The 144,179-nt window shown below is 32.6% G+C and overlaps 12 protein-coding genes, 3 long non-coding RNA genes and 1 pseudogene across 31 annotated transcripts in view; 4 read left to right on the top strand and 12 right to left on the bottom strand.

Annotated features, from left to right (window-relative positions):
* The first annotated feature begins 3,422 nt into the window (after nucleotides 1-3,422).
* LOC139776429 (uncharacterized) lies at nucleotides 3,423-20,713 on the top strand. Its single transcript, XM_071713060.1, has 17 exons — nucleotides 3,423-3,638; nucleotides 3,768-3,818; nucleotides 4,194-4,532; nucleotides 8,524-8,877; nucleotides 9,239-9,601; nucleotides 9,972-10,316; nucleotides 10,679-11,023; nucleotides 11,389-11,718; nucleotides 12,083-12,415; nucleotides 12,766-13,104; nucleotides 13,833-14,186; nucleotides 14,551-14,883; nucleotides 18,874-18,999; nucleotides 19,127-19,249; nucleotides 19,387-19,512; nucleotides 19,941-20,066; nucleotides 20,268-20,713. Coding segments are annotated over exons 1-17 (4,035 nt in total). The 5' UTR covers nucleotides 3,423-3,636; the 3' UTR covers nucleotides 20,314-20,713.
* A 1,257-nt stretch (nucleotides 20,714-21,970) lies between these two features.
* Nucleotides 21,971-26,824, bottom strand: LOC139776431 (general transcription factor 3C polypeptide 3-like). Of its 5 annotated transcripts, XR_011719076.1 has the most exons (7): nucleotides 26,393-26,601; nucleotides 25,810-26,292; nucleotides 25,536-25,733; nucleotides 23,541-25,414; nucleotides 22,833-23,011; nucleotides 22,480-22,708; nucleotides 22,277-22,416 (listed from the first exon to the last, which is right to left on the bottom strand). XR_011719076.1 is itself a non-coding variant. In XM_071713062.1 (5 exons), the coding sequence occupies exons 2-5, from the start codon at nucleotides 26,256-26,258 to the stop codon at nucleotides 22,136-22,138; spliced, it is 2,802 nt and encodes a 933-aa protein (XP_071569163.1). In that variant the 5' UTR covers nucleotides 26,259-26,292; nucleotides 26,621-26,824; the 3' UTR covers nucleotides 21,971-22,135. The 5 variants fall into 5 exon arrangements, 3 of the variants coding, with proteins under 3 accessions (XP_071569163.1, XP_071569164.1, XP_071569162.1); XR_011719075.1 differs by having other exon boundaries at nucleotides 22,480-23,011; XM_071713062.1 differs by lacking the exons at nucleotides 22,480-22,708; nucleotides 22,833-23,011; nucleotides 26,393-26,601 and adding an exon at nucleotides 26,621-26,824 and having other exon boundaries at nucleotides 21,971-22,416.
* Nucleotides 26,825-29,569: 2,745 nt separating this feature from the next.
* On the bottom strand, nucleotides 29,570-32,956 carry LOC139776434 (uncharacterized). Of its 3 annotated transcripts, XM_071713069.1 has the most exons (8): nucleotides 32,364-32,956; nucleotides 31,749-32,138; nucleotides 31,314-31,521; nucleotides 31,109-31,217; nucleotides 30,891-31,012; nucleotides 30,616-30,633; nucleotides 30,409-30,470; nucleotides 30,236-30,341 (listed from the first exon to the last, which is right to left on the bottom strand). In XM_071713069.1, the coding sequence occupies exons 1-7, from the start codon at nucleotides 32,565-32,567 to the stop codon at nucleotides 30,436-30,438; spliced, it is 1,086 nt and encodes a 361-aa protein (XP_071569170.1). In that variant the 5' UTR covers nucleotides 32,568-32,956; the 3' UTR covers nucleotides 30,236-30,341; nucleotides 30,409-30,435. The 3 variants fall into 3 exon arrangements, with proteins under 3 accessions (XP_071569169.1, XP_071569170.1, XP_071569171.1); XM_071713068.1 differs by having other exon boundaries at nucleotides 29,570-30,341; nucleotides 30,409-30,633; XM_071713070.1 differs by lacking the exon at nucleotides 30,616-30,633.
* An 868-nt stretch (nucleotides 32,957-33,824) lies between these two features.
* Nucleotides 33,825-56,728, top strand: LOC139776432 (uncharacterized). Its single transcript, XM_071713065.1, has 8 exons — nucleotides 33,825-34,901; nucleotides 48,317-49,408; nucleotides 51,314-51,542; nucleotides 51,980-52,122; nucleotides 52,435-52,573; nucleotides 53,722-53,907; nucleotides 54,255-54,390; nucleotides 56,350-56,728. Exons 1-8 carry the CDS (start codon nucleotides 34,887-34,889, stop codon nucleotides 56,369-56,371), a joined length of 1,962 nt encoding a protein of 653 aa, XP_071569166.1. The 5' UTR covers nucleotides 33,825-34,886; the 3' UTR covers nucleotides 56,372-56,728.
* A 2,843-nt stretch (nucleotides 56,729-59,571) lies between these two features.
* On the top strand, nucleotides 59,572-61,285 carry LOC139776476 (uncharacterized). The gene is made up of 5 exons (XM_071713122.1): nucleotides 59,572-60,160; nucleotides 60,267-60,375; nucleotides 60,480-60,936; nucleotides 61,019-61,217; nucleotides 61,274-61,285. The coding sequence occupies exons 1-5, from the start codon at nucleotides 59,918-59,920 to the stop codon at nucleotides 61,283-61,285; spliced, it is 1,020 nt and encodes a 339-aa protein (XP_071569223.1). The 5' UTR covers nucleotides 59,572-59,917.
* A 61-nt stretch (nucleotides 61,286-61,346) lies between these two features.
* On the top strand, nucleotides 61,347-63,330 carry LOC139776441 (uncharacterized). The gene is made up of 3 exons (XR_011719078.1): nucleotides 61,347-61,806; nucleotides 61,884-62,205; nucleotides 62,354-63,330. It is a non-coding gene; the product is annotated as an uncharacterized lncRNA (long non-coding RNA).
* A 3,746-nt stretch (nucleotides 63,331-67,076) lies between these two features.
* Nucleotides 67,077-70,641, bottom strand: LOC139776433 (uncharacterized). 2 transcript variants are annotated; one of them, XM_071713067.1, is made up of 7 exons: nucleotides 70,243-70,641; nucleotides 69,632-70,021; nucleotides 69,193-69,403; nucleotides 68,985-69,093; nucleotides 68,767-68,888; nucleotides 68,303-68,470; nucleotides 67,077-68,151 (listed from the first exon to the last, which is right to left on the bottom strand). In XM_071713067.1, exons 1-7 carry the CDS (start codon nucleotides 70,444-70,446, stop codon nucleotides 67,745-67,747), a joined length of 1,611 nt encoding a protein of 536 aa, XP_071569168.1. In that variant the 5' UTR covers nucleotides 70,447-70,641; the 3' UTR covers nucleotides 67,077-67,744. The 2 variants fall into 2 exon arrangements, with proteins under 2 accessions (XP_071569168.1, XP_071569167.1); XM_071713066.1 differs by having other exon boundaries at nucleotides 68,222-68,470; nucleotides 70,243-70,640.
* A 5,817-nt stretch (nucleotides 70,642-76,458) lies between these two features.
* On the bottom strand, nucleotides 76,459-77,062 carry LOC139776440 (uncharacterized). Its single transcript, XR_011719077.1, has 2 exons — nucleotides 76,824-77,062; nucleotides 76,459-76,745 (listed from the first exon to the last, which is right to left on the bottom strand). It is a non-coding gene; the product is annotated as an uncharacterized lncRNA (long non-coding RNA).
* A 229-nt stretch (nucleotides 77,063-77,291) lies between these two features.
* On the bottom strand, nucleotides 77,292-80,010 carry LOC139776442 (uncharacterized). Its single transcript, XR_011719079.1, has 3 exons — nucleotides 79,365-80,010; nucleotides 78,547-78,957; nucleotides 77,292-78,283 (listed from the first exon to the last, which is right to left on the bottom strand). It is a non-coding gene; the product is annotated as an uncharacterized lncRNA (long non-coding RNA).
* Nucleotides 80,011-86,340: 6,330 nt separating this feature from the next.
* Nucleotides 86,341-90,651, bottom strand: LOC139776439 (uncharacterized). Its single transcript, XM_071713074.1, has 2 exons — nucleotides 89,807-90,651; nucleotides 86,341-89,441 (listed from the first exon to the last, which is right to left on the bottom strand). The coding sequence occupies exon 1, from the start codon at nucleotides 90,313-90,315 to the stop codon at nucleotides 89,809-89,811; it is 507 nt and encodes a 168-aa protein (XP_071569175.1). The 5' UTR covers nucleotides 90,316-90,651; the 3' UTR covers nucleotides 86,341-89,441; nucleotides 89,807-89,808.
* A 2,763-nt stretch (nucleotides 90,652-93,414) lies between these two features.
* On the bottom strand, nucleotides 93,415-99,006 carry LOC139776435 (uncharacterized). The gene is made up of 8 exons (XM_071713071.1): nucleotides 98,860-99,006; nucleotides 98,577-98,761; nucleotides 97,117-97,515; nucleotides 96,637-96,850; nucleotides 96,439-96,547; nucleotides 96,218-96,339; nucleotides 93,989-94,210; nucleotides 93,415-93,923 (listed from the first exon to the last, which is right to left on the bottom strand). Exons 2-8 carry the CDS (start codon nucleotides 98,742-98,744, stop codon nucleotides 93,514-93,516), a joined length of 1,644 nt encoding a protein of 547 aa, XP_071569172.1. The 5' UTR covers nucleotides 98,745-98,761; nucleotides 98,860-99,006; the 3' UTR covers nucleotides 93,415-93,513.
* A 14,746-nt stretch (nucleotides 99,007-113,752) lies between these two features.
* LOC139776426 (uncharacterized) lies at nucleotides 113,753-121,864 on the bottom strand. 8 transcript variants are annotated; one of them, XR_011719073.1, is made up of 10 exons: nucleotides 121,572-121,862; nucleotides 121,282-121,480; nucleotides 120,664-121,056; nucleotides 120,234-120,447; nucleotides 120,037-120,145; nucleotides 119,805-119,926; nucleotides 119,320-119,547; nucleotides 118,823-119,237; nucleotides 117,394-118,174; nucleotides 116,472-117,323 (listed from the first exon to the last, which is right to left on the bottom strand). XR_011719073.1 is itself a non-coding variant. In XM_071713055.1 (8 exons), exons 2-8 carry the CDS (start codon nucleotides 121,477-121,479, stop codon nucleotides 114,099-114,101), a joined length of 1,662 nt encoding a protein of 553 aa, XP_071569156.1. In that variant the 5' UTR covers nucleotide 121,480; nucleotides 121,572-121,863; the 3' UTR covers nucleotides 113,753-114,098. The 8 variants fall into 8 exon arrangements, 3 of the variants coding, with proteins under 3 accessions (XP_071569156.1, XP_071569157.1, XP_071569155.1); XR_011719071.1 differs by having other exon boundaries at nucleotides 117,394-118,427; XR_011719072.1 differs by having other exon boundaries at nucleotides 118,251-119,237.
* Nucleotides 121,865-124,537: 2,673 nt separating this feature from the next.
* Nucleotides 124,538-128,872, bottom strand: LOC139776428 (uncharacterized). Of its 2 annotated transcripts, none has more exons than XM_071713059.1 (8): nucleotides 128,004-128,872; nucleotides 127,724-127,922; nucleotides 127,096-127,488; nucleotides 126,652-126,862; nucleotides 126,458-126,566; nucleotides 126,235-126,356; nucleotides 125,717-125,854; nucleotides 124,538-125,646 (listed from the first exon to the last, which is right to left on the bottom strand). In XM_071713059.1, the coding sequence occupies exons 2-8, from the start codon at nucleotides 127,919-127,921 to the stop codon at nucleotides 125,186-125,188; spliced, it is 1,632 nt and encodes a 543-aa protein (XP_071569160.1). In that variant the 5' UTR covers nucleotide 127,922; nucleotides 128,004-128,872; the 3' UTR covers nucleotides 124,538-125,185. The 2 variants fall into 2 exon arrangements, with proteins under 2 accessions (XP_071569160.1, XP_071569159.1); XM_071713058.1 differs by having other exon boundaries at nucleotides 125,717-125,977; nucleotides 128,004-128,869.
* A 3,980-nt stretch (nucleotides 128,873-132,852) lies between these two features.
* On the bottom strand, nucleotides 132,853-136,988 carry LOC139776464 (uncharacterized). 2 transcript variants are annotated; one of them, XM_071713109.1, is made up of 9 exons: nucleotides 136,419-136,988; nucleotides 136,135-136,333; nucleotides 135,250-135,660; nucleotides 134,809-135,028; nucleotides 134,606-134,720; nucleotides 134,385-134,506; nucleotides 134,037-134,108; nucleotides 133,632-133,883; nucleotides 132,853-133,562 (listed from the first exon to the last, which is right to left on the bottom strand). In XM_071713109.1, exons 2-9 carry the CDS (start codon nucleotides 136,330-136,332, stop codon nucleotides 133,213-133,215), a joined length of 1,740 nt encoding a protein of 579 aa, XP_071569210.1. In that variant the 5' UTR covers nucleotide 136,333; nucleotides 136,419-136,988; the 3' UTR covers nucleotides 132,853-133,212. The 2 variants fall into 2 exon arrangements, with proteins under 2 accessions (XP_071569210.1, XP_071569209.1); XM_071713108.1 differs by lacking the exon at nucleotides 136,419-136,988 and having other exon boundaries at nucleotides 136,135-136,401.
* Nucleotides 136,989-137,837: 849 nt separating this feature from the next.
* LOC139776477 (uncharacterized) lies at nucleotides 137,838-141,081 on the bottom strand (annotated as a pseudogene).
* Nucleotides 141,082-144,120: 3,039 nt separating this feature from the next.
* LOC139776462 (kelch-like protein 8) overlaps nucleotides 144,121-144,179 on the bottom strand; it is a 3,800-nt gene continuing 3,741 nt past the window's right edge. Inside the window, exon 8 of the mRNA XM_071713107.1 lies at nucleotides 144,121-144,179. This exon is cut by the window's right edge and continues 971 nt beyond it. The gene's annotated coding sequence lies outside the window, so the exon portion shown is untranslated.

Genomic DNA, 144,179 nt, shown 5'->3' on the forward strand with positions numbered 1-144,179 from the left:
TCTGTCAGAATCCTGTAATCCCTTAATAGAGTGAAACATTAGTTGCATCGCATTGGTTCTATGAATGTTAATTGAAATAAGCAATAACTGACATTTTGAATAATCGCTCAATCTTCCGTGAGCCATTTATACAATAATATAATTAAAAATTAATTATATATAGTAAACTGAACTTTTAATAAAACATTTTTTTCATTTTTTATATTATAGTAGCTCATATTTAAGAATAAACATGACTACCAAATGTTGAAATTTGTTTGAACTGGTAGCACTGGTATACTTTACACGCAGAGAACTATGTACTAAACTAGAATCTGGGGATCGATAATGTATCTTTTCCTCTAATTGTAAGACGAAAACGTGAAAAGTGAAAAGTTTATCTCTTTCTATTCAACGCCAATAGAAAGAAAGAGTTACATGAAAATTTTTACTTTTCACATTTCCGCTCTAAGGAAAAAGTTACATGATCGCTACCCAGAACTCGACTCACTCCACTCGAGAAGAAAAGGGGACGGGCGAAAGGGAGAATTACGGCCAACCGTTTTTTTTTGTTGGGCTGCGTTCAGTAATTCAACCTATAGCATTATATTAGGGGCTGCACACAATGAAAGGAATAGGGAACAGAGAACAGTTTAATATTAACATATGCATTGTTCACATGGCATGCAAAATATAGAATAAAATTTCATTACTGTTTCTTAACGCTATTTATTTGTTCGTCTATTCTGTGTTAATGAATTACATATGTTAATGAATTTCATATATTAATATTGAACTGTTCCCTATTCCTTTTATTGTGCGCAGCCCCTTAGAGTCGCAGTATAAGTATACACAGTAGAGAGACTGAACTTTTTTGGTGGTAATAAATTTTATCCTACCAGGAATATGGCGGCCTGTATGTATGACAAAGAGAAAGATACTTCTCTCTCTTTCTCTCTTAACCGTTCGTACAGCCCAGAAGATGGCGGCGACTCCGTGACCTGGGACCCACTACATCAAAGGTGCCGACGCTCAGTGTCACTACTGTATGTACTTATACTAGGGTGCGTTCAGGAATTACGTTTAGGCGCACTTATAGGTAACTCTAATGCTATAGTGTACGTACCTATAGCTTAGAATTATCCAGGTTAAATTTCTGAACGCAGCTCTGTGTTAGAGTTACTTAGGTGTGCCTAGGCGTAATTTGAACGCACCCTTGCTGTACTTCACGACAACAATTGAATACCATTGACCAATCAAAAGTCTGCTAAACAGAGGGAGAACGGTCGCAAAGCAATCCGTCTTTATCTTCTCGTGACCCGGGCGCTAGCATGGGAGTTCACATTCCAGTGTTGTATATAGTTCTATGGCTTAGTTTACACCGTAGAAACTCTCGATACGAGTATCAAGCTGGTGCGGACTAAGCGTTAGATACGTTTCTGTTTACATCGACCGTGTTAAATCATATTAGTGATTTTTTCAAGACGTTTTTCAATTTCGATTACGTATATAATGGTTTCAACTTGTATGTATCAAGCCAATCAGACAGCACACTAAGAATGCATTTGATGCGCGTATCAACTTAGTCTGATACAGGCTGTTCTCGAGTATCGTACCATTCCGATACTCCGTCGTTTACATCGATCGTACCAATGGATTTAGTCCTAATATAATACTTGGTATGCATATCAAATCCTCGGTGTAAACAAGATTTACACGCTGAAACTTAAGACGGTAATCATACGTGTATGCTATGGATATTCACTTGTCTGCCTATGCATATTGAGTTTTTATTCGTATATTCGATTTCATGTACAATTAAAATTTTAAAGCAAAAAAATTACTAACAATAATTCATGGCAAAATCAAAAGGCTGATAATTGCGATCATATCCAAAATCAAACTACACACGGGTCCAGGAGTTTTAATTTTAACACACATCTAGGGCGACACTTTATTTCAAAGTATTTAACCTTTTTGCTATGGTGGCGTTGGCCGAATAACGATTATGAGGTACGGCAGCATAGGTCGCCAGCGTTCGCCTTGGAGCGAAGAAGTGCTATGACTCCACTGTTTTAACTCGTTGCATTAAAGATATATAATTTTTCAAGCATAAAAGTAAAACGAGATCTTTATAAGTAGAAAATTATATTTTAAAATTATATTTTATTATTATTTTAAACTTTGTATTTAATACGCTACTAGCAAAGTTAGTACCAATACAATGCCGGCTATAGCCGGCGCTAGTATCTACGAACGTCACATGGATGCCGGCTACAGCAACATTAGGAGCGAAAAGGTTAATGCTTGTGGGAAATAAGGATGACTTTTATTTAAAAATGCCAAGCAGATAGGTTGGCTAAAAACAACATTTATACAAAATGCGAATGCGTATTGAAGTACTCAATGTACGTTGTTCCATAGAATAGATTTTTAAATTAAAGTGATAAATAAATACGAACAACTTTGGTAGGTTTCATAAAAACTTACATTGCAAATATAATGACTAACACAAAACTCAGCATATACCAATTTCCAAAAAATAATATGACGTTGGTCTCCATCTTTGCTATTATTCTTATATACTAGAAGTGTATAAACAACTGCCAGACCATTTTGAATATTGAACTCTGTATACAGATGTCCGGATATACAAGTCGAATACACTTATCTCACTTGAATCTCTGTATACTTAAGAGGTATATTGGTCATGAATATTTAAATACACAGGTCACACACATGGAATAGGATACACATATTCGGATATAGAAACTCTTTATACACATACATAAATTGTGTGTAACTTCTGATGTATACCTACCTATATATACTTTTTCTTTAGAGAACACATTTCAATTTCAAAAAAAGGTAAAAAAAAAACGCGCGTAGTGTACGTGCTCCATATAAAGTCTTTATTGAAAATAATTTTGATCTAATTTGGTCGTATAATTCCACTAACATTTCTTACTACAAAAACAATGACAACAGAAAGGCCAAGTGGACATGATACAAAACACTTGGCACCAAGTGTTTTCTATGTGTGAATCTAAATAATAAAAAATTTTAAAAACCGGAACAGATTGTGTATCGCTGTTCTAAAAAAGAACAGGTACACAACAAGTATAATAAAAAAACATCATTAAAAAAACCAGATGTTACTCATTTACTATATTTACTTGATGTAAACCGTTTGATATTATTGTTTTTGTGGTAAAAAAGAACAAATGGCATTATAAGACCAAATTAGATCAAAATTTTCTTTCTTTAATAAAGATTTTGTATGAAGCACGTACATTTGGCGCGTTTTTTACTGTTTTTTTGAAAAATATAAATTTTATACATATGTACTTTCTGGTAATTAGATAAATTTAAACTATATATCCTTATATATAAACATACATCCTAATAAATAAATGCCTTTTTTTGTCCGTTGTGACAAATTTTACAAACGCTTATTGTTGTGGCGATCACTGTATCACATTCAGTATCAGACAATCTGTATTACAGAACAGTTGGTACCAAGAAAGAAACGCAGCAAGTTTTGGAATTATTTCGAGGAATTTAAACCTTCGCTGGTAAAGTGCGCGACCTGTAAAAAAGAAATTAAGATACTTCATCCAAAAAGCCGTACAACAATATTCAGAGCACACTTATTAAATGTACATAAAATATTTCTCGATAATGACACTCTTGCACTACCTGACGACTTGAGGCAATATTACTCGGAGTTATCGGGATATATAAGACAAAATGTAATAATTGTGGTAAAGCAGTGTCTTTCTTACTAGGTACTGGAAATTAACGACAACATTTAAGAAGACATTCCGCAAGAAGTCGAAGTAAGTAAGTACACATTTAAAACATTATTAAAATAGTAAAGACTATATAAAAATATACTGATAAAACAATCAATAGCTAAAGAAAAAACTGTGCGAATAAAAATGTTTTTATCATCCATATAATATTTATTTGCAATTTTAATAATAAATGTGCACGTACACTTGGTGCGCTTTTTACCTTTATTTGAAAAAGATATGTTTGGAGATCTGTACGCGATCTGATAATTATGTAAATTTTAACGATATATATATCCGTGGTATAAACATACATTCTAATAAATTAAACGTATATTTATGATCTTTGTGAAAAATTCTACAAACGCTTGTTGATGCAATTGCTGTACCACATTTAGTATCAGACAATCTGTATTACAGGACGGTTATAATGGCACCGAAAAGAAAACACAGCAAGTTGTGGAATTATTTCGAGGAGTTGAATCCTTCGCTGATAAAGTGCACGTACTGTAAAAAAAAAATTAAGACACCAACAGGACGCACAAAAATAATGAGAGCACACATATTAAATGTACATGGAATATCTCTCGATTATGACACTCTCTCACTACCTGACGACTTGGAACAATATTACTCGGAGTTATCGGGATATAAGGCAAAATGTAAAGATTGTGGTAAAACAATATCTTTCTTATCAAGTATGGCAAATTTACGAAAACATTTAAGAAGACATTCCACAAGAATCCAAAGTCAAGATGAGTAAGTACATATTCAAAAAATTATTAAAATACTAAAGGTTACAAAATAAATATAATGATAATACAATCAATACAATCGCTAAAAAAATTGAGCAAATAAAAGTTTTTATCAGGGCACCCATGTAACAAAAGTAACACTGTTACTTTTGTCCCGTCTTATATTTTTGCCACAATTGGTCAAATATTTATTGTTATAAAATTACCTAATCTCTAAATATGTATCAATCTACTTAAAAGAATAGTGACATATTTATAATAAACAATAAACAAAGAGATAAACCGAATTTCCAATGAAATATTGTGAAAATAAAAAAACACAATTTAGTGAACTATTTTTTCTTCAACCTTAGTAACGTCAAAGTCAAAATACGTCTGGTTTGTCCGTTCAATTACTTAAAGAAACAACAGAAAGAACAGGCGCACTTAAAGGGTTACGCCACCCCTGAGGCTCTAAAATCATACCTTTTTTTACCATTTATTACGAGTAAATAAATTGCTTTATGAAAAATCAGTTTAGAGGACTTTGTTAGACATGTATTGAGGAGTACAAAAATATTTTTTTATGTATTCTTTATGTAGAAAATACCGGCGTCCTGGCCCAATTGCCGAACCATCTTTTTTTGCGGATGCAAAACGGTGTACAACATTCCCGTCACACTGTTTACCCTAAAGCAAATAAAAAGAAATCTTTATTATTTACATGCAAAAGACTATCGAATTACATAGGGATTTTTCGAAATTTTGATTATTTTCAAAATGACACCTATTTTTACGAAAAATAGCATTTTTCGCCCTAAATGTGTGTTTAAAAATGTTAATAACAAAAAAATAGTCAATATTTTGCAAAAATCGTACGTAGTTCCAAGCAGAATGTATTAAAAAATATTCTGTTAAAATATTAAGTGAATCGGATGAAAACTGTAAGAGTTGTATACCGATTTAAAAAATGCTGTTTTGAGAAAAACGCATTTAAAGTTTTTCAGATATATACTAATGACGTCATGGAAACACTGAAACCGACGCTAGTAGAGCTGTAAGCTTGTACAAATTGCATGCAGTACACATTTTTCAATCTATATTTTTCGATTAGAACCTATGTTTGATAGAAAAGTAGTCCTATATATAATAATATATATTTACGGGATTACTTGGCGGCGTGGCGAGATGCTTTACTAAGCCAGCTCTAACAGCATAATAACGTTGAGATTTTGCTCTAAAACCATTTGTATCATATTTCTATGACTATAAACTAATGATTTAAGTAAAAAAATCAATTTTTTCATACCTCAGGGGTAGCGTAACCTTTTAATGAGTAATTATTTATTTTGCTTATATCATACAATATAATGATATATTGATATTTAAATATTTACTCGTTTGCAAAAAAAATAATTTATAAGTTCAATATTTTAGATAATTCCATTTCGAGAATTACAACACATTTCGATGCAAACCAAGTATTCCAATTAAGTTCAACGGATTATGATACGAATCCTTCTGCATAACGTTAAAATACTGGAGAGCAATACCTTCGCGTCTGTATTGTCCACGTTTTTTTATTTGTAAATTTATATATCAAAGGTTTTATATTTTCATGGTTCCCATGTAATTGTAAAAAAGGTGTGATATCCGTACAAAACATACTTTTTTTAAAAAAAGTTAATAAAATTCGTTAAGTTTGCTCTATACAAACTCATTATTGAAAAAAATTTTGATCTAATTTTGTCATATAATCTCATTTGTGTTTCTTGTTACAAAAACAATTATAACTGAAAGTTTGCATCAAGTAAATAAAATAAATTAGTAACACCTAATTTTTTAAATAATGTTTCTTTGTTATACATATAGTCCAATAAATGTAGGAAAACACTTGGAAAGTTATCCTCGAAGAGTAAACTTTTTTGGAAAGTGTCCTTTTGGGTTTCAGAAAACATGTCCCAAAAGTTTACCAACGTAAACCTTGTGCTAAATGTTTTATTTTACAAAAAAGACCGAAAAATCGGTTTTTTGAGTATAACTAAAAAAACATTAATTTTATGAAAAAATAAACCATGCCAATCGAAAGAGGAGAAAATTTTACTAAAGAAACATATCTAAAGTTTTCTTAATATTAATATGTGTAGGAGTAATAATTTTTTAATTAACGCTTCAAAGTGCGTCGATGCCGCCCCGTGTGAAGCCGCCTGCAGAGTACGCGGGCGTGCGCGCACTTTTTAAAAAGGGTTGTAACTTTTGATTGGGTCGATAGAATCAAATTTTACAAAAAGCATTCGAAAGTAGACGTAATTTACTAATTTTCAAGTGGTTTAGAAAAATTGAGAAAAAATTTTGAGTATATTTAAATCGAATTTGAAGAGAGGCGATGTGAAATTTTTGACTTATTTTACTAATATCATTGCCATTTATTTAAATTTGCAGATTTTTACTTCTAAACTAAAGCATTATATTCTTAAAATATGTGCTGATAACATGCAATAAGTGAAAAAATTTACAAAAATTTATTTTTTAAAAGTTGGGACCTCAAAGTTGATAGTTTTCTTGAAATTTCGTTATTTCAAAATTGATCAACAAGTTTGACTGCAAATATTATTGCTTAGGAAATAGATATTGAAATTTAATAACAGGGTTTTTTAAAGCTGAAAATATGTACTTTAAGATGATACAAGTTTTATTTGAAAAACAAAATATTAAGCAGGTGTATTTTTCAAAAAAGTATATAAAAATAAATGTCAAACTAGAAAATATGAAAATTTCTCTATTTTCAAAATCGAAAAAGTAATAAAAAAATTTTTTTTTTGAGAAAATAACTTATGGGATGTCGTAGCTTGGGTCTTAAACTTTAAGACTGTATATCAGAAATATTTTTTTGTACTTATTATTTTAGTGGCTACACGCAATTTAGTAAAAAAAGTCGTATTTACGACAAGAGCAGAAGCAAACGAAGAACATAATCGATATTTAAATTACAATATGAATATTGTGACTTAATAACAATAAATATTATATAAATTATGAATATTATATTAATATTATATTAATAAGTAGGGCCCGGATATTCAGGCGATTTCTCGGCAGCGTGCGAGTGAGCGGGTGCTCGCTGCAAACAAATGCTACGCTGTCTCCATCGTTTTTCTAGTAACATTCTTTTGTTTTAAGAATCGTTTACATATATTTTTGAGGTTTAACAAAAGGAAATCAGTTTGCAAAGCGCCTTCGCCACAGAACAGTCTCCGTAAAAACGCTTAATTTTATGCTTTTTACCCGCCCTTTTGAGTCGCCATTTTATAATGTTGTAAATTTTACTTCAGATCGTATTTAGCAACCTTGAAAACACATTACTTATGAATTTCATAATTATACATTTAACATTTTTTTAATTATAATTACTTTTTCACATTTTTTTTAAAAATATTGGTTTTTTTCATTTTTTTCCAAAAATAGGTAAGAGCACATGAAATAAATAGGTAAACTTTTCCATTTAAGGGTAGAAAAACACATTTCTGTTTCTAAAAAAGAACACGTACACAACAACTATAATAACGAAATATCATTAAGAAAATCAGATGTTACTACCAATTTAACCTATTCATTTAATGCAAATTATTGGATATCATTGCAAATATTTTAAAGAAACATTAGATGTTAGTGATTTATCATATTGACTTGACATAAAAATTCTGATATTATTGTTTTTATAATAAAAAATATAAATAAAATTATAACATTAAATATTAATTAAAAAAAATTTTCAATAATGGGTTTGTATAGAGCACGTACGCTTTTTGCGCGTTTTTTACCTTTTTTTAAAAATAAGTTTGGAAATCTGTAATTAGGCGATCTGGTAATTAGGCAAATTTAAACTATATATCTATATAAACATACACTCCAATAAATAAACCATGCTTTTTTTATCTTTGTAAGAAATTATGGAAATGCATATTAAGGAAATCACTGTATCGCATTCAGTATCAAACGATTAATCTGTATTACAGGACGGTTATAATGGCACCGACAAGAAAACGTAGCAAGTTGTGGAATCATTTTGAGGAGTTGAATCCTTCGCTGGTAAAGTGCACGACCTGTAAAAAAGAAATTAAGACACCTAATCCAACAAGACGCACAAAAATAATGAGAACACACATATTAAATGTACATGGAATATCTCTTGATGATGAGACTGTCACACTACCTGACGACTTAAAACAATATTACTCGGAGTTACCGGGATATAAGGCAAAATGTTATAATTGTGGCAAAGCAGTGTCTTTCTTAACAAATATTGAAAATTTACGAGTACATTTAAGGAGACATTCAATTATTCCAACTAGAATCCAGAGTCAAAATGAGTAAGTACACATTCAAAAAATTATAAAAATACCAAAGGTTATAAAATACTTGTAATAATAAAACAATTAGTAGCTAAAGAAAATTGAGCAAATAAGAATTTTTATCGGGGCATCCATATATTTATTTGCAATTTTGATCATAAATGTGCACGTACACTTGGTGCGTTTTTTACCTTTCTTTGAAAATGATATGTTTGGAGATCTGTACGCGATCTGATAATTATGAAAATTTTAATTATATTAGGTATATCATATATAAACATACATCCTAATAAATAAACTATGTCTCTTTTTTATCTTTGAGAAAAATTCTACAAACGCTTGTTAAGGCGATCACTGTACTACATTTAATATCAGACAGTCTGTATTACAGGACGCTTATAGTGGACCCAAAAAGAAAACGCAGCAAGCTTTGGAATTATTTCGAGGTACTGAAACCTTCGTTGGTAAAGTGCAAAAAGTGTAAAAAACACTTTTATGTACCTAATAAACAAAATCTTATGAAATTCTTCAGAGGACACTTATTTAATGTACATAGAATATACCTCGATGGCATTCATACACTACCTGACGACTTAAGGCAATGTTACTCGGAGTTACCGGGATATAAGGCAAAATGTAATAACTGTGGTAAAACAATGTCTTTCTTAACAGCAAAAGCATGGTTAAGAGAACATTTAAGAAGACATTCAATTATTCCAACTAGAATCCAGAGCCGAGATGAGTAAGTACACATTCAAAAAATACCAAATTAAAATACCAAAGATTATAAAATAAATGTAATGACAAAACAATCAATAGCTAAAGAAAATTGAGTGAATAAGAGTTTTATCGGGGCATCCATATAATATTTATATGCAATTTTGATCATAAATGTGCATTTACACCTGGTGCGTTTATTACCCTTTTTTTTTAAATATGAAGATCTGTACGCAATCTGATAATAATTGCAAATTTTAACTATATGTCCGTATAAACATATATCCTAATAAGTAAACCATGCCTCCTTATGATCTTTGTGAGAAATTCTACAAACGCTTGTTGAGGCAATCACTGTATCGCATTCAGTATCAAACGATTAATCTGTATTACAGGACGGTTATAATGGCACCGACAAGAAAACGTAGCAAGTTGTGGAATCATTTTGAGGAGTTGAATCCTTCGCTGGTAAAGTGCACGACCTGTAAAAAAGAAATTAAGACAACTAATCCAGCAAGACGTACAATAATAATGAGAGCACACATATTAAATGTACATGGAATATCTCTTGATGATGAGACTGTCACACTACCTGACGACTTAAAACAATATTACTCGAAATTACCGAGATATAAGGCAAAATGCAATAATTGCGGCAAAACATTATCCTTCTTAACAAAGTTTGCACATTTACGAAAACATTTAAGAAGACATTCCACAAGTATACAGAGTCCAGATAAGTAAGTACACAATCAAAAAATTATTAAAATATAAAAAATTATAAAATAAATGTAATAACAAAACAATCAATAGATAAAGAAAATTGAGCGAATAAGAGTTTTTATCGGAGCATCCATATAATATTTATATGCAATTTTGATCATAAATGTGCATGTACATCTGCGTTTTTTTACTTTTTTTTTAAAAATATGTTTGAAGATCTGTACGCGATCTGATAATTATGCAAATTTTAACTATATATCAGTATAAATATACATTCTAATAAATTAAATGTGTCTTTATGATCTTTGTGAAAAATTCTACAAACGCTTGTTGATGCAATTGCTGTACCACATTTAGTATCAGACAATCTGTATTACAGGACGGTTATAATGGCATCGAAAAGAAAACGCAGCAAGTTGTGGAATTATTTCGAGGAGTTGAATCCTTCGCTGGTAAAGTGCACGACCTGTAAAAAAGAAATTAAGATACCTCATCGAACAAAGTTTATGTCAATATTCAGAGTACACTTAGTAAATGTACATGGAATATCTCTGGATGATGACACTGTCACACTACCTGACGACTTAAGGCAATGTTACTCGAAATTACCGGGATGTAAGGCAAAATGTAATAATTGCGGCGAAACAGTATCCTCCTTAACAAATGTTGGAAATTTACGAAAACATTTAAGAAGGCATTCCACAATAACCCAGAGTCGAGATGAGTAAGTACACAATCAAAAAATTATTAAAATACTAAAGATTATAAAATAAATGTAATAATAAAACAATCAGTAGCTAAAGAAAATTGAGTGAATAATAGTTTTTATCGGGTCATCCATATAATAATTATTCGCAATTTTGGTCATAATTGTGCATGTACACTTGGTGCGTTTTTTAACCTTTTTTAAAAATATGTTTAAAGATCTGTACGCAATCTAATAATTATGCAAATTTTAACTATATGTCCGTATAAACATATATCCTAATAAGTAAACCATGCCTCCTTATGATCTTTGTGAGAAATTCTACAAACGCTTGTTGAGGCAATCACTGTACCACATTTAATATCAGACAATCTGTATTACAGAATGGATATAGTGGACCCAAAAAGAAAACGCAGCAAGATTTGGAATTATTTCGAGAAATTGAAACCTTTGCTAGTAAAGTGCACGACCTGTAAAAGAGAAATTAAGTTATCTGACACAAAATCAATGAGACTGCACTTAAGTAGACATGGAATATTTCTCGATAATGACACTCTCTCACTACCTGACGACTTAAGACAATATTACTCGGTGTTACCAAAATATAAAGCAAAATGTAATAATTGCGGTGAAACAGTATCTTTCTTAACAGATTTTAGAAATTTACGCAGACATTTAAGAAGACATTCCACAAGTATCCAGAGTCCAGATGAGTAAGTACACATTCAAAAAATTATTAAAATACTAAAGACTATAAAATAAATGTAATGATAAAACAATCAGTAGCTAAAGAAAATTGAGCGAATAAGAGTTTTTATCGGGGCATCCATATAATATTTATATGCAATTTTGATCATAAATGTGAATGTATACCTGGTGCATTTTTATCTTTTTCTTTTTAAATATGTTTAAATCTGTCCGCCATCTGATAATTATGCAAATTTTAACTACGTATCCGTATAAACATACATCTTAATAAGTAAACCATGCCTCTTTATGACCTTTGTGAGAAATTTTACAAACTCTTGTTGATGCAATTGCTGTACCACATTTAGTGTCAGACAATCTGTATTACAGGACGACACTGACAAAAAAACGCAGCAAGTTTTGGAATTATTTCGAGGAATTGAAACCTACGCTGGTAAAGTGCACGACCTGTAAAAAAGAGATTAAGATACCTGATCCAACAAGACGCACAAAAATAATGAGAATACACTTAAGTAGACATGGAATATTTCTCGATAATGACTCTCACACACTACCCTACGACTTAAAACAAAATTACTCGGAGTTACCGGGATATAAGGCAAAATGTAATAATTGCGGCAAAACATTATCTTTCTTAAGCGATTCGAGATATTTACGAGAACATTTAAGAAGACATTCCATAAGAATCCAGAATCGAAATAAGTAAGTATACATTCAAAAAATTATAAAAATACCAAAGATTATAAAATAATTGTAATGATAAAACAATTAGTAGCTAAAGCGAATAAGTGTTTTTATCGGGGCATCCATATAATATTTATATGCAATTTTGATCATAAATGTGCATGTATACCTGGTGCGTTTTTATCTTTTCCTTTTTAAATATGTTTGAAGCTCTGTACGCGATCTGATAATTTTAACGATATATCCGTATAAACATACATCCCCTAATAAGTAAATCATGCCTTTTTATGACCTTTATGGAAAATTCTACAAACGCTTGTTGAGGCAATTACTGTACCACATATAATATCAGACAATATGTATTACAGAACAATTATTGTACAGAGAAAGAAACGCAGCAAGTTGTGGAATTATTTCGAGGAATTGAAACCTTCGCTGGTAAAGTGTGTAATTTGTAAAATCGAAATTTATATGCCTCATCCATCAAACAGCACAGCAATAACGATAGGACACTTAAATAGACATGGAATATTTTTCAATAATGACACTTTCACATTACCTGATGATTTGAGGCAATATTACTCGGAGTTACCGAGATATAAGGCAAAATGTAATGATTGTGGTAAAACAATATCTTTCTTAACAAATATAGCACGTTTACGAAAACATTTAAGAAGACATTCCACAAGAATCCTGAGTCGAGATGAGTAAGTACACATTCAAAAAATTATTAAAATACTGGACTATAAAATAAATGCAAAAAAACGATCAACAGTTAATGAAAGAGCGCGAATACAAGTTTTTATCAGGTCGTTTATTTTCACGTTCTTTCATGCATCATAGATATAGTTCAGAAATTTAGATTAAGATGTTTATTTGTTTGACATTAATACTGCAAAAATTGAAGACAGATATACAGAGTGTTTCCTAAGTAATTACACATACTTGAAGGGGATATTCCTTGGCTAATTTTAAGAAGAAAAGGTTCTCTAAACATGTGTCATAAACTACTTCGTTTTCAAAATATAAGATGTCAAAGTCGTGAAAAAAAAATGAAAATTTCAAAAATCTGGAAAGCGTTTAAAGACATTTTATTCAAATTTGGTATGCGTATATGTGGTATTAAGAATTATTTTCCAGTACCGATAAAACATTTTTTATTCCACCTGGAGCGTGTGTCTTTGACACCATGTGTTTTGAAAGCAAAGTAGTTTAGACACATGTTTATAGGACCTTTTCTTCTTAAAATAAACCAAGGAACATCTTCTTCAAGTTTGTGTACTTACTTCGAAAACACTTTAAACTATATATCTATATAAACATACACTCCAATAAATAAACCATGCTTTTTTTATCTTTGTAAGAAATTATGGAAATGCATATTAAGGCAATCACTGTATCGCATTCAGTATCAAACGATTAATCTGTATTACAGGACGGTTATAATGGCAACGAAAAGGAAACGCAGCAGGTTGTGGAATTATTTCGAGAAGTTGAATCCTTCGCTGGTAAAGTGCACGACCTGTAAAAAAGAAATTAAGACACCTAATTCAACAAGACGCACAAAAATAATGAGAGCACACATATTAAATGTACATGGAATATCTCTTGATGATGAGACTGTCACACTACCTGACGACTTAAAACAATATTACTCGGAGTTACCGGAATATAAGGCAAAATGTAATAATTGTGGCAAAGCAGTGTCTTTCTTAACAAATATTGAAAATTTACGAGTACATTTAAGAAGACATTCAATTAATCTAACTGGAATCCAGAGTCGAAATGAGTAAGTACACATTCAAAAAATACCAAATTAAAATACTAAAGATTATAAAATAAATGTAATGACAAAACAATCAATAGATAAAGTAAATTGAGCGAATAAGAGTTTTTATCGGGACATCCATATAATATTTGTTTGCAATTTTGATCATAAATGTGCATTTACATCTGATGCGTTTTTTACTTTTTTTAAAAATATGTTTGAAGATCTGTACACGATCTGATAGTTATGCAAATTTTAACGATATATCCGTATAAACATACATTCTAATAAACTAAATGTGTCTTTATGACCTTTGTGAGAAATTTCTACAAACGTTTGTTGCAATCGCTGTACCACATTTAGTTTTAGACAATCTGTATTGCAGGACGACACCGAGAAAAAAACGCAGCAAGTTGTGGAATTATTTCAAGGAATTGAAACCTACGCTGGTAAAGTGCACGATTTGTAAAAAAGAAATTAAGATATCTCGTCCATCAAACCGTATAACAATATTCAGAGTACATTTAAAGAGACATGGAATATTTCTCGATAATGACACTCACACACTACCCTACGACTTAAAACAATATTACTCGAAGTTACCGGGATATAAGGCAAAATGTAATAATTGCGGCAAAATAGTATCCTTCTTAACCTGTTTTGGAAATTTACGACGACATTTAAGAAGACATTCCACAAGAATCCAGAGTGGAGATGAGTAAGTACACATTCAAAATATTATTAAAATACTAAAGATTATTAATGCTTATTTGCAATTTTGATCATAAATGTGCCTCTCAAATCGTAATAACGATTATTTCTAATTATTTCGCAAATATAATTCAAATAAATATGAATCCCTTATTTTCACGTTTTTTCATGCATCATAAATATAGACAATTCATAAAATTTAGATTAAATATTTATTTGTTTGACATTAGTATTGCAGAAATTTGAGGTAGATATATAAAATGTACGATTCATAGTTCTAATAATAGATATTTAAATTGAATAGCTCTATTTAATAAAATCTATATAGGACAACTCTCAAATCTGCCATCCACTGATTACGTAGATGAATAATAATTAATAAATTAATAATAATTAATAAAAGTTTCTGTTAGACAACAATCAACCGTTCTTTGTTATAGTATTTGATTACATGTTGTAGGCTTACAAATGTCAGCCTAGTGATATTGATTATTTGTTACCCTGGAGTTATTATTGTATATGTATATTGTATATAGCACAAACCTAATTTCTAACATATTGTACAATTTTTCATAAGAACATTTTATCATTTTAGACCGTTTTAATTGGTGACCGTATCCGTTTTATGTTTAAACACGTACTCACATTAAGACAGCCTTTATTATAAATTATATATTAGGAAGAACGTCTCTTTCAGGCGACGTATATAAACAATAAATAAGTGAAACACGACGGATATAATATACAATCAAATTAATGTACAAAATATTATAAGTTTAATTAGGGAGATACTCCACTTTACGGTCAGGACAAAATTTTGATAGCCTAATAAAATTGTTCGTGTGAATATATGTATATTTCTTCATCTCAACTAAAGCTGGAATAGAACAATTATGTTAAAATAGCGTTTCACTTTAACTCAATTTTAAATCATATATCGTGTTTCACTTATCTATTAATTACATATTCAGTCTAGACATTAATTGCTTGAAATTAGCATTACAGAAATTCGAGGTATAAACACTTGGCGCAAGACACTGCCGTGTCTCTTGATTCTCTCTCTTTATCTCTTTCTTTTTCTTCCTCCTACTCACTCTCACTTACAAAATTTTACTCCATTACGGTTCATGTCAATAAGAACATAATAGCATTAAGTAATACAGTTGTAGTATTTTAATAATTATTACTTTTGCTTCCTCATAAAGGAAGCTTTGTTTTCGTGAATTTCGTATATGAACCTTTGATTGCGTATATAGTTGGGTCTAATCAACCAAATTTAAATGACTTATATATAAAATAGGGGTAGAAGAAACCAAAGAAAAGATTGTTTTTTGAGTTTTTGATGCTAATATGTTCAGAGTGTTCTAAAATGTCGAAATATTGCATTAAAAAAAGGTGTGTATGTGGCAAATTTTTTTTAGAAATGTCCGTGGTTGCTCTAACTTCCGCAAATATTGAGATATCGGGCTATTTTTTTTTTAATCGATAGAGTATTATTCAAGGAAGGTTGGTATTGAATTTGGCGATAATCGGTAAAGGGGTTCTTTTTTAAAAAAATTTTGAATTTTTTTAGAAATGTCGTAAAAGGGTTCTTTTTTAAATATTGGGCTATTTCTAATTTTATTATATTCTTCAGTCTTTTCTACCCCTATTTCATATATAATACTGTTACGCCCGTGCTGTGCGCCCGTGTCGTGCGCTCATGCGAGTCGCCCGGTAGTAGAGAAGTCGCGAATCGTCCTTAGCGACGGTTGTTGACAGATAATGATGTTCAGATTTGGCTCCGGGATTCCGTCTCGTTCGGACGTGTCTGCCCGAGTCTTTCGCTGTATTGAGCGTTATAATAAACGAGTTCCCTTTTCCTTAAACTGAGTTATCTTTTCTTGAGTGAGTGTCGGGATCGCGTCGCGCGTGAGTGAGAGTGAGAAAGTGCAGCGGACGCGCGACAAGCGTAACAAAATACTTTAAGATTTGGTTGATTATCGGTATATCTAATAATCGGTATATCTAATAAGGGTTCTTTTTTTATAAAATTTTGAATTTTTTGAGGATCGGTGAAAGGATTACCGATTTCTGCTTAAAAAGTGTATAAGATGTACATGTAATTTTATATAAAGTAATATCATTAAAATAAAGTTGTTTTGAATTTTGCGAGGGTCGGTGAAAGGGTTATCGATTTTTGCTTAAAAAATTGCTTAACAAATAACTTAATGTGTAAGTTGTTTGTTGGATAGAATATTATTTAAGGAAGATATTGAATTTGGCGATGATCAGTAAAGGAGTTACCGATTTCTGCTCAAAAAGTTACATGTATAAGTTGTATATGTAATTTTATATAGAGTATCATTAAAAGAAGGTTGGTATTGAATTTGGCGATAATCGGTAAAAAGGTTCTTTCTTTATAAAATTTTGAATTTTTTTAGAAATGCCCGTGGTTGCTCTAACTTTTGTAAATTTTGAAATATTGAACTATTTATTTTATTATATTCTTCAGTCTTTTTTATTGTTATTTCATATATAATTCTTTAAGGATGTTTTACGTATAGCTATATGTAGTATAATTTTGTTTTCTTGGTTAAACAGTGTAAAGCTAGTCTCAGAAAATATTCATGAACAACATGTTATCATTGGGACAGAAAAAGCGTAAAAATCGCAATTTTGTCCCATTTTTGTACTTGATACTGTTTAAATAAATCATTAAAAAATTGAAAAAAAATATTAACAGAAAAACTTAAAAAACCGTAATTGCAATTCTCGATGTCATAGAAGTGTACCATAAAAATTTCATTCATTTTTACTGTACAGGAGCAGAGATACATATTATGATATTTACATGGAAAGTATATCTATATATGGAGGGGTAAAAACCACAGTGGTGTAAGTCAAATTTTTAAAAATATTTTTTCGTGTGCATAGATGCAATTTATATATTGTATAGATTGCATCTATGCACGCGAGAAAAAATTTAAAAAAATTTGACTTACACCACTATGACTTTTACCCCTCCATATATATACAATTTCTGTAACTTTTAAAGCAAATATCTCAGAAACGGGTCAGACAATCGATCGCAAATTTAACACAGGTTTTTGGGATATATAAGTGCACAATCTTTCTAAATTTCAGGTTCATCTCTCTATTTGGACATAAGTGATATACATCCTTAAGATTTGGTTGATTAGTTCTTGAGTTAAAGACATTTAAAATTTTGCAAAATTCAATATAAAGAAAAAACCTTTTTACTGATTATCGCCAAATTCAATACCAACCTTTTTTTAATGTTACTCTATATAAAATTATTGCTTCCTCATCGTTTTTAAGTGTGCAAGTGGAAACTTGTACATTGCTTTCTCATAGTTTTTAAGTGTGCAAGTAGAAACTTGTTTAAGTGAGCAAGTAGAAACTTGCACATTGCTTCCTTATAGTTTTTAAGTGTGCAAGTAGAAACCTGCACATTGCTTCCTCTATGAGGAAGCCTGTTTTTTTATGCATAATTATTAGTAGATATTTATTAATTTATGCATAAAAAAACAGGCTTCCTTATAGAGGAAGCAATGTGCAGGTTTCTACTTGCACACTTAAAAACTATAAGGAAGCAATGTGCAAGTTTCTACTTGCTCACTTAAACAAGTTTCTACTTGCACACTTAAAAACTATGAGAAAGCAATGTACAAGTTTCCACTTGCACACTTTTTTCTATTTTTAATTACACCACTTTTCTATACAGACCATGCACTTCAAGTTTAGCGGATGATAATGTAGGTTCTTCTGCACGTAGTCAAGCTCGAGATACATCTGGTTTGCTCGTTCAGTCATTTATTAAAGAAACGACAGAAAAAACAGGCGCACTTAATGAATAATTATTCGATTTTCTTATATCACACAATATAATAATGTCTTGATATTTAAATTAATTCTTACTCTTTTGCAAGAGAGTAAGTTACAACGTGAATATTTTAAATAATGCCATTTTTAATTGCACCGTTTTTCAATGCAGACTGAGCACCTCAAGTTTACCCGGTAACGATATAGATCCCAATGTAGAACGTCAAGATCAGGAAACAATTGATTTGACTCTACAATCATGTGAACAATCGAGAAAAGAAACAAGAGCATGTGATGAGTAAATTTTCGTTTGTTTATATAATGACAACCTACTATTAAAATATTTACTCTTCTGCAAAAGAATAATTTATAAACGTTCATATTTAAAATAATTTTATTTCTAATTGCACCGTATTTCAATGCAGATCAAGCACTTCAAGTTTAACGGATTATATGGATCCTACTGCGAAACGTCAAAGTGGAGAACTATCTGGTTTGCCCGTTCAATCATTTAGAAAAACGATAGAAAGAACAGGCGCTCTTAATAAGTAATTATTCGTTTTGCTTATATCATACAATATAATAATATCTTAATATTTAAATATTTACTCTTTTGCAAAAGAATAACTTACGACGTTAATGTTTTAAATAATTCCATTTTTAATTACTCTATATTTCTATGCAGACCAGGCACTTCAATTTCAACGGGTTATAACACGAATCTTACCGCAGAATGTCAAAGTCAGGAAACAGTTGATTTGGATCCTCAAACATATGAACAATCGAAAAAGGAAACAAGGGCATGTGATGGGTAATTATTTGACATTGTCATGACAAATCGACCATTGGTTTTTTGGTCAGATTAGTCATCAAGACTTTTCGACTATGGGTTTTGGTCTTTTTAAATTGATGTAATTTTGATGCTTATATATAATACATTAAAATAGAGTTGCTCCCTAATTTGATTGATATCATATCGGTCACTTATCTATTATATAATCACAAATTCAGTCTAGACATTAATTGATTGACATTAGCATTACAGAAATTCGAGGTGTAAAACATTCTCTCCCTATCTCTTTCCTTTTCTTCTTTCTACTCACTCTCACTTACAAAACTTCATTCCATTACGGTTCATCGTCAATAAGTACATAATAGCATTAAGTAATATGTACAGTTGTAGAATTTTAATAATTATTATTATTTTGTTAATTTTAATCACACCACTTTTCTATATAGACCAAGCAGTTCAAGTTTAGCGGATAATAGTATAGATCCTTCTGCAGACCGTCAAAGTCAAGATACATCTGATTTGCCCATACAATCACTTAAAGAAGCGATAGAAAAAACAGGCGCACTTAATAAGTAATTATTCGTATTGTTTATATCAATATAACAATATAACAATATAACAATATAACAATATCTTGATATTTAAATATTTACTCTTTTGCAAAAGAATGATTTATAACATTAATTTAAATAATTCCATTTCTAATTGCACCGTATTTTAATGCAGACCAAGCACCTTAACTTCAACGGCTTATATTATGGATCTTTCTACAGGAAAATATATTCCTCTGCGTCCAAGTCAAGAACAAGTACCATCTAGTTTACCCGTTCAATCATTTAAAGAAACGGCAGAAATTACAGAAGTACTTGATGAGTAATTATTCGTTTAGTTTATATAGTATAATGGAATGGTATCCAAATAGTTAAATATTGACTTTTCTGCACAAGTATATTTTACAACTGTGACATTTTAAAAATAATTACTCTCTCCTTTTTACTTTTAATCACATCACGTTTCTACACAGACCGAGCACTTCAAGTTCAGCGGATTACGTTATGGATATTGACTCTATTTGTGCTTTATCAATTAAATCTTTTATTTAGTAGGCACTTTTGTGATTAAACACATAATGTAAAAAAAATATGTCACACGTTTACGTCCTTTTTCAGTTTGATATTTAAGTCGATAAATAAAATAAAGAAAGATGATTTAAAAACTTTGACGTCGTCGTTAGATAAAATATGTTTTCAACTCATTTAGTCAAACATAAAAGAAGACAGAAACTCGAAATCATCATAAATATGTCTGTACGCGAGCGCGAGAGAAATCAAAAGAAAGTCAGAGTAATGTATTCGAATTTACTGTTAATAATAATCGTAAGTCTGCATTTTGAAATGTGTTCCTAATACACGAGTTTTTTACGTCAGTTCTGTACAGTCGCTTTTTTCTTCCATGAGCAACAGAGCAAAATCACGATTCTGCGAGCGACTCAACGCGGCGTGATGAGCGTTCTCAATTCGATTTTCAAAAAATTGATCTCTTTCCTCCAAAAATCGTATTTTATATCGATTCTTTTCTATTTGATTTTTGTACGAATCGAATCTTTCAAGAGAATCGATTTTCGATCTGTTAATATGCTTATTTATGAAATTTTGTTTAATGAAGAATTCACCCTGGGATCAACATTTGATATAACATTTGATTAGATTGACCCCGGTTTGAACCGAAAATTGTAAAGAATTCTATATTTACCGGCTAAATTAACACTAAAAATTATTTTCGTGTTTGCGTAAAAACTATTAACTAACAAACGTTTTAATTAGTCTAACAATCAATAACAAACGACTAACAATCGATTCGTAAAAAAAATGTCATAAGTCGAAGTTGTCCGGCTAAACTTCTATGAGGTGACGGCGAATTCTTGCAGATCGACAAACGTTGGTACGATCATGACGAAACGACCGAGCAACCTGTATCTTATCGCGATACATCGATGCCTCTTATATTGCAATATCAGGTCGATGAACGTTTGCAAAATTTGTTCTTTCTTTTTTACTTCATGTGCCTTGGCAATACCTTCCAATGTATCACATAATTGTTTAAATTCAATCTTAGCCTCTAAATCAGTGGCCATTATTCTACAGAAAAATCTTTAAATCGACTGGATTTTAACCTGGTGTGCCTTAAAAGATGGAATTTCTTTTCGTCATCTTGAAAAAACAATTATATACTTTGTTATTACCATGTTGCATACATATAATCATATGCATGCAACAGCAAGCATGCATGCAACAGCAAGCATGTAGCGACAGCAAAGATGCACTTAAAAACGTAAATTGCGTAAAGTGAGACTGTCTCACAATCGGAGATGGCAGATGGGAGTTTGGATCCTCCGTCCTCCTTCGAAAGAAAAAGAATTGTACGATGAGCGAGTAAGATTAAACATAATACAAGTTGAAAAATAAACATATGCATGTTTTGTTAGAAAAAAAGCTTTATAAATCTTAGAAAATTTACAGCACTCTATACTTGACGCACGCACGCGCGCGCGCGTACATATACATATCTATTAAATAAGCAGAAATTATATATAAAATATCGCACATTTTTGGACGACTCAAAGTGTATTTCAGTTTTGTATTCATATCGTGATATAATTCTCGAGACACGTTCTAGCAAGAAGATGGTTTTCGGATTGCAGATAGACGAGATGCAAATTTAAAGCTGCTTCCTTTCTCAGGTCCAAAAGATTCGCATGCTGTTTGACTAAATCTCCTGGATCTTCCTTCAGGACCAACTTGTAGAAGTGAATCGCAGACGGTATTAAACCAATTTGATGAAATGCCCGTGCCATATTGTAATAAGTTTCTTGTTGACCTTCTTTACCACGTAATTGCATATATTTCTTGAAGAAGGCTAGCGCTAAAAAGATAAAGATCAAAAGGGAAATTTTTGGAAAAATATATCTTACATTATTATACGTACTGTAGGGGAGACCGGGGCCTAACCGTCGCCGGGGTTGAACCATCAAATCAAATATCTCGGAACCTGTATATTGTGCGAACTCGCTATTAACATTGTAAACGCTGCTTATGGTACCCATGTGACCAACGGAGTTTCGGCAGGTTACCTGCCGTGTTATGATTTTTACGAGGGCAAACGTGTTTTCGGGAGGTGAAAGTTACATTTTCTGCGCGTGGAAATTTTGTAATATCTGCAATAATATTTGCTCTCCAAATCTCGAGGTACGTGATTATAAAGAGTAATGCATGCTGAACACGAATCCAGTGTAGTTTTTTCATTATCGTTGATGTCTAATATTTCGTGGGCGATCAAACCTAAAACTTGTGTTTGGGGTTAATCCGTCAGTAAGCAGTCCGGGTGCATTTCCAAGGCATTTCCGGGCATTTCCAGGCTCACTGCATATGGAATATGGATGAGACGGGAATTACAACCGTTCAGACACCGAATAGAGTCATCGGACGTCGAGGAGTGAAACAAGTCGGGCGAGTGACTTCTGCGGAAAGAGGAACCCTCGTAACTATTTTTTAATAATGTTTCGCATAAAAATTTTAAATAAATTTTTATATTTTTCTCTTAAAAAACAATTATTAAGATGTATCCTATCATTTTTCAGGATTAGATGTACGTATATGTATTGAAAATGCAGTGTGACGGTTAAACCCCGGCATTTTTGAGATTTCAATTTTTCCACCGTTGTCGTTTTTGCTCTATACCGGTTAAACAAAGCGACGTAGATAAAAATTTCCTATATAAATTTTGTAGCTAAAGGTTCACTCTTTACAGTGGTATACCACATTTAACTAAAATTATTTATTTTCTTGTTAAAAATCGGCACCGAAAAAAAACTGACGGTTAGGCCCCGGTCTCCCCTATAATATATATCATTACGTTAATATTACGTTAAATAAATGTATGCTCGGCAAGAAAGAAAGAAGAACGTATGCTAAATGTTCTCCAAATATTATTGTGAGCGAGATATATATGTTATATATGTACTACATATACACACGTATACCACGTACCTTGAATTACAAGCTGATTCTTCTTAGCCGACATCTTTTGACATGCCATTTGTAATTGCGTCACGCCTATTAACAACGCTAACAGTGCACTAGGTGCTACTTTAAAGAGAGACATATAGCCATTTAGAGCATACTTGTAAGTTCCCGAAACGAGACAGTTGTTTGCATGCATGATATGCAAATATGAAAACACGTCTCTTCCAAGTAATCGCATTATAAATCTGTTATGCCTCAAATCTTCTGCTCTTTGAATGATTATATTTAACAAGTTCCACGAGTTGGACCTTTGACAAACACGTACGAATTCTCGGACGATATTGTATCCGTAGAACGAATCCTTATTATGAATGCAAGAAATCAAGCACAGAAAGATGATATGAGAGTTCCTCTTTTTAAATCTCTTTGACGTCAGAGCGGTGAAACATAATCTTTGAAGGAAACCATACTTGTTTAATTTACACGCTAGTTTACACATTTGTAGGAAAAGTAGAAATTCATTTTTCTCGCTCGGTTTCGCATTAGCGATAAACGTCGGGGCGTTTTCATCTTCCAACCTTTCCCCGCAAGACAAACGACGAAGTTGCAGGCTATCGAGCCGTTGGCGAACACCCGTTGCGCGTGCTAATGCATTTAATTCGACCTTCCTTCTTATATTAACGCAATGTCTTGAGAAAAGTAACATTCCTGAGGAAAAGTATTCCTCATATCTTCCAACTTTGAAAAGCAGTAGCGTTCTTTGATACAGAACATCAGGATCTAATGTATCGGATTCGGGATCTTGGTAGAGAACTTGTATTGCCTTATCGTAATGCTCCGACTTTTTATAAAGCTTGGCTAGAACTAATCGTGCGTCTAAATACTGCGGCGATAACCTTCGGACGGCTTCGTAAGATTCTATGGCTTTATCTAAATTATTGCAACCAACCCAGCATTCCGCGTGCCTCAGCCAAACTTTGGCCAAGCTAAATTTCGAACTTTTAACTAACGGATCCAACAAAACCATGGCACACTGAAATTCCTTCTTGCCCATCAATGCTTCCGCTACGTCTAAAAAGAATTCTCCATAAATCTCTGGATTCCCGCGCATGTAAAATTTAGGTAACAATTTCTCAACTATCGAAATATAATCCAATTCGATGAGAGTTACGAGAAATTTGGCTTTCAATTCGACAGGCACATTATCCGGTACGTCGCAAGACTCTATTTCGTCGCTATTTTGGCTTCTCGATGGAGCTAACGTAGCTTTTCCTTTCGCGTTACTACGTACTTCATCCTTCTCGGACTTGGGATCGTTGGCCGTTGTCCCTTTTTCGCCCTCCTCTTTCTTCTTATATCGTATTTGAATATTTGTATACTTGACTAATACATCTAAACATCTCTTAAATTGCTTCAGCGCTATTAGCCTTTCAGTCATGATATTAACTTCATGTGATGTAATGAGATCAGGAGTACATTTGGTAAAAATAGTTTCGACTGCTTCTAGTGCTTGTTGTTCATTGTTATCCTCTTGCACATAATGTTTGGCTAATATCTTTGCGTATTTTATTATAGATTTACCATCTTTGGCTTCCAATTGATGAATCAGTTTTGTATATCCTCGCCAGTACGCTTTATCTCCGATCTCTTCTTGGAGGCGCGCTCGCTCCTCGTATAAACTTATGTCCTTTGGACTGGCTTGAATCGCTTTAGAGTAACACGTAATCGCTTGCTTCATATCGCCGATTTTCTCTGACTCTTTAGCTAATATTATCCACTGATTTGCATTTTTCGGGCTAAGATACGCAGCGATTAAAGCAAATTGCAACGACTTCTCTGGTTGATCACCATATATCGTAGCTAACGACCGAAACGGTTCTGGATCGCTCGGTACTTGCCTAAAAGAATAATTGATGGAGAATGTTAATCAAGGCACTCACTCGAGCAGCTCGAGTACGTAAAAATTTTAACCAAGCGTATTACGCTACAATAACACGATAGAACCGTGAGAGAACTTACCTAATGATCTCCATGCATATTTGAGCCGCTAACTCATTTTCTCCCTTTACGTATCTTAAAGTTGCCTCTCCCATAAGTCCTCGCAAAACTGGCGGTAAAACGCGCCTTTTCCTTTTCTGACGCCCGTTGTTTGCTTTGTGTGGCTTTGGTTCCATGATCTTTTGTACATCAGCGACGTGATCGAATCCGATCGTCCTTCTAAAAATAGAATTAAATGTAATTTTCGCGAATTAACTGTCAAAATGATTAAAAGATCAAAGGCCTTTAGCCATACCTGGACGCATCGCTTTCTATCGTCTCCAGATCTATATCCTGATCCATCTTTGACGAATATTCGCTAAATGTTAACTCGTTGTTCAAGAACTGTTTTGTTAACCGATCTTCCTCGTCGGCAGTTAGCGACGTATCCTGATCTTTCGCATCCACGATATCCTTGTTGTAATTACACGACAGAGAGAATGCACAATTTGGAATAACGTCCGTCACCTCTTTTATTTGCAATACCTCTGCCTCGACAAACTCATTTATATCCATATCCATTGAGCTGATGGCACTTTCGTCCAATTCTTCAATTATCACCGGTGCTACGCTACTACTATTCTCACTAATAGCGAGGCTGTCATCGGCAGTCGACTTTTCACGTTCCACTTCCATCGCAGTTTTTTCAACCACGTCCACGTCCACGCTGATGCTGATGTTTCCTTTGCTCGCATTACACTCCATAATGCGTGTAAATACGCTTCGCCGGTTTTTATGCCTATGTTACGTAAGACATTTCTAATATTTTATAAGTAAATTTTGAAAATACCTACATTCAACCGTAACGTTATCGCGTTGACTTTGCTATCGCTACATACCGATACCATACACTTATCATAGAGATTCGCTTAGGTAAAACGAATGTACATATGGAGGGGTTAAAGCCATAGTGGTGTAAGTCACTTTTTTTAACCTATCGAGTTAAGTTCATAGATGCAGTCTACACATGCAGATATGTTGAAAAAAGAAGAAAAAAAAGTGGTCAAAAAAATTGACTTACACCACTATGGCTTTAACCCCTCCATATGTACATTGCCAATATTTACCTGCCGTAAAATTTCTCTACAGGAAAAATGTGCGAAAGAAATAGAAAAAAATTATACGTGATAAATCGATTAATCGCCAAATGAGAAGACCGGCCGGTCTTTTGGAAAGTTCTGCGAAATCGCGAAATCGGTAAACCAGGTTAGGGCCAGCGCACGAACATTGCCGTAGCGTCTTACGCCACGTGAGAATATTGCGTCACGCGACACGCGAGCCAATCTTGGAGGATTTACATTGCGTCCGATGTTCGACGTACGACGATCCGACATCCAATAACAGAATTTATTATTAGAGACAAAAATTTCCTATTGGATGTCGGATCGTCGTACGTCGAACATCGGACGCAGTGTGAATCCTCCATTATGGCAACACTGGCTGCGTTTTGCCGAACCTCCGCTAGCTAAGCCGCTCGGTAGCAATTAAGTGTGACTGGTTAGATCCAAAGGTAAGAACGAATCACATTCAATTGCTACCTAGCGGCTTAGCCAGCGGAGGTTCGGCAAAATGCAGCCACTGATCTCTATATAACACTGGATGGCGTATGCTATGGAAAACCTTCCCACTCGGCATGTAATATTTAAAAGGCATTTCTGCAAAATTCCATTTGAAATATTACATCTTTCATTAATATTTCAGAAATTTTTCACGACCGTTTCTACATCATTTCGGCAATGTTTCAATGTCCGCAATTATTTTAAATGCGACCATGCTGAAAGATTTAGGCAATGTTATGAAGTATTTCTCAAATATATCTACGAAATATTGCGGAAACAGTTCAGAAATGTTTCAAATACATTTTACACTAAAAAAATGTTTCGTATTAGCAAACAAAATTTTCTTACTGACGCAAAAACTATTTGTTGATATGTGAAAAATAAAATATTTTATTACCGGAACAAAAAAAGATATATTAAGCCGTATATGTGCGTATAGCCGTCGCGCGTTTGTCCGAAGAAATCCGCTCTCTCAACCGGTCATCACCCATCCAAGTAGTATACCGGCGCCTTGTCGCTTGACATCGATGATCGAACAGGGTAATGGTGATCCTCTGACTCTGACGCTTCTTTCTTTCTTATACTTGCTTATTTTGGTGAGCATAAAGCTATCGCATAACAATATTAACAATACAGATATACGAATAAATTTTTTTTACCAGTCAGCGTCGAATATTATTTTATATTAAATATTATTAAATATTTTATATTTTATATTAAAAATGCCATATGACAAAATTTGGAATATCAGAAAATCTTCTTAATATATAAAAGAGAAAAAATGCAATAATTATATAATAATAAATTTAATTTTTTATAAGTTCTAAAGTCTGTCAGCAACTTTTCGGAAATATTACAAATGCAATAATATATTATTACGTTTGCATTGCACGCGTTATATTTTTTAATGTTTCACATACAACATTGCATTTGTAATATTTTCGAAAAGTTGCTGACAGACTTTAGAACTTATAAAAAATTAAATTTATTATTATATAATTATTGCATTTTTTCTCTTTTATTAAGAATTTTCTGATATTCCAAATTTTGTCATATGGCATTTTTAATATAAAATATAAAATATTTAATAATATTTAATATAAAATAATATTCGACGCTGACTGGTAAAAAAAATTTATTCGTATATCTGTATGGTTAATATTGTTATGCGATAGCTTTATGCTCACCAAAATAAGCAAGTATAAGAAAGAAAGAAGCGTCAGAGTCAGAGGATCACCACTACCCTGTTCGATCATCGATGTCAAGCGACAAGGCGCCGGTATACTACTTGGATGGGTGACCGGCTGAGAGAGCGGATTTCTTCGGACAAACGCGCGACGGCTATACGCACATATAATACGGCTTAATATATTTTTTTTGTTCCGGTAATAAAATATTTCATTTTTCACATATCAACAAATAGTTTTTGCGTCAGTAAGAAAATTTTGTTTGCTAATAAAAAACATTTTTCTCAGTGTAAAATGTATTTGAAATATCTCTGAAGTGTTTCTGCAATATTTCGTAGATATATTTGAGAAATATTTCAGTATATTACCGAAATCTTTCAGCAAGGTTGCTTTGAAATAATTGCGGACATTGAAACATTGCCGAAATGATGTAGAAACGGTCGTGAAATATTTCTGAAATATTAATGAAAGGTGTAATATTTCAAATAGAATTTTGCAGAAATGTTTCTGAAATATTATTACATGCCGAGTGGGGAGCTAGAGTCTAGCTGCTAGACCAAGCAAACAAACGTCCACATATATAGTACTGTCTTTTTCAAAAGGCACGAGCTTAGGTTCTTGATCCAATAAAAGAGAAAAAAAGATGTATACAATTGAAAATTTATTTTATATAAAAATTACATATATACATATACAGAAAATATTTGCATATAGTAATGCAAAACTTTTACAATTATGAAATGTATCATTTCCCAGCATGTTACTTGGTGTTTGCTGGTGTTGGTATTTGTAATGATTTGAATGATATATGACAATCAATAAAACATCGCGATGAATATAAATAAAGTCAACGTGATATTTATCGAAATATATTTACATATACTTACTGTCCGTTCTTTATAATGTTTCTGCAACGTTTACTACATTTTCTAGATTTTTATTTAGATTTATCTGTCTTTTTCTCTCTCATATACATCGAATCACTAAATATTTAATCATATTGAGTTACATCAACAAATCAAATATGATCCAAGAACGTTGTGTGCAAGTTTCCTGGATGAAGTAGATTAAAAAATCTTAAAATAATGATAAGTGAGTTTCAAAACAAAGTTTGGTCTCGCAATGGAAATTGAATTACAGGCAATACACTCCCTTTCCATAAAAATTGCAATTGTAACGTAACGAAGAGAAAGCCACGGTACGTACAGCACTATACCTTTCCTAAAAGGCTCGATTCAAACTCTGTGGTCCAATGAAAAAGAAGAAAAAATGTAGACAATAGAACATTTATTTTATATACAAATTACATACACAGAAGGCATTTGCATATAATGGCGTAAAGTTATTACAATTGTTAAGTATTTTATTTGGTATTTATAACAATTTTCAAATAATATGACAAGCAATAGAACATCACGATTTATAAAACTCAAGTCAACATGATATTTATGGAAGTATGAAATATAGGTACTGTCCGTCCTCTGCAATGTTTCTACAACGTTTACTACATTTTATGAATTTTTATTCAGATTTATCTCTCTCTCTTCCTCTTTCCCACTTACAAATATACCCAATCATTAAATATTTAATCAATAAGGTATGTTACACAATAAGTCAAATACTATCCAAATTCGTTGTGTGCAAGTGAGCTGGATGAAGTATACGTAGATTAAAAAATATTCTAACTGAGTTCTTCTCGGTAAAGAACAAGGAACGGAGTTTTCTTGGATCTCGAATAGGAATACTATGCAAGTGTAACGTCCTATGCTTGTTGTGTACTATGTCATCTAAATCTGAACATAATAGTACAGCTGGTTTTTCCTCCATTTTTTCGCCATACTCGCGAAAAAATGGAATTAGAACGAAGAAATATCTATCGTTGTTTTCAGAAAATATTTGACTTATACGAGGATTATCGTATATAACTCTCGCGCTCTTCTTTTTAGTTGGATAAGAGAAGATCTTTATTATATTATTACAACCTTCCACATTGCATGTCTCTGTGATAGTTTTTAAAACCATTTTATCTCGGTCAGCAACATCTGCAATACATATTAATGTGAACTTTAAGTTTGTCTGACACCTATACACATAAATTATGATATTTACCAATATAACACGACATAGTTTCAAGCGTCAGTATTGGTGCATCGTTTGGCGCAGAATATAATCTAATCGAATACAACGGAACTTGGTTTACCCATATATCCTCATCAGGAAAATAGATGAAACAATAATATTGATATACAATAATTAATTTAGCATTAAAAATGAAATGTTCAGGAACACTGAAAAACATATAAGGTATCTTCGCACCTGATGATGTCCACACACCTGTGCATTGTTTAAATACAAAAGCAAAAATTAGTATAATAAAACGTTTTTTATTAATAAAAGATAAGTTTAAGGATCAACATATTAAATTCATAAATAATAATAATGAAAAGCAATCCTATGACATAATCTCTATGAAAAATATATACTCATTTCTACTTAAATTATGTACGTATATAGATAAATCATTTAATACATACTTTGCACATAATATTAACAAAATGTGCACATTGTGATAGCTACACAATTAAAATCACCTGTAGAAATATCGTAGATATCAATAGTATTCAGTTTTTGTTGATCCCGTCCCACACCTCCTACAATATGCAATTTGTCTTTCAAAAACACAGTAATCATATCTCTTCTCTCAACTGGCATACTAAAATATTTGTAAACGATTTTAACAAATATAACATTCTGTTTATTCTATTACTTATCTATTTATTCTTATTTATCTAATAATTAGGATATTTACACTGTCTCAAGAATCCATTTCTTAGATATCATAGAATAACGCCATACATTTTTGTTGAATATTCCTGAACCAATACCGTATTCTCCACCACAAAGATATAATTGGTATCCTAAAAAAAATCGCATAAAATACTAATTAATATTAATAAGTAAATAATACAATACTGTTTTAGATAAGACGTAATAAAAAAAGACAGTCTGCATACTTCTCGCAGTGATTTGCATTCCTTCAAGAAAACTACTAGTGCTGGAATGTTTGACAATATCTGGAGGATATTCGAATGAAGTTAACTCAAAAAAATCATTACCATCCCAGCAATTAATATATTGTTCACCATTATTATCTTCACAAGATATAATACCCTGTAAAATTTTTTGTTTCTTCTCCAAGATATATAAAGGAATTGTAAAATCCTGCAAAAAAAAAGATTTTATATTCATAGAATTCTAATGCATTAATCATTAATGTATAGTAGAATATATAAATAGAAATAAAAACAAAATAAATATGGGGATTATATGTATTGGAATTAGAAATCTCCATTTTATTCAAAATATATTAGAAATAAAGATCTATAATTGCTGTATTTTTTCTAAAATTAAATTATTCTAAATGTTATTTTTGAACATAATACACTCACATGATGATGGTTCATCCACTCGCGTGTAATATCAAGCAAATGAGATTCTGTAGCTCTTAAATTGATGTTTCCAATTAACTTCATAAAATGCTCTTTCGACAACTCATAAATTGAATCGAGTGGCAGTTCATCGAAACGATCTAAGCAAACAGCCAAAGAAAGATCTCGTAGCACATTAATATTTAATTTTTGTGCCAGTAACCAAATTTTAATCGCATATATTGGTAACATAAAGTGTCTCTCAAGCTTGTCGGTTATATCTTCTATTAATTTATCTGCTGCAAATAGAATGCCTAATTCCAGTAGACTCAAGAGACGATCAAGCTCTTCAAAATCATAACTTGTTGCAGATGTAAATGCAATTTTGTCATGAGTCCAACCAATAAAATCCTATAAAATTATTATGTATCTATTTTGGTTGCACAATGAGATTATTCGTGCCGATAAGACCCGATACAATTTTAATATATACATTTATGTTTATTAAAAACTTGCGTTTTATATTAAGTATTTTGATATAACAAATTAGTTACATATACAAAAAAAAACCAATGTTTTGTACGCTTAAAAGCGACTTTTTTCTGTAAATACAGCCAAGAATTAGAATGTTCTAACCTGCAGCAAAATCGAGGAAATATCATAGTTGACAATGTGTTCTGTCTGTCCATATTCTAGAAAGTTCGCGGACAAAAGCGCAGCAAAGTACTGACTCTTGTCGATCAATTTTTGCTTCTCAACTTCGAATCGCTCCTCTTTGAGAACCAACGTCACTGTTTCGCGTGGTTTTCCGCTGTTTCCCTCTTTGCTGTTACTTTCCATTGTCAAAACCGCACGTGTTATCAATTAGATAAATATAATGCATTTAAATATGCTCGCTGAAGTAAACGCAGAAACAATTGTAAAATTTAGAATAGCGTTAAATAGAAGTCGGTTAGGTTGCGATGTAGTGAGTCGATGTACACAAAAGTAAATAAGCGAGGGTTATGAACTAACTACGAATCGTTTTTCCCAAATTTTAGCCAAATTAATTAATGAATCTCATTAAACTTATGCTCGTTTTAATCAGTAAGATCAGCCGCAACCCGCTACAGAGCCGGATTTTGGAAAAAGGATCAAAATAAATTTTCCAAAAATAAATATTACGAATATTGCAGTTAAAAGTTCAGTTAAAGACAGAGGTCTCCACCCGTACTCCTGTCGACCCTTAAAGCCTTGTGTCCACGATGCTAGAACTGCGTCCGAGTTTCGGTTTAATCCAATCAATTTGCAGCTCTTACAGAAAAGCAGCATGCAGTTTCATTGGCTTAAACCGAAACTCGGACGCAGTTCTAGCATCGTGGACACAAGGCTTTAGACGGTCTTAAAGATGAGATCCGACTATGAATACCAGCCATAAGAGAATTTGAGACGGAGGAAATAATGTAAGAACGTAACGTGTAAAGAGAAGGATCGGATGGATTTAATAATTATCGGAAAAACAGTTAAGGCCTCATCTATATATATAAAGACAAATGTCCTGACTGACTGACTGACTCATCAACGCCCAGCCCAAACCCCTGAACCTAGAAATATGAAATTCGGGTAGTGTATTCCTCTCATGACGTAAGCACCCACTAAGAAGGGATTTTTAGAAATTCGATCCCTAACGGGATGAAAAGGGGTAAAACGTGTTTCACGGATACCGTAGCGAAGCACGGGTGTATCAAGCTAGTAGTTTTATAAGAACGAGGGACTGTCCATGAAATATGTCGCATCCCGAGAAGAATACTGTCACTGCAACTTAAAACATTTTATTTTTGAGTTAAGCCCATAAAGAGCTATGCCTAAGATGTTACCTTTATCTACATCCTATAATATTGTCACAAGTCTATATGCAAAATCTGCTGCACGAGGCGGATCGGAGTGTCGTTATTCTTAAACTGATTATGTTGCGGTTTCCTGGATGTATAATATAATGTTATAAATAAATTGACAAGTGGATCATAACAGATCTTTTCAAGTATAAGTTTTATTATAACAAAATATCAGAATTGTAATTGCGTTACTTTTATCTCACAATTTAAAAAAATTGAATCAAATTTGTTTTTCCTGCTCTCTTCTGAAAACTGTGAATTTTTTTTTAGTTGTGACAGCATTCTTCTCGGGGTGTGATATGTCGTTAAATCGTTTAATAAAATTCTAAGCTTTCGTTATTATACTTTAAAGATCGCTCGTTTTATTCTGACACATAACCAGGCTGCCAGACTTAAAAATCTTACACAATTGAATTACTTGCTCTTCATTCATTCGTCTCTCATCTATAACCTACATTGCACCACGTGTTCACTACTGACTTTACTGTCTCGATTCTTGCTTGGGCTCTTGCACTCTCAACTCGATCCTCAGCACTTCTGGACACAGTGCACACAGGATGCGGAATCGCTTGCCGCTCGGCAAGAAGCGATGCGGTAGCCAATTAACGTGCCGTTTTTTTTCGTAAAAGACTTCGAATTTTGAAGGCTTATGTCCGGGTTATGATTTAGTCAATATTTCTCCATGGGTTAATTGCATGAAATTGTAAAATGTTTTACTTAATTTTTAATAAAAAAATAAAAAAAATTTGGACAATTCTCAAAGTGAATGGCGTTGGAAAAAACTAAGAAGGATGAAATTGGAATAAATACTCGACATTCTTGTACTCGAGAACTCGATATTATATACTTTACAATAGTTACATTCAGTAGAGAAAGTAGTTTAGTAAGTGTTTAGTGGTTATTGTCTGTGATGACTAAAAAATTCTTAATAGATCCAGGAGAATATAATCAGTCAAGAGCGTTTCATAATTATTGTTTAATTATTATTTATTTATACAATTTATATATTTCTTATTTGTTAATTACAAGAATTTCATTTTATTTTTTAATTATTTTGTCATTTTTTATCTTGTAATATTTTTGACTTTTTCTGACTTTTTTAACAATTTTTATAATAAAACACTTTTGATACACATTAATTTGTTTCTTTTTTTTGTCTCAGGGTAAAACGATTGTCTAGTAGTCTGGTGGTAATCCTATATCGATGACCGGTCATACCGAGAGATTCTACAGGTGAAGTCAGAACAAGCAAATGAGCGCGAACAAAACACAATGCTAGAAAAGAATGATGTTCGTGCGTGTAAGTTAGGAAGGCGAAAGTGGGTGAGAGACCTCTGACACTAAAGCACAGAAGCAACATGACACTTTATTTAAACAACCAAAATAATAACCGAATTAAAAAACAACATAATTTACAACACATTTGAATTTTGACTGAAACTACGGGAACGCGGACGTTTTAAATATCGCTATTGATACTCTTTCGCGCGCTCGCCATGTCTGACTACAGCTCGCTCCCGAAGTGACTATTGCCGAATCGACGATGATTCACTCTTGAATGATAACTGACAAATGGCAACTAGCCACAAGTTCCGTGTGTTTTTATAGTAAGAGGGACCTGGTAGCATCATGCATTTGGCGTTTCCGAGCTTTGTCACTCAATAAAATCGTGATTTATATTTAATTTCGCAATCTTGATTGTAAGATCGAGCGCTTTCTTTCGAATTGTCAAAGCTCTTTAGATAAGCTTTACAATTTGCAATTTGCTCTTTCAAGGATAATGAAGGGCCAAGCCCATAGTACTATTGTTTATAAAACTTTGTTCTTCGATAAAAATTAACACAGAAGTAATACTTTTAAAATTGACTTCTAAAGCGGTTCCTTATAAGTATAGATTCAGAGCTTTCAGTGATTTACAAGGCTTTAAAATTTAAACTAACGAAGATACGCGGGTTTCTTTTGAAATTCGGCTTGTCAGAGCAGAGAGAAACCTGAGAGAGACCATCCCGGTCTTTTTCGTGGGACCGTCGAAAGCCCCTGTACACTACCGCCAGTACATACATCCATTTTCGAAATTGGTACTACATAGCCACGTTCATTTTCCGACACTGCCGATAAAACATCATTTTACGTGCGCGTCCGTGCTTAAATTAATTATAAATTAATTTTAGTTAAAATTGTATCCGATAGAAACAGGTTAACCTATAGAGGCCCTCCACCACCCCCGCCGATTCCGATCGGCGGTCCTCTTTTCTTTAGAATCCGTTTTTTACATTTTTATATCATTTATTTTATTTTATTTACAATTTATTTTACAATATGTACAACATAAAAGAGTTACATTACAACATTGAAAATATAATATACAATATACAATATTTCTTTTTGACATAAAATTATATATGCAACATTCGGTATGCGTACAATAAAACAAAATTCTCATAATGTAAAGCATGTGAGGCTTAGGGTGGTCCTTATTTTTCGACTTTTAAATTTATTCTGTGGCCCAAAAAATGTTTCCAATTCGCAAAAAAATAATCCCTGCCAAAGCTCAGCTCGATCGGATAACGGAAACCAGTGCCCCCAGATTTTTAAACATTTGAGTTCTCTTGTATTCAACTGTTTATTCCATCAACATTGATTTTTAAAGCGTATTTTCCACAAAAATCGGCCTAAAGCACTTTTCTTTTTTTAACATGTGTGTCTTGCTTTTCTGCATCGTTTGAGACCTTATACGTTTCATTTAAACAATTAGGTAAATTGTTAATAACTAAAAAATAAAAATAAATAGTTATTGGATTTATTGCTTGATCAGCTGGAAAAAATTATGTATGGGCTACAAAAGTTATAGTAGTATGTTTAGAGCCAAAAGAAGAACAAAAATTAAAAGATTACTCTATTAGTCATATAAAATAATCAGTTGTAAAACTTTAAACGCGTTTTTCTCGAAACTACAATTTTGTAGCTGGGCGCTCGCGTATCTAAGCCAATTTTTATCCGAATGACTTGAAATTGGAACAGAATGTTTATAACAAAATTGTCTTCAGTTAAGCGTACGATTTTTTTATTGGACAATTAGTTTTTAAAAAACAATTTAAAAAGTGGAAAAAATTTTCACTTGAATTTCGAACTTTTCTTTTAGAACTGCGCCATTTCGTTAAAGATTAATATTTCAAAAAATCCGTACGCTTAACTGAAACAACATTCGTATAGTTTAAAATGACACCAAATTTTTTTATTTTAGACATTCCGTTCTGACGGAACATGAGCGCCCGCGCACCCACAATTTTTTTGCGGAGGTACACAATACCACCACGTTAAAGGCGCAAATATTAATATTTTTCAACGATTTTTTTTGCAATATATTCAATATTATGTACTTTAAAGAAATAAAAAACCAATTTTATTAAATTTATTATTTCTCGCGAAAAAAAATTCACGAAAATAGCATTCTTTTTCCGGCATAGTGGTTTCCCCCCTTAAGTCTCTTCAGGTCCCCTCCTAGAATAGGGGTCCGAAGGGCTCCCAACTATGTCAGGATACAATAAATGCAATAACTATTTACTTTTATTTTTAGTTATTAATAATTCACCTAATTGTTTAAATAAGACGTATAAGGTCTCAAACGGTGCAGAAAAGCAAGGCACACATTAAATAAAAAAGAAAAGTCCTCTAGGCCGATTTTTGTGGAAAATACACTTTAGAAATCAATGTTAATTGTGTAAACACTGTAAACAATTTAATACAAAGGAATTCAAATGTTTAAAGAGCCGGGGGCACGGGTTTCCGTTGTCCGATCAAGCTGAACTTTGGCAGGGATTATTTTTTTGTAAATTGGAAACATTTTGGGGGGTGCCGCAAAAAAAATTAAAAAAAAATTTTTTGTCGAGTAAATAAGGACCACTCTAATATATATATATATATATTGGTGTCCAATTCTCGGTGTCCAGGCATTAATGAGCGCTACTGTACCTTGAAATGAGATGAAAATTATAAAAGTGAACAGATTTACTAGATTTCGACAAATAAAATTGTAGATATTCTAGTGAATTTCCTCACATTTGTAATTTTTACTTCGTTTCAAGATGCGTAACAATCAACCCTCAGACATTAATATGACCTTTTTTGACTATCATTATTCAACAAGTAAATAAGTAAATATATATATGTAAAAGATATGTTAAAAGTAACGATATTCTCTAATACCGATATATTTTTAAATAATATATCGGTGTGTCGGTACTTGTATTTCGATTCGTATCAATACAAGATATCGATGCTCCTCCGCACATCCCTAATCGGCTGTGAATATGTTGGATAGGTCGGTGGGACTTTCGTCCGTTTGCAAAACTCGTCAAACGTTAAAATCCCAATTCAATGAGACTCAAGAAGATCAACGCCTCTAATTTTCAACAAATAAAAAATTACTTTCAATAGAAAGTCAAAAAAGAGAAATGAAGCTTTCGACTTTCGAGATACTGTAGAGCAGATTTATATGCAAAAATGCCTTACAAAACGAGTCGAACCAACGTTCACTTGAAACTGAAACATGATAAATAATGGAGAACATATCGTTTATCACAAATTTCTAACTTTTCTTATTTATACTTAATTATATAACCACACTTAACCCAAAAACAAGTGTCTGATTTTTTTTTGCATAAATGGTCACCTAAGGTGATTTTTACCACAATTAAAAATCATTATCATTAATTCTACATATTGCATATTTTTTATTATTTTATAATTGTGGACAATGTAGATTTACTCAACATTTTTTTTAAGTAAAGAGAAAGCAAAAAAAAATTTAAACAACTAAGAATAAAGCACATTAAGCGGGTTATTACAATAGTATTTTTAACAAACAAAGATAACACGCTTTAATAAAACGCTTTTGTATTGTAGATTTTTAATGAAATTACATATTTAAAGGTTCGTAAAAAGAATAGTTATTAGAAGAAAGGAAATTATTATATAATATCCATTTTATAGCAATTTAAAATCAAGCTATACTCGCTACCATATAAAGTCATTATATTGTGTTTGCTCTGCCCAGAATTAATAAAAATGATTTATTCTTATCATACTTGTTTATTATATTATATATAAATATAAGTTACATATAGAGCAATGCTAAACAAAAATAAATATTTATATTAAAACTTGATTCTTCCTAAAATCTTTTATGTATTAATCGGATTGAAATATAATAAATATATGCTAAAATATTATATTTATTATTAACGAAATATGTTTTGCATTAGATAAATTTATAGCAATTATTTTATTATATTTGTTATTTTTTTCTAAGTATTTACACATATATATGTTTTCATTAGATTGCTATTTTTTCTATTTTATATTAACTGTTATAATTATACATTATTATTTATTTGAGGGGGAGACCGGGGCAAACTCGACACGATTTTTTCAAAGGAAATTTTCAACAATTAATTAAAATTTTTAAGCAAATTCAATGGTACACATTTAAAGAGTGTTCCTTCAAGTACAAAATTGCTTTAGGAAGTTTTGCTGTACGTCGCTTAGTTTTTCCCCCAGGAAAGGAAAAGTGACGCAAAGACAAATTTTTAAATTGAAAATTGCCTCAAACTCGACACTTTGCCTGATCGACACAATTTGATTTGGAATATATTTTTTATTGTCGGAAACTAAAAGTACATTGTTTATCGTGTATTTAGAAAGTACAAAAATTCGGAATTAAGTAAAACAAATAATGGAAATAATAAGAACAAAAATTTTTGAACTTTTAATTATTTTTATCTAAACTCATGTCTGAAAAACAATTTATGCAAGTAAATTCGCGATCGGACGTGCGCACACATTTGTTATGAGCCATATGGCTGCATGACAAGCATCGTTTGTTATTGGGAGCCGATGAAACGGCGTGATGTCGACTTTACCCCGAACGTCGTTTTTCACTTTTGTCACTCTAAAAACATAAAAATTTTGAAAATATGCAAAAACTATTATCGGATTCGTATAGAGCATCAAATTTCCCATCAAAATCACTTACATATAGGTTCGCAAGAGCTTGATGAAAGAGTAGAAATTTTCGAAAAATTAGAACAATTACTTTTTACCATCAAAAACGCTTATGTCGCGCTAAAAATTACACCATAACTCAGAATGTTACCAAATTCCATCGATAATACTGGCACACAAAGACGCATTTACAGTAGGAAAGGCAAGTTTCTACGATGGATTTAAATTGGCAAAGAGCCTAGTGTCAAGTTTGCCCCGGTGTCGAGTTTGCCTCGGTTTCCCCTATATCTATATATATATACACGTATTATATGTACTCAACCTCATTTGAACTTATATTATTATTTCGAATTTATAATATAAAATCTTATCATACTTTTCCAGGTAGCACGTATTAGTTTCATATACGTTTTTTGAACGTATACATAGTTTCATAACCGTAAAGAACCATTAAGAAACGTTTGAACAAAAATGTTTTTGAAACCATGATTTAAGAAACATATTTGTCTTCATACCTCGGTCGAAAGTACGTACTTTCGTCCCTAATAGCAGGGACGAAAGTTTAACATTTACTCCCTGTGAGAAGTACACGCGCTCCCTCTATAACCTTAAACCTTAACGCCCTTTAACCTTAAAAATAGTCATCAATATTGTTCTGTCGTCAGTTAATTTAATATTAAAATATTATTAAAGTCAATTCAATAATCTAGCAAAAATGAACAATATGTCATCTGATGAATCCGTAGACGAGGAAGAAGTTATACGAAATTTCGATGCAGAAGCGCGATTGATAATAAATACAGATACGTTGCCAAAGAAGTCTGTTGATCGATACAATCTTGTTTACAACACGTATAAAAAGTGGCAGATAGAACACAAAACTTCACTGTCAAACTGTGAAGAAAATAATTTGATTGTGTATTTTAAGGACCTATCTAAAAAATTAAAGCCGTCAACTTTATGGAGTGTTTGGTCAATTTTGAAAAGCACATTAAATAAATACATTTTTGATAGAATGGAATTAATTTATTTTTACAAAATATGACAAGACTTGACTCTTCGAATGTATTTGATGCCTGCCCCCACGACCAGCAGCACTCGCTTCGCTCGTGCCGCAAATGTCGGGGGCAGGCATCAAAAACATGCTTATTAACATTTAAAGTTAAAAAAAGTAAAATTAATAACGTACTTTCGACCGGCTATGAAGAAAAATCGTATACACTACGCGGGCCAAAAGTTGAAATCTCGGTCCTGCTCGTCATGATGCCCTCGGCTTCGCCTCGGGGCATCATGACGCGCAGGGCCGAAAATTCAACTTTTGGCCCTTGTAGTGTAATATACTATTTTACGTTTCTACAGTTAACAAAAATACCTATTTGTAAAATTTTTCCTTTCAAAATTATAATTTGCTTTATCTATATACACTGGGCAACAAAATTATCGCAACAAAAATTTACGTAAAAAATTTGCCCAACTTCAAATAAGCATAACTCCGCGAAAAATTGTCATATCTGACAGATTTTTTTTTTCATTTTAAAGGGTGAAGTCTGTACTTTAAGGAACCATTGTTAGATTTTGAATTTAGCCTCCCCCTTTCCCGCCGTTCTTCCAAAAGTAAGGACGTGTTACGTCTCCAAAAAATTGCATACTTTGACACATTCTACGGAGTAGAATGAATTTTTTCGTAACTATCATGGCAACCATCGTATAAAGTATGGACTTTTCCCTGCAAATTAAAAAAAAAATTAAGTCCGTACGATTTTTTTTCGCCGAGTTATGGCTTATCAAAGTTACCTATGCATTTTTGTGGATTCAATCACCGCCAACATTAGTATTACCCGATGAACACTACAGGAAGGTTATTGGTCGGATTTTGCCTATCGTGTATGTGTGTGTGTGTTAGCAGAGATTTGCGCAAACTAATTTTTATTCAAACGAGGCATTGTTACGATTTTGTCTTTTGGTTCCGAATGAGCAATACAATACAGTGACTGCAATACTATGAAGTTTTGTAATACTGAAGTAAGTAACTTCACAGTACATTACTTCTGTAAGTATAACTTCACAGTATTGCAATCACTGTATTGTATCGTTCATTCGAAAACAAACGACAAAATCGTAACAATTCCTCGTTTGAATGAAAATCAGTGTGCCCAAATCTCTGCTAACACACACACACACACACATACACGATAGGCAAAATCCGACCAATAACGTCCCCGTAGTGTCCATCGGGTAATACTAATGTTGGCGGTGATTGAATGCACAAAAATGCATAGGTAACTTTGATAAGCCATAACTCGGTGAAAAAAAATCGTACGGACTTAATTTTTTTTTAATTTGCAGGGAAAAGTCCATATTTTACGATGGTTGCCATGATAGTTACGAAAAAAATTCATTCTACTCCGTAGAATGTGTCAAAGTATGCAATTTTTTGGAGACGTAACACGTCCTTACTTTTGGAAGAACGGCGGGAGGGGGGAAGGCTAAATTCAAAATCTAACAATGGTTCCTTAAAATACAGACTTCACCCTTTAAAATGAAAAAAAAATCTTTCAGATATATGACAATTTTTCGCGGAGTTATGCTTATTTGAAGATGGGCAAATTTTTTACGCAAATTTTTGTTGCGATAATTTTGTTGCCCAGTGTATATAATAGCTTTAATAGTCTTTTTTGAAACATTTAAATTTATATTGCACTAATTATTGCACAAAATAAATCATTTTATCCATGCACATATATCCACTTATTTACTTAAATTAATTTTGTCCTACCGGTCTTAATGTATTTGTCATCGGACAAATCTGAGCTTAGAAAACTTCCAACAGTTGCAAAATAAACATTCTGCTGAACGTGGCCATTGAAAGAACATTTATACGTGTGTTCCGTTTTGAAGAACTTCCTGAACTGGTGCACATCAGTAATGCAATTAAGTTAGAGTGAGACAAATATATTTTGTTTTACCACGAATGTGCACCAGTTCAGGAATTTCTTCGAAAAAGAATAGACGTCATAGATGGTATAGGGGAGACCGGGGCTAAACAGTCTGGTTTTTTTCGGTGCCGATTTTTATCAACAAAATAAATAATTTTAGTTAAAAGTGGTATACCACTGTAAAGAGTGAACCTTTAGCTACAAAATTTATTAAGGAAATTTTTATCTACGTCGCTTTGTTTAACCGGTATAGAGCAAAAACGACAACGGTGGAAAAATTGAAATCTCAAAAATGCCGGGGCTAATCGGTCCCCCCCCGGGGCTAATCGGTCACACTGCATTTTCAATACATATACGTACATCTAATCCTGAAAAATGATAGGATACATTTTAATAATTGTTTTTTAAGAGAAAAATATAAAAATTTATTTAAAATTTTTATGCAAAACATTATTAAAAAATAATTGTTTTACCTATTCCATAAAACAATTCAGGCACGTGAATACAGAGGTTAACCAAATCGTAAACTCCCCAACGGCACGTCACATTGTCAACGCGGGCAACCACGGGGAACACGCGTGACGGCGTTCCGGTGCCATAGGATCAGCGCGGACCCTCGAGCAACCTAACCAAGCCGCGTTTCTCGCGGGGGAGCGATAAATAGCGACAGGGGGGTTAGAAAAGCTCGCGGTGGAGCGCGACCATTTTACCGACTCGACGGCGTCCTCGCGCCGATTCCTCGACGCGCCGACGACGACGACGACGACGGCCACGACCACCACGACGACGACGGCCACGACCACCACGACGACGACGGCCACGACCACCACGACGACAACGGCCACGACCACCACGACGACGACGACGACGACGACGACGACGACGACGACGACGACGACGACGACGATGACCACCACCGACACCACCACCACTACAACGGCGGCGACAATGACGCCGAGACGATGCGGCGAACGCTGGACGATGCGGTCGCACGCGCGACTTTCACTGACACTGGACACAACGACCAACAACGACAATTTACCGCGGTCGGGAGTCGGGACGATCTACCGCGCGCGCGGCATGTCAACTCTCGCACGGAAATCGCGGGATCTCAGAGCCGTGCCGTGCCTCGCCGTACCTCGCCGACGTGCCGTGAGCGCGAGCGATCTCGAAAACAACGGTCCGCCATCTTTTCGGTCGGCCAAAACACCCGTTTTGCGACGATACGTGCGTACCATTTCCCTCTTACACAACTGACGCACGTGCAAGGGAAGACAGAATCACGCTCGAGGGAAACCTAACCTGAAATCGCCGTGAGCTGAAGTCGTGCGCCCGACGCGCCACAGTGATGAGATTAGCCCGATTAGCCCCGGGTGCTTGTAGACTGATTAGCCCCAAACACAAGTTTCAGGTTTGATCGCCCATGAAATATTAGACATCAACGATAATGAAAAAACTACACTGGATTCGTGTTCAGCATGCATTACTCTTTATAATCACGTACCTCGAGATTTGGAGAGCAAATATTATTGCAGATATTACAAAATTTCCACGCGCAGAAAATTTCACTTTTACCTTCCGAAAACACGTTTGCCCTCGTAAAAATCATAACACGGCAGGTAACCTGCCGAAACTCCGTTGGTCACATGGATACCATAAGCAGCGTTTATAATGTTAATAGCGAGTTCGCACAATATACAGGTTCCGAGATATTTGATTAGACGTATTTACCCCGTAGACTTTTTAGCCCCGGTCTCCCCTATGCATAAAGCTTCTAGAACATTCTCATGCATGTCTCAAAGACGTAATAAACACGTTCAAAAGACGTGAAAAGTAGGAATTTTAAATGTCTTTATCTAAAATGTCTTTATCATTAAAACAAAACGTTTCTATAATAGTTCTTTAAACGTTATTTTATCGGAAAAGAAACGTTCCAGCGAACGTTTTTCGAATGGACATTTTTACTCATGAGAGAAACGTTTCTAGAAATCGGTTATAAAACGTTTCGGAAAAACGCTTATAAAACATTTCTGAAACGTGTATGTGCTACCTGGGTTATTAATTGTTATAACGTAAACGATCACCTGGAGTGAGTTCTATACCCTCTTTTCACCCTAGCAAGTTTTAATAGGTCGGTACCCCATGAATGTATACAGGTCCTAAAGTTTTCCTATTATGCGGATTGGGTCTTGGAACCTTCAACTGAAAGGTAGGTATGGACAATCGAAAAAAAATTACCATGACGGGAGTTTCATTTTTTCGACATTATATAGGGTGTAAAAATCATCCTAGGGCATATGAAACTGTTTGGAATGGATTTCGGAATTATTCGGTTTTCCCTAGAAAAGAAATCTAGGAAACAACTAAAGAATTCTAACTGTGGAATCACAGTCTTCTACAGACTGCTACAGACCGTGATCGGAATACAATCGGAACAGTTCCAGAATACAGGTGCGAATTTCAAGGTTACTTTAGTATGTAATTTATAAATTATATGTTATTTACAACCATTTATGTCTATATACATGGACAATATATTTCGCAAGCATCTTCGTAAACAAAATTGAAATTAAATTTTCTCACTTTGACCTTCAGTACCGTTGAAAGTCGGGCACTTCGGGAGCATCACGTGTTATTAAATGCGTGTTAAGCTGTAAGAGAGTAAGAATACTGTTATAAGAGGGGAAAAAAAGGAAAATAAAATTTCTATATTTATCGCGACTTAACTCAAGATCGATAATATTGCTTTTACAGTGGAACAGTATCATTATTCCCCTGGTACACGTGGTTACCACGCGACCGACACGTACACAGACGCACACACGTGCACACATCACGATAGAAGAATCGAAAATCGACCTTTCTATCGATCGAAAGTTTGTGCTTTGCGATCCATTTGAAACGTACCCAAGTAGTAGATACATGTTTCAAAAATGTTTTATAAACGGTTTTCCGAAACGTTTTATAACCGATTTTTAGAAACGTTTTTCATGAGTAAAAATGTCCATTCGAAAAACGTTCGATAGAACGTTTCTTTTCCGATAAAATAACGTTTACGAAACTATTATAGAAACGTTTATTTATTTAATGATGAAGAAATTTAAAATTTCTTATACTTTTCACGTCTTTTGAACGTGTATGACGTCTTTGAGACAGGCGATGCGTGAGAATGTTCCAGAAGCTTCCCTATAAGCGTGCGATATTATTTAATATTAAGTAATATCCCAGTAAGCAAGAAACGTCAAGAAACATTTTAACTACATTGCATTAATGTTAAAACGTTGCTGTAATGTAGTTAAAATGTTTCTTGATGTTTTTTGCATACTGGGATTCTAGGCTTAATCTTAGAACATTAAAAATACAATATTCTAGTAATATTATATAATAATATTAAATAATATTTCTAAAATATTAATAGATGGTTATATATTCGCTTCTAATAATATTATATGAATATTGTATGAAATAATATTTTTTAATGTCATAAAAACGTTTTAAATTATCGGGAATATACTATCAAATAAATTAAACTATTTTTAATTTAATAATTAAAAAATGTATGTATATTTAATGAATAATACTTCTAAAATTAATATTACGAATTGTTATAAATATTGTCTATTAATCAGTGTGAGGAATATGTGGGAAAATAAAAAAATTATAAATTTTATTACTTTTTTAAAATAAAATCTTTGTTTATAATTTTGCATAAATATTTGAATATTATAATAATATCCCAGGAATATTATATAAACGTTAATTTGTTGACTAGAATAATATTCTAAGAACTTTTTTATAATATTCTACTGATATTAAAATAATACACCAAAGGATATATTATGTGAAGTGGACATATAACATCAACAGAATTATAATCTTATGATATTAAAAAAATATTATATAATATTCTCGAAATATTATAATTATATAATTTTAATTTTTAATAATATTAATACAATATTCTAGGAATATTGTGTGCTTATAGGGTTTATGCATATGGCATCTATGGCGTCTATTCTTTTTCGAAGAAATTCCTGAACTGGAGCACATTTGTGCAATAAGTTAGAGTGAAACAAAATATACTTGTCTCACTCTAACTTATTACACTACTAATGTGCACCAGTTAGGAAGTTTTTCAAAACAGAACAAACATATTCTTTCAAATAATACTAGAAAATACATATGTACACATGCTTCATATAGTATATATTTTGTAGTACTATTTATCAGAATAGTTATATTTATAAAACTTCCTAAGCATCCTCTTTATTCATCAAATAAAGTTAATTTACACCATAAGGCATACGAGAATGAATAAAATAATGTACGCATAACAACGTATTATATATATTTTTCCAAGTAACATATTATATATATAAACACACACACACACACACACACACACACACACACACACACACACACACACACACACACGCGCGCGCGCGCGCGCGCGCACACACACGCACACACACACACGCGCGCACGCACACGCACACGCACACGCTCACGCTCACGCACACGCTCACGCACACGCCCACGCACACGCCCACGCACACGCACACGCACACGCACACGCACACGCACACAAATGTATGTTTTTGATTTATTTTTTATCCGTTAAGTTCCCCAATTTATAATATTCCATTAAAAAAAAAGTAATTTAATAATAAAAATAAGTAAAAATGCAATTAAAAAATAGAAAATATTCAAATTTCCTCTTTATCTATAGATCGAAATTTCAGGATTGCTGTCTATAAATTTATCAAATTTTTTGATAGCCATCGGTAGAGTCTATCTTATTTTAAAAAAATTATTGTCGGAAAAAATGAAGAAAAAGTCCCTTAAAAAATCGAAGTTATTGAAATCCCATTTTCATCAATGGCTTAAAAATTTCGAAAGTCTAGAATTTGAGATTTTTTGAAAAAAAAAAAATCAAAACTGTCGCATTGAGAAAAAAAACCATTGTTTACTTAAATCTTATTTAAAAAAAACAGTCATATTATCCATTAAAAATTTTTTAAATATTTTCTTCAAAAAGTACAGTGAAAAACGAAAAAAAATATTACCTCATTTTTTACAATATCTTTTTTTTTCTTAAAGTTACAGGCATTTGAAATTTTTGAAATTTTAAACTGCATTTTTTTTTAAATCCATAATTTAAGTATATGGGTAGAGATAAAAATCTAAAAAAAATCATGGAAACTACTTTCATTTAGTATGAAAACACAAAAAAATCTCGGCCAAATAAAAAATGGTCGAGAAAAATCCTCGGTTGATTTGGCATGGAATGCTCCACATATATGTATATATATATATATATATATATATATACTATATATGTGGGGCATATATATGTATATATATACATATATATAACAAATTATAATTTTGAAAGAAAAAATTTAACAAATATTTTGGTTAACTGTAGAAACGTAAAAAATACGTTTCTTAAATCATGGTTTCAAAAACATTTTTGTTAAAACGTTTCTTAATGGTTATTTACGGTTATGAAACTACGTATACGTTCAAGAAACGTATATGACACTATAACATAATGTGCTACCTAAGGTTTGATTCTTGAATTTATTTGCAAGAGAAACGTATGCATAAAAATTGCAAGTCGATTGGCTATTGCATATAACTAATCAACTTACAACGTTTCTATAAGAGCAGAATTTTCGTATACGTTTCTGTTGCGAATTAATTCAAGAATCTCTGGGGTACGTATCCTCCAGGTCTAGCGTTATCTCTTGCACCGTTCTTTTGTTTTTAGGATTTTAATATATATCGGCGTCGTACTTCTTCAGTATTTACGAAAATGAGCGAAAAATCGACTGCCGCAAAAGTCGCGGTCGTCAAATCTGCCGAAAAATCAAAGGAGGCCATACACGAATCGAAGGAACATTGCTCGGGGAAGAAGGAGCAAACTCCGAGCGAGAAACCGATGGAATATATGAAAGAGATGGCAGAGAAAGTAGAAGAAGCGCATGAGATGGATACTTTGTCAAGTGTCGAGATTACGCCTAAAACCTCTACCTCCAACAAACCAGAAAGCCTTGATGATAAAGACCTACTCCTACTACCCAAGATTATGGCTAAACTTTGCCTCCCCGGCAAATCTGAGGATTCTGAAGCTAAGGAAATGTGCCAAATACCCAAGACAACATCCGAAAAATCCATCCCCATCAAACTTGAGGCTCCTGAAGTACTAAAAGTTCCAAAAGTATGCCAAACGCCCAAGATTACATCCAAAATGTTCGCCTTCAACAAATCTGACATTCCTGAAGTTCCTGAAAAAGGCCAAGTGACCAAGACTATACCCGAGACCTCCACTTCCAACAAAAGTGAGGAGCCTGAAATTCCAGAAGTACGCCAAACGTGCAGTACTGCGTACCAAATCTCTGTGCCCATGAAAATTGATGATCTTGAAGTTGTAGAAACACGTCAAACGCACAATGCTATGTCTAAAATGTCCACCTTTTCTAACTCTGAGCATGATAATTCTGAAAATAACAATTGTAAGGATGACAATTTTGAGAACAACAATCCTGAGGACAACAATTCTGAGGACAACAATTTTGAGGACAACAATTCTGAGGACAACAATTCTGAGGACAATAATATTGAGGATAACAATTTACAGGCTGGCAATGCTGAGAATAACAATTCTGAAGATGATAGTTCTGAGGACAGTTCTGATGACAGTTCTGAGGATGACTATTTTGAGGATGACTATTCTGAAGATGACTATTCTAAAGATGACAATTCTGAGGATGAAAATTCTGAAGATAGAAGGTTTTGTGAGGAAATGGAATTATCTGGCAGTGCAGACGAGGAAATGACGTTCGTAATGAGCGAAATACGTGTAAGTTTCTCTTTTTAAACTATGCTGTTGAAGATGTGATTAAATAAATTGGAATAAATGACAAAAAAAATAAATAAAAATATAAATTAGTTAGATTTCAATAATTTATATGTAAAAATATAATTTGTAAATATTGACTTGTTAAAAATCTGAATTTCTAAAATATAAATTTAGATTTAAAAAATCAGCTTTGAAGCTAAATAAATTTAAAGAACTTAATTCCATAAAATCAAACTTTTTCGAAACCTTTGAGTATTTTCAGCGATTGTCGCGATAAAACTTTGCATTCTTGAAGTTCTGTTGAGGAAATAAAATCATCATAAATCATTGTAAAAACCTTCATAGGGTGTTCCACTTGGCGCTTGCAACGCTCTTAAAATCATTTTATCTTTGTTGCTTGTCAAATGTTAAACAAATACGAATGATGCTCATGAGTGTTGCCAAGTGGAACGAACTCATAAATTGGCTATGTTTCAAAATACTGCTAATGCTGGAAATCTATAATAGTGCATGTAACGTATGCTATATATTTTCAGCGCTGGCAATGAATTTTGAAACACAGCCATTGTTGAAACTGACTTTACGCTAAAATTAAATTAAGCCAAGTGTAGGGAAGACCGGGGCTAAAACGTCTACGGGGTAAATACGTCTAATCAAATATCTCGGAACCTGTATATTGTGCGAACTCGCTATTAACATTGTAAACGCTGCTTATAGTACCCATGTGACCAACGGAGTTTCGGCAGGTTACCTGCCGTGTTATGATTTTTAGGAGGGCAAACGTGTTTTCGAAAGGTGAAAGTTACATTTTCTGCGCGTGGAAATTTTGTAATATCTGCAATAATATTTGCTCTCCAAATCTCGAGGTACGTGATTTTAAAGAGTAATGCATGCTGAACACGAATCCAGTGTAGTTTTTTCATTATCGTTGATGTCTAATATTTCGTGGGCGATCAAACCTGAAACTTGTGTTTGGGGCTAATCGGTCAGTAAGCAGTCCGGGTGCATTTCCAAGGCATTTTCGGGCTCACTGCATATGGAATATGAATAAGACGGGAATTACAACCGTTCAGACACCGAATAGAGTCATCGGACGTCGAAGAGTGAAACAAGTCGGGCGAGTGACTTCTGCGGAAAGAGGAACCCTCGTAACTATTTTTTAATAATGTTTTGCATAAAAATTTTAAATAAATTTTTATATTTTTCTCTTAAAAAACAATTATTGCATGTATCCTATTATTTTTTAGAATTAGATGTACGTATATGTATTGAAAATGCAGTGCAGACTGTTATACCCCGGCATTTTTGAGATTTCAATTTTTCCACCGTTGTCGTTTTTGCTCTATACCGGTTAAACAAAGCGACGTAGACAAAAATTTCCTATATAAATTTTGTAGCTAAAGGTTCACTCTTTACAGTGGTATACCACATTTAACTACAATTATTTATTTTGTTGTTAAAAATCGGCACCGAAAAAAAACGGACTGTTTAGCCCCGGTCTCCCCTACTACAATACCTACAATGTGCAGTCTTTGAGGGATAAACTTGTAAGGACATTTACCATTTTTTTTAAATTTAAGTTTTGGAAGTAAACTATATTACGTTACAGGAATAAAATCAATAAATATTGAGGATAAAAAATAATTTATTTTTTAATTAGAAGTTAGTTAAATTTTGTAACGGGTCTAAAATGACCCATAAAGATTAAGTCATTAGCCAATGATGGCTAATTCGGCGCAACTTTTCGTTTATATAATTTAGTAACATTTTTATCCTGTATATATTCTGACAAACTTCAATTTTCCTTCCGAGGATAAATTTAATTAAATTTCTTAAACAAATTTTATTTACATATTAAATTAAGGTACGGCAAGAGTTAATTAAAATCTTGAATGTTTAATGAAGAGGGAAGTCTTTCGAGAAAAGATTAAAAATAAAACGCAGCTGCCCAAATCAATGCCGGATTTCGAGGAATCTTATTTGGTCCTCGCAACGCATCATATAGCGTCAACACTGCCGATCGGGCTCTTCGAGGTGTTCGCAGAAATGATCCAATTTGTCACGAAGAGGAAAGTTTTGTTATTGCACAAGTGTAGAGGAAACCGCTTATTCGTCGGAGAAAACATTGACATAGGTACGTCTAAGGCTGCGTTCGCGAAGCGCGCCTATTAGCGCTATTGCGTTATTCTATCCTTGTTTTACATCTAATGAGATAAAGATAGAATGAGCAATAAAGACAAATGATGCAATAGCGCTGATAGCGTTCTCCGCGTACGCATCCTATAAATTGAATCCTCGAGAAAGATTTCACTTATATCCTAGAATATAAACAAACAAAAAATTTTATAAAGACATCTGAAGGTCAATTTGATATTATTTTATCTTTAAGCACCTTCGTTTGTTTTATTATAATAACCTCTTATTTCAAGGTAGATGAAAAATTTGCAATTACTGCCATAATTGTTTACACTCACGACGGAGAAAACAGCACAGTACATCATCCTGTTAACAGGATATAAAATAGTACTAAAAAAGATAGAATATTATCTTTTAATTAATTTATTTTCGCAGTTGTCCTGCCAGCGTCCGAAACCTGGAAGGATGGTGTGCTCTTACCCGCAAGTTTTGTTTTCGATCATCCTCTAAATAAGACCAATTCGGCAAACGTGTACGTCGATATAGTCACCACGCAGGATCGTACTTCGCGCATTAAAGTAAATAAATTTAGCATCCTTAATAATTTCTCTAGTTCTTTCTAGTTTATAGTTAAATTATTAAATAATATATGATATTATATATTATATATATAGTACATTATATATATATATATATATATAGTACATTTATATAATGGAAGTTTTAATCGATCCCCTTAGGGTTACAATTCTCATCCATTACTACCCTTCTCCTCTCACTTAACCCTTTGGACCAACGGCTTAACGTTTAATTAACAACAATAATTATAAGATCTAAATTTTCTCAAACATAATTTTCACATAATTAGCAATCATCCATATTAACCGCAGAGTATCACGGATTTGCAACGACACAGGTGGGCCATTCCGAGTGCACAAATTGAGCCCCGCCCATTCAGCGTCCGCGATTTGCTCTTTGATCATTTGCGTTTGAAAGGCGTAAACCCTAAATCTGGCTTAAATATACTTGGTAGGTTTAAAATATTTTATCTATATGATTATTAATTATACATATATTAAGTGTATGTCTGTTTTTATTATGATTCACACTGTAGTTGCATCAGAAATATAAAGAAAAAAATGGCAAATTAAAGAAATGACAATAGTGAAGGAAATATTGTTAAGGCTCCTGGTCCCTCAGCCGAGAACTCTGCGTTGACGGTGGCGACGTACCGTCGCGGCAGAAATCAGAACCCTCTCCAATGGAGAATTCTGTCCTTTGTGACATGTTGACAACCTATTTTGTTGTGCGTGCTATTTCTTTATTATTCGCTCTGTGCTTGTGCTCTAACGTTTAACGTATTCGTGAAAGTCGTAAAATTGGCCGAAAAGTAAGATTTGCACGCGGAAGGAACGTCCCAAGTAGAACAAGTTAATCACAGAAACGTCAAGGTGACATTAAAATGATGAATTTTATGTCATCATATGGTCAACGTCAAGAATCAGTTTGAAATGACTGACTTATGACATGCTGTTTTACGAGACTCGCGATATATGTAACAGTATATATTGTTACAAATTGCATGATCAGTCATAATTTTCTTCAGTTCTCATAACATATTTCGAGTATATTCTTAAATAGAACGAAAAGATCAAATAAAAGTCAAAGAGAAGTAGTGATTAGTCAAGATTAGATGCTTCTAATGGGCCATTTTGACGTCACGATGACGCGTAAAAAATGATTACAGAATGATGTCATTTTGATATTTTCATGACTGATTTGTTCTACTTGGGGTTTTCACCTCCTTTTGATAGTCGTTAAACGGCTGTTTTTCCCGTATGTTTAGGCTTCGTTTTATGGCTGTTTGTTTATTGTCGAGGGAAAAGGGTAGTTTTCGGCCAATTTCGGAAGTGTTCTGAAACAATCTATAGTGATGTTTTATTGAAATGTCTTTTTATTTGAAAATGGCACGCACAACAAAATTGGGTGTTTTCCTCGCCTCGATAGTAAGAATCCAATATGGCCGCGGTGACTACCCAGGAGCCTTAAGTGAAAATGTTAAATAATGTTCCTTTACCTTGGATTTTCTCGATGAGTATATATATTTTTGGATAGTAGATACAATGATTTGAATTTTTCCGATTATTACTTTCCGTAATTACTTTTCCGATTATTAGATGTTAGAACGCAGTTGGATGTATTGAAAAGCGTTCTAAATCGTCGAGCGAAAGTGGGAGTTCTGGAATCACCGGTAATTAGATGCCAAAGGGACGGTTCCTACTCGAGTAGAATGAACAATCTTCTGATTCTCGACTATTTTGGAACTTTGCCGCCCTACCGCATTATGGTCAAAAAACCGCTAGGTATATAACTACGTTAGAATAGATATTATTAAAGATTAACGCCAAAAAGACTTCGTGGAATGATCTCTTGCTTCTGCAGTTAAAAAAAATAATACAGAAATAATACTTTATAAAAAAGAAAAGAAACGGACTTCAAGAATAATTGAAATAAATATTTCAAAAATCTATAAACGAAATAAAGTTGAAATAAGTGTTGTGAGATAAAAATAAAAGATTTTTTTAACGTTAAAATCGGAAAGAACAAAGCAAAGAGGAAAATATCAACAAAATAAATTTTGCTTTTAATTATTCTTCATTTCATATTGCTCTTTGTCTTTGTTAATATATTTTCTGTGCATTTTATTCAGCGGACAAACTGAACGAACATCTCGCGACCTATCTGCTTGATGTAAACAAAGACGCTGAATTTGTGAAGAGACTGTTATCCTTTGGCGTCACAAGTTTTGCCAAGAACTCGATGGATAACTACAATAACGATGACAAGTGCGTAATCACGCATTTTAGTTAGGCGTTAACACGCCTTTACTCATCAACAACATCAAATCCTCAATCCGTAGGCAGGTTGAACGAGCTTCTGTTTTTCCGGTCCTCAGTCTATAACGCATTTCTCTAGAAGTAGAACATCGTTTTTGACTAGTTATGAACAATAATCTAATCTGTGTCCACCATTACCTCTTCTTATTCCTATCTCCGTCTCCAATATGTCGCGAATTTCGTGTTTTAGCAGGTATCCTACCACCCTATCACTTCTATTTTTTATTGTTTTGATATATATTTCTTTTTTTTTATTCTTTCTAATATTTCATTTTGTTAACCCTATCAGTCCACGGTATTTCTCATCATGCGCCTATAGCACCACATTTTGAACGCTTTGATTCTTTTCCCATCCGCTTCCGCCACATTTCGTAACCGTACAATGCAATGCTGTGCTCCATACGTAAGTTTTTAAAAGTCTTTTTCCAGATTTCTAGGTTTACCGTACCTTAATGCTAAAATTTTTTTACATTTTTTATTTTTTGCTACTGTAAAAATTAATTTATATACATTTACATGTTCTTTTTTGTCCCAATGTAACATAATAATTCTTTATTAAATTTAAATAAATACAATAACTAACAAATTTATCCTCGATCTATATTATGATTCGTTAAAAAAAGATAATTCTCTTACGCCTACTCTCTCTCTCCTTCCCTCTCTCCCTACCTCTCTCCCTACCTCTCTCTCTCTCTCTCTCCCTCTCCCTCCCTCCCCCTTCTCTCTCTCTCTCTCTCTCTCTCTCTCTCTCTCTCTCTCTCTCTCTCTCTCTCTCTCTCTCTTTGATTTTACTTTAAAATGTATACAGTAAAACATGTTATACATAAATATGTTTTTATTTTCTTTAAAATTTGGGTTTAATAATTAAAAATGAAAACCGAATCGGTGCGCCCCATATATTCCACCCTTCTCTTCCTCTCCATCCTTCTCTCCATCTTCTTCCTCTCCATCTTCCTCGCCATCCTCTTCCACTATATTCTTGTCCTTTCCATCCTCGTCCTCTCGACTTCTTTTCACTTACATTACAAAGGATTGACTTTGCTAAATTTGTCAAATGTATTTATAACATTATCACGTACACTTATTAATTTTGTAATGTAATTAACATAAGCAACGTAATTAATTTGATATTATCCAACGGGAATGAGAAGCAAATGAAAACATTAGTTTCTACATCAAAACAACAAAAACGATTGATTTGTTATTATTTTGTTATTTGCATTGGTAATTTATTTAACTGATGGGAAAAGCAATACAGGAAATACATTTTGCAGAAATAATTTGCTTATATTATATTAGTAATTAAATTATAAATTTCGTAAAACAAAATGGCATTTTAAAATAAACATATTAAATAATACCTTTTAATTCTTTAAATGCGCACCAATCCATACTACAAAATATCTTGTCTTGTGAAAACTTTCAAATATGGATCAACATACATCGTAATAGGTACAAGAGGTACAGGAAGTACATTGTACACCAAGATTCCAATTTGAGCTTCATTGGCTACTAAAGGGCTACCAAAATCATACTGAATCGAAAATGCGATTATCTCTATATATATAAAACATTAATATTATAAATAACAATAAATCACACAGGCCAACAAAAAAAAAGTTGTCTGCGCCATGGACTAGACCATGGTATTCCCATGTATTTTCGCCTGCTAAAACCGAATATGACCTCAGTTTTGCCCCTACACGTCAGGATTTTTTTCTACAGCCAAAAACAAGGTGTGACATAGCTGTGTCAAAAAGATAACTTAAGAAAGACATCGTTTTCGTTATCTTTTAGTGTTATGTGTGTTGTCTGGGTAATTCTCCCGGTAGAAAACACTATATGTACCTATCTGCTTGCGCCCTTCCACACCCCCACCCTCTAGCTAGTCTTTTTTTTGCTTTCCAGTAATTTACCGGAATCCTATTAGGGTTTGGATGTAACACTTTTCAGGACCATGTATATTGTGAGAGTTGGCAGTACAGGATAGATGTGGACCTACACAGAAGTGGTGTGCGCTCACTAACCACGTGTTCCAACATTTTATCTCTCTCGTAATTTTTTTTATTTTATACGAAAAAAATTAAATCTGCCTTGCTGATAAACAGTAAGTATGAAAATCGATAGAAAATATAGTTATTCTGATTAATTTCTTGATTTAGTTCTAAGTTAAATTTTCGGTAATTCTCTTTATTCTCTGTGTGCAACTTATTGTCAGAACGCTATAACCTGTATCAAACAATGAGATAAAAGATATGTTAAATAAGATAAAAAATACATTTTGAAAATGTTAGTCACTTAGAAGCGTAAGTATACCGAACGTAAGCAATTTAAACTTTGAAATCTTTTTTCTTTGGTGCTCGTGCATGCGTGTATGCCGTATGTTCTTCTTCCACGTGGAACACACTACAACGTGTATCGGAAAATGAAATAGAAGATACATTTTTTATTAAGTAAAATAAATAATACATTTCGGAAAATCTTAAGCCCGTTCTACAATAGCTGTAAGAGTATGCGGTAAGACGTAAGCAGTAAAAATTGACTAACTACAGTCGATTATTCTTGAATTGTAAAAATTTTATTAGTCAATAGCTTACTGCTTACAGTGCTTACGTTTTACATCTACTCTTATATACGGCTATTGTGAAATGGGCTTTAATTATATTTAGAAATTAAGCTTACCTAATTGTGGCGAATTTGAGCAATATAAAGTTTGTAATTTTTTTTCTTTTGTGCTCGTATACGTGTACCACGCGTGGTGGTGGTGGTAGAAGACATCAGAGAGCTCGCGATATCTCAGATTTATAAAAAGATAACTAAAGAAAGACATCGTTTTCGTTATCTTTTAATGTTATGTGTTGTCTGGGTAGTTCTCCCGGTAGAAAATGCTATAAGTACCTATCTGCTTGGGTTCTTCCATACCCCCACTCTGTAGCTAGTCTTTCCTTTGGTTTCTAGTAATTTACCTGAATCCTAGGGTTCGGACTAACACTTTTCAAATAATTCTAGGGTTCGGACATAACACTTTTCAAATCTATGTATGTATTTTATGAAAGTTGGCAGTCTAGGATATAATATAGATTTGGACTTGCACAGAAGTGTGTGCGCTCACTAACCACGTGTTCCAACATTTCATCTCTCTCATGATTTCTTACATTTTATACGAAAATAATTAAATCTGCCTTGCTGATAAACAGTAAGTATGAAAATTGATAGAAATTAGTTATTCTAATTAATTTTGCTTTCTCATAGAGGAAGCTTTGTGATGGTGAAAAAATTTTTTTTCGAGATTTTGATGGAAATAGGTTTAGAATGTTCCAAAATGTCGAAAAATCATATTAGTAGAAAATGTCCGGAAGTATGTATGTATGTATGTGTGTGTGTGTGTACGGATGTTTTGTACACGCATTTACTTCTACAATTTTTTAGATACCGGGTTGAAATTTTGCACACAAATAGAGTATCATAGAAAGTATGTTCTCTAATTTTATTAAAATCTGTCGACCGGTATGGATTTTAAGAGGATTTTTATTTTTCAGAAAAGCGTGTTTTACGCTGTAGCTTTCTCAATATTTGAGATATCGATCTATTTCTAATTCTATTATATTTTTCAGTTTTTTCTGCCCCTATTTCATATATAATTCTTTAAGATTTGATTGATTAGATCCATTTTTACATATACGCGATTAAAGGTCCATAATTTTTTTAGAAATATGTGTGGCAAATTTTGAAATATCGCGCTATTTATAGTTTTATTATATTCTTGGCTTAATTGTCTAGATCGGATCATGATCTAAGATCGGTATGATTCAAGCAATTAAGTCAAGATCGGGGCATGATCCAGACAATTAAGCCAAGATCGGGGCATGATCTAGACAATTATGCCAAGATCGGGGCATGATTTGAGTCAAGATCGGGGGACGATCCAGACAATTAAGTCAAGATCGGGGGACGAACCAGACAATTAAGCCAAGATCGGGGCATGATCTTGACAATTAAGCCATGATCGGAGCATGATCCGTACTTATAATACCAAAATTATAGCAGCCACTAATTTTGGTATTAGAAAAATAATTTTGGACACAATTACATCACAGCATCTTAAAGATATGTTAAATTTAAAAAAAAAAAGTATTTAATCTTTATTTAATTAAAGAATAACTACAACTTTTCATCTAATACTTGTCAAGTTTCATAAATTCTTAACACATTCATACTCCTTTGAATGTTCAAGACGCTTGTCGTCACCTTAGTAGCAACAGTGTTTTGTTTACAGATTGCGATCAAATAAATTCATTGAACGTTCTTAATAAAAAGACAGGGTGCCTCAAGAACTAATCAACCAAATTTCAAAGAATTATATATGAAATACGGGTATATATAGAAAAGACTTAAAAATATAATAAAATAAATTTGTGACCAAACCAGTCACAATTTATTCAATTCTAAATCTGTTATATTCTTCAGTCTTATATTCTCAAGTCCATATATGGACCATGTAGCCTGAACTACTCAAGTCAACATTGATTTAACATTGTGTCGATTGTAAAACTTCATTTGTGCCACTAATTTTTTTAATTTAGTTCCAAGTTCAATTTTCGTTAATTCTCTTTATTTACTGTAAAATCCTATGTTCGACTTATTGTTAGATCGCTGTATCAAACAATGAGATAAAAGATATATTAAATAAGTTAAAAAATACATTTTAAGAAATAGTCACTTAGAAGCGTAAGCGTAAGTATAACAAACGTAAGCAATTTAAATTTTGAAACTTTTTTTTGGTGCTCATGCATGCGTGTATGCCGTATGTTCTTCTCCCACGTGATGAAACACTCTACCACGTGGTGGAACACGCTACAAAGTGTATCGGAAAATAAAATAGAAGTAAGATAAAAAATACATTTTGCGTTCTACAATAGCTGTAAGAGTATGCGATAAGACGTAAGCAGTAAAAATTGACCAGCTACAGTCGATTATTATTTAATTGTAAAAATTTTATTAGTCAATAGCTTACTGCTTACAGTGCTTACGTTTTACATTTACTCTTATATATTGTGAAATGGACCTTACTTAGAAATTAAGCGTACCTGATTGTGTCGAATTTGAGCATTTTAAATTTTGTAATTTTTTTGTTTTTTCCTTTGTGCTCGTACACGTGTACCACGCGTGGTGGTAGAAGAACACAGAGCTCGCGATATCTCAGATTTATAAAAAAACATTTTTTTATATTAAAAAAATGTAATTTTCTTTAGAATAATTAATTATTTAATATTTAATAATAATGTACATGCAGACATTGTAATAATAATGTCAGTACTAGCCATGTGAATGGAAACAGGATAAATTTAGATTATATAATCTAATCTAATTATATAATCTTACCGCTATAATTATAAATACATGATATTTAGCATATACTACAAAAGCAAGGATTATTATTCTCCATATATTTTGTCTTTTTTTTCAGAGAAAAAATATGACATCCCATTATCAACCTTTATATTGCGAGAGTTGTAGTCGATATCCCTATGTCGGCAGAGTATCCGTAGGAGAGGAGAGTAGTGTTGACTTCATCTATCAATTTGCGAAGAAGAGATTTGTTCCCAAGAACCATCAGAATATTAGCATATATCACACTGCTCCTGACATAATTGGACCACCCAAATTTCAAAACTATGGACAACTATTTCATTTACCATTTCTTTTTGAAAAAATGTTGGTATGTATATTTCCTGGTATTATACATTATTGTCCCGTAAAAAGTTATCGCAATTCAAACTTACAAGAGTTTGTGGTATTTGACACTTTTTGACTTTTTAATACAGAGATACAATGGAGATGTCGATATTTCAATATCTCCATGGCAAAACGAACCTAGAGATGGGACTAATTCTATTTGGCAATGTAATAAGACGAACAAAAATAATTATATTTGTATGTAATATTTAATTTATGAGATATTGCTAAGAAGATATTGTTGCTAAAAAGATATGCTTTTGTTGAGAAGAGAGTATAATTATATATTTTCTGTTTTGAAGGTATCGAGTTTCATGAAGCTGTATATCCAATCAGAGTCTGTATTTACGAAATACATCATCCTGGAAGCGTAATTCAAATTTCGGCCCAAGATTCCAATAATCACTGGATTCAGTTGTGGGATAAATCGTCTCATTTTGTACCGCCGACATCAAGATTATTTTCTCCACCGTTATCGCATCCGTGTAACTTTAAAACCAAAATGCTCAGACTAACATTTAAAAACAGTTCACATGTCTCTTACACAAAGCTAGATGCTGTGAGGCTCATCGGTACATCAGAATTGATCCTTTCTAGAAATCCTAACGAGAACTTACCTAATCTGTTAAAAAGAATTAATTGCATATACTCTTCATGCCATGACGATGTTCATAATTTAACAGCAGATTTCAAAAGTGCACACTTGGATATAGTTCATCTGCAACAGAATTTTCCCGAATATTGTATTATTCGTAAAAGGTATTATTATCGTCAACGTTAGATAATATTTAATTTTTTTCTGTTAATAATAAAAATAAGTTTGTTCCGATAATATTTGCAGCGATATAAGAAGGGTTTCTTATAAGAGTAATTTGAAGCAAAAGGTATCTCAGGAGGTAATCCCTTGTTATGAGCAACCTCTTGGACGGAGATATTCGCGTCGTGTTTTATTAAAAAGTCATTCAAATTATGCAAAGCGTATGAAACTCTCTTCGGATGAATCCAAGGACCTATCACGTTGCCGTTTATCTACGCTTCCTGTAAAGTATCCTAAGAAGTCTATTTTTTATAATAGAGGAAAGTCCCCTATTATGAGACAGGATCCTAATATGAGATATGTTAAGCTAAAAGGCCTTATATAGGCCCCATCTGTTAATCCCACCATGAAAAAACTCCTCCATCTCATATTAGAATCCTATCTCATAATAGGGGACTTTCCTCTAATATTTATTGCAATGTCACTTCGAGTATTAAAGTTTTATATTTTATCTTTGCAGGATGAAATACTACTAATAATATTAAAATACTTGGATTTGATAACGTTATGCCGCATGAATCAAGTAAATAGGCGCTTCAATTATTTAACACGGGACCCGAAACTCTATACACGTTTAAACATGCGACGTGTGACTGACAAACTTATTACGCGCAATGTATTTCGTTGCTTTACAGTTAGATGTGAATATTTGCAACAATTAGATCTTACAGAAAGCAACTTTGATGTTAATAATTTCTTAAACTTTCTTGATAATTGTGGCAGGCGTTTAACGCACTTAAGATTAAGTGACAGCAAATCTGTTGACAGTCGTGTTTTACTTAAAATTTCAGAGATATGCAAAAATTTGAAAGGTATGTATATATGCATATAGTATATAATTATCAAGATTAAGGGTAAATTGCATATAACTAATACAAATTTTTCTTAGAATTGGATCTAAGTTATTGTCGACTCATAGACGACGAAGAATTTTTGTACCTCGAGAATCTGGAAGGTTTAGAATGTTTAAACCTTATTCAAACACGTGTAAGAACTGAACGTCTTTGCAAAATACTGCAAAAAAACCAACGGATACGTGAGTTAGATTGGGGCTCAAAGCATATTATAATAGAAGCAGTTGCAATAGAGTTGGGAAATTCGTGTCGTGACTTGGAAGTAATAAATTTTTCTGCACGTCATCTTACACCTCAGAGTATTAGTGCTTTCGCTAACTGTAAGAATTTACGAAAAGTGCGCTTTGATGGTTGTCCGTAAGTATATGTGCTACATTTTAAAATATATTATTGTATTCTTTATTAAAATTTGTTTGCTGAGCTTGCGTGCATCTTGAAAAAGTTATATTAATTTTCTCTTTGCAATTAATTACTGTGTAATAATATTATATAATTTTTGTTACAGATTAGATTATTCAGTTACTTATAATAGCTTATTTAAATTACTTTCCACTTATCAAAACTTGCAAGAAGTTTATTTGTTCCATGCTGTACTCACTGATCACCAGTTAGAATTACTAGCAGAGTGCAAAAACTTAAAAAAGTTATTTCTTCGTCTTGTGAAATTTCATACACCTGATAAATATTCCGTTATTTTTGAACAATGTCCTAACCTGCAAGAGTTTTATTTCATACACTGTGATATAAGCGATCAATTGGTTAATCAATGGAAAGAGAGATATCCGCATGTGTCTGTTTATACATACGACAGACAATGATAATTTGAATAGTTTTTGTTTACTAGTTTAGGACATATCAATTTAGTTTTTAGTTACGTTTACTTTTTAAATTTTTGTACTTACAAACTTTCTTTGTAAAAATTATTTAGTAAATTAGGTTGTAAAAAAGTTAATATCTAATAAAAACAAAATATTTATATTTATTTATAATTTTGTTATTTTTAAACAATTTTATTTTATTTTTCTTTTCTTTTTTATATTTGACTTTCTCCAGGCGATAGTGTCATTTCTTTGTTTGAAATAATTGTTCAGCGAAATACTACAAAAGCTATATTAATACCGTATGTCTCTTTTGTTTAGAAATATATCTCCTGTGATACTTTTTCTAGCCACAGTTACTAAAATATAACAGTTTCTAAAACAGCTTTCTGTGAAGTTCGTTGTAGAAGTTTATTTTTATACTGTTCTGAAACTAAACTCATGAAAGCTACTATGAATATTGGCAGAATTTGTCTGCCATTTCCTCTTAAAAATTACACTATAGTTTTTGTACATTTAATTTTTAAATACTTCTTGCGATCGTCGCAGAGCATATAGTGCGATTATATAATTCATCTGTATTTTTGAAAATTGGTTTTACCATTATTTGTCCCCCTTGATATCCTACAACTTTTGTCTAAAATGTTTTTCTGTATGTTTTATATTTTTCGAGATATTTGTCTGGGACATTTAAAGTGGCACACCCTATACATTGATTATATTCAACATTATATGTCATTCATACTGTACATTTTTCCTATAAGAGATTTACGAAGAAATCGACGTGCCGTGCTACTTGGTCGGGCCAGAGACACGACCACGGCGCGGCGCCGACGCCTGTCATTAAAAATATATAAAAAATAGAATTTACCGTTTCTCTATAAAATAAAAAATTTACACTTTTAGAATAAAATAGCATTATTTTAAAAATTAAAAGAAATGTACTTTTTGGTGAAAAAAATCATTAAACATTTCAATTGCTTATAACAATTGGATTTTGCAACTTCTTGTAATTTAAAATATTTTTATAAAAAGATTGTCTCCTTAGCTTTAAAATGTCTTTTCGGAGATTTTTCCTCGATAAGTACGACCAAAGATATTAAATTTTAAACTAAACGTGTTCTTTATTTTTCGAAAATTGTATTGCTTATAATTTCCGGAAAAAAAATATTTTGAACAAACAAAAAAAATATGTATCTTCTTATTTTATGTATATTTTGTGTAAAAAAAGTTTCGACTAATTTAAAATACAAGATTATTATTTGTCGTCCGGTTTGACGTGGAATTGCCCATGTACATAACATTTCATTATAAAAGTACAATTTGTTAATAAAAAAGTTAAGAAGTTAATTTTAGTAAAAATTAATGTTATTAAAAATAAATATCTTATACATTATTCTCTGTAAAACAAGATTTTTTTATTTTTTTAATAATAAAAATTAATTTGTTTCAATGTTATTTGCAACAATATAAGAAGGAAGACTTCTTATAAGAGTAATTTGAAGCACAAAGAAGTATCTCGGGAGGTAATCTCTGGTTATATGCAATCTAACGGAGAGAAAAACTCGCGTCATATTTTCTTAAAAAGTCATTCAAATTGTGTAAAAGATTCGAGTATAAAACTTTCTTCGGATGAATCCAAGGACCTACCACGCAGTTTGTCTGAGTTTCCTCCAAAGTATCCTAAGCAAGAAGTCTATTTTCCATCATAATATTTATTGCAATGTCATTTCGTACTTCGAGTATTAAAGTATTTATTTTATATTATATATTTATTATATTTTATCTTTACAGGATGAAAAATACTGCTAAAAATATTTAAATATTTAGATTTGATAACGTTATGCCGCATAAATGAAGTAAATAATAGGCGCTTCAATAACTTAACACGGGACCCTCTACTTTATACACGTTTGAACATGCGATGTATTGAATCTGACAAATATATGTACGACATATTTTGTTATTTTACACCTAGATGTAAATATTTGCAACAGATAGATCTTACAGCAAGCAACTTTGATGTTAAGAATTTCGCAAACTTTTTTGATAATTGCGGCAGGCGTTTAACGCACTTAAGATTAAGTTACTGCTCATATGTTAACAATCGTGTCCTACTTAAAATTTCAGAGATATGTAAAAATTTGAAAGGTATGTATATATATGCATATAATAGTATATAATTATCAAGATTATAAGTAAAGTGCATATATCTAATACAAATTTTTCTTAGAATTGGATCTAAGTCATTGTCATCTCATATAGACGACGAAGGATTTTCGTACCTCGAGAAAAGCTGAATGGTTTGGGACGTTTAAATTTTTGTGATATACGTATAAAAACTGAACGTCTTTGCAAAATACTGTAAAAATTCAAAGGATGCGTCAGTTAAATATAGACTTTATATACGAAGACGTAGTTCTAATAGAGTTGGGAAATTCGTGTCGTGACTTGTAAAATTTTACATGATTTGAGTTTAGATCGGCGTAAGCCAGATCGGTTTCTATCTATAATTATTAAAAAAATATTTGTACGAGAGGACTTTATTTTTAAAATTATTTTAAAATTTATTAAAATAAAAAAAGTAATACAAGATACAGTATCTATATATGTTCAATGCGCCATAATTTATGAAATATTAATGTTTAAAAATTTTCGTGTGTGTAATTGTTTAACTCAACAGAATAAAGTTCTTTTATTTACGATAATTATTATATGTATTATAAATAAAAGAAATAGAATTATGATGACATTACACGTACTTTGGTACATCATAACTAATGAAAATACATCACATGACAATTAATTTTTGGTCTAGGAACTTTCAATTTGTGCACTATCAATATTATAGTTACAATGTGTACACGTTTTTGGATAGTATCTATCATAAAAACATTTAAAGCACATTTTTAATTTGCACTAAACTCATTTTATGAATGCAACTTCTTTGCATTAACATGGTTGATATATCATTGATATGAAAAAATAATTTAAACATTAATATTTTATAAATTATTGCTCATTAAACAGATTTACTGTGCCTTGTATTAGTGAATGGGGTGTACTGTAACATGTTAAATATTTAGCAAAATTCAAGGGATGGTCAAGGATTGGTTGTCCCCTTTTGTAAGATTGAGTGCGCTGTGAACACAAAAAGATCCGGGGTTACATTCGCAAAGTTCCCGAATGTTGCCGAACCTTCGCGCCTCGGTAATAATAAGTAAATTAAAGGACAAACTGACCATCGACCGGGCGATCAACTGTTTTGGCCCTTTTATCTAAGTCTACTCAGCTGATTTCGAGGTCGCTCAGATAGCCGATCAGCTGCTGTCGGTGACAAGTTCCCCAGACAGCACGCATGTCCAGAATCGGGACATTAAAGACATCTTTAAGACATTTTACGAAATAATTGCTAAAAGACATCTTACGTCCCGATTTTGGACATGCTGGTGCTGTCTGGGTCCTGGCTTTGTCTCGGGTGCTCTTACGCGCTTTCTTATTGAGGCACCCAAGACAAAGGAGAGCGTTAACCGATGCGTGACGTTAGAAAAAATTCTACGAAAGTTCAGTTTTTCGAGTCTAAAGCCGATTCTACAATACGTCACAAACCATGGCAACTGCTAGTTGAAAAGTGTTATTTCCACGTTGCGTTTGTCAATTGCGGTTGTCAAAAAAAAGTTGGCAAACTTTTAACTTTTTTGGCGACTGTAACTGGCAATCAGCAATCAAAAATAACACTTTTCAACTATATAGCAGTTACCATCGTTTGCGACGTATTGTAGAACCGGCTTAAGAAATGTGCCACAATTCGATAGAAAACGCTTCCGCAATTTAGTACTAACGAAATACGAAATGCGCGGATAATGATCTATAAATTCTCATATGTATCGATGCCGAATTTTAGAGTTCGATTTCAAAGACTGTCCTTTTTTCGGAGTCACTCTCCTCTGTAGGCTATAATATCGAGAAGATTCTGATACAGCTGGTATAGAGTATGGTTGGGTGTTTGTAAAGTATATCCTAACCCAGCTAGCAAAAACTTTTAAAAGACGTCTTAAAAACGTTTAAAAGACGCATAAAAGAAATAGGACGTCTGAAGTCTTTAAGATGTCTTTTAAACGTTTTTAAAATGTCTTTTAGAAGCTTTTGCTAGTGGTGACGAAGATTCCCAACTGAGGAATACAATACTGATCATTTCTTGGTAAAGTAAGAAAACTATCAAACAGTAATGCTAAATTAGTTTCAAAACAAAGCTTGGTCTCGCACAGTGAAAATTGAATTAAGGGCCATACACTCTCTTCCCATAAAAATTGCAATTGTAACGAAGAGAAAGCCACGATACATACAGCACTATACTTTTCCTAAAAGGTTTGATTCAAGCTCTGTGGTCCAATGAAAAAGAAGAAAAAATGTAGACCATAGAACATTTATTTTATATACAAATTACATACACAGACATACAGAAAGCATTTGCATATTATGGCGTAAAGCTATTACAATTGTTAAGTATTTTATTTAGTATTTATAACGATTTTCAAATAATATGACAAGCAATAGAACATCACGATTTATAAAACTCAAGTCAACGCGATATTTATCAAAATATGTAGACATAATACTGTCCGTTTTCTGCAATGTTTCTACAAACGTTTATTATACTGCATTTTCTCGATTTTTATTTAGATTTATCTTTTACTCTTTCTCTCTTACAATAAATATACCGGCTCAATAAATATTTAATCAATGAATTACGTTACACAAGTCAAATACGATCCAAAATCGTTGTTTGCAAGTGAGCTGAATGAAGTAGATTAAAAATTATATTAAAAAATCTTCTAGGTCACGAATTTGTCATGATTTTTTAATTATATGATTAATCACTAAAATATCATGATTAATAAAAATAGAGTCAACATGATATATCGGAATATGTAGACGTACTATCCGCTCTTTAAAGTGTTCTTTCAAATTTCTGTTACGTTTATATTTCCTGGATTTTTATTTGGATTTATCTCTCTCTCCCTTTTCCTCTTTCACAGAAATATCGAATAATTAAATATTTAATCTAATTACATAAGTCAAATATGATCCAAGTTTGTTGTGTGCAATTGAGCTGGATGAAGTAGATTAAAAAACCTTCTAAATGAGTTCTCCTTGGTCAGGAACAAGGAACGGAACTTTCTTGGCTCTCGAATAGGAATACTGTGTAAGTGTAACTTCCATAAGTTACGCCTCTCAGTACGCGTACATAATAGTATAGCAGGTGGTTTGCAATACTCGTGAAAGAATGGAGTTAGAAGGAAGGAATATTCATAGCACTTTACAGGCAATAAGCAATATAAATGATCTTCTTCGTACATATCCTCACTCCTTTTTTCCGTTTCAAGGGTTGAGCGAGAAAAGGTTTTTATTATGTTATTACAACCTTCCACGTTGCATGTCTGTGCAATAGTTTTTAAAACCATTTTATCTCGATCAACAACATCTGCAATACATATTAATATAAACTTTACGATTCTTTGAAACCCACCCAGTGCATAAATTATAATATTTACCAATGTAGCACGACATAGTTTTAAGCGTCAGTATTGGCGGTGTATCATGGATGAAAGTTAATTGTAAATCTGAATTTATACCTCCCAAAAATGATGTTTTCCATACATCCTCATCAGGAAGATAAATATAGAGAATAGGCTTATTATCACGATATATATCATATATAATTAATTTATCGTTAAAAATGAAATGTTCAGGAACACTGGTAAACTCCAAAAGTATCTTCGTATCTGATGATGTCCACATACCTATGGATTGTTCAAATGCAAAAGCAAAAATTAACATATTTTTTTTACCGATAAAAATAATATAATTTTAAAGATAATAATTTTAAGGATCAACATTATATAAATAAAATGATATAATAATATAAAGCTATGACATAATTTGTATTAAAAATGTACACTAATTGCATGCTTTGATAAAATTATATATGTATAATATATATGTACACTTAGGTAAATTGTTGCACATATACTTCGCGCATGATATTAACGAAATGTGCACATTTGTGGTGGTGTGGTAACTGCATAATTAAAATCACCTGTATAAATATCATAGATATAAATAGTCTCCAGTTCATGTTCATCCCGTCCCACACCTCCGACAAGATGCAATTTGTCTTTCAAAAACACAGTAATCATATTTCTTCTCTCAACTGGCATACTAAAATATTTGTAAACAATTTTAACAGATATAACATTCTGTTTATTCTATTACTTATCTATTTATTCTTATTTATCTAATAATTAGGATATTTACACTGTCTCAAGAATCCATTTCTTAGATATCAAAGAATAACGCCATACATTTTTGTTGAATATTCCTGAACCAATACCATATTCTCCACCACAAAGATATAATTGGTATCCTAAAAAAAAATTGCATAAAATACTAATTAATATTAATAAGTAAATAATACAATACTGTTTTAGATAAGACGTAATAAAAAAAAAGACAGTCTGCATACTTCTCGCAGTGATTTGCATTCCTTCAAGAGAACTACTAGTGCTGGAATGTTCGACAATATCTGGAGGATATTCGAATGAAGTTAACTCAAAAAAATCATTACCATCCCAGCAATGAATATATTGTTCACCATTATTATCTTCACAAGATATAATACCCTGTAAAATTTTTTGTTTCTTCTTCTCCAAGATATATAAAGGAATTGTAAAATCCTGCAAAAAAAAAAGATTTTATATTCATAGAATTGTAATGTATTAATCATTAATGTATAGTAGAATATATAAATAGGAATAAAAACAAAATAAATATGGGGAATATATGTATTGGAATTAAAAATCTCCATTTTATTCAAAATATATTAGAAATAAAGATCTATAATTGCTGTATTTTTTCTAAAATTAAATTATTCTAAATGTTATTTTTGAACATAATACACTCACATGACGATGGTTCATCCACTCGCGTGTAACATCAAGCAAATGAGATTCTGTAGCTCTTAAATTGATGTTTCCAATTAACTTCATAAAATGCTCTTTCGACAACTCATAAATTGAATCGAGTGGCAGTTCGTCGAAACGATCTAAGCAAACAGCCAAAGAAAGATCTCGTAGCACATTAATATTTAATTTTTGTGCCAGTAACCAAATTTTAATCGTATATATTGGTAACATAAAGTGTCTCTCAAGCCTGTCAGTTATATCTTCTATTAATTTATCTGCTGCAAATAGAATGCCTAATTCCAATAGACTCAAGAGACGATCAAGCTCTTCAGAATCATAACTTGTTGCAGATGTAAATGCAATTTTGTCATGAGTCCAACCAATAAAATCCTATAAAATTATTATGTATCTATTTTGGTTGCACAATGAGATTATTCGTGCCGATAAGATCCGATACAATTTTAATATATACATTTGTTTATTAAAAACTTGCGTTTTATATTAAGTATTTTGATATAACAAATCAGTTACACACAAAAAAAAACCAATGTTTTGTACGCTTAAAAGCGACTTTTTTCTGTAAATACAGCCAAGAATTAGAATGTTCTAACCTGCAGCAAAATCGAGGAAATATCATAGTTGACAATGTGTTCTGTCTGTCCATATTCTAGAAAGTTCGCGGACAAAAGCGCAGCAAAGTACTGACTCTTGTCGATCAATTTTTGCTTCTCAACTTCGAATCGCTCCTCTTTGAGAACCAACGTCACTGTTTCGCGTGGTTTTCCGCTGTTTCCCTCTTTGCTGTTACTTTCCATTGTCAAAACCTCACGTGTTATCAATTAGATAAATATGCATTTAAATATGCTCGCTGATGTAAACGCAGAAACAATTGTAAGATTTAGAATAGCGTTAAATAGAAGTCGGTTAAGTTGCGATGTAGTGAGTCGACGTACACAAAAATAAATAAGCGAGGATTATTAGACTGGGTAGGGGGATGTGGTAGGGATCCTCTAGTGAGGAATGGGACAAAGCCGCCATTAATGGGATAGCGGAAGTGACGGCAGGCATTACGCGCCATTTTTTAATAAAACAAAATAACTGTATCGAAAATATGTCTACATAAATTCAATTCTAATTGAGGAATTATTTCAATTAAATTGAAGTAAATAAATAAAACTTTATTAAATGAAATAAGTTCCGTAAATTAAGAAATTGAGTAAATATAGTAACAAACAATAAATACTGATAAATATAATTTATCACAAAAAGTTAATAAATCCAGTAAATAATACAATAAGTAATTTTTTTTATAAATTTAAGGGTTTTTATATAAATTAATGGCACATTTTGAAGCCTTTCTGACTTGAATTGCGACAATTCACAGCTTCACAATATCGCATTTTCTAAATAATTTATATTTATCAATATTAGTTAATTTGATGATTTATAGTTGAGATTATGTATTGTCTATATATATTCTCATTTCAGTAGAGAAAAGTCCCCTAATAGGCCCAGATAGGACCTAATAGTTTAAAAGAAACCCTGTTATCTCATATTAGAAACCTATCTCATAATAGGGGACTTTCCTCTATTAAATGATAATATAAAATCACATTCAATTTTAATAAAATTGGATTTATTAAGTACAATACTTACACTTTTATTTTTTCTCTTGCTCACTTTATCAGTTATAACACAGTATGTATAGTTATTACTTGTGGTAATATGTCATAAATTGACATATAAGTACCATATACTATACATTATCTTTACTAAAATATACTTAAAGCGGAAATATCCCATTAATGGCGGACGACCAATCCGCATCCTGCAGCCTCGGTGTCCCATCCCTCACTAGAGGATCCCTATACTTAAGTGATGTCTTTAAGATGCTAATACGGCTCTGGGATTGGTTTATGACATCTTAAGATTGTACTTAAGACGGTCTTAAAGATGAGATCCGACTATGAATACCAGCCATAAGAGAATTTGAGACGGAGGAAATAATGTAAGAACGTAACGTGTAAAGAGAAGGATCGGATGGATTCAATAATTATCGGAAAAACAGTTAAGGCCTTATAGTTTTATAAGGACGAGGGCCTGTCCAGGAATATGTTGCATCCCGAGAAGAATACTGTCACTGCAAAAAATTTAAAAAAATTTTATTTTTGTGTTAAACCCATAAAGAGCTATGCCTAAGATGTTACCTTTACCTACATCCTATAATATTGTCACAAGTCTATATACAAAATCTACTGCACGGGGCGGATCGGAGTGTCGTTATTCTTTTAAGGAGGTTCGGGTGCTTCATCGGGGGGGAGTAGTGGGACGCGGGGGTCCTAAGGACAATTTGGCAACAGCACACTAGCGTTTGAAGTTGAAGTAGTGGGAATGAATTGACATTGCCCCGATTGCTCGCCGCGTGTATAGTGCGTGCTGCTGCTTCTGTCAAGCGTTAATTAACCTTAATTAAAAATGACTGATAAACAATACAAATGGAAAGGAAAGTTCGTGAGTGGAAAAAAATACCATCATTATTATTTTTTTGACGTCTTTTGACCTTATTGTGACTTTCGTGTTCTACCTGGGATATCGCAACTTCTATTCAAATGCCCGCCGTATAACCTTTACTATACTCATTTGCGCTGTTGCCATTATTAGTTGCTTTCCATTTACATCAAAACTCAGATAATTCTCACTTGTGATGTCATTCTGTCTTTATTATTCATTAATTGCCAAAAAGGATAGAACGACGTCACAAGTGAGAATTATCTGAGTTTTGATGTAAATGGAAAGCACCTATTATTTGCTTGCGTTCATTTCTATAAGCAGACGAAAAATCAAGCAATTTATGCTTTAATAATTAATTTTTCTACGAAATGTGCGGTAACCTTCCCCTTTCTTTCACTCATTTATTTGTAAATTATTAAGTTACATGTGCATATTTTTCTTCATTTGCATTTTTTCTTGCATTATTTCATTCTGAAGGTGTGCAATATGTCATTTCACATAAGAACCTATGCTAAAAAGTACAATTTTTGGAGTAGATTTTTTTCAAAACATGCCGTGAAAAATTCCCAAAAAATTCACATAATTCTATTTTGCATTCCAGAACAACATATTAAAATTTCATGAAACTGGCTACATTTTTTTGTAGCACCTAAACCTCCTTAAACCGATTATGTTTGCGGTTTCCTGGATGTATAATATAATGTTATAAATAAATTAACAAGTGGATCACAACAGATCTTTTCAAGAAACAGTATAAATTTTATTATAACAAAATATAAAAATTGTAATTGCGTTACTTTTATCTCACAATTTAAAAAAATTGAATCAAATTTGTTTTTCCTCTCTTCTGAAAACTGTGAATTTTTTTTAGTTGTGACAGTATTCTTCTCGGAGTGTGATATGTCGCTAAATCGTTTAATAAAATTCTAAGACTTCGTTACTTTAAAGATCGCTCGTTTTATTCTGACACATAACCAGGCTATACCAGACTTGAAAACCTTACACAATTGAATTACTTGCTTTTCATTCATTCGTCTCTCATCTATAACCTACATTGCACCACGTGTTCAACTACTGACTCTACTCTTTCGACTCTTGAGCTCTTGCACTCTCAACTCGATCCTCAGCACTTTTGGACACAGTGCACACAGGATGCGGAATCGCTTGCCGTTCGGCAAGGAGCGATGCGGTAGCCAATTAACGTGCTGTTTTTCTTCGTAAAGGACTCCGAATTTTGAAGGCTTATGTTTGGGTTATGATTTAGTCAATATTTCTCCATTAATTGCATAAAATTGTAAAACGTTTTACTTAATTTTTAATAAAAAAATAAAAAAAAATTTGGACAATTCTCAAAACGAATGGCGTTGGAAAAAACTAAGAAGGATGAAATTGGAATAAATACTCGACGTACTCGAGAACTCGATATTATATACTTTACAATAGTTACATTCAGTAGAGAAAGTAGTTTAGTAAGTGTTTAGTGGTTATTGTCTGTGATGACTAAAAAATTCTTAATATTGATCCAGGAGAATATAATCAGTCAAGAGCGTTTCATAATTATTGTTTAATTATTATTTATTTATACAATTTATATATTTTTTATTTGTTAATTACAAGAATTTCATTTTATTTTTTAATTATTTTGTCATTTTTTATCTTGTAATATTTTTTACTTTTTCCAACTTTTTTGACAATTTTTATAATAAAACACTTTTGATACACATTAATTTGTTTCTTTTTTTGTCTCAGAGTCAAAACGATTGTCTAGTAGTCTGGTGGTAATATCCTATATCGATGACCAGTCATATCGAGAGATTCTACAGGTGAAGTCAGAACAAGCAAATGAGCGCGAACAAAACACAATGCTAGAAAAGAATGATGTTCGCGCGTGTGAGTGAGGAAGGCGAAAGTGGGTGAGAGACCTCCAACATAATTTACAACACATTTGAATTTTGACCGAAACTGCGGGAACGCGGACGTTTTAAATATCGCTATTTAAATATACTCTTTCGCGCGCTCGCCATGTCTGACTACCCGCTTCCGAAGTGACCATTGCCGAATCGACGATGATTCACTCTTGAATGATAACTGACAAATGGTAACTATAGCCGCAAGTTCTGTGGGTTTTTATAATAAGAGGGGCCTGATAGCATCATGCATTTGGCGTGTCCGAGCTTTGTCACTCAATAAAATCGTGATTTATATTTAATTTCGCAATCTTGATTGTAGATCGAGCGCTTTCTTTCGAATTGTCAAAGCTTTTTAGGTAAGCTTTACAATTTGCAATTTGCCCTTTCAAAGATAATGAAGGGCTAAGCCCATAGTACTATTGTTTATAAAACTTTATCCTTCGATAAAAATTAACACAGAAGTAATACTTTTAAAATTGACTTCCAAAGCGGTTCCTTATAAGTAGATTCAGAGCTTTCAGTGATTTACAAGGCTTCAAAATTTAAACTAACAAAGATACGCAGGTTTCTTTTGAAATTCGGCTTGTCAGAGCAGAGAGAAGCCTGAGAGAGACCATCCCGGTCTTTTTCGTGGGACCGTCGAAAGCCCCTGTACACTACCGCCAGTACATACATCTATTTTCGAAATTGGTACTACATAGCCATGCACGTTCATTTTCCGACACTGCCGATAAAACATCATTTTGGTGCGCGTCCGTGCTTAAATTAATTATCGGATAAAATTTTAATTAAAATTTTATCCGATAGAAACAGGTCAACCTATAGAGGCCCTCCACCACCCCCGCCGATTTTGATCGGCGGTCCTCTTTTCTTTAGAATCCGTTTTTTACATTTTTATATCATTTATTTTATTTTATTTACAATTTATTTTACAATATGTACAACATAAAAGAGTTACATTACAATATAATTAAAAATATAATATACAATATACAATATTTCTTTTTGACATAAAATTATATATGCAACATTCGGTATGCGTACAATATAGTAAAACGAAATTCTCACAATGTAAAGCATGTGAGGCTATTATGTAACATTTCTTATTATAACTAGTCTAAAGTTTATTTTATTTCATTTTTAATTTACGCGAACAACCACAACCGAAAAGATCGTTAATAAATTGATTGCTTATATTTATTCTTTCATTTAATGAATTATATTACTTGCTATATTACTGATAATTTTTAATATAAAATTTTAAGTAAAAGATTTTCCGAATTTATTAACAATTTTTCAATAAATAGAAACTTCTAAAGTTTTAAAGTAAAGTTGTAAAAAATTCACTAAACACGTGTCAATTTCCGTCTTATTATACGCATCCGATTATAATTAATATTATATGATTTTCATATTTTTGATACATAAAATTATCGATTGATTTAAATTGATATATACAATATATACAATTTAATTACATAATACACAATAATACATATTTAATATATACATAATAATTACATTATATATTTACAATAAAATACGATGGAATACAATCATCTGTAAAAATTTAACCAAATACGGTACTACTCGGTCGAAGCAAAGGTTTTCGTTAATGTAAAAATTTATATCATTTAAAATTTAAATTGGTATTTAATATAAAATACTAATTTTTATAATATTAAATAATTTTTAATACAAAAATTAGTATTATTTAATATACATTAAATTACCTATTATTAGATATTAAAAATATATTAATAATAAATAATTATATTTATTATTATTATATTAAGAATATTACTTTTATTTTGTCTACAATTTTTTCTATCGAGTTATATCCCCTTGTCCCTGCCTAGCCGAATCCCTACCTACCTACTCGTATCCCTACCTACCTACCCGTATTCCTACCTACCTCCCGTACCTACCTACCTACCTACCCGTATTCCAATTTATATAGTCCTACCTATTCATTTCCCTACTTACCCATGTTATAATATCTAATATACACAGCTTTAATTAAGATAATTAAGCTTTAATTATCATCGCCGAAAGATAATATTATCTTTCGGCGATAATAGTAATCCGAATATATATATATATATATATATATATATATTAATTCATAAAAACTAACTGCACAACATTGAACATTGAAAAATGTCTCTATCACTAATTCCGTTATTTGCCTGAGAATGTTGAATAACCGTTTCTTTGTGACCCGTTCTTTTAATTTATTGGAATTGTAATCAAGTACAGAAAAAACTTTTACTTCGCGCTATATGAATATCTCAATTATATCCCGCGAAAAATTGAAATTTATAATGTGGGCGAAATTAAAATATTAAAACAATGTGAATAGGTGAGGCAATTAGAGCCAAGCGCGGTAGTCAAAGCGCAAAACAATTTCAAAGTAATAAATAGATATATTAACGAACGTTTCGACACATTTTTCGTGTCCTCTTCAGCGTTAAAAGTTACATAGTCAAAAACGAAGATTTACAGAAAGTCGAGTATAAGGCGTAGTCATCGACAAATAAAGTATAAAGGACGCAGTCTAAGAATAAAATTAAATCAGGATGTACCATAGTCGAAAGCCCGACATGCCGGTGTGCAATCGCTCCACATCCATCTCATCCTCGAATAATCTCGCCAGGTTGAAAGACCAAGTGGGTGAAAGATTCGAACCATGCCTGTACCATTAACGAAGTCACGATGTGGCAAGGGCGTAAATTATCTATGTTGATTAGATGACTAATGAATTTACTTACGGAGCAACTGCAGACCAGAATATCGCACCGCGAAAGCGACAAACGCCTCACATTGTAAAATATTAAAATAACGGGAAATTCCTCGATGTGAAAACCGACCGCGAAAATATGAAGATGCGTGATTGTGCATGTTGGTCATGCGGCACGCATTTTGAAAATGTATCAAGTAAAATATACAAAATAAATGACGTGAGATCCAAAAAAAAAAAGAAAATTCCCGCACAATTGATATAATTGGATATTTGAATAATATTATATAATTGCAAATCTTTATAAACTTACATATAAATATATCTCGTTATATTTTTTGTTTTTTACCAAAATTATTTTTTATATAATATATTCATGCATATTACTGTATATATAATACAAAATTGAATATATAATTTTATTTAACTATACGACCAATTCTAAAATAAATTTAAAAGTTTCAGTGTTTCTCGATAGAATATTTAGAATCTCAGTTAATCCTCACGTCATATATTACTTGACTGGCATAAAGCCATTTTCTCAATCAAAAATAGATGGATAGGTTACAAAAAATTAGGGTAAAATCGATGCTTTGTTAAAATAAATTTTAGCAATTAATAGCAATTATCAAGTTTTCTATCAAACAAATTATAAGACCAAAATATTTTTTACCCTTTTTATTTATGTATAATTTATGTATATTGCACGCTTTTCTTTATGCAATACTAATTATCTATATATTGCTTCCTTGCATCGATTTATATTATATTTAATCTTGGATAAACATATGGAAAAGAATAAATGGGTATAAATAAAACATCCTAACTAATTCACAATTTTTCCCTATCTACAGATTCTTTTTTACACCTAACACGATATCTCTTTTGTTTAAGAAAATAATGTCGCAAAAATAATTCTTTAAAAAAATAGAAATACAAATTAACTACAATATATTCAAAAAATCATGACTTTAATTATTAGATTATTATTTTATTTCTTGTTTCTCTTTCTTGCGTTTCTAAAATATTACTCTAACTGTAAATACAATTGATCTACGTAACAAAATTTTAAAAATTTATTTTCTTATGTACTTAAAAATTGTATTCAAAAGTTATTTATAATAGAACGCGGCAGTTCGCCAACATAACTCGATAAACGATTATGAGCTCTTTGCGAGCTCCGTGCTTGCGAAGTGTGCGAGTATTTGCTCAAGTACAATCGCACAATATATTGATAAATAAGTGATACCAAGATTAAATATATGCCATAATCAGTTTTAATCCATCCATTTTAAGGTAACGGATCTACGAGACATACGTAATATTTTTATACTATAAATTATTGTAATTTGACATGACCAAGATATATTTTTTCTCTATATATTTGATTATTCGTAGATTCGCTCAATACCTCAATAAAAAAATTTCTCATTGACTCACCGATCCGATGCGCAACGGGCGGAGTTATGCAGCCACGTAGCTACGGTGGTACTGTAACATACAAACATAAGATTTAAGTTAAAGAAACGCTCAAAATTATCAACATTTCAAAAGTTAATTCTTACGCGCCTCTAATTCGTCTTTCAATGAAATATTTAGCAATGCAATTATTTATTTACCGAAAAAGATCTTTAGTAGAGTAAAATTTTAAATAATTTCTCTTTCTCTAATTACTTCTAATTTATCGAGATAAAACAATTCGAATAAATAAAAACAAATTATTATTTTTATAAGAGATATGATGTGATACTTACCCCAAGGTTGCTCCGCCGGGGCCCGATGTCTCTCCCAGACCTCCTGCTCCTCTCAGGCCTCCTCCCTCCTCTCACCGCACAGGACACTCGCGAGAAACACTCGCGGATAACAAACTACAATCGCGCGCGGACTAATTTCAGTAAAAGTCTTTCTCGCGCGATACTTTACGGCACTCCCGTTTAAAAAAGTCCTTTAGTCCGATTACTTGAACGGCACTCCCGAAGCAAACGCGACGAACCAGCTGCGGTTCGTTCATTCAATAAAATCGGCGGACGAGGGTACGTTAGCTTCCCCGTCTTTGGATTTTTATCCAAGCAGAATAAGAGTTTTGCTTGGGTAAAATCCTCGTACTGGGTACTGGGCCTTCCCACTTCGCCAAGGTCGTACCCATGAGAAGGAAGTACTTTACTCTGTAATGTAAAAGCAGATAACATAAATTTTTCGCGCTAATTTGAAGGAGTCGCGACGCCGATTGCCGCGATTCGTTCCGCGTTTCACTGCGTTGCAGTCGCGTTAATGGCGATGAAATGTTGGAAGATCTTGACGCGAGATACTACGCGAATCAAGTGGACGGTTAGTAAAGACACGCAGTTGATTAAACAAAACCACAATTAAAATTAAATATCGTACGCACATTACGGTATCGAGAACGTAAATCTCGCGAATGTAAGTAGTGTAAGTACTATTAATGCATGCTTTGCACAACGAGGCGAGTCGCGATTACGCGGCACGAAAAACACGAGTCACGAAAATAAGAAATATTCATGAACGAGCATTGTATGTTGTATCACAGCGTGCTATTACTTGAATCACTTACTTGAATCACGATACGATTTCACGTTGTCATTCGGCCCTCCTTCCGCTCTTCGAAAAGAATCGGGGATAATCGCACGACAATTCCGGCACAGCACGTTCAAAACACGACACGATTCGAGATATGCCGCTGCCGCGTTAATGAATGCCATGCAATGCACACATTTGATAGTCCAGACATATGGCGGCCCGGGGCGGGACGAGCGATTATCGCCCGCGAATGTCACGACGAAACTGCAAATCACTCACAACTCACAATTGCCGTACCAAGTACCTTCGCCTCGACATCTCCGCCTCGAGCGAGCGATTCGCGCGATACATATTAATTCATTCACGACACTTGATACACAACTTGATGCAAATTATTGAGCGCGTCGTCGATTATTCCCGCGAAATCCCGCGAGGAGCAGGAATGCCAATCGCACGAACGAGCGCGCATTCTGAATAACAGCACCCACGGCACGGAGCACGGCAGAGCACGGCAGAGCACGGCGACGCGCGCGGCGCGCGGAGCACAAACACTTCACACCTGTCCGAAATTCATCGGGAGAATAATTGAGTAACATCCGCGGGTAACGGTATTCCGAGCATCGACGAAAACAAGTAACAAGGCCGTCTCGCCGATGGAAACAATCGTCCGCGCGCCGACTTTGAACATACGCTGCTCCGAAATCGGTGGATTCATTCAACGCCGCGGTCGCGACATCGCGACTGCCGAGTGTTGCCGCCGCGGCGCTGGCCTGGCGCGCGGCGACGGGCGGCGAGAGCGGCCGAACGTGATTCGGCCGGATTCGGCGGCTCGACTCGATGCGCGGCGCGCGCGCAAGTACTACGTCATTCGTTGAACGTCGGTACGAGTCGCGGGTCGCGGCGAGACGTTGTCGCTCGTGTAATTTCTTTCTCGTGAACGAAAAGAAATCCTCCGGTTACAGAGAGAGTGTGTGTGTGTGTGTGTGTGTGTGTGTGTGTGTGTCGCAAGCTGAATGTACGCCGAATATTCTGTATTCTGTTTCTTCTCGTGTCGACTGCAACGTCTGCTACGAGTGGGATGGCCGAAAGGACGCCCGTACGTCGTATCACCTTCCCGCTCCTCCCGGCTGTGATTTGACGGGTCTCCTGCAATGTGCCGTGATTGGTAAGTGAATTGTGCATGAGAGACAAATGATTCGAAGCGCGATACATTCAAATCTTTAATAGAATCCTTGTCCTGCGCAGTGAGTAGGCAATAACCTCGGGATTCGTGTCTCTTGCCTCCGTTTTGATTTCTACTTCGAATGAGTGAATCGCGTGGAAAGACGTTTCGGTGAATAGCTCGAACCTCTCATTAAGCACGGGAATTAATAATCTATTGAGTAATTAAAGAGAATGATTGCGCGTTTGGCGTTCTCACTTGTCGTGATCGCGAACGATCGCGAACGAGGGAGCGAGCTTGCCCCAAAATGCGTATGAACGTCGATAGTGCAAATTAACAAGCTCAAACGTGTGTACAATTCCGTTTTTCGTTCAAAAACAGACACGTAATTTGCTCGTTCACGTAATTCGTTACGTTTACAAATGTTTCAAATTTATTTGTATGTGCACCTAATCTAACTTTGTAGAAAATTAACATTAAATTGTATCGTTTGTAAAAATTTCGTCGCGATCGTTCTTGCAGCGCGGTGATCGCGCATACCATAAAAGACGATAAACCGTCGTCGTCAAGATACTTAAAAATTATAAAACATTCTCTGTTGCTTGTTTCCCAAATATTATTCGTTTTGCTTACAAAATGTTTTATAAAGGCCTACTGTCTCGTATTCAGATTTTTAAATTGATAGGAGATACATATTTTTTATTTGAAATAACCCAGACAGCACGTACAAAAGCGGGACATAAGACGTCTAAAAGACATTTTTTAGACATTTTTTTAGATGTTTTATCTAGAAAAAATGGCTAAAAGACGTCTTATGTCCCGATTTTGGACATTGTGCTGTCTGGGAAGTGTGAAAGTGAAAGAAGAGAAAAAGAGAGAGAGGAAGAGAGGGCTATTAGATATTTAACATATAATATAAATATATAAAATAAGTTAATATTTATCGATACATGTAAGATATAAATATTAAACTGATTCTCAACCAATTATAATCGAGAATCCTCGAGAACGAGTAGACCGCCATTGTAAAACTCTCGATGGTGATTTTGGTTGATTACGCTTCTCTGTGCGTGCATCGTCTTTAGCCTGCATCAGAAAGAAGCCTGAGAGAGGCCCATCCCGGCGCGGCGTCCCGGCATTCCGGCCTTTTTCGTGGGACCGTCGAAAGCCTCTTTACGCTACCGCCAGTACATCCATTGATCCATTTTCGAAATTGGTGCTACGTAGTCACGTTTATTTTCCGACACTGCTTATAAAACATTATTTTGGTGCGCGTCCGTGCTACATTTGCAAATGTAGTATTATACACTGAGAAAAAAATACTGTTGCTTCAATAAATGTGGAATCCCGGGGTGCCAGAAACATAAATAGTTGATTCAATTGTATAAATAGTTGATTCAACTATTTAGAATAGTTGTTTAAATAATTCAAATATTGAATCAACTATTTAAATAGTTGAATCAACTATTTATACAATTGAATCAACTATTTATGTTTCTGGCACCCCGGGATTCCACATTTAATTGAAGCAACAGTATTTTTTTCTCAGTGTATGTATAACATCAATACATTTACAGATGTAGCGCGGACGTGCACCAAAAAAATGATGTTTTATCAGCAGTGTCGGAAAATGAACGTGGCTACAGGGGATCCTGCAGTGACAGGCGAACTTCCTCGATGTCGATAATGTCAACCTTTCTAATTTTGTTTTCCCTATATCTGTCTTTGTCTAACGAAATGACATCTGTCTTTGTTCGATTGCTCGCCATCTCTCGCAAGATCCGGCAACTACTGTTGCTGCTCTTCTTGTCATCCTGCATCCGTATTGGCATTACCAAAATAATTTTTAGATGGATCTTTTTTTGTACGCATTGAATCTTACTTCTACTTACACGATATTATTCCTACATGTTTTCCCAAGGGAGGATGATAAACATTATGTATGTATAAACTGCAGAATTTTTGTTTTAAGCAAATATTGTCGTCAGGTGACAGCTGTGTATGTGCCCAAATAAGTAACATTTTTAATTTTTTGATGTTTTTGATATAAAATTGCGTTTGGCACCCTAGATTTTTGTGCGGACTTTAATTCTGTAAAAGATTTTTGCAATTCTATAAAGCCAATTAAAAGATCCATCTAAAAACGATAATGTCGGTAAATCATACGGCTGCAGGGTCCCCTTAATACCAATTTCGAAAATGGATGTATACTGGCGGTAGTGTACAGGGGTTTTCGATCGCTTTCGATGGTCCCACGAAAAAGACCGGAATGTCCTTTTTCAGGATTCTCTCTGTTCAGAGCGACTTGACACAGTACTAATAATATCTGAAACATTCGTGTCGAACAAATATATCTCAAAAATTATTTCGCTTTTTATCAAGAAATGCACTTTTTTCGTCGATATAAATTATATAAATGTCTAAAATGTAAAAGCAATTGTAATTTGTAATTCATTTTATGATTTTCTTGTATTTTGTGTGCTATGTTATACTTTTCATTTTTAATGCATATAATATATTGTAAGAAAAAAAAATAATAGTAAAAATGCATATAATATATTGTAAGAAAAAAAAATAATAGTAAAAATTGTAATAATTTAAGGAGGTTTGCCTACTATTCTGAAGTAAAAAATGCGATTGAATAATAATGTCATTACAGCGATCTCGAATTATATGCAATATTTTAGTATAATGATCGATGAATTGTGGATGCTAGTTACGTACGTGCTGTATTCTTCGTAAATTATTAGTGTACAGAATATTAACAAATATAATGAAAGCCGAAGTATGAGAGCGTCAACAACTCAGGAATCGTTGTCAAATACTTATTATCCAACACTATAAAGTAAAAGAAAAATCACAAATAATTTATAAAAACCTATATGAACAATTGTCAGAGAATACTAAAGACTTAAAATGATTAATACATTGATGATTGCGTGTCGTGAACTCATGATTAGTGGTTAAGCACTGTTTGTGAGGTTGGGTTCGCATCAGCTGTTGCGTTGCCAATGGCAACGTCTGTCATTACTAATTCGATCCACGAGGTAAAAGTAAACTTTGTGACAATAAAGCTTTAAATCCAAACGATAAAACCCTATTTTTTAAGTTTTTATGCAATCCTTGATGTTTCATCTGTCAAATGCTAGTTTTTCAAAGTTCTAAGTTGGTTAAGTGTGTACTAAATCAGTGATCATTTACCTCAGAGCGACCGTTTCTCATAAGACGATAGGCTCAAAGTGGTCAACTTCTAAATAATATTACAAAAAAACTATACGGTCAATATTGCTCAACTTTTGGGATTATTTGTGTAAAGTATTTATGTAAATCATATAAAAAAATTAAGACTCTAAGTTGACTTTCGACTAATAGGCGAACCTCCTTAAGCCTAGAGAAGGACATTAAAATGTAAAAAATGGATCAAGTATATTTTTTATTTTGATAATGTCTCTATGTAGTTTTTGTTATTAAATGTTAAATAAGATATGTTTTCCACTCAGTTAGTCAAACATAACAGACGACAGAGAATCAAAACCATCATAGATGTGTCTGTGTGCGCGAACGGAGAGAGGAAAGAGATATCGAAAAAATGTCAGAGTAATCTCGAATTTACTGTTAACATTGATTGTGTGTCTGTGTTTTAAAATTCGTTCTCAATACACGAATTTTTTACACTATGTATGTACATGCAGTCATTTTATTCTTTCGCGCGCAACGGAGTGAAGTTGCGATTCCGCGAGCGACGAAACGCGGCGCGGCGTGAACGAGGAATCTCAAACGATGGTGATTGAAAGAGAATTCCCGCGATCGGCGTTGATTCTCGGCGTCGGATTCACTACCGCGCAATTTTGAGATCTGAATTCGGGAAAACTGCAGAAGGAGGCAAGCCACCTCTTTTTTGTCGTGATGCCTTGTTATAGAAATTCAACTATTACACAATGTCACTTGGAGCGCCTAACAAAGGGACAACCAAGCTTTAACCCTTGAATATCGGTAAATTTTTAATATGTTACAGTTACAGTATACCCCATTCACAAATACAAGATACAGTATCTCTGTTCAATGCGCAATAGTTTATGAAATATTAATGTTTGAAATTTTTTATGTGTAATTATTTAATTCAACAAAATAAAGTTTATTTATTATAGTTATGTATTGCAAATAAAAGAAGTAGAGCTATAATGACATTGCAAAGTACATCGTAATTAACGAAAATACATCACATGACAATTAATTTTTGGTCTAGAAACTTTCAATTTGTGCACTATTAATATATTATAACGTATCACAATGTGTACACGTTTGTAGATGGTATCTAGCATAAAAATATTTAAAGCACATCATTTTTAATTTAAACCAAGCGCATTTTGTGAAAGTAACTTCTTTGCATAAACATAGTTGATTTATCATTAATATGGAAAAATAATTTAAACATTAATATGTCATAAATAGACATCGGACTTTTTATATGCAGATTGGTGGAAAGAAGCAATTAATAACTAAGATTATGTTATTTATAATATCCATTTTTATACTGCAACATATGTTAAGTATAAAATATGTTAGACATTATAAATAACATAATCTTAGTTACTAATTGCTCTTTTCCACCAATCTGCATATAAAAAATCCGATGTCTATTCATAAATTAATTAAGGGGTTAGTCTACCCTGCACACAGAAAAATATATACTACCTACAAGTTAATATTACTTGCTTCAAGTATTTGATAAGTTCATATATGAGCAAATCTACCATAAAGTCGTCATAAGTATCACATTTACTCAAAACATATTCTAGATCTTAGCAAGTTTAGTACTTGAAACAAGAATATTAAATTAATACGAACATTCTGTTTACTTACAATATAGAGTCCACGGAAGAGAAGCATATACTTCAATAAAGATATCACATTTTTTTGAGAGAAGTTTATCCGTTATTTGAATCAAGTAAAAATTTTATTCATCTAGAATAATCGTTTACTTCAAAAAAGAATTTGTATTCTTGATGATTACAATTAATATTATTTTTATTTATTTAATTTTCTTTAATTCTTTAGTTCCTAAGTGGAATGTAGGTTAGGAGGTTTTCGTGCGCGGTGCGGAGGGGTACAGTTTAGAATATAAAAATTCCTGTCCTCAGGTGGACTCGAACCCGGTTCCTCGTGGTTATGAGTCTGACACTTTATCACTAGGCCACATCTCTGATTATATTCTTAGTGCTGCAGTATCTAGTTTTCACAGAAGTGATTCATTGATTTCAAGTATTTCATATTCTTACCTAAAGAATCAGTAAATATTTAAATCAAGCTTATGTGGTTTTTCTTAGATAAAGTTTACAGAATATACTTGAAATCAATGAATCACTTCTGTCAAAACTAGATACTGCAGTAAAGTATCACACTCATAACCACGAGGAACCGAGTTCGAGTCCACCTGATGACAGGAATTTTAATATTCTAAACTGTACCCCTCCGGACCGCGCACGAAAACCTCCTAACCTAGAAGAATGTTGTTCTATACAGCCAAGTATTTCATATTCTTACCTAAAGAATCAGTAAATATTCAAATCAAGCTTATGTTGCTTTTCTTAGATAAAGTTTCAGAATATACTTGAAAGAAGAATAAATTCTTCTTTTAAGCACATGATGATAAGCTTTTCTAATACTTATGATAAGTATATCTTAAAACTAATATTAAGAAAATATTCTTTGTTGAAGAAAACTATTACTTAGAAAATGAGTAATTGCTTTTCTTGGCTGTAGAACGATATTTTTCTGTGTGTGGAGAGCAAAAAAACAGGCGAATTTTCAGGAATTAATTTCAGACAAAATATCGGTGATACATGAATAATTTTTTCTTCATTATCTTTATTAGGGTTTCAAGAACATGTACAAATTTTTTGGTGTAAAAAATTTCAATATGGCGATGAGGCACTCCTTCGCGCGCAACTATGCTTTTTAGGGTGAACGGTGAATATCCCCCGGGGAAAATAATCCCAACAAAAAAATCCCACTCTAAAGATCCCAAAAAATATGTTTCCCGAAAAAAAAATCCCAACAACAAAAAAATCCCCCTCTAAAGATCCCGAAAAATATGTTTCCCGAATAAAATAATCCCAACAAGAAGAATATCCCACTCTAAAGAAATCGGGCAAATTCTGCCTTTAAGGGTAAAGCCAGCGAAATTCTATGTTAAGAATAGATTCGGTCGCAGAAATTTACATTTAAATAGCCGAATATTTCCCGGTAACTGAAGGGCAGAAAAACAGAGCTCTATTGTTGGCGATAATGACTCGCTCCTTTGTCTCGGAGACTCGGTGCGCGAGGCATACACCCGTGACAAAGCGAGCGACCTATATATCAAAACAGCTGATCGGTGACTGGCCTCGAGTTCAGCGTGACATTCGTCAAAACGAATTACTCGAGACGTCGACAGCTGATTGGATCAGCCGAATTTTCGGCTCGTTACCGGGGGTCCGGAGGAATCGAGAACATTCTGAAGTCGTGGGAATAAAACCCCGGACCCTCGCGCGCGAGCCCGCTAACGACGAAAGTTTCTCGGAGGACGCGTATCGAAACATAGAGTCACTCGCTTATTCGTTGCTTGTTTCGAATTGTGAAATTATTCGTCGCATAATTCATCGAGTGCCCTAAGTTTGCGAGGTTGTCTGTTAACAATGACGCTGCATTTTGTGACAAATCAGAAAGGCGGTGAAAATCTTGTTCATCGTGGATACATATATGTATTTCATCGCGAGGGTGCTGGAAAATTCATATGGCGATGTGTTTTACATAAAACCGGCAAATGCCGTGGACGCTGCTATACATCCACCAAAAACAAAACAGGTATGTCAGCATTGCTGTGTGCGACATTGAGTGATTGATTTTGTTATTGATGATAGAGGAAAGTACCCGATTATGAGATACCATATCTATTTTGTGTGATTGCCGGAAGTCTATGGGCAGAATTGAAAAAAATAGTAGGTCATTTTAAAGGGAATTTAATAAGCTTTAAGATGCTGAAATGTAAAATTTAATTTAAATATTAATTTTGCTGAAAATTAGAAAAATGTGAAAAATGAGCTTTCAAAAAAATCGAAAAAGTGTGCTCCTAATATGAGAGACCCCGGGAAATCGCTAATAAAGTGCAAAATACATCATATTGCAATTAAAAATCTTTATTTAAAGTTTTTGAAAGACAAATGTAATGGAGAAGCATATTTGCAACAATCGTAAACCCACTTATACTCAATATTGTACCTAATCTTCCCCCTCCACCCTTTCCCCTCAAATCAAGGTCAGCACAGTCTTATAAATTCGTATAAACCTTCCCTTAACGTTAATATAGTATTTTCTCTTCTTTTATTACTATACAATAACTTTCATACTTCAGCAACCCAGGAGTACCCTGAGTATCTCATGTTACGAGCACCACGCCTTGCGGTTTCGCGATTACCAAATCTAATCTCTACAATTGAGCAACTCAACATATCCCGTATTTTCCTATTAATACGACCTTACTCTATCGCTGCATGCTGAACTTATTGCCAAATATTTATTAATTATATAATAAACAAGGTTTAAAGACTCATATCCATGGCACTTGACAACATCCAATTTCACAATTTCTTTCTCTGCAACGACTACACGCACGATCAAACAATGAATTTTCCACTAAATAGGTTTTACCCCAAGGGCAATAAGTTCATGGTGGAACCAACAGATAGGGCCTATTAGTTTAGCAGAAACCTCGCTGTCGCATATTAGGAGCCTATCTCATAATCGGGTACTTTCCTCTATATATGAGTTTATAGGTAGAGTAACCGAGGAATTTGATCATTCTCACGCGCCGGATCCCGCAAAAGTTGAGGTAATGAAGGTAATGGCCAAACTGCGAAAGAAAGCAAAACAAACTCAAGAGCCGACAGGAGTTGAAGGTTGGCACAACGCCTTTAACATTCGTGCCCAAGCGGCTCATGTTACACCATGGAAATTTATCGATTTAATGCGTGATGAGCAAGCTATGACTGAATTAAAGCTTGAACAGATACTTCGAGGCGACGTTGGACCAAAGAAAACTAGAAAATATCGAGATCGTAATAGGCGATTGCTTAATGTCGTGGGCACCTATGGTAAAGGCGACGTTGTTGAATATCTGCGTGGTGTTGCCCATAACTTAGCCTATTAGGATTATTTATTGTTCGGTGCAATGTACCTGATTATATGTAACTTCGTTTCTTGTCATTATATTTAAAAATTGATATCTCGACAGCTGCATTGTAGCGCAATGTGGTTTGCGGAACTCTTCTACTAGATTATTTGTAACGATCACTAATTGTGCGGTGCAATGTATCTGATTTTATGTAACTTCGTTTCTTGTTATTATATTTAAAAATTGATATCTCGAAAGCTGCATTGTAGCGCAATGTGGTTTGCGGAACTCTTCTACTAGATTATTTGTAACGATCACTAATTGTGCGGTGCAATGTATCTCATTATATGTAACTTCGTTTCTTGTTATTATATTTAAAAATTGATATCTCGAAAGCTGCATTGTAGCGCAATGTGGTTTGCGGAACTCTTCTACTACATTATTTGTAACGATCACTAATTGTGCGGTGCAATGTATCTCATTATATGTAACTTCGTTTCTTGTTATTACATTTAAATATTGATATCTCGAAAGCTATAATAAAAATATTGTAATATAATGATACACATCTGGGACATATATGCATGGGATGTTGTCGATTCGGGGACCTTTTGCATCTGGGACATTTATGCACGGGATCTTTTGCATCTGGGATATTTATGCACGGGATGTTGTCGATCTGGGGATCTCTTTGGTGGGATTTTTTGGTTCGGGTGATTTTTTCAGGTATCTTATCGATGCCAACCGCTTTTTAGAGGTGGTCAGACGGTGTACATGGTTTCTGAAATGTGGGTGGTCTGAAACAAAAAAAAATATGGTCATTAACTATATTGTATTGTCTTCGGAATGACGGAGCTTTTTTTCTCTCCTCGTTTTTGGCGTCAAGAAAAAAATTCCTGAATTTTTCACTGCATTTTTGGACCCAAATTACATGTTATTATTATTAATAATTATTGAACAAAATATTATAATGATATAAAATCGTCCGTCATTCCGAAACTACTATTCCATAGAATATGTGTGCAAAATTTCAAGTCGATTCATCGATTAGAACTCGAGATATCGTGTACACCGTTTTGAAAAACATATAGTTTCGAGAAAAACGCATTTAAAGTTTCGGCACTAGTTTTTTGAGTGAAAAATTGCATTTTAAGCGTCTTACCGTTAATCAGACATTCCTACGTCATACAGTGAACCTTCCTGCTCGTGAAAATCCTCTTCGAGAGCCGATCGTGCTGTTCTTCTCTCAATTCGTCCTTCTTTGGAGGTCTCGAACGACCGCTTGTCAGCAACCGAAATTCTCAACTCATCTGCTTTGTCGCACATTTCAACGGCATTTGGCCCAATTTGCAAATTCAGGACGCTCATCATTTGCAGGATACTCTCGTAGCCGTGATTGAAGATGCTTGCTGCAAAATACGATGCCACTTCAACTGTTTTTGCGCCACTAAACACTCGTTTCGGAGCAAACGACCATATCATAGCCCCCATTCGTTTTTGTACATGTCCAACACATTCTTTTTTTATTATACTAAAATCGTCGCCATACGGATGAGATTCGGTAATTCCTTTAAATGTTTTGCAGTCTCCATCACCGACATACGAAGAATATTTCACGTTGTAAAATTCCTCCGATCTTTTGAATATTTCTATGGCAGCGTCCACCTCCATTTTTTCGGCACTTCCGTCGTGATTGGCACTGCACTCTTCTGCATGGGTTTCCGACCATACTTGGAATTCCGATGTGTCTACTTTTGATTTCCAATACTCGCACTGTTTACAAGACGAGCATTTCACCACGAGGTCAAGCACTTTTCCAGTGTAAGAGCCGATCACATTTGTCACGCCTTGCAGCGACGAAAAGCCGCGTTTCCTCCATGTTCCATCGCCAGAAACTGTTAACCCTCTCGATTCGGTTCCATTTTCGGCATTTTCCGTCAACTGTTTTTCTTCAGCAACGGCTGCAGAAAACAGTTTAGTGGCAACGGCTCTCGACGCAAATAAATATTATTCATCACATCATAATAAACGTTTTTGTGGAAGATTTTCGGGAGGTCCATTATGCCACAGAACTTTTTAATGCCATCGTAACCGATTCCAAGGAGTCTCATAGCGAAAACGATACGCCTGTTGACTTCGTACGCGGTTTTTATAAGCGGACAAGAGAGGATGTAGCGTGGTTGACATTTAACGCAATTGACAACTAACTTGAATCCAAGTCCGCGAATACTTGATTCAGAAAAAGTGATATTTCCACCGCACTCTTTGCATTTCACCATTTCACTCAACGTTGAAAAAAATGTTAAAAACACAATCAAACGGTATCCGTAGCCAGAATTTACAGGCACTTCCTCCGAGTCACTTTGTAATTTTTTCGCGGAAGCACTCGTCGACGCGGTTTCGCTCTCGAACGAATGTCGATTCGGTGGCGGCGGTCTTTCTTTACTTCTTGAAGGTCGTCCAGGATTTTCACGTGAACCCTTTTTGCCAGAATGCGTACGCTTCATTTTCCGACAATTTTCAACTTTCCACGATACGTTCGACCACACGGGAAACGGCGAAATGACGACAGCTGTTCGAAACTATGGCTATAAAATGATGCAATACTGGTGTGCTGTCTGTTGAAAATGCTTCTGACTGACTATAAAGTACTTCTAACGACATCTGTTGGTGTCGTTAGTGTATTAGAGAAGTTCAAAAATGAATAGTAAATCATTACGCTGTACCCGCCGAGCAGGTAACGATTTGCCGCAGGTAGGCGTTTCGGAGCACTCCGGAGCGCTTGGGTAAAAGCTCGAAATTTCAATGAAAACGATTTCTGGCAGGTATGAGACCTTTTGTCCCTTATTCTAGAGGGTTCAAAGGATTTTTTAAGCCAATAAAAAAATCGATTTTTTGAAAATTCCAGGGTAGACTATAACCCCTTAACGCATTCAACAGAGTACCGTACCTTGTACTGGTAAATGGAGTGCAGAGTAACATATTAAAAGCAAAATTCAATGGGTCAAAGGTTAGTTGTCCTCTTTTGTAAGATCGAATGTGTCGCGAGCGCGAAGAACCGGGAATATACTCGCAAAGTTCGCGAATATTTCTGAACATTCACGTTCTGCTAATAATAAATGAATTAAAGGCAAAGATAAGCTGTTTTGGCCCCTTTGTCTAAGGCCTAAGGGGACTCAGCTGATTTCGAGGTCGCGCCGGTCATCTGTTACTCACGCGCTTTTTGGCTGAGGCACCCGAGACAAAGGAGAGCGTTTGCCGATGTTAGAAAATGTCTTCCAAGGCTCGGATTTTCGAGCTTTAGCGCGGAGTCTAAGAAATATGCCGTAATTCGATGGAAAGCTTCCGCAATTCAGCGTTAACGAAATACGAATTGCGCGGCTATAAATTATTTATAAGTTCTCATGTATCGGTACCGAATTTTAGAGTTCGATTTCAAAGAGTGTCCTTTTTTTGGAGTCACGGTCCTCTGTAGGCTAATGGAAAGAGAAGATTCTAATACAGCATAGAATAGGGTTGGGCGTGTGAAATATATCGCAAGATTCTTAACTGAGGAACGCGATCACTGACCATTTTTTGAAGGCAGATCACTATCAAACAATAACGATAAATCAGTTTCAAAACAAAAATTAGTCTCGCAAAGTGGAAATTGAATTAAGGGCCACACATTCTCTTCCCATAAAAATTGCAATTGTAACGAACAGAAAGACACGGCACATATTGCTTCTTCCAAAAGACCCGATTCAGGCTCTGTGGCCCAATGAAAAAGAAGAAGAAAACATGTAGACAATAGAATATTTTTCTTATATAAATATTACATACAGAAAGCATTTGAAGGGTACAGGGGAAAAACGATCAATATCCATCTGGATTCATTTCGAGAAAAACGCAATTTTAAGTTTCAAGACATCAAATATCTTAGAATACTATTGAAAAAACTAGTACAGAATTTAGTGAATATCAGAACGGAGCCTTAGTGTTTACATTGTATGGACTCTGATGGTTTTTTCCCACAAGCGCGTGGATTATGAAGATTTTTTCCCCAGCACAGTATATCTTTCGGCCTTATTTCCAATGAAATGGTAACTGTTCTTAAACAAAGCAGATAAAAATGATAAAAGTTCTTTGAAAATGTCACAAGGTAGCATGATCAGATCAATTTCGACAAGAAGTAGACTGTGATTGTTTTTCCCTTGTACTCTTTATTTGTAATTATTTGATATTTGTAATAATTAGAATGATATGACAACCAATAGAACATCACGATGAATAAAAATAAAGATTCAGATAAATATCATCAAAAATGATATTTATCTGAATATACAAGATTTAGAATATCCTACTCTTATTTCTAACCACTTACTCCCAAAATTTTTATTCTTTTCAATTTTAGAAAAAAATGACAAAATGTGTATGGTCTGGAGGGGGACAAATAATGATGAAATCGATTTCCAAAAAATTCTATTGTTTACGGTCACGTAAAAGTCATTTTTAAAATTTTTAATGAAATACTCCATTTTTACAGAATTTTGTAGTTGATGTTGAGACGTTTCTAAAGGTCTATAATAATTAATAGTATTGTTGAGAACTTGAGAAGATATATGATATCGCGTATTTTGCGATGTCACACGATCACATCTCCGCAAGTTCTCAACAAAAATATTGACTGTTATAGGTCTTTAGAAATGTCTCAACATCAGCTACAAAATTCTATTGTCAAAAATGGGGATGTTCCATTTATAAAATTGATAGTGGCTCCACGTTGAAAAATAGATTTTCTGGATTTTTATTTAGATCAATGTCTCTCCTCCTCTTTCTATCTTACAAACATATCGAATCTTTAAATAGATATTTAATCAATTATACAAATCAAGTATAATTCACGTTTGTCGAGTGCAAGTGAGCTGGATGTAGTAGATTAAAAAATCTTCTACCTGAGTTCTTGGTTAAGATCAAAGAACTGAACTTTCTTGGATCCCGAATAGGAATACTATGCAAATATAACGGACTTGAGTCGCGTATTACGTGATCCATACATAATAGTGCAGTTGGTTCGCCATACTCGCGAAAGAATGAACTTAGAGCGAAGGAATATCCACTTTTTATAATATAGACTGTTTTACTAAATAAGTGGTAATGACCTTTCGGGTCTATTTTGTCTTTCTGACTTTTCCCTCCATTGATTGAGTAAGGTAAAGTCTTCATTATACGATTACAACCTTCCATGTTGCACGTGTCTGTGATAGTATTTAAAACCAACTCCTCTCGGTCAACAATATCTGCAAAATATACTAATGTGAACTTTAAGTTTCCTCCACATCAACTGATAAATTGCAATATTTACCAATGTAACATGGCATAGTTTGAAGCGTCAAAACTGGCACATCGGCAGATGGTTCAGAATAACAAATATCCCAAGAATATCCGCTTTTCCATACATTTTCATCAGGAAAATAGATATCGAAATAAGGCATAAATTGATATATAATTAACGTATCATTAAAAATAATATGTTCAGGAACACTGGTAAAGCCAATAGGTAACTCCGCACCTGAGGTCCACGTACCTAATGCATTATACAAATACAAAAAAGCAAAATATAATAAAATCTTTTTTAACCGATAAAGATAACGCAGGCCCAGGGCTTAAAATGTCGGAGGAGGCAAGAAAACTGACAAAGCAGGAAAAAAATTGGCAGGGCTGACTCTTGTATATCGAATAAACAAGGATGGTACCTATTTTAAAGCTCTTAATAATAATAAATTAATAATAATAAATAATAAATTTCGAGTTTACTTATTAACAATGATAACTAATTTTGAAATATAGTTTTTTATTTAAAAATACTCTTAAGTTTATTTAAGTAATTGCAGTGAGTTGGGTTAATTAAATATTGTAAAATTTACATTTTTTAAATGCTTAATGTTTAAATTTGAAACAAATTAAAAAAAGTAAACTTTTAGTTTAAGTATTAAATAAATATTAAGTAATATCAACTAAGTTAGTTAAATGAACCAAACAATATCTTTAACCCCTTGGCTGTTAGGAAAAAAAATGCTTGTAGGTTAAAAATGCTTTTAACAAAACAGTTAATAAAATTATTACAAAGATGATTTCTGAGAGTTTTTTGAGTCGCTGAATCTAAATGAGAACTTGTCGAGTTATGAGTTTTCAAAGTTAAATTACAGGCGGCATTAGCATTACCCAAGATATATCACGTGCAGGTTGCTTTAGTGGGTTTACATCTCTTGTGTGTGTGTGTGTGTGTGCGTGTGTGGGGGCGCGCGCACGTGTACACTCTCGCCTGTGTTTGTAAATAGTTATGAATGCTGTTTTCCAAGCGAACGTAAAATGTATTTAAAACGTTTTTTAAAATTTCTAGTATAATCAATTTAAAATATTTAATTACTTTTTTTTTAATTGTCCCTGTTTGTAGGTTCCGTTTCACCCTACTTTCCAATGTCAAGTAGCAGAACGGCATCAATTTGTACATTTTATAAAATAATGAATGAATATCCATAACCATTTACAAACACGAGCGAAAGCGCGCACACACGCATGCACGCACACGTGCAAACACGCGTACATACACATACGCACATACCCAAGAAGTATAAAAATCCAACAGAAAAACCTCCACGTGGTACACTTTGTGTAATGTTAAAGCTGACGATACTTAAACTTTAATTACTCATAGCTCGGAAGTTTTTATCAAAAAAAGGTTTGTTTTAAAATGTTACCACTTCCAGCTACATAAATGAACAATAAGAAATAGAGATTCTTATTTAAAATTTTCATGTTAATCTTGACGGAGCTATTCAAGTAATCCAAAGGTCAAATACATATCACCAGCTAACAGATCATTTTAAACCATATCATTTTTGTTTAAAACATTTTCGTAATAAACCAATACTTTTCTAAATAATTGGCAGTTCTGAAACTCTTGGAAACGAACTATATACTAATTTCTGTTAAAAAATTATTATACACAGTTGGAAAATTTGTGTTAAACATAACATAAATCTCATGTCCCATACGGTCCACTCAAATTTTTGTGTTAATTTAACATAGATGTGTTAAGTTAAATGGTAACACCGATAGTATGTTAAAATATTTTAACAGAAGGGAAATGTGAGTCTGATTGTAATTTGAGGTTAATTATGTGTACAGTTAACATAACTTTTATGTTGAAGTTAAGATTATATTGTAAGATAAAATCAACACTCTTTTTCTGTAAATTTTTATTCCCACTTCTATTATAGAGTAAAATCAACACTTTTTTCTGTAAATTTTAACACATTACATTACATTACATTACATTACATTACATTACATTACATTTCTGTTGAAATATTTTAACATAGTATCGGTGTTACCATTTAACACATCCATATTATGTTAAATTAACACAAAAAGTTGAGTGGACCGTTTCGGACATGTGATTTATGTTATATTTAACACAAATTTTCCAACAGTGTACATATATACTTATAGGTAAATCGCTACATGAATGTATTGCACATGATATTAATGAAATACACATTGTATGTGTAAGTTGTACAATTAAAATCACCTGTATGGATATTATAGATATCAACAGTCTTCAGTTTTTGTTCATCCCGTCCCACACCGCCTACAAGCAGCAATTTGTTTTTCAAAAACACAACAATCATATGTCTTCTCTCAACTGGCATCCTAAAATGTTTGTAAACAATTTTAACAGACATAACATTCTATGTATTCAATTACTTATCTACTTATTCTTATCATTTATCTAATCGTTAACATATTTACTCTGTCTCAAGAAGCCATCTCTTAGATATCAAAGAATAACGCCATATATTTTTGTTAATTTTTCCTGAACCAATACCATATTCTCCGCCACAAAGATATAAATCGTATCCTTAAAAAAATTATGACATAAAATAATAATTAAGTAAATAAGACAAAACTATTTTAGATAGGATATAATAAAAAACAGACTATGCATACTTCTGGCAGTGATTTGCATTCCTTCAAGAGTTCTACCAAGGCGGGAACAACGTTTAATAATTTCTGGAGGATATTCGAATGAAGTTAACTCAAAAAAATTATTACCATCCCAGCAATGAACATATTGTTCACGGTTATTATGTTCACAAGAAGCAATACCGTGTAAAATTTTTGCTTCTTTGTTCTCTATATTTTTTAAAGATACTGTAAAACCCTGTAAAAGAGAAATTTTATTATTAGAATTGTAATGCATTAATGTATAATAGAATATAATAGCATGATAAGAAAACAACATAAAGTTATTTATGCATAAAAGGGGCCCCTTTTATGCATAAATACCAATATAAATATGTGGGAGATGTATACCTTGGAGCTAGAAACTTCCATTTTAGTTGCAATATATTAGAGGTAAAACTTTACAATTCTGTCTATTTCTAACAGTATATTACTCTAAATTATTTTTGAATATAACATACTCACTTGATGATGGTTCATCCACTCGTGTGTGATTTTTCGCAAATAAGACTTTGTAGCTCTTACATTAATGTTTCCAATTAACTTCAAAAAATTTTCTCTCGACAACTTACAAATTGAATTGAGTGCCAGTTCATCAAAACGATCTAAACAAACAGCCAAAGAAAGATCTCGTAGCACATTAGTACCCAATTCTTGTGCCAGTAACCAAATTTTAATGGCAACATTTGGTGACAAGAAGTCTCTTTCAATCCTATCGGTTGTATGATTTACTAAGTCATCTACTCCAAATAGAACGCTTAATTTCAACAGATCCAAGAGACGATAAAGCTCTTCAATGTCACAAATTGGCGCAAGATAAAATACTATTACAATTCTATCCTCGTGAATCCAATTAATGAAATCCTACAAAATTATTATGTCTCTATTTTGTATACAATGTATACAATAAGATTATTCATGCCGATAAAATCTGATGCAATTTCTATATATATTTGTTGGCGAAACTTCCGAAAACGTCCATTAGGTCAAACTTTGTAAATAAGTTTCTTTTAGATAAAAAAGACGTATACCAAAAGGATTTTTTGCGACTCCAAAGTTTAGCTTTTTAAATATTTTTTCACATCTTTTTCTTATGTCCTATGTATTATTGTACAGTCATTTTAAATGCTTATCTCCGAGAAACACGTTTGCACACAGCTCTTGTCGTGAACGAACTAACTTAGTATATTACAAATCAAAACAGCTCTTAAGTAATGTAAACAACCATAAAGTCATACCCGTCAAAATCATAACATAAACATCATTGGCGAAACTTCAGAAAATCAGAAACGTTGTAAACCCATATGACAACTCGTCTCGCGTGATAAGTGTATGCGTGGAGGCAGTAGGTTCCGCCCCCCTGCGGGGTGCTCCACTATTGTTAAACTAGACACATAGTGTGCCTTCAAAGTACATACGTGGGCTTTCCACGCGTGGAAAGTTGTAAACCCATGTGGCACCTCGTTTAGCGTGGAAAGTGTATGCGTGGAGACAGTAGGTTCCGCCCTCTGCAAGGGGCTCCACTATTGTTAAACTAGACACATGGTGTGCCTTCAAAATACATACGTGAGCTTTCCACGCGTGGAAAGTTGTAAACCCATGTGACATCTCGTTTCGCGTAGAAAGTGTATGCGCGGAGGCAGCAAGTTAAAAATGTTAAAAAAGTTATTAAACTTTGGAGTCGCAAAAAATCCTTTTAGTATAATATGTCTTTTTTATCTAAAAGGAACCTATTCACAAAGTTTCACCTAAATCGGAGCATAAACGTTTTCGGAAGAACAGCCTATTTGTTTATTAAAAACATGCATTTTGTTAAGAATTTTGATATAACAATGTTTTACACAAGAAACAAAAAAACAATGTTTTATACGTTCAAGAAACGACTTCACAGTTGTAAACACAGACAAGAATTAAAATTTGCTTACCTGCAGCGAAAGCCGGGAAATATTATGGTTTATAACGTGTTCTGTTTGTCCATGTTCAATGAAGTTCGCGGACCAAAGCGCAGCAAAATACTGACTCTTGTTCATCAATTTTTGCTTTTCAACCTCGAATCGCTCCTCTCTGAGAATTAATGTCACTATTCCGCACATTTTATTGCTGTTATTTTCTATTGTAAAATCGTAGTTATCAAATATAGGAATTAAAATATGTATGCCATGTTCGCTGAAATAAACGCAGAAATAGTTACAGAAATACACTACTTACACTTTCCCGTTCATTCGTTTCTCATCTACCTACATATATGGCACGAGTAAAACCACGTGTTCAACAACTGACGCTACTGACTCGACTGTTGAGCTCCTGCGCTCCTCAATTCCTCAGAACTTCTGCGCACAGGACGCGGAAACGTTGACCACGTGGCGAGAAATCATGCGGTAGCCAATCAACGTGCCGTTTTTCCGTAAAAGCTATGAATTTTGAAGGCTTTTGTCCGGTTTCCAATTTGGACATTATTTCTCCGGATTGCATGAAATTGTAAAACATCTTACTTAATTTTTAATAAAAAAAAATAAAGATAAATTTGAACAATTTTCAGGATGAATAGCGTTGGACAAAACTGAGAAGAATGAAAAATTGGGAAAAATAATCGACGTTTCGAACTCGATATGTACTTAACAATGGCAAGATTCCGATAACCCTGGGGCCTTAATTTGACGATGGTTTCTGATAGCACTTTTAACACTGAACAATTATATAGTTCTTATAGAGCAAACCACTCTGGTTTTCAAGATATACAGTGTTAAAATTAAAAATAAATAATATGAATTTTTAAATAATACTTCAATTGTGTGTGTATAAACAGTATACACATAGACGGGGGAGGGGGTGAACCTCGGTTTGCGTGAAAAGTTAAAAACCCGTTTTTTCTTCTTTCGTCGCTTCGTATGAAAAGTTGCATTGTGTAAAAATATTTAATATCTGTAACAGAAATAATTTGTTATAGCAGAGAATAGTTAGGATATTGAAAAGTGGCACCTCGTGACACCTCGTTTCGCGTGGAAAGTGTATGCGTGGAGGCAGCCCAGGTAGCACATACACGTTTCAGAAATGTTTTATAAGCGTTTTTCCGAAACGTTTTATAACCGATTTCTAAAAACGTTTCTCATGAGTAAAAATGTCCATTCGAAAAACGTTTGATGAAACGTTTCTTTTCCGATAAAATAACGTTTAAAAAACTATTATAGAAACGTTTTGTTTTAATGATAAAGACATTTTAGATAAAGACATTTAAAATTCCTACTTTTCACGTCTTTTGAACACGTGTTTATGACGTCTTTGAGACATGCTTGAGAATGTTCTAGAAGCTTTATGCATATACCATCTATGACGTCTATTCTATTCGAAGAAATTTCTGAACTGGTGCACATTCGTGCAATAAGTTAAAGTGAAACAAAATATACTTGTCTCACTCTAACTTAATTGCATTACTGCAGATGTGCACCAGTTGGTTGGCATTGATAAAATCCCTGAAAAAATCACCCGAACAAACAAATCCCACCAAAAAGATCCCCAAATCAACAACATCCTATGCATATATATCCCAGATTTGGGGATCTTTTTGGTGGGATCTTTTTGATGAGATTTTGTTGTTATTGTAAACCCATGTGCCATCTCGTCTCGCATGAAAAGTGTATGCGTGGAGGCAGTAGGTTCCGCCCCCCGCGGGGGGCTCCACTATTGTTAAACTAGACACATAGTGTGCCTTCAAAGTACATGCGTGGACTTTCCACGCGTGGAAAGTTGTAAACCCATGTGGCACCTCGTTTCGCGTGGAAAGTGTATGCATGAAGGCAGTAGAGGTTCCGCCCCCCGCGGGGGGCTCCACTATTGTTAAACTAGACACATAGTGTGCCTTCAAAGTACATGCGTCGACTTTCCACGCGTGAAAAGTTGTAAACCCATGTGGCACCTCGTTTCATATCGACAACATATATCAAGGTCATTAAAATCGGTGAGGTCGCCCTTAATCTAAAGTTTTACCAACTTTAACTACACTATATCTTGAAAACCAGAGCAGTTAGCCCTATAAGACCTATGTAATTTTTTGTTCAGCATTAAAAGTACTACCAGAAACCATCGTCAAATTAAGGCGCCAGGGTTATCAGAATCTAACCATAAAACTCGACAATTTTAATATACAATTTCAATATACATTTTTGTTTCTTAAAAACTTGCGTTTTATATTAAGAATTTTGATATTATATCCGTTATACATCCGTTACACGTAAAAAAAACAATGTTTTGTACGCTTAAAAATCGACTTTCTGTGACCACAGCCAAGAATTAGAATCTTCTAAACTGCAACAAAATCGAGGAAATATCATAATTGATAACGTGTCCTGTCTGTCCATATTCTAGAAAGTTCGCGGATCAAAGCGCAGCAAAATACTGACTCTTGTCGATCAATTTTGGCTTCTCAACTATTATACGAATCGCTCCTCTTTGAGAACCAACGTCACTGTTTCGCTTAGTTTCCTTCTTTTATTGCTGTTATTTTCCATTCTTAAAACCGCACGTGTTATTAATTCGATAAATATGTATTTAAATATGCTCGCTGAGATAAAAGTAAAAACAATTTTAAGATTTATAATAGCGTTAAATAGAAGTCGGTTAAGTTGCGATGTAATGAGTCGACGTACACAAAAGTAAATAAGCGAAAATTATTGAAGGTTAGACTGGGTAGGGGAAAGTCTTCGCATTTTGGAAAAAGGCAGGGATAGAGAATACAAATAGAGTTGAGTCATAGAGAGAAGTAGACATAGAATTTGAGACGGAGGAAGTAAGGTGCGCGTAAAAGAAAAAGGATCGGATGGAATCAATCGTCGGGAAAGGAGTTAAGGCCTCATAATTAATTGTAAGAACGAGAGATTGTCCACGAATACATCACACTCCGAGAAGAACACTGTCACAACTAAAAAATTTCAATTTTGAGTTAAGCCCATAAAGGCTATTCGTCATATAATATAATATTGTTACAAGTCTACATGCGAAATCCGCTGCACGGGTCAGAAGTGTCGTTATCCTTTTAAACTAGTTTTGTTGTGGTTTCCTGGATGTAGTTTCCAGGATGATATAGTGTCATAAATAAATTAACAAGTGAATCACAACAGACTTCTTAAAAAGAAACAGCATAAGTTTATTATAACAAAATATCGTAATTGCATTAGTTATTATCTCTACAATTCAAACAAATTAAATTAAATTTGTTTTTTTTTCTCTCCTGAAATCTGTGAATTTTTGAGTTGTGACAGTATTCTTCTCGGGATACGATATGTTGTTAAATCGTTTAATAAAACTTTAAGACTTCGTTACTTTAAAAATCGCTCGTTTTATTCTCACACATAACCAGGCTTGCAGACTTAAAAACTTTACACAATTGAATCATTTGCTTTTCATTTATTCCTCTCTCATCTACCTATATTGCACCACGTGTTCAACTACTGACGCTACTCTCTCGACTCTTGGTCTCCTGCATTCCTCAACTCTTCAGCACTTCTGCACACAGTGCACACAGGATGCGGAATCACTTGCCGCTCGGCAAGGAACGATGCAATAGCCAATATTAACGTGCTGTTTTTCCGGAAAAATTCCGAATTTTGAAGGCTTATGTCCGGGTTATGATTTAGTCATTATTTCTCCGGGTTGCATGAACCATCCCAGCAATGAATATACTGTTCATGGTTATATGTTCACAACATATAATATGGTGTAAAATTTTTGCTTTCTTATTCTCAATGATAAGTATTTAAAGAAACTGTAAAATCCTACAAAAAAAAAGAAATTTTATTATTCGTAGAATTGTAATGCATTAATGTATAATAGAATATAATAGCATAATAAGAAAATAAAGTAGAGATGTGTGGGAGATATATATTGTATACAGAGTAGTCTTGAAATAGTTGGTCAAAATCAGGGATTGGATTGGGCTCGTCATAAAGATAAAAAGAATTCCCATAAACGTTAGTCCAAAAATGTATCCCGCAGGAGTTACGACTCATTTAATTACTAATACCTGATTCAGAAAAATAAAATTAAGACCATAAAAAGAAAAAAAACTTTGTTTTTATTTAAAGTTATTGAGAATGTCCACCATTAACTAGAGTAGGTGTTTTGGACAGACTCTTGTCTGCTCTAGAGTGAGACACGAAATACCCATACAGCACAAAATGTTTTCAAAAAATATTTCTAAATATTTCTATAAAAATATTGCGAGAAACGTTTTAAAATGGTTTTAGGAATATTTTAAATGGTTTAAAAACCTTTTGTGGTAACATTTTTAAGAATATTTTAAGAATCTTTTAAAAATATTTTTAAAAACGTTCTTTTTTATCACCCAGATAAAATTTTCTTAAATATTTGAAATGTATTTTTAAAATATTAATTCGAATCTACATATTTATTGTATCATAATCTTGTTTCAAAATATTTAAAAAATATTTTTATTTCTTATTGGTTTTATAATCTTTTTTCAAATATTTTCAAAAATATTTTTGAAATATTATGAAATATTCTTAATTAAAGAATGTATGTCGCTTATGTCAAAATAAAGGGATAAAGCTGAAATTTACAGAGATTGTGCACTTATATATCCCAAAAACCTGTGTTAAATTTGCGATCGATTGTCCGACCCGTTTCTGAGATATTTACTTTAAAAGTTACAGAAATTGTATATATATATATATATATATATATATATTTCCCATGTAAATATCCCAGGTAGCACACATGGTCTTATTGACGTCAATTTAAGGTCATATTTCGTCCACGACGTCATATGTCCTTTATATGACGTGTATTTGGCGTCCTATTGTGGATATGAATGTATGACGTCATGAAAAGGACATGAATTAGACGTCATTTTAAGACCAAATTTGGTACACGACAATTTTATTTTCATTTTTTGAGTTTTTCTTAATTAAAACAGACCCATACAGCATAGAAGCTTGCAAGACATTGCAGGAACGTTACAAGTTGCAATGTAATGTTGTAAAGACAATTGCAACATTTCGTTGAAATATTAGAACAACATTGCAGAAATATTATAAGAATAATTGAAAATATAGTACTATAACTTATTCCGTGAACATATATGCACACACATACATAAAGAATAGATTTTTTTTAGATTTATGTTTCTTTAAATTTAATTCCTAATTATTTTTCAACTTTGATTCAATTCATTAAATAAATTCTTTATTTTGTCAGGTAACGTCTTTAGGCGTTATCATGCATGTTGTTAACGTTATTATATTAATATTATATTATGTTAAATATACGAATTTCATATTAATAATTATTGTACATTAATTGTAATTGCGTTATTATTTTTAATATTTACCGGTTATTATCATTACACGATTTTTGAACACTATAAAGTATGTTATATAGGAGTATAAGCAACAATAAGGAAGCGTCAGAATCAAAGGATCACCACTAAGGGGACCGGCCCAGTACTCGAACATATAAGACTTGGTTACCAAAATTGGCCGTATATAATTGATTAATCTGCTTAAAAAACAAGTAATTTTTTTTTATATACATAAACTATAATATATACAATAGAAAATGACAAAACAAGATTATTTTTTATTAAAAATTATTTATTATAAAGATTAAAACACGATATTCTATTTGTCCCAGTACCCGAACGCTGGAAAAACTTATGTCCCAAATGTTCCATTTTTATGTCCTAGTACCCGAACTTAACAATCTAACAATTAATCAATCTATCATTTAACAATCTTTAAAAAATTAATGCCTAAAATAAATTCCTATATAATTGTAACATTAGTAAGAATTATCTTAACAATCATCTTAGCATTTTAAAATTATTACTGACAATGAATACATTTCAGAAATTAATTTTGTAATTATTGTAAAAATCGTTGCAGCATAAAATTGTACAATTATTATTCAAGTAATAATAAGAAATTCTTTTTGCTTTTTATTTTTTACATAATTTTGCGTCATTATTTTGTCAATATTTAGAACTTATAATTGTAAAATTCTACTTCAGCAAAAGATATGCGTTTTGCAGAATCATCTTATGACAATTATTGCGAAATGCGGTGAATGGAAAGATCCAATAATTGTGCATTTATTACAAAAGTTTCCTATCTGAGAGATTGTATAATAATACATATAATGTTGAGGTTAGATTAAACATTTTTCGTTCTTACCTTTAATGTAGACACTTTTTGTAGAAAATAATATATATATCTTTTTATTTAAGAATTTGATAAATATTTATACATAAAAATATGCATAAATAATTAAGATATTGAAAAAATACGTTAATTATTAATGACAGCACATGCATAAACAATCTGCTTAGTTACTGTTCAAGTGACGGGACGTATGAATTATTACGTGGCCCACAATCCGAACACGGTAATTTCTTATAAATTTTAATATTTTTTTAATTTTTAATATTTGAAACTTATTCTAAAACTTATTAAGAAGTTTAAATTTATTTTAATAATTACAATTAAGTATATTACATTAAAAAAAACTCTAATTAGAAAATCGGTCTTTCTAAAAAAAATTCGTAAGATAAGTAAACTAAACATCGCAAATCCATGATCCCATGTTTCTAAAATGATTTTTGCCGATAATATTGTATTAGTAACAATTTTTTAGTAAAAATATAAATAGCAAATGTTTAAGGAAAATATAAAAAAATATATAATTTAGTTATTTTGATATTTATTTATAAAAAATAAGAGATATATGCAAATTTGTTCGGGTATTGGGTACTGTTCGAGAACTGGGCCGTTCCTCTTAGTCCGTTCGATCATCGATGTCAAGCGACGTTAGGTGCGGTACTGACTCGGATGGGTGACCGCGCGCGCGGCTGTATGCACACACGACATATACATAATAAATGTATTTTCTTTTTTTTGTTTTTCTAAAATTCTTAATTCACAAAAGCATAACGGCATATACATACCTTTAAATGACTCATATTTATGTCATCTTTAAAGCATTTTTAAAATTATTATGAACATATTTTATTTTTTAAAACAATATTTCTAAAAGATTTTACAAATATTATTGAATATATTTATTTGCAATCTTTTAAAAATATTTTTGAAAATATTTTTCTGACATGATCTGACGGACATAGAAACATTCTAAAAATATTTTTGTAAATTATTTTAAATTATTTTAATCTTCCTAAAAAATATTTTAAAAATATTTAAAAAACATTTTGTGCTGTATGGGTATAGTCTGCGTCGTAATGTTGGCGAGCCTTCTCGAAGTCTGCCAGCAATATAGAAGTATTACATATACTTATGATATGTATATCTTGGCTCTTGGCGTTAGAAATCTCCATTTTATTTGAAATATATTGGAGGTAAAGGTTTACAGTTCTATCTATTTCTAATATATCACTCCAAATGTTATTTTTGAATATAATATACTCACTTGATGATAGCTCATCCAAACGTGTGTAATTAGTCGCAAATAAGACTTTGTAGTATGTTTCCAATTAACTTCAGAAAATTTTCCCCCGACAACTCACAAATTGAATCGAATGGTAGTTTAAGGAAACGACCGGTGTGGAAATTACGTTAGGGCTTTGATAAGGCCCCTGTTAATTTTCCCTAACTTTGTTTGGGCCCTAATGTGGAAGCCCAATAAGAACCCTTTAAGGCCGGTCACGCTTTTTCACTGAGGGCCCTTCCCATACAGCACAAAATATTTTTTAAATATTTTAAAAATATTTTTTAGGAAGATTAAAATAATTTAAAATAATTTACAAAAATATTTTTAGAATGTTTCTATGTCCGTCAGATCATGTCAGAAAAATCTTTTCAAAAATATTTTTAAAAGATTCTAAATAAATATATTCAATAATATTTGTAAAATCTTTTAGAAATATTGTTTTAAAAATAAAATATGTTTATAATAATTTTAAAAATGCTTTAAAAATGACATAAATATGAGTCATTTAAAGGTATGTATATGCCGTTATGCTGTTGTGAATTAAGAATTTTAGAAAAACAAAAAAAAAGAAAATACATTTATTGTGTATATGTCGTGTGTGCATTGTGCATGCAGCCGCGCGGTCACCCATTCGAGTCAGTACTGCACCTAACGTCGCTTGACATCGATGATCGAACGGACTAGTGGTGATCCTTTGATTCTGACGCTTCCTTGTTGCTTATACTTCTATATATAACATATTTTTATAGTGTTCAAAAATCGTGTAATGATAATAACCGGTAAATATTAAAAATAATAACGCAATTACAATTAATGTACAATAATTATTAATATGAAATTCGTATATTTAACATAATATAATATTAATATAATAACGTTAACAACATGCATGATAACGCCTAAAGACGCTACCTGACAAAATAAAAAATTTATTTAATGAATTGAATCAAAGTTGAAAAATAATTAGGAATTAAATTTAAAGAAACATAAATCTAAAAAAAATCTATTCTTTATGTATGTGTGTGCATATATGTTCACGGAGTAAGTTATAGTACTATATTTTCAATTATTCTTATAATATTTCTGCAATGTTGTTCTAAATATTTCAACGAAATGTTGCAATTGTCTTTACAACATTACATTGCAACTTGTAACGTTCCTGCAATGTCTTGCAAGCTTCTATGCTGTATGGGTCTGTTTTAATTAAGAAAAACTTAAAAAATGAAAATAAAATTGTCGTGTACCAAATTTGGTCTTAAAATGACGTCTAATTCATGTCCTTTTCATGACGTCATACTTTCATATCCACAATAGGACGCCAAATACACGTCATATAAAGGATGACATATGACGTCGTGGACGAAATATGACCTTAAATTGACGTCAATAAGACCATGTGTGCTACCTGGGATGGATAATTAACATTTTTTGCAGCAGAAGATTTTGCTACTATTGCTAAATTATAGCTCTCGCTGCAAAAAAAATGTTATAGTTTAATCCGACAGAACTTGGACGCTGTACCGATTCGTCCCAGCGAAAGCCACACGCCGCGAGAGAACTTAGAAAATTTTTGCTCGGGCGGCGCCGGAGGTAATGACCGCGGCGCGAAAGCAACACGCCGCGAGGACTTAGAAAATTTAAAATAATATTTTTTAATATTTTGGAACAAGATAATAAAACAATATATATATAGATTTAAATTAATATTTTAAAAATATATTTCAAATATTTAAGAAAATATTATCTGGATAGTAAGAAAAACATTTTAAAAAATATTTTTAAAAGATTCTTAAAATATTCTTAAAAATGTTACCACAAAAGGTTTTTAAACTATTTTAAAATATTCCTAAAACTATTTTATAATGTTTCTCGCAATATTTTTATAGAAATATTTAGAAATATTTTTTGAAAACATTTTGTGCTGTATGGGTTAGAGGCTAAATAATCAGGGCCTTGATAATTGCCTTATGAAATTCCTTATATTCCCCTAAGATGGCCCTATCATTCCCAGGAATATACCCGCTTTTTTAGGTGTGTGTGTGGATGTATATAAAATCAATACAAAATTAAATAGAATTTAATTTATTTATTAATGCATGTTAATGACTCGATTGACATGAATATTTACGTAAAGTAGACTTATATTGACTTAATAATACGACTATATAACTTAATAATAAAAATATTAGACTTATCATTTATCTTATTGATGAATACGAGGTCAACAACGTTTTTACCTCCAAAAGTAATATATATTATATCGATTCTTGAAGAGGGAAAAATAATGGTAAAAACATTGATCCTTAATACTTCCACTGTTATTAGTACTAACATTCCAGATAACGTTGTGCTTTTGAGCAATGGATATGTAGTAAAAATTAAAAAAATTTTTGGATACATTGAATCTCTCTGTTCATTGAAGCAAAAGCCTGGGAAACAAAAACAGATGTATTTACTTATCCGACACAGTCCACACGTAAAGTCCATGTATGGAAAATTGAAACAAAGACTTCCGTGGATGTTGTTTGCCCAATAATAAATATCGAACAAAAATTAGTTGCATTAAAACTCTCAAACCAACCTAATAGAAGAGTTCACACATATGTACTGGCATATTACTTCATGTATAGTAGAATATAATAATAATGTTATATTTAAATGTTTTTAAAAATTTTTTAATGTATGAAGAATTAAAATTGTTTTACGTTGATCGAAATAACCTTGAAGAGTTTTCAATTTATTTACGCCCTGATGTTTCTTTTCTATCGAAATCCCGACTAGGTTTTAAAATAAATATAATCTCTATTTTAATAATCGCTACCTTGATCAAGTCCCACCAAGGCCCTTATTGGGTTTCCTTATTCAGGCCACACATTAATTGAGCTACCCAAAACTGATATCGCCCTAATGGGACCTAGCCTGACAATAATGTGGAAATCTTTATTAGGGAACCCACGTTTAAGCCCTTAAAGGCCCCGAAGCTTATTAAGGTTGCCTTAACAACTTTCCACACGGGGATCTAAGCCAATAAGAGCCAAAGAAAGATCTTGTAGCACGTTAATATTAAATTTTTGTGCCTTTAACCAAATTTTAATCGCATATTGTGGTGAATAAGTCTCTGACATTAAGTCTCTGACAAGCTGGTCGGTTATATCTTCTATTAATTTATCTGCTCCAAATAGAACGCTTAATTCCAACAGAATCAAGAGACGATTAAGCCTTTCAAGCTCGTTAAGCAAGACAAATCGTAACTGCACGCAACTTAACGCAGATGTAAATACGATTTTGTCATGATGAATCCAATCAATGAAGTCCTACAAAATTATTGTCTTTATAGTTGCACAATGCGGTTATTCATGCCGATAAAATCTGATGCAATTTCTATGTACATTTGTTTATTAAAAACGTGCATTTTATTAAGAATTTTGATATAACAAATTCTTTACACAAGAAACAAGAAAAAACAACGTTTTATACGTTCAAAAAACGGCTTCATAGTTGTAAACACAGACAAGAATTAAAATTTGCTTACCTGCAGCGAAATCGGGGAAATATCATAGTTGACAATGTGTTCTGTCTGTCCATATTCTAGAAAGTTTGCGGACCAAAGCGCTGCAAAATACCGACTCTTGTCGATCAATTTTTGCTTCTCAACTTCGAATCGCTCCTCTTTGAGAATTAATGTTACTGTTTCACGCGGTTTCCCACTTTCATTGCCATTATTTTCCATTGTAAAATCGCATATGGTATCGAATTATGGGATCTCAATTAAGTGCACTTTGTCATGCTCGCTGAAGTAAACGCAGAAACAATATAATTACCCTTTTCTTTCATTCATACGTCTCGCATCTACCTACCTACATATATGGCACGGGTAACACCACGTGTTCAACGACTGACGCTACTGACTCGACTGTTGGGCTCCTGCGCTCCTCAATTCCTCAGAACTTCTGCGCACAGAACGCGGAAACGTTGGCCACGTGGCGAGAAATCATGCAGTAGCCAATCAACGTGCCGTTTTTCCGCAGGAGAAATTTTTCCGAATTTTGAAGGCTTTATGTCTGGGTTCCGATTTGGTCATTATTTCTAGGGGTTGCATGAAATTGTAAAACATCTTACTTAATTTTTAATTTAAAAATAAAAATAAATTTGGTCAATTTTCAGGGTGAATGGCGTTGTAAAAAACCGAGAAAGATGAAATTGCAATAAATAATCGACGTTTTAAACTCGATATTATACATATACTTTACAATTGTTGCATTCAGTAGAGAAAGTAGCTTACAAGGGAACCTCGCGAAGTGGAAAATTCTGATTTTAATGAAACTTTCCACACATGTAGGGGGAGTAAAAAGATAAATTTAGATATTTTTTGTAGCGGCCCAAAAACGGTTTTAAGGGGTGAAACCACTGCTCATATGTAGAGCGGTTTTTTGCTTTTCTCGATATATCTCGAAAAATATTTGAGATATCAAAAAATGTTTCAAATAAAAGTTTTATAGTAAAATCTCCTCTATTCAACAACATTAATATAATATTTTTTAAAAATAATTTTTTAAACAAAACTTTTTTTTTCAAAATTTTGTTAATGTTGTTGAATAGAGGAGATTTTACTATAAAACTTTTATTTGAAACATTTTTTGATATCTCGAATATTTTTCGAAATATATCGAGAAAAGCAAAAAACCGCTCTACATATGAGCAGTGGTTTCACCCCTTAAAACCGTTTTTGGGCCGCTACAAAAAATATCTAAATTCATCTTTTTACTCCTCCTACATGTGTGGAAAGTTTCATTAAAATCAGAATTTTCCACTTCGCGAGGTTCCCTTGTTAGTGAGTGTTTAGTTATTATCTGTGACTGAAGAATTAAGCCTTAAATTTTAAATAAAAGATTTTAAATAAAAGATCTTATAAATAAAAGATTTTTTATTTATAGGAAATTTAATTCTCTACAAAATTGTCTATGTGCAATTTTGCTGTATCTCAAACGGTTTTCGCAGCGTTTTGAGTAAAAGTTTGAAAGAGGCCAATTTTTTATAGTTTTTATTTTTTTTGCAAAAACGAGCGGGGTTGACGAATCACAAAATTGATATGTTTATCAGTGCTATTTACTATCGAATGGCATATAAATTAAGCTTCCGAGTTCAAATTCGATTTAAAACCGTAAATTGACTGTCCTAATAAGGGAGTATAATAAGAAAAACTTTGACGCCGTTTTTGTTATTAAACGTTAAATAAGATATGTTTTCCACTCATTGTCAGTTAAACATAAACAGAGACAGAGAATTAAAATCATCATAAATAATGTGTCTGTGCGCGCGCGAGCGGAGCAAAAAAAGAGAAATCAAGAGTCAGAGTAATAATGTACTTGAATTTACTGTTAACAATAATCGTGAGCCTGTGCTTTAAAATTTGTTCTCAAATACACTAATTCTTTACACTATGTAAGGTAAATGTATCAATGTCTGGACACGTACCTATGTCTGGACATTTTTAACATTTTAGTCCTTAAATAAGTTATAACGCAAATCAAAGAATCAAAGATAAAAATATTTTTCTTGTATTATATTTTTTATTTTAATTCGCGTTATAATTATTTAAAACTAAAATGATAAAGATATTTAGACATAGGTCTTAAGTGTCCCGGCATTGGTACCTTAAGGCCATTGCATGTAACAATGTTTTAGTCATAATCGTAATAAGGCCGTAAGAAAATAGACCAATCACAGTCGATTATTCTCCTCACGCTTGAAAAATAATCGAGTGTGATTGGTCTATTTTCTTACGGTCTTACGAAAAATCGGAGATAATCAATCGGCGAAAAAGGAGTTAAGACTTCCTTTCAATAGTTAATTGTAAGGACGAGGGACTGTCCACGAATATATCACATCCCGAGATAAATACTGTCACAACTCAAAAAATTTCAATTTTTGGAGTTAAGCTCATAAAAAGTATACCCAAGATGTTACCTACATCCTATAATATTGTCACAAGTCTATATGCGAAATCGTAATCGCGTTAGTTATCTCACAATTCAAAAAAATTGAATTCAATTTGGTTTTTCTCTCTCCTGAAAACTGTGAATTTTTGAATTGTGACAGTATTCTTCTCGGAGTGTGATATGTAGTTAAATCGATCGTTTGATAAAACTCTAGTAACTTGATCGTTACTTTAAAGATCGTTGCTTGTTTTATTCTGACACATAACCGGGCTTACAGACTTAAAAATTTTACACAATTGAATTATTTGCTTTTTATTCATTCCTCTCTCATCTACCTATATTGCACCACGTGTTCAACTACTGACTCTATATACTCTCTCGACTCTTGGGCTCTTGCACTACTCTCAACTCCTCAGCACTTCTGCACACAGTGCACACAGCATGCGGAATCGCTTGCCGCTCGGACTCGGCAAGGAGCGATGCGGTAGCCAATTAACGTACCGTTTTTTTTTTTTTTTTCGTAAAAGACTCCGAATTTTGAAGGCTTATGCCCGGGTTATGATTTAATCATTATTTCTTCGGGTTGCACGATGTTGTGAAACATCTTACTTAATTTTTAATAAGAAAATAAAAATAAATTTAAACAATTCTCAGAGTGAATGGCGTTGTAAAAAATTCAGAAGGGTGAAATTGGGATAAACAATTGACATTCCGAACTCGATATTATATCTGTTCTCTATATAGAAGTATAGAGAGTATAATAAGAAATTGAGTATAATTTGACACTAGAAATTTAACAGTGTAGACGCATAAGTTCGAAACCTATTTGCTATAACTATAATCAAATATATATTAAATCGATTTATAAAATTATTGTTCAATCCAAGCAAAAGTACAAAAAGATGATTGTAACTGATTTTAAAATTGCGTGTGAAAAAAACGCGTTTAATAAACAACTATATTTATACGATAAAATTCTTTTGTAGATGTAGAGTTCGTCGAAAATCGTCGATCTCAAATTACAAACGGGTCACTCTTACGATCAACGAGATATTCCCCGAGGACGAAGACGAATACGTATATCTCGCGACAAACAACATTGACAGCGACGATACATCCTGCAAGTTGACTGTAAAAGATAAGAGCATCCGCATTTTATCAACGTTTAGATTTAGAAGTTAAAAATATTAATTCAGTTTAATATAATTTAATCTGTTTTAAGCAGGGCTTTAATTTTGTATTTTATGTTAACTTTCACCTTGCTTTTTTATATTATCTTAATTTATTTAATTAGAAGATAAATATGAAAGACATGTCGCTGAGTCTAATTTCTTTTTCTGCGTGGAGAAAACGATTCAATTTCCGAACTTATCACCCCACATGTATGGATACAAGAATTTTTTAGTAGAAAAATACTCTATTGCATTAGAAAAAAAAGTTCAAAATATAAACTTAATCGCAAAATTCCCAAATAGGGATCTCGATAATGATAATTTCTTGACGGCGAAAAACTTAAATAATAACGATAAATCAGCTTCAAAATAAAGCTTGGTTTTTGCAAAGCAAAGATTGAATTAAAGGCTTTACACCTTCGTTCCATAAAAATTGTAATTTGTAACAAAGAGAAAGCCACGGTACAGGTAGCACTGTTTTTCCTAAAAGGCTCGATTCAAGCTCTGTGGTCCAATGAAAAAGAAGAAGAAAAGATGTAAACAATTAAACACTTGTTTTATATACAAATTATATACACAGGAATACACAAAGCATTTGCATATAGTGTTGCAAAACTATCACAATTATTAAGCCTACATCATTTGTAAAATTTGTCATGATTTTTGAATTATATGATTAATCACTAAAATATCACGATTAATAAAAATAGAGTCAACATGATATATCGAAATATGTAGACGTACTATCCGCTCTTTAAAGTGTGTTCTTTGAAATTTCTATTACGTTTATATTTCCTGGATTTTTATTTGGATTTATCTCTCTCTCCCTTTTCCTCTCTCACAGAAATATCGAATAATTAAATATTTAATCTAATTACATAAGTCAAATATGATCCAAGTTTGTTGTGTGCAATTGAGCTGGATGAAGTAGATTAAAAAACCTTCTAAATGAGTTCTTCTTGGTAAGGAACAAGGAACGGAACTTTCGTGGTTCTTGAATAGGAATATTATGCAAGTGTAACTTCTTTAAGTCGTCTCTCTCAAAACACAATAGTACAGCTGGTGGTTCACCATAATCGTGAAAGAATGGAGTTAATACGATGGAACGTCCATCGCACTTTATAGGCAATAAGTAACATAGATTATGTTCTTTATATATATCCCTCTTCTTCTTCCTTGTATGGGTTATTCTAGAAAAAGTCTTTATTATATCATTACAACCTTTCACGTTGCATGTCTCTGCGATAGCTTTTAAAACCATTTCATCTCGATCAACAAAATCTGCAACACATATTAATGTAAACTTTAAGTTTAAGTGAACTTTAAGTTGACACCCACCTAGTGCACAAATTATAATATTTACCAATGTAACATGACATAGGTTTAAGGGTCAGTATTGGTATGTCGGGTATGTCGGGAGGGATAAAATTGTGACAAAATTTCATTTCCCATACATCCACATCAGGAAAATAGATATAGTAAATAGGCAGATACTGATGTATAATTAATTTATCATTAAAAATGAAATGTTCAGGAACACTGGTAAACTGCAAAGATATCTTCGCACCTGATGATGTCCACACACCTATGCATTGTTCAAATACAAAAGCAAAAATTAATGTAATTAAATGTTTTTTAATCAATGTTTTTTAATCAATAAAAGATAATTTTAAGGATTAACATTAAATTTATAAATGATAATAGTGAGTAGCAATCCTATGACATAATCTCTATAAAAAAATGTATACTAATTTCTATTTAAATTTAATTTAACATAATATGAATGTGTTAAATGGTAACATTGATACTATGTTAATATTTCAACAGAAAAAAATGTAATTTTGATCGTAATTTGAAGTTAATTGTGTGTACAAATAACATAACTTTTATGTTGAAATTAACATATAAGAAATGTTCTTTTTACATTTTACAAATGTAACAACTCGGACTTTTGATTAGTATAATGTGTAAAAGTTACACTGTTTATTTGTTAAAATTTTATTTTTTAACAAAAGATTTATGTTAACGTAACATTTTATTTTTGTTAAATGTAAATATAAGAAAATGTTATTTTTACATTCTAGAAATGTTAATTTTTTTATTAATATACATATAAAGTGTTGGGTTTATAAATTATTATACATATTAAATAATTGAAATACTTTTATTTCAATTATTTAATATGTATAATAATTTATAAACCCAACACCCTATATGTATATTAATAAAAAATTAACATTTCTAGAATGTAAAAATAACATTTTTTTATATTTTATATGTTTTGCAATTATTATATAAATTGTTACATTATTTTAAATATGTAAATATAAACTGTTTAAAGAGTTACAAAAAGTGGTTAGTTATAATGACTAAATCTTTTTCTAAGGATTCGTAAATCTCCCAACTTTTGGTATACGACAAATCAATTTATTTTACTATAAATAAAATAGACGTACTTTTTACAATATATCCTAAACACGAAGATGATATTTGTAAAGTGTTCCAGCATTCACATACAGCATATAAGCTTAATACACTCACATACAGCACTCACATACAGCATAATAGCTTCGGATTCTACGGAAAAAATAAACAAAATTTTATTAAAAGTAGGCAAACCCTCAGATAAAGATGAACATAAGATACGTCGTAACGGAGGAGACACTCGACGGCGGATCTTGTGATTCTTCTGAGTTCCTACGTCAAGTTTTTGTGCAAATTACTCTTGACATCCAAGTGAACAGAACAAGAATACGAAGGCTCGCTGTTGATCCTGACCCTCGGAAGAATTTCGTCACGCAATCGGTACCGATAGGACTTCGTGCCGATGCCGTGCGTTAGCGTTACCACAGTCCACATACAACTTCCCGATTTTCCTTTACTCGCACTCGGCACTTTTCGCGCCAACGATAACTCAACCCATAGCTACCCAGACTAGATAGTCAATCACGGCGCGGGCGCCACCACGATCAGCGACGTTTCTTGTCCATTGGCTTCTGCACATGGGACGCGGAAACGCTTGCCGCGCGGAAATGAGCGACGTCGAGACTTGTCGAAACTTGTCGAGACTACGTCATCCCCACTTTCTTTTATAGAGTAAAATCAACACTCCTTTTCTGTAGATTTTTACTCCCATTTGTGTTAAAGAGTAAAATCAACACTTTTTTTCTGTAAATTTTTATTCCCATTTCTGTTAAAGAGTCAAATCAACACTCTTTTTCTGTAAATTTTAACACATTTAATAAATACGTTCAAATTGTGTTACTTTAACATATTTTTTTATTTATTTTAATAATTTTACATTTTATATTTGTTAAGTTCAATTAACATAGCAGACATATGTTAAATCTACACATGTATGTGTTGATTATTTAACACAAAAATTTTAACCAGCAGATTTTTTCACAAAAGTACACAAATTTTCCAACAGTGTACTGTCCGTTCTTTACAATGTTTCTGCAACGTTTACTACATTATCGAGATCTCAACATCTCGAGTAAGTACTCGCAAATCGTCGCGTCGTGTAAAAGAGTCGGTCTCGCTCCGCGTGTACTTGGCGCGAGACACTACCGTGTCTCTTGATTTTCTAGAATTTTATTTAGATTTATCTGTCTTTTTCTCTCTCATATATGTCGAATCACTAAATATTTAATCATATTGAGTTACATCAACAAATCAAATATGATCCAAGTACGTTGTGTGCAAGTTTCCTGGATGAAAAAAGTAGATTAAAAAATCTTCTAACTGAGTTCTTCTTCTCGGTAAAGAACAAGGAACGGAGTTTTCTTGGATCTCGAATAGGAATACTATGCAAGTGTAACGTCCTATGCTTGTTGTGTACTATGTCAGCTGAATCTGAACATAATAGTGCAGCTGGTTTTTTTCTCCATTTTTTCGCCATACTCGCGAAAAAATGGAATTAGAACGAAGAAACATCTATAGGTGTTTTCAGAAAATATTTGACGTACACGAGGATTATCGTATATAACTCTCGCACTTTTCTTTTTAGTTGGATAAGAGAAGATCTTTATATATATATTACTACAACCTTCCACATTGCATGTCTCTGTGATAGTTTTTAAAACCATTTTATCTCGGTCAACAACATCTGCAATACATATTAATGTGAATTTAAAGTTTCTTTAAAATCCACACAGTGCATCAATTATGATATTTACCAATATAACACGACATAGTTTTAAGCGCCAGTATTGGTGTATCGTATGGCCTAGAATACATTCTAGTCGAAAACAACAGAACTTGGTTTACCTATATATCCTCTTCAGGAAAATAGTTAATGCTAGCACAAGGATATTGATATATAATTAATTTATCATTAAAAATGAAATGTTGAGGAACACTGGTAAACGTATATAAGGTATCTTCGCACGTGATGATGTCCACACACCTATGCATTGTTTAAATACAATACAAAAGCAAAAATTAATATAATAAAATGTTTTTTAATCAGTAAAAGATAATTTTAAGGATCAACATTAAATACATAAATGATAATGATGAGATGCAATCCTATGACATGATCTCTATGAAAAATGTATTCTAATTTCTATAATAAAAATATATATAAAAATTCTATAATAATATATAAAATAAAAATGTATACTAATTTCTATTTAAATTATATATGTACATACTTAGGTAAATCGTTACATACTTGGAGTTAAAAAAATTATTTAATTTAAAAACTTATTGGAGATATAGGCTTGTAGTTCTGTCTCTTTTTAATATATAGTATATATTAAAGTATATATATAGTATATATTACTCTCAATGTTATTTCAGGATATAATATACTCACAGGATGATGGTTTATCCACTCGTGTGTAATATCAAATAAATAAAACTCTGTAGCTCTTACAATAATGTTTTCAATTAACTTCAGAAAATTCTCCCTCGACAACTCATAAATTGAATTGAGTGGCAGTTCACCGAAACAATCTAAACAAACAGATAAAGAAAGATCTCGTAGCACATTAATATTCAGTTCTTGTGCCAGTAACCAAATGTCAATTACATATTTTGGTGACACAAAGTGTCTTTTAAGCCTGTCGGTTATTTCTTCTATTAATTTATCTGTTGCAAATAGAACGCTTAATTCCAATAGAATCAAGAGACGATCGAGCTCTTCGAAATCATAACTTGTCGCAGATGTAAATACGATTTTGTCATGATGAATCCAATCAAAGAAATCCTACAAAATTATTATCTCTCTATTTCGGTTGCACAGTGAAATTATTCATGCCAATATTATAATATACATTATTTGTTTATTGAAAACATGCATTTTGTTAAGAATTTTGATATAACAAAACCACTACATAAAAAATAAAAACAAATTAACGGTTTGTATGTTCAAATAATAACGATAAATCAGCTTTAAAATAAAGCTTGGTTCTTGCAAAACAAAGATTGAATTAAAGGCTTTACACCTTCGTTCCATAAAAATTGCAATTTGTAACAAAGAGAAAGCCACGGTACAGGTAGCACTGTTTTTCCTAAAAGGCTCGATTTTTATTTGGATTTATCTCTTTCTCCCTTTTCCTCTTTCACAGAAATATCGAATAATTAAATGTTTAATCTAATTACATAAGTCAAATATGATCCAAGCTTGTTGTGTGCAATTGAGCTGGATGAAGTAGATTAAAAAACCTTCTAAATGAGTTCTTCTTGGTAAGGAACAAGGAACGGAACTTTCGTGGTTCTTGAATAGGAATATTATGCAAGTGTAACTTCTTTAAGACGTCTTTCTCAAAACCTGTACACAATAGTACAGCTGGTGGTTCATCATACTCGTGAAAGAATGGAGTTAATACGATGAAACGTCCATCGCACTTTATAGGCAATAAGTAACATATATTATGTTCATGTTTTTTATATCTATCCCTCTTCTTCTTCCTTGTATAGGTTATTTTAGAAAAGGTCTTTATTATATCATTACAACCTTTCACGTTGCATGTCTCTGCGATAGCTTTTAAAACCATTTTATCTCGATCAACAAAATCTGCAACACATATTAATGTAAACTTTAAGTTTAAGTGAACTTTAAGTTGACACCCACCTAGTGCACAAATTATAATATTTACCAATGTAACATGACATAGATTTAAGGGTCAGTATTGGTATGTCGGGTATGTCGGGAGGGATAAAATTGTGACAAAATTTCTTTTCCCATACATCCACATCAGGAAAATAGGTATAGTAAGTAGGCAGATACTGATGTATAATTAATTTATCATTAAAAATGAAATGTTCAGGAACACTGGTAAACTGCAAAGAAACTGATATCTTCGCACCTGATGATGTCCACACACCTATGCATTGTTCAAATACAAAAGCAAAAATTAATGTAATTAAATGTTTTTTAAACAATAAAAGATAATTTTAAGGATCAACATTAAATTTATAAATGATAATAGTGAGTAGCAATCCTATGACATAATCTCTATAAAAAATGTATGCTAATTTCTATTTAAATTATATATGTATATACTTAGGTAAATCGTTACATGAATGCTTTGCACATGATATTAATAAAATGCACATTGTATAGTTGCACAATTAAAATTACCTGTATAAATATCGTAGATATCAATAGTCCGCAGTTTTTGTCGATACCGTCCCACACCGCCCACAAGATATAATTTGTCTTTCAAAAACACTGTAATCATATGTCTTCTCTCAACTGGCATACTAAAATATTTGTAAACAGATTTTAATTTGTAAACAGGTAACAATTCTATTTATTCTATTATTACTTATCTATTTATTCTTATTATTTATCTAATCGTTAGGATATTTACACTGTCTCAAGAATCCATTTCTTAGATATCAAAGAATAACGCCATACATTTTTGTTAAACTTTCCTGAACCAATACCATATTCTCCACCACAAAGATATAAATTGTATCCTAAAAAAATCACATAAAACAATAATTAAGTAGGTAAATAATACAATACTGTTTTAGATAAGATAAAACAAAAAAAAGCACTGCGTACTTTTGGCAGTGATCTGCATTCCTTCGAGTGATCTACCAGTAATGCAACAATGCTCGACAATATCTGCAGGATATTCGAATGAGGTTAGCTCAAAAAAATCATTACCATCCCAGCAATGAATATATTGTTCACCATTATTATATTCACAAGATATAACACCCTGCAAAATTTTTTGTTCCTTCTTCTTTAAGATATATAAAGGAATTGTAAAATCCTACAAAAAAAAGAGGTTTTATTATTCATAAAATTGTAATGCATTACTATATAATAGAATATAATAGCATGTAAGAAAACAAAATAGATATGTGGGAGATATATATCTTGGAGTTAGAATTTTATTTGAAATATATTGCAGGTAAAGGTTTGTAGTTCTGTGTCTATTTCTAACACTATATTATTCTAAATGTCTTTTTTGAAAATATATACTCACATGACGATGGTTCATCCACTCGCGTGTAATATCAAGCAAATAAGATTCTGTAGCTCTTAAATTAATGTTTCCAATTAACTTCATAAAATGCTCTTTCGACAACTCATAAATTGAATCAAGTGGCAGTTCGTCGAAATGATCTAAGCAAAAAGCCAAAGATAGATCTCGTAGCACATTAATATTTAATTCTTGAGCCAATAACCAAATGTCAATTGCATATTTTGGTGACATAAAGTGTCTCTCAAGCCTGTCGGTTATATCTTCTATTAATTTATCTGCTGCAAATAGAACGCTTAATTCCAATAGGATCAAGAGACGATCGAGCTCTTCGAAATCATAACTTGTCTCAGATGTAAATACGATTTTGTCATGATGAATCCAATCAATAAAATCCTACAAAATTATTATCTCTCTATTTCGGTTGCACAATGAAATTATTCATGCCGATAAAACCCGTGCAATCTTTATAATATACATTTGTTTATTGAAAACATGCATTTTGTTAAGAATTTTAATATAACAAAACCATTACACAAAAAATAATAATGAATTAACGGTTTGTAAGTTCGAAAAACAACTGTATTCTTGAACACAGACAAGAACTTAAAATAAGCTAACCTGCAACAAAATCAGGGAAATATCGTAGTTGATAACGTGATCCGTCTGGCCATATTCTAGATAGTTCGCGGACAAAAGCGCAGCAAAATACTGACTCTTGTCGATCAATTTTTGCTTCTCAACCTCGAATCGTTCCTCTTTGAGAGCCAATGTAACTGTTTCGCGCGGTATCCGGCCGTCATTGCTATTATTTCCCATTCTGAAAAAGAACGTGTCATCAATGTGATCAACATATACATTCAAATACGCTCGTTGAAATAAACGCAGAAATATTCGGCACTATAACTTACTTTTATTCGTATCTCTCTCGTCTATGTATATCTATACGGCATAACATAGAAATTACTGATAACTATTGCAGACTATACTGCATGCTGACTACCAGACCACTGAACTACACTGAACCACACACTGAACTGACGCTACCGGCTACACGCTATTGGGCGTTTTTCTGCAAGGGACACGGATGACACAGTGAATTGTTTCATCCTTGTTTAACATTTACAAACAACAAGAATAAACTGATTCACTGTGTTAAACTGTGCCATCTGTGTCCCTTGTTGGAAAACGCACACTCTCTGTCATTGTGTAAAGTATGTATGTACATACACTGAATAGTAACTGTAGTGAGCTGAAGGATTAGATGACAGTGGCGGTGGTGGTGGTAGGGGTCTCTTCCTTAGAAAAGAGGATACACATATAATAGGATCAAATAAGGGATTTAATTTATTAGTGCTATATTATAATATCATAGTTAAAGCCATTGACTTTACTATATGTATGCTTTGTGAATCGAAGTTTAATACACAGTTTGATACACTCTTGTGAAAATACACAAAACAATTAACAGTCGATCGTTTTACATTCTATTCCAGTTTGATATTTAAGTCGATAAATAGAATAAAGGCAGATGATTTTAAAATTTGACGCCGTTTTTATTATTAAACGTTAGATGGAATACGTTTTTAACTCAGTTAGTCAAACATAAAAAAAAGACAGAAAATCAAAACCATCATATGTGTCCTTCTCTTCAAAGTCACGGTCTTCTGTAGGCTAATATCGAGAAAATTCTATACAGTATAGCTCATTTAATTATAAGCTATTGTATTTTATTATCCGTAATTCCGTAGCGATACAACATCCTTATTCCAAGCAGTACAAAAGAGATTCCGATATTATCGATGACCAGTCATCGAGAGATTCTACAGTTATAGAGCTAGACCAAGCAAACAAACGTCCACATATAGTACTGTCTTTTTCAAAAGGCACGCTTTAGGTTCTTGATCCAATAAAAGAAAAGAAAAGATGTATACAATTGAAAATTTATTTTATATAAAAATTACATGCATACAGAAAATATTTGCAAATAGTAATGCAAAGCTTTTACAATTATGAAATGTATCATTTCCCAGCATGTTATTTGGTGTTTGCTGTCTTGATATTTGTAATGATTTGAATGATATATGACAATCAATAACATCATGATGAATATAAATAAAGTCAACATGATATTTATCGGAATATGTTTACATATATAACTACTGTCCGTTCTTTACAATGTTTCTGCAACGTTTACTACATTTTCTAGATTTTTATTTAGATTTATCTGTCTTTTTCTTTCTCATATATATCGAATCACTAAATATTTAATCATATTAAGTTACATCAACAAATCAAATATGATCCAAGTACGTTGTGTGCAAGTTTCCTGGATGAAATAGATTAAAAAATTTCTCTCCTAAAAACTGAATTTTTGAATTGTGACAGTATTTTTTCGGAGTGCGATACGTCGTTAAATCGTTTAATAAAACTCTAAGTAACTTCGTTACTTTAAAAATAGCTCGTTTTATTTTGATACATATAAACTAGGCTTGCAGATAAAAACTTTTACACAATTGAATTATTTGCTTTTCCATTTATTCGTCTCTCATCTACCTACATATATATAGTACCAGTAACATCACGTGTTTAACTACTGACTCTACTCTTTCAACTCTTGCATGAGCTTTTGCACTTCCAACTTCTCAGCACTTCTGCACACAGTGCACACAGCATGCGGAATCGCTTACCGCTCGGGCTCGGCGAAGGAGCGATGCGGTATATAGTCAATTAATGTGCCGTTTTTTCGTAAAAGACTACGAATTTTGAAGGCTTATATCCGGGTTATAATTTAGTCATTATTTGTTCGAGTTGCATAATGTTGTAAAACATCTTACTTAATTTATAATACGAAAATAAAAATAAATTTGGTCAATTCTCAGAGTGAATGGCACACACACACACACACACACACACACACACACACACACACACACACACACACACACATCTATATATATATGTAGGGTGAGTTTTGAGTATAATTGAGTATAATAAGAAATTAAGTTTTTTTTACACTAGAAATTTAACAGTGTAGAAATGTTAAAATTGCACGTGAAAAAAACGTATTTAATAAGCAACTATATTTATGTGTACGATAAAATTCTTTTGTAGATGTAGAGTTCTTCGAAAATCGTCGATCTCAAATGTATAAACGGACCACTCTTACGATCAACGAGGTATTCCCCGAGGACAAAAGACGAATACGCATATCTCGCGACAAACAGCATTGCGACACTACATCTTGTAAGCTGACTGTAAAAGTTAAAAGCATCTGCATCTTATCAACGTTTAGATGACAAAAATATCAATTCAGTTTAATATAAATTAATCTATTTTAAGCAGGGCTTTAATTTTGTATTTTATGTTAACTTTCACTTTGTTTTTTTATGTTCTTATTTATTTTATTAGAAGATAAATATGAAAGACATGTCGCTGAGTTTAATTTCTTTTTCTGCGTGGAGAAAATGATTCAATTTCCGAACTTATCACCCCACATGTATGGACACAAGAATTTTTTAGTAGGAAAATATTCTATTGCATTAGAAAAAATATGTTCAAAATATAAACTTAAACAATAAGTATACGGCGTTTTCCCTTGTTTGATTATATAAACTTAATCCCAAAATTCCCAAATAGAAATCTCGATAATGATCATTTCTTGACGGCAAAAGAACTTAAAGAACTCAAACAATAACGATAAATCAGCTTCAAAATAAAGCTTGGTCTTGTAAAGTGAAGATTGAATTAAGGGCCTTACACCTTCTTTCCATAAAAATTGCAATTTGTAACGAAGAGAAAGCCACGGTACATTTAGCAGTGCCTTCCCTAAAAGGCTCGATTCAAGCTCTGTGGTCCAATGAAAAAGAAGAAAAAATGTAGACAATAGGAAATTTATTTTATATACATAAATTATATACACAGGCATACACAAACCATTTGCACATAGTGATTCAAAACTATTACAATTATTAAGTACATTATTTGTGGAATTTGTCATAATTTTTGAATGATATATATGATTAATCACTAAAATATATATATCACGGTTAATACAAAGAAAGTCAACATGATATCGGACTAGACGTACTGTCCGTTCTTTAAAGTGCGTTTTGAAATTTCTTCAACGTTTATATTGAATTTTTATTTGGATTTACCTCTCTCTCCCTTTTCCTCTTTCACAGAAATATCGAATAATTAAATATTTAATTATTCAAATCCTGAAGTTCCAGGTTCGAATCCTGGCTGAGGTAATATTTTTCGCAATAATTTCTTTACAGTTTTTAGATAATTAAATTGCATCGATTTAATTCCGGGGAGGGAAGGGTATTAATATTCCAACGATAGCTGTGTTTCAAGTCAGACAAATAATCGGCGCGCAGTGTAAGTTGAAATATATGTATATTATATTACATTGTAATTCGTTACTTCTGTAACTATTAATTTCTTTATTTGCGCACCACGTATCGCGCCTGACTCATTCGCCATTTATTAATTTGTTAAATATTTAATCTAACCACATAAGTTAAATATGATCCAAGTTTGTTGTGTGCAAGTAAGCTGGATGATGTATATTAAAATACATCATCCAGCTGTTTTTTGGATGTTTTTGGATGTCTTTTGGATGTTTTTTAGCTAAGATCATCTTGGTAAGGAACAAGGAACGGAACTTTCTTGGTTCTTGAATAGGAATACTATGCAGATGTAACTTCCTTGAGTCGTGTCTCTCGACAGTACATAATAGTACTGCTGGTGGGTCGTGATAATAATTGAAAGAATGAGTGGAGTGAAAGAATGGAGTTAGAAAACATTTAACGCACTTTGCATGCAATAAGTAACATAAATCAGAGTTTTCTTTATATATATCCCTCCCCTCCTCCCTTTCATGGTTTGATTTAAAAAAAGTCTTTATTATATTATTACAACCTTCCACGTTGCATGTCTCTGTGACAACTTTTAAAGCCATTTCATCTTGGTCAACAACATCTGCAATACATATTAATGTAAACTTTAAGTTTCTTTCACATCTATTTAGTGCATAAATTGTAATATTTACCAATGTAACATGACATATGTTTAAGGGTCAGTATTGGTATGTCGGCTATCGGCATCTGTATTGACATGTCATGTGTGGACGTGGCTCTCATATGTGTACGTGCGATAAATACACTCAAAGATTTCGTTTCACATATATCTTTATCAGGAAAATAGATATAGTAAATAGAATTATTCTGTTGTATAATTAATTTATCATTAAAAATGAAATGTTGAGGAACACTGGTAAAAGATATCTTCGCACGTGATGATGTCCACACACCTATGCATTGTCCAAATACAAAAGCAAAAATTAATATAATAAAATGTTTTTTAATCAATAAAAGATAATTTTAAGGATCAACATTAAATTCATAAATGATAATGATGAGATGCAATCCTATGACATGATCTCTATGAAAAATGTATACTAATTTCTATTTAAATTATATATGTACATACTTAGGTAAATCGTTACATGAATGCTTTGCACATGATATTAATAAAATGCACATCGTATAGTTGCACAATTAAAATTACCTGTATAAATATCGTAGATATCAATAGTCTTCAGTTCGTGTTGATCCCACCCCACACCTCCTACAAGATGCAATTTGTTTTTCAAAAACACAGTAATCATATCTCTTCTCCAAACTGGCAAACTAAAATATTTATAAACAGATTTTAACAGATAATATTTTATTTATTCTATTATTACTCATCTATTTATTCTTATTATTTATCTAATCGTTAGGATATTTACACTGTCTCAAGAATCCATCTCTTAGATATCAAAGAATAACGCCATACATTTTTGTTAAACTTTCTTAAACCAATACCATATTCTCCGCCACAAAGATATAAATCGTACCCTTAAAAAAATGATCACATAAAATACAATAAGTAAATAATACAATACTGTTTCAGATAAGATAGAACAAGAAAAACACTGCATACTTCTAGCAGTGATCTGCACTCTTACGAGTGGTCCACCAATGTGACTCTTCTCGATAACATCTGTAGGATATTCAAATGAGGTTAGCTCAAAAAAATCATTACCATCCCAGCAATGAATATATTGTTCACCATTAATATATTCACAAGACATAACACCCTGTAAAATTTTTGCTTTCTTATTTTTAATGATATCTAAAGAAACTGTAAAATCCTGCAAAAAAGATTTTATTATTCATAGAATTTTAATGCATTAATTTAATGTATAATAGAAAATAATAGTATGATAAAGAAACAAAATAAATATGTGGAGAATATATAGATCTTGAAGTTAGAAATCATTATTTTATTTGAAATATATTGGTAAGGGCTTATAGCTCTGTGTCTATTTCTAACATTATATTATCAAAAATAACTAAATGTTATTTTTGAAAATAATATACTCACATGACGATGGTTCATCCACTTGCGTGTAATATCAAGCAAATAAGATTCTGTAGCTCTTAAATTGACGTTTCCAATTAACCTTATAAAATGCTCTTTCGACAACTCATAAATTGAATCGAGTGGCAGTTCATCGAAACGATCTAAGCAAACAGCCAAAGAAAGATCTCGTAGCACATTAATATTCAGTTCTTGTGCCAGTAACCAAATGTCAATTACATATTTTGGTGACATAAAGTGTCTCTCAAGCCTGTCGGTTATATCTTCTATTAATTTATCTGTTGCAAATAGAACGCTTAATTCCAATAGAATCAAGAGACGATCGAGTTCTTCGAAATCATAACTTATCGCAGATGTAAATACGATTTTGTCATGATGAATCCAATCAATGAAATCCTACAAAATTATTATCTCTCTATTTCGGTTGCACAGTGAAATTATTCATGCCGATAAAACCCAATGCAATTCTTATAATATACATTATTTTTTTATTGAAAACATGCATTTTGTTAAGAATTTTGATGTAACAAAACCACTACATAAAAAATAAAAACAAATTAACGGTTTGTATGTTCAAAAAGCAACTGTATTCTTGAACACACACAAGAACTAGAGAGAGAAATAAGCTAACCTTCAACAAAATCGAGGAAATGTCATAGTTGATGATGTGTTCCGTCTGGCCATATTCTAGATAGTTCATGGACAAAAGTGCATCAAAATACTGACTCTTGTCGATCAATTTTTGCTTCTCAACCTCGAATCGTTCCTCTTTGAAAACCAATATCACTGTTTCGCGCGGTTCCCCGCCGTCATTGCTATTACTTTCCATTCTGAAAAAGCATGTGTTATCAATGTGATAAATATACGCTCGTTAAAATAAACGCAGAAATATTTGGCACTATAAAACTTACTGTCATTCGTGCGTCTCTCGTCTATATCTATACGGCATCACATATAAATTACTGATAACTATTGCAGACTACTTCTGACTACTGACGCTACTCTCTGTTGTTGTACATATACTGGGATAGTAGTGACTGTGTTGAGCTGAAGGATTGGACGGCAGTGCTGGCGGTGGAAGGGGAGGGGGGGTCTCTTCCTTAGAAAAGGATACACGTGTAATAGGATCAAAAGAGGGATTTAATTTATTAACCTTTAGAGGCCGGGAAAAGGACTTGAAGACTTTTTTTTTTTTTTTACTATTTTTCCCTTATTCAACACACAAATTTTGCCTGAAAACATCAAATAGCTTGTGTTTTTTGGGTGGTCGATATTTCGACCACCCCCGGCCTCTAAAGGTTAATCCCTCTTTTACTCTGTACATTTTTACTTTAATTTAATTCAATTTTTTATTCTAACTTTTTATCTTATGACTTCTGAGCGATTATTTTATCTTATTGACTATCGTGAGTTTATTTCACTTTTTAGCTTTACGTATGCATGATGTGGTTACGGCACGATGTCAGCGACGTAATGGATATTTTGTATGCGGTTTTTGAGGATGTATGGCTTGATTAATTTTCTCATTTGAGAAGGACCGGAATTACGGTTGAAACGTTGTGTTTTTAAATATATTAATTATTTGGCCAGTTGGGTCGAACAAAAACGACTTCTGTTTTTAATTTATTCATGCTATTATAATGTCATAATTAAAACCATTGACTTTATATATGTATGCTTTGAGAATCGAACAGTTTTATACACTTTTGTGAAAATACACAAAACAATTAACAGCTAGTATTTACATTCTATTCCAGTTTGATGTTTAAGTCGATAAATAGAATGAAGGCATAAGATTTTAAAATTTGACGCCGTCTTTGTTATTAAACGTTAGATGGGATACATTTTCAACTCATCAGTTAGTAAAACATAAAAAAAGACAGAAAATCAAAACCATATGTGTTCTTCTCTTCAAAGTCACGGTCCTCTGTAGGCTATAAAATTCTAATACAGTATAGAGCTTATTTAATTAAGGGGCTGCTGGAGTGACGGCCAAACTTTCTCGATGTCGATAATGTCAACATTTTTAATTTTGTTTTTCCTATATCTGTCTTTGTCTAACGAAATGACATCTGTCCTTGTTCGATCGCTGCGCCATCTCTTTTGCTGCTCTGCTTACTAGCCTGTGTGTATGTTTTTGTGGAAAATATACACGATTTCTTCGGCACCTAAATTTCTTTTCCAGGCTTTTAATCTCAATTTCAACGGTACGTTTTATTGTTTGTGCACGTATTCTGAAGAGTGGGAACATTTCATTTCGTACATATAACCTATACAACTGTTCATATTAGAAAATATGGTTATGAAGTGACAGCATTTTTACATTATTTTTTCAATTACCACTAATTTTTTTAATTCCCACTCTTCATTAGTACCTATACTTTACTCCTGTAAAAGGATTTTGCGATTTATAAAGCCGTTTCAAAGAACGAGCCCTGACTGTTTTTGTCGGTAATTGTCCCCTGTCCAGCATAGGGATTCTCTAACTCCTTAACGACAGTTTCGGTATCGTTGCGCACGTATTATATATGGTAAAAATGCTGCGCAACGATACCGAAACTGTCGTTAAGGAGTTAGAGAATCCCCGTGCAGGATTCCGTTCACTACTGTATTTTAATATCTATAATCCCGTAGCGATACAACATATATCCTTCGAAGAAGTACAAAAGAGATTCCGATATTACCGATGACCAGTCATCGAGAGATTCTACAGTTAGGGCTAGAGACCAAGCAAACACACGTCCACATAATACTACCTTTCCCAAAAGGCACGATTCAGATTCTTGATCCAATAAAAGAGAAAAAAAGATGTATAGAATTGAAAATTTATTTTATATAAAAATTACATACATACAAGAAGTATTTGCACATAGTGATGCAAATTAAGCTTTTATGAATTGTATTCCCAGCATGTTACTTGGTGTTTGCTGTGTTGGTATTTGTAATGATTTGAATGATATGACAATCAATAAATCATCACGATGAATATAAATAAAGTCAATATGATATTTATCGGAATATGTTGACATATATTATATTTACTGTCCGTTCTTTGCAATATTTCCTGCAACGTTTACTATATTTTCTACATTTTTATTTAGATTTGTCTGTTTTTTTTTCTCTCATCATATATATCGAATCACTAAATATTTAATTATTAAGTTACATAAATCTAAGTTTAGTCAAGTTTGTGGTGTGTAAGTTTCCTGGATAAAAAAGATTAATAACTCTTCTGGTCTCCGACTTCTTGGCAAAGATCAGAGAACAGAATTTTTTTGGATCTCGAATAGGAATACTATGCCCGTATAAGTTAGGGTATTTATTCTTTTCCTCCTCTTAAACGAGGAATTTTGCTCTTAATCGAGAAATATACAAGATGAAAGTCTGGGTCGAACTACGGACCTTTTAGTTATACGAATCGTTCGCGGACACACGGAACCACTGGTCATTCATGCTACTCTCTCAACTCTCTGTCGTTTTCAAGGCACAAAGTAGCGTTTCGCCAATTTTACACGCAGCGACGTCGCAGAATGCGCGGGATGCGCCAAGCTGTAGAATAGAAATTCTTATTGTATTTTGCATGTACACACACAAGTTCAAAGGGCATTGAAATACTGTTCTTTTCATATCTGGAGACGTATCCCAATTCCAATTGGTGCAAATCCGAAGGGATGGGCTACGCGTTTCTACCTGCACATCTGTCAGGTATATACTAGTCTCTAGTCTCGGAAATTTTTTGAATTTAATATTTTAAGGATACATTTTACGCCTAACACTGCAAATCGAAGTGTGCTATTTTTACACGCATAAACGTGTAAAAATCGTGAGAGATTGGATCTTACATTCAATTTAATTTTAACATCATGGAAGTATCATGAAAGGTACATCGTATTTTTCGGATTGGGATATGTATGAGAGTATAAAGAATCTGTTTCGCAAATGAGAATCCTCTTTTAAAAAGTCTTATAAAAAACCTATGAACATGCAACAACAATATAATAACATAAAAAAAAGTGGAAGAAAAAAGAAGAAAGAGGAGGACGAAGTCAACGAAACAATGAACAACAGAACAAATAGTCCAGTCGCCAGGTCGATTGAGCATTTTTTTCGAGGTTGATGGTTTTTGTTAATGTTTTTTTTATGTTTTTTGGGTCGTAGAACAAGAATCTGTAAATAGTTTTTTCGTAAGTCGATGCAATAAAAAGTTATTAACAATTTATTTGTTTAAATTGCCCTAGCGATCAAACTATACATCCTATAAAAAAATGAACTGGAGAAAATTTGTTCCTCTTTTCACGACGAACAAAATGGCGTTTGAATTTTTCCAAAATCTTTATTATTGACGGAAATATGTCAATTTTAGGTAATTACTGCCTACGCGTCGCGGCGTGCGCGCTTGCGCTTAATTGTACCACATGAGTTTTGCTCCTTTAATTTTAATTTAATTTATTTTTTTTGCTCCTTTTATTTTTTAAGTCCGAATTTGTTTAAAGTTTATTTATTTTTATTATTTGGGATAACACTAAATTCAAAACTAAATTCAATAATAAATAAGAAAATAAAAAAAATAATAAAAATAATAAAAAAAATAAATTAAATTAAAATTAAAGGAGCAAAACTCGTGTGGTACAATTGAGCGCGAGCGCGCACGCCTAGGGTACGCCGCGACCCGTAGGCAGTAATTACCTAAAAATTGAAATATTTCAGTCAATAATCAAGATTTTGGAAAAATTCAAACGCCATTTTGTTCGTCGTGAAAAGAGGAACAAATTTTCTCCAGTTCATTTTTTTATAGGATGTATAGTTTGATCGCTAGGGCAATTTAAACAAATAAATTGTTAATAATTAACTTTTTATTGCATCGACTTACGAAAAAACTATTTACAGATTCTTGTTCTACGACCCAAAAAACATAAAAAAAACATTAACAAAAGCCATCAACCTCGAAAAAAATGCTCAATCGACCTGGCGACAGAACTAAAACATGTAATGAATATTTTATTACTTAAATAAATTTTTGCTCAATTTCTGGAAAACGGGTAGAGATACGAAAAAATGATTTAAATGGAGGTTGTTTGTTTAGAAATTCTGCACAAAAAAGGTCTCTTTTATTTCTTTTCATAGGACTCACTTTGGCCAGAAACCGCGCCTGAAGAAAGATAATTTTTTAACTTAAAGGGGATCCCTTTTTTTAAAGAACTATTATCATAAAAATAAGTGCCGGTATTTTGAGATATAATTGTATAAAAATTTTAATTAATTATCTTAAGTATTACGAACTGTGATATTTACACCGCATGTAATATTGAAAGGCGCGGTTTTCGGCAAAAGGGTGAGTCCTATGAAAAAATGAAAAAATCTTTTTTGTGCAGAATTTCCAGACAAACAAACTTCCATTTAAATCATTTTTTCGTATCTCTATCCGTTTTCCAGAAATTCAGCAAAAACTTCTTTTGTGGGTAGTTTTTACCCCTTTAAAAAATTAAGCGACAGGGTGTAAGGGATAGATTTTTAGTACGGTGGTCAGAGAACCATTCTACTAATTCTATTCAAAATACCATTATCAGAGTTTTGACTTCCTTTTTATGTCTATTGTACTTGAACAATTTTGGGAATTTGGTCACTTAAACTCCCCGTATCTTCAAAACTAGCCCTATTCTCAACTTGAAATTTTACTGAAATTTATGTCCCATCATATAGCATCGTTTGGCGTACAATTCGATTCAAATTTTGAGGACAACAAAATAAGCCAAAAACGTATGTTTTTTGGGATCACTCTTTATTTTATGTATAAATTATACACACATACAGAAAGTATATATTGATGCAAAGCTTTTACAATTATAAAGTGTATCATTTCCCAGCATGTTATTTGATATTTGCTGGGTTAATATTTTTAATGATTTGAGTAACATGACAATCAATAAAACATCACGGTGAATCTAAATAAAAGTCATTTTGATATTGGAATATGGAGACGTACTGTCCGTTCTTTAAAGTTTTCTTTGAAATTTCTACAACGTTTACATTTCCTGAATTTTTCTTTAGATTTATCTCTTTCTTCCTTTCCCTCCTTTACAAATATATCGAATAATTAAATATTTAATCAAATCACATAAATCAAATATGATCAAAGTACGTTGTGTGCAAATGAGTTGGATTAAGTAGATCAAGAAATCTTCTAACTGAGTTCGTCTTGGCAACGAACAAGGAACGGAACTTTTTTAGATCTTGAATAGGAATACTATGCAAGTGTAACGTCTCATTGCGTACTATGCGATCTGCATATAATAGTACAGCTGGTTCTAACTCCATTTCTTTGCCGTACTCGCGAAAGAATGGAGTTAGGCAGAAATTCTTCCCTCCATGGGTTAAGTAAGAACAATTATATATTATATTATTACAACCTTCCACGTTGCATGTGTCTGTGACAACTTTCAAAACCATTTTATCTTTGCGATAAACAACATCTGCAATAAATATTAATGTAAACTTTAAGTTCTTTCACACCTACTTAGTGCATAAATTGTAATATTTACCAATGCATGTATGTATGTAACATGACATAGTTTGAAGAGCCAGTATTGGTGTATCATCTAAGATACGCGTTAATTCACAAATATCTCCCAAATATATCTCTTTCCATACATCCTTATCAGGAAAATATTTATAGAAATAAGGTGATTCAAATATAATTAACGTATCTTTAAAAATGAAATATTCAGAAAAGCTGGTAAAGCTTAAAAAATTAGGTTTCGTCACACTTGAAGATGACCTAAAGGTTGACATACCTATGCATTGTTTAAATACAAAAGAAAAAATTAATATAATAAAATATATTTCAATCACTAAAAGATCATTTTAAGGATTAACATTAAATTTATAAATGATAATAATCCTATCAGAACCAATCCCATGATCTGGCCTGTATGGATGACCAGTACCTTGACACCGAAAATAAGAAGGTGAGTCGTAGGAAGAGATCGTAGGTATTTTTGCACCTGAAGTCCATATACCTATGCATGTTTTAAATACAAAAGCAAAAATTTATGTAACAAAATAATGTGTTTTAATCGATAAAAAATAATTTTAAGGAAGATAATTTTAAAGGGATTAGCATTAAATTTATAAATGATAATTGTGAGAAGCAATCCTATATGATCTGTATCAAAAGTATATATTATAATCTCTGTTTAAAATCATTATATGTATATATACTTAGGTAAGTCAATATATACTTTGCACATAATATTATCGAAATGCGCATTATGTAGCTGCACAATTAAAATCACCTGTATAAATATCATAGATATCAACAGTCATCAGTTTTTCATCAAGTGGTCCCACACCGCCCACAAGATACAATTTGTCTTCCAAAAACACAGCAATCATATGTCTACTCCCAACTGGCATACTGAAATATTTATAAACATTATTTTAACAAATATCATTCAATTTATTCTATCATTTATCTATTTAATGTTATCATTTATCTAATCGTTAAGATAATTACACTGTCTCATGAATCCATTTCTTAGATTTCAAAGAATAACGCCATATATTTTTGTTAAATATTCCTTGTGTAAAACAAATACCATATTGTCCACCACAAAGATACAAATCGTATCCTTAAAAAAAGATCACAAAAAGTAATAATTAAGTAAGCAAGATAATACTGTTTTAAAATAGACGGAATAAAAGAAACAGACTGCATACTTCTTGTAGTGATTTGCATTCCTATAGGAAATTTACCAGTGCTGGAACAATGTTCGATAATATCTGTGGGGTATTCGAATGAAGTTAGTTCCAAAAGATCTTTACCGTCCCAGCAATGAATATATTGTTCACATATATTGTTAATATGTTCACAAGATATAATACAAGGTAAAATTTTTGCTTTTTTATCCTCTATAATTTCTAAAGAAACTGTAAAATCCTGTAAAAAAGAATTTGTTATTCGGAGAAATGTAATACATGAATGAACAAAATATATATATACATACTATATGGTAAGAAAACAAAATAAGTACATATGTGGAAGATATATGTCCTTGAGTTAGAAATCCATTTTATTTGACATTTATAGATAAAGACTTATAGCTCCTGTATTATTTCAAAACTTATATTACTCCAAATGTTTGAAAATAATATACTTACATGATGATGGTTCTTCCACTGATTTATAATATCAAACAAATAAGTCTCTGTAGCTCTTACATTAATGTTTCCGATTAACTTCAAAAAATTTTCCCTCGACAACTCACAAATTAAATCAAGTGGCAGTTCATTGAAACGATCTAAGCAAAGAGCCAAAGAAGGATCTCGTAGCACGTTAATATTCAAATCTTGTGCCAATGACCAAATTCTAATTGCAATTTTTGGTGGCGTAAAATAGTGTCTCTCAAGCCTGTTGGTTAAATCTTCTACTAATAAGTGTTGTAAGCAGGTATCTGTCATAAATAGATAACTTAGTTCCAACAGACCCAAGAGACGATCAAGCTCTTCAAAATCATAACTTGTTGCAGATGTAAATGCAATTTTGTCGTTGTGAATCCAATCAATAAAATCCTATAAAATTATTATTTGTCTATTTTGGTTACGCAATGAGATGATGCATGCCGATAACACCCGATGCAATATATTTCTATATACATTTATATATTAATGGCTTCCACACAATGAAAAATATAAGGAACAAGGAACAGATATTAGCGATTAGAAATAAGAAATCAGGAATAAAGCTGGTGTAACATTAATACACGGCTTCCAATTCCGATAAATTAAAAATCTATTGCCTGTGTTATTCTCTGTTTCTGTTGCCTGTATTTTTCATTGTGCATTCAACTTTATACTTGATTCTTTAGCTCTAATCGCTAATATCTATTCTTTGTTCCTTAAATTTTTCATTGTGCGGAGGCCTTAAAACCATGCATTTTGTTCAAGTACTTATATGACAAATCTGTTACACAAAAAAAATCGGTTTGTACGCTCAAAAAGCGATTTCTTTTCTGTGAATATTGACGAGAATTAAAATCTGTTCACCTGCAACAAAATCGAGGAAATGTCGTAATTGATAACGTGTTCCGTCTGTCCATATTCTATGAAGTTCATGGACCAAAGCGCTGCAAAATACTGACTCTTGTCGATCAATTTTTGCTTCTCAACCTTGAATCGCTCCTCTTTGAGAATCAATGTCAATGTTTCGCGCGGTTTCCCGCTTTCATTACTGTTATGTTCCATTCTAATACAGTACGTGTTATCAATGCGATAAATATGCATTCAAATGTGTTCGCTGAAGTAAACGCATAAACAATTGCACTACTTACTTTCATTAATACGTATGTGTGTCTCTCATCTTCCTACATATATGGCATCTGTAGCACTACGTGCTCAACTACTGACGCTACTCTCTCGACTAATAGCTCCTGCACTCCTGCACACAAAATGCGTAAACACTTGCTGCGCGGCAAGAAGCGACGTGATTGGCCCAATCAACGTGCCTTTTTTCGTGAATACCAAAAATCAAGAACTTACTGGCTACCACGTCGTTTCTCGTCATCCTGACAAGCGTTTCTGTTTCCTGTGTGCAAAAGGAATTATACTGCAAATCAATAAAAACATTGAATTTTAATGAGCTGAAAGCTTATGGAGTGAGAGAAGGGGGGGAATAGATCTCTTTATTGAAAAGAATCGTATATATAGGATTGAATGGAATTAATTTATATGCTTTTATAATATCATAATTAAAACCGTTGACTCTATTTGCGCATTATAAATTAAACACCCGGTAAAAAATTATTTTATATAAAAACATGCATCTAAATATATATAATAATATATAATATTATATAAATTATTATATAAAATATGTTTTCTTTTCTCTTGTATAATCTCTGTTCGTATGTACAAAAAAATAATAATAAAAAGAATTAGAAAATAATTAAAAGGATAATTTTTGTATTGTTTTTTTTTATTGTTTTTGCATTGTTTAATTATTTGCTTATATATAATCATATATAAATATAATAATGTATATAAAATATGATTATATATGGTTATATATGAGCAAATTTTTCACATTTGCACAGGCTTTATTTTTTTGTAAAAAAACAATGCAAAAATTATCCTTTTAATTATTTTTGAATTCTTTTTCTTGTTATTTTTCTTGTACATACGAACAGAGATATTACATGATTATATATATTTAGAAATGTTTTTATATAAAAAAATTGTACCGGGCATTTTTAAACACTTTTGTGTTCAAACACACAATGTAAAAATGAAACAATTCAAATACATTTATTATTTATCTGTATAATATTTAAGTTGATATAAAATAAAGAAAAATGATTTTAAAAACTTGACGCCGTTTTTGTTACTAAACGTTACATGGAATACATTTTTAACTCTGTTAGTCAAACATAATAAAAGAAGCAGAGAATCAAAACCATCATGTGTCCTTCTTTTCAAAGTTACGGTCCTGTATGGGCTAATATCGAGAAAAGATTCTAATATAGTATAGAGCTTATTTAAGTTCATTTACTGTATTTTAATATCCGTAGTCCTCTAGCAATACCACATTCTTTGAAAAAGTACAAAAGAGATTCCGATATTATTGATGACTAGTCATATTGAGACATTCTACACAGTTAGAGTTACACCAAGCAAATAAACGTTCACATAGTGCTATCTTTCCCAAAAGGCACGATTCAGGTTCTTGGTCCAATGAAAGAGAAGAAAAGATGTATACAGTAGAAAATTTATTTTATATAAAATTTACGTACATACAAAAAGTATTTGCATATAGTAATGCAAGCTTTTACAATTATGAGGTATAGCATTTCCCAGCAAGTCACTTGGTGTTTGCTGGGTTTGTATTTGTAATGATTTGAATGATATATGACAATCAATAAAACATCACGATGAATATGAATAAAGTCAACATGATATTTATCGGAATATGTTGACATATATATTTACTGTCCGTTCTTTGCAATATTTCCTGCAACGTTTACTATATTTTCTACATTTTTATTTAGATTTGTCTGTCCTTTTCTCTCTCATATATATCGAATCACTAAATATTTAATTATTGAGTTACATAAATCAATGTTTAGCCAAGTTCGTGGTGTGCAAGTTTTCTGGATGATGTAGATTAATAACTCTTCTGGCCTCCGACTTCTTGGCAAAGATCAGAGAACGGAATTTTTTGGATCTCGAATAGAAATACTATGCCCGTATAAGTTAGGGTATTTATTAGTTATATGGAATAGTAAAACTGATCCAAATTCGGTATAGTATGAATGCAAATTGAACACATATGCATTTTTTCTTGTGTTGCGTGGAGCAGTATAATGATAATAATAACAATATTTCGGTAAATAATCGGCAGGATCTAGTTCTTTGTATATATTATTCATTAAGTAATGGTTGAGCTTTATATGATCACAACCTTTTATGTTACATGCCTTATAACGTGTGACAGCATTTAGAACCATTTCATCTCGGACAAGATCTGCAAAAACATACTAATGTGAACTTTAAACTTTCACACCCATCTAGTGCACAAATTGTAATATTTACCAATATAAAATGGCACAGTTTAAAACGTCAGTATTGGTATATCGGATAATAAATACGCGTTAAAAATATTCGACAAAATTCTCATTTCCCGTACGTTCTTATCAGGAAGATAGACATAGAAATGATAAGGAATAAATAGATCTATATATAATTAATTCGTCGTTAAAAATAAAATGTGCTGCTTGATCCCTGCACAAATCAAATGCGTAGGTAATGTTCCAAGGTACTTTTGCACCTGAAGTCCATATACCTGTAAATTTTTTAAATACAAATGCAAGAATAATTATATTACAATAAAATAATGTGTTTTATCGATGAAAGATAATTTTAAAGATAATAATTTTAAAGGGATTAGCATTAAATTCATAAATGATAATTATGAGAACTATGAGAAGCAATCTGACATGTCCTATATGAAAAGTATACATTATAATCTCTGTCTAAAATCATTATATGTATATATACATATACTTGGGTAAATCGTTACATGTATACTTTGCACATGATATTATCGAAATGCTCATTATATATAGCTACATAATTAAAATCACCTGTATAAATATCATAGATATCAATAGTGTCCAGTGCTTCTTTATGTCGTCCAAAACCGCTTACAAGATACAATTTGTCTTTCAAAAACACAGTAATCATATCTCTTCTCTCAACTGGCATACTAAAATATTTGCAAACATTATTTTAATAGATAACATTTAATTTATTCTATCATTTATCTATTTAATCTTATCATTTATCTAATCGTTAGCGATATTTACACTGTCTCAAGAAACCATTTCTTAGATGTCAAAGAATAACGCCATATATTTTTGTTAAACACTCCTGAAGCAATACCATATTCTCCACCACAAATATATAAATCGTATCCTTAAAAAAAAGATCACATAAAATAATAATTAATAAATAAGACAATACTGTTTTAGAATGGACGGAATTAAAAAAAAACAGACTGGATACTTCTCCTAGTGATTTGCATTTCTTCAAGACATCTACCAGTGCTGGAACAATGTTCGATAATATCTGTGGGATATTCGAATGAAGTTAGCTCAAATAAGTCATTACCGTCCCAGCAATGAATATATTATTCACGGTTATCATGTTCACAAGATATAATACAAGGTAAAATTGTTGCTTTCTTATGGTCTATGATTTCTAAAGAAACTGTAAAATCCTGTAAAAAAAGAAAAAATTTTGTTATTCAGAGAAATGTAATGCATGAATGAACAAAATATATATAAATACTATATGGTAAGAAAACAAAATAAGTACATATGTGGAGGATATATGTCTTTGAGTTAGAAATCCATTTTATTTGACATTTATTGGAGATAAAGACTTATAGCTCCTGTATTATTTCTAAACTTATATTACTCCAAATGTTATTTTCGAAAATAATATACTCACTTGATGATGTTTCATCCACTCACGTTTAATTTGATGCAAATAAGACCTTGTAGCTCTTACATTAATGTTTCCGCTTAACTTCAGAAAATTTTCCTTCGACAACTCACAAATTGAATCAAGTGGCAGTTCGTTGAAACGATCTAAGTAAAGAGCCAAAGAAAGATCTCGTAGCACGTTAATATTCAATTCTTGTGCCAATGACCAAATTCTAATTGCAATTTTTGGTGGTGTAAAATAGTGTCTCTCAAGCCTGTTGGTTAAATCTTCTACTAATAAGTGTTGTAAGGTATCTGCTGTAAATAGAACGCTTAATTCCAACAGACATAAGAGACGATCAAGCTCTTCAAAATCATAACTTGTTGCAGATGTAAATGCAATTTTGTCGTTGTGAATCCAATCAATAAAATCCTATAAAATTATTATTTGTCCATTTTGGTTACGCAATGAGATGATGCATGCCGATAACACCCGATGTAATATATTTCTATATACATTTGTCTATTAAAAACATGCATTTTGTTAAAGTATTTTATTACTAAATTAATACACGGCTTCTGATAGATTAAAAATCTATTGCCTGTGTTATTCCCTGTTTCTGTTGCCTGTATTTTTCATCGTGCATTCAACTTTATACTTGATTCTTTAGCTCTAATCGCTAATATCTGTTCTTTGTTCCTTATATTTTTCATTGTGCGGAGGCCTTAAAAACATGCATTTTGTTAAAAATTTGTATATAACAAATCTGTTACACAAAAAAAAAACAATGTTTTGTACGCTCAAAAAGCGATTTCTTTTCTGTGAATATTGACGAGAATTAAAATCTGTTCACCTGCAACAAAATCGAGGAAATGTCGTAATTGATAACGTGTGTTCCGTCTGTCCATATTCTAGAAAGTTCGCGGACAAAAGCTTAGCAAAATACTGACCCTTGTCGATCAGTTTTTCCTTCTCAACCTCGAATCGCTCCTCTTTGAGAATCAATGTCATTGTATCTGGAGTTTCGCGCGGTATCCCGCTTTTATTGCTATTATTTCTCATTCTAAAATTACACATGCGGAAATAATATCAATGCGATAAATATGTATTTAAACATGCTTGCTGACGTAAACGTAGAAACAATTGCACTACTTACTTTCATTCATATGTTTTTCATCTCCTTATATTGTGCCACGTGTTCCTCAACTATACTAACGCTAAGTCAATTTTCTTAGGAGTTAATTGGCACCGAGTGGCGAATAGCCATTCACACAGGTCATAAACAGGTAGAGTGGTTTTGCCGTATGGAGATTGAATCAGTCGAAGAAGCTTCGCTGTGTAATGGTTCAACAAGTCGAAGAGGTTTTTGCAGTAAGACGGGCACTGCACATTAAACTAATATATTCCCTTTTAAGCGTAAATTTTTTTTTCTTTTAAACTTTTTTTCTTCTCTTAAACGAGGAATCCTGCTCTTAATCGAGAAATATTCACGGTGAAAGTATGGATCGAACCACGGACCTTTCAGTTATATTATTCGTTCACGGACACATGGAACCACGCGTCATTCCTGCTACTCCCTCAACTCTCTATCGTTTTCAAGACACGTGCAGTAGCTACGTAGCAAGGGTACTATTTCATTTGTCGTGCGACAAATTTTTCAAGCATGTTGATTGGTTGCATGATAGGAAAGTTCTCGAGTCTCTAGAAATTTTCTATTTCGTTGCCAATCAATACGCTTAAAAGAAATTTCACGCGCAGCGAAGTTGCAGAATAGCGGGATACGTCAAGTTGTAGAATTGAAACTCTTATTGTATTTTGCACTTACACACACAAGTTCGGAGGGCATTAAAATACTGTTCTTTTCACATTTGAAGACCTGTCCCAATCCGAACTGGTATGAATCCGAAAAAATGCTCTATGCGTTCCGTTTTCTACCTGCGCATCTGTCAGGTAAACGGTCTCGTCTCGAAAATTTGTCTAATTTTAACATAATATTGTAAGGATACATTTTACGCCTATAATGCAAATCCAAATGTGTTATTTTTACACGCATAAACATGTAAAAATGAGACATTAGACTGAAGTTCTTTTTACATGCTTCTTTAAGGAGATTTGCAAACGGAACTTTGAATAAATAAATTTGACAAAAATCATATGTTATATTAAAATGTTAATAAACAACTCTACACAAACAAAAATCGATGTTGACTTTGGGAGTTCAAGCTACATGGTCCATATATGGACTTCGCATATGGACCTTTAATCGCGTATAAAGCTGGATCTAATCAATCAAATCTTGAAGAAATATATATGAAATAGGGATAGGAAGGACTGAAGAATATAATAGAATTATAAATAGCCTGAAACTCAAAATTGGCGGAAGTTAGAGCAACCACAAACATTTCTCAAAAAATTCAAAATTTTATAAAGAAATAACCCTTTAACCGATTATTGCCAAATTCAGTACCAACCTTTTTTTTAATGATACTCTATATAAAATTACATGTAAAATTTATACATGTAACTTTTTGAGCAAAAATTGGTAACTCCTTCACTGATCTTCGCCAAGTTCAATACCTTCCTTAAATGATATTCTATCCATCAAATACTTACATATTTATTCGGTCTACCCTATACATTTTTAGGCAGAAATTGGTAACCCTTTCACCAATCTTCGTCAAATTCAAAACAACCTTCCTTTAATAATACTCTATATATAAGATTACATGTATAACTTGTACACTTTTTAGGCAAAAATCGGTAACCCCTTCACCGATTATTGTCAAATTCAACACCAACCTACCTTTAATGATACTCTATCCATAAAAAAAATTAAACTCGATATCTCAAAATTTGCGGAAATTAGAGTAATCATGTAGATTTTTTTAGATAGAAATCGATAACCCCTTTATTATCAGCAATTTTCCTAATTCTATTATATTCTTCAGTTTTTTCTACCCCTTTATTATATATTTCATATATATTTCATATATAATTCTTCAAGATTTGGTTAATCAGTTCTTGAGTTATAGAAATTTCGGTAAATTTGGCACACACACTGACACACACTGACACACACTGACACACACACACACACACACACACACACACACACACACACACACACACACACACACACACACACACACACACATACGGACATTTTATAAAATTACGATTTTCCAACGTTTTAGAACATTCTGAACACATTGGTATCAAAAACTAAAAAGCATTTTTTTCTTCGATCTTTTCTATCCCTATTTCATATATAATTCTTTAAAAGAGTGATGGCAAAAAGACCTGTTTTTTCGCCCATTTTTTAAATCTCAAATTTCAAACTTTTTTATGCCAAATAGTACTATATGATGGGACATTAATCCCAGAGAAATTTTAAAATGAGCATAGGCACGGTTTCGGAGATATGAAGGGGTGAAAGTGATGGTTTCTCATAATCCATGAAAGTACACGAAACTCTTCAAGTGTCCATACCAAGGAATAAAATATATATAACAAAGTGAAACATATCGTTTCTTATGGATTTTTTACGCCGGATTCAAATATGACCTTAGTTTCGTCTAGCATGAAAATTCTCCGAGATAGATGGAGTTGAAGTGAAACTTGACACCGCCTCTCACGGATCGGGCTGCTTTTTTACTGTGAGTCCCCTTGCCTCTCACAGATTGGGGTGCTTTTTCAATGTAAGTCCCCTTGCCTCTCACATATTGGGGTGCTTTTTTAATGTGAGTCCTCTTGCCTCTCACAGATTGGGATGGCGACAGAAAATACCCTCAATAATACGTGAACTTCAGCCACTCATTCTTCCTTATGCAATACACCCTGACTGGAAATCATCACTTTCACCTCCTTGTATCTCCGGAACCGTGCCTATGCTCATCTTGAAATTTTACTGGGATTAATGTTTTATTTAACAGTACTATTTGCCATAAAAAAAAGTTGAAATTCAAGGTCCAAAAAATGGGCGAAATTTGCCATCACTCTTTGGTTGATTAGACTTAGCTTTATATGCGATCAAAGGTCCATATACGAAGTTTATGAAAACAAAGCTTCCTCTATGAGGAAACAAAAATTAAGCAACAGGGTGCAAGGAA

This window comes from Temnothorax nylanderi, unplaced genomic scaffold, assembly GCF_030848795.1.
Source record: "Temnothorax nylanderi isolate EJ_2023f unplaced genomic scaffold, tnyl_v1.0 TNYL_tig0120_pilon, whole genome shotgun sequence".
Lineage (NCBI taxonomy): Eukaryota > Metazoa > Arthropoda > Insecta > Hymenoptera > Formicidae > Temnothorax > Temnothorax nylanderi.

Bases quoted from the DNA above. Each gene is read 5' to 3' on its own strand.
- LOC139776426 (XM_071713054.1), bottom strand. From the start codon at position 121,479: ATGGGAAATAATAGCAATGACGGCCGGATACCGCGCGAAACAGTTACA. The intron at 120,146-120,233 runs GTACGCAGTGCT...TGATTTTTTTAG, and splicing joins AATGCAGATCACTGCCAAAA to GATACAATTTATATCTTTGT. The intron at 119,927-120,036 runs GTAAATATCCTA...CAAATATTTTAG, and splicing joins AAATGGATTCTTGAGACAGT to TATGCCAGTTGAGAGAAGAC.
- LOC139776428 (XM_071713058.1), bottom strand. From the start codon at position 127,921: ATGGAAAGTAATAGCAATGACGGCGGGGAACCGCGCGAAACAGTGATA. The intron at 127,489-127,723 runs GTTAGCTTATTT...ATAATTTTGTAG, and splicing joins TTTCCTCGATTTTGTTGAAG to GATTTCATTGATTGGATTCA. The intron at 126,567-126,651 runs GTATGCAGTGTT...CATTTTTTTAAG, and splicing joins AGTGCAGATCACTGCTAGAA to GGTACGATTTATATCTTTGT.
- LOC139776464 (XM_071713108.1), bottom strand. From the start codon at position 136,371: ATGCATATTTATCGCATTGATAACACGTACTGTATTAGAATGGAACAT. The intron at 135,029-135,249 runs GTAAGTATATTA...TCTTTTTTACAG, and splicing joins AGTGGAAGAACCATCATCAT to GATTTTACAGTTTCTTTAGA. The intron at 133,563-133,631 runs GTAAATATTACA...TATTTATTGCAG, and splicing joins TTACATACATACATGCATTG to ATGTTGTTTATCGCAAAGAT.
- LOC139776476 (XM_071713122.1), top strand. From the start codon at position 59,918: ATGACATCCCATTATCAACCTTTATATTGCGAGAGTTGTAGTCGATAT. The intron at 60,161-60,266 runs GTATGTATATTT...TTTTTAATACAG, and splicing joins TTCTTTTTGAAAAAATGTTG to AGATACAATGGAGATGTCGA. The intron at 60,376-60,479 runs GTATGTAATATT...TCTGTTTTGAAG, and splicing joins GAACAAAAATAATTATATTT to GTATCGAGTTTCATGAAGCT.
- LOC139776431 (XM_071713061.1), bottom strand. From the start codon at position 26,412: ATGATAAGTGTATGGTATCG. The intron at 26,293-26,392 runs GTATGTAGCGAT...TACGTAACATAG, and splicing joins ATGATAAGTGTATGGTATCG to GCATAAAAACCGGCGAAGCG. The intron at 25,734-25,809 runs GTATGGCTAAAG...TTCTATTTTTAG, and splicing joins ATAGAAAGCGATGCGTCCAG to AAGGACGATCGGATTCGATC.
- LOC139776429 (XM_071713060.1), top strand. The intron at 8,878-9,238 runs GTAAGTACACAT...AATATCAGACAG, and splicing joins AGAATCCAGAGTCAAAATGA to TCTGTATTACAGGACGCTTA. The intron at 14,884-18,873 runs GTAAGTACACAT...TTTTCAATGCAG, and splicing joins AGAATCCAGAGTGGAGATGA to ACTGAGCACCTCAAGTTTAC.
- LOC139776433 (XM_071713066.1), bottom strand. From the start codon at position 70,446: ATGGAAAGTAACAGCAAAGAGGGAAACAGCGGAAAACCACGCGAAACA. The intron at 68,471-68,766 runs GTGATTTTAATT...AACAATCCATAG, and splicing joins TATCTATGATATTTATACAG to GTATGTGGACATCATCAGAT. The intron at 68,152-68,221 runs GTAAATATTATA...TATGTATTGCAG, and splicing joins AACTATGTCGTGCTACATTG to ATGTTGTTGATCGAGATAAA.
- LOC139776439 (XM_071713074.1), bottom strand. From the start codon at position 90,315: ATGGAGGTGGACGCTGCCATAGAAATATTCAAAAGATCGGAGGAATTT.
- LOC139776435 (XM_071713071.1), bottom strand. From the start codon at position 98,744: ATGTGCGGAATAGTGACATTAATTCTCAGAGAGGAGCGATTCGAGGTT. The intron at 96,548-96,636 runs GTATGCATAGTC...AATTTTTTTAAG, and splicing joins AATGCAAATCACTGCCAGAA to GATACGATTTATATCTTTGT. The intron at 94,211-96,217 runs GTGATTTTAATT...ATAATGCATTAG, and splicing joins TATCTATAATATCCATACAG to GTACGTGGACCTCAGGTGCG.
- LOC139776434 (XM_071713068.1), bottom strand. From the start codon at position 32,567: ATGGAAAGTAACAGCAAAGAGGGAAACAGCGGAAAACCACGCGAAACA. The intron at 31,522-31,748 runs GTGAGTGTATTA...TTTTTTTTGCAG, and splicing joins AGTGGATGAACCATCATCAT to GATTTTACAATTCCTTTATA. The intron at 30,342-30,408 runs GTAAATATCATA...TATGTATTGCAG, and splicing joins AACTATGTCGTGTTATATTG to ATGTTGCTGACCGAGATAAA.
- LOC139776432 (XM_071713065.1), top strand. The intron at 52,123-52,434 runs GTAAATAAATTT...TATTAACCGCAG, and splicing joins ATCGTACTTCGCGCATTAAA to AGTATCACGGATTTGCAACG. The intron at 54,391-56,349 runs GTGCGTAATCAC...TTTGCTTTCCAG, and splicing joins AACTACAATAACGATGACAA to TAATTTACCGGAATCCTATT.